The following is a 144,179-nucleotide window of genomic DNA, read 5'->3' as shown; positions in this document are numbered from 1 at the left end:
GGCATGGATGTATGTGATGTCCTTGGGTTAGTTAGGTGTAAATAGTTCTAGGGGACTGATGACCTCAGAAGTTAAGTCCCATAGTGCTCAGAGCCATTTGAACCATCACCTGAGTAAAAGATCGACCAGGGTCATTGCAACCCTGTCCAAGTCGACTGTTGGTGATGTGACTGTGAAATGGAAACACGTAGGAAGAAGCATAGTTAAACCAAGACCAGGCTGACCTCATGTACTGACGGGTAGGGACTATCGATGACTGAGGTGGGTGGGTGTAAAAACTCACATGAAAGCAGGTAAAAAGTCAAAAAGTCACTCGTGAGTTCCAAAGTGCTACCAGCAATCCAGTCAGTATAGTGCAAAGAAAGTTAAAAAGAATGGGGTGCTATGGTCGAACTGGTATTCATAAGACACATAGTTCAGTAGTCAGTGCTAAGTAACGCTTGAGATGGCGTAAAGAGCAACGCTACTGGAGAGCTGGTGACTAATGACGCTGTACACTGTGACATAACAACTATGCACACAGAAGTAAAGGACTGGTACAATGGTCGAGCAGTTCCTCATAAGCCACACGTTTCTGTAATCAGTGCTACGCGACAATTGAGATGGTGCAAAGAGAAATACACTATGTGAGCAAAAGTACTCGGACACCTGACTGAAAATGACTTATAAGTTCGTGGCACTCTCCATCGGTAATGTTGGAATTCAATATGGTGTTGGCCCACCGTTAGCCTTGATGACAAGTTCCACTCTCGCAGGCATAAGTTCAATGAGGTGCTGGAAGGTTTCTTGGGTAATGGCAGCCAATTCTTCACGGAGTGCTGCACCGAAGAGAAGTATCGACGTCGGTCTGGGAGGCCTGGCATGAAGTCGGCGTTCCAAAACATCCCAAAGGTGTTCTGTAGGATTCAGGTCAGGGCTCTGTGTAGGCCAGTCCATTACCGGGATGTTATTGTCGTGTAACCACTCCGCCATAGGCCGTGCATTATGAACAGATGCTCGATATTGTTGAACGATGCAGTCGCGATCCCCGAATTGCTCTTCAACAGTGTGAAGCAAGAAGGTACTTAAAACATCAATGTACTCCTGTGCTGTGATAGTGGCACGCAAAACCACAACGGGTGCAAGCCCCCTCCATGAAAAACACGACCACACCATAACACCACCGTCTCCGAATTTTACTGTACTTTAGGCACTACACACGCTGGCAGATGACGTTCACCGGGCATTCGCTATACCCACTCCCTTCCATCGGATCGCCACATTGTGTACCGTGATTCGTCACTCCACACAACGTTTTTCCAGTGTTCAATCGCCCAATGTTTACGCTCCTTATACCAAGCGAGGCGTCGTTTGGCATTTACCGGCGTGATGTGTCGCTTATGAGCTGCCGCTCGACCATGAAATAAAAGTTTTCTCACCTCACGGCTAACTATCATAGTACTTGCAGTGAATTCTGATGCAGTGTGGAATTCGTGTGTAATGGTTTGAATAGTGTCTGCCTGTTACACATTACGACTCTCTTCAACTGTCGTCGGTCTCTGTCAGTCAACAGACGAGGTCGGTCTGTACGCTTTTGTGCTGTACATCTCCCTTCACGTTTCCACTTCAGTATCGCATCGGAAACAGTGAACCTAGGGATGTTTAGGAGTGTGTAAATCTCGCGTACAGACTTATGACACAAGTGACACCCAGTCACCTGACCACGTTCGAAGTCCGTGAGTTCCACGGAACGCCCCATTCTGCTCTCTCACGATGTCTAATGACTGCTGAGGTCGCTGATATGGAGTACCTGCCAGTAGGTGGCAGGACAATGCACCTAATATGAAAAAGTATGTTTTCGGAGGTGTCCGGATACTTTTGATCACGTAGTGTACCTCTGGACACTGGATGATTGGAAACGAGTGATGTGGAGGGGTGAATGTCTCTATACCCAGTGGAAATCCTATGGAAGAATTTAGTTTTGGTAGATGCGTAGAGAACGTTACATGCCGTCATGTAAAGTATCCCTGTAAAGTATGGACAGCTGGTTGTAATACTTCTGGCTTGATAGTCATCATATTCAAGTACAAGAAGCTCTTATTAGAGCAGTTGAGGAGCCAGCAGTGGGAAGATGGCGTAATGTGGTGTGAGGTTCCAATGACTGACGGTTTGTTCGCTACGGGTATCGCGAGAAAGACCGCCAAAATTGTGGTCCTCCTCGGCGATTGGCTGCTGCGTTGGAAGTTGTGCGCCAAAATGATAATTTTCTGTTATTAACATTAGAGAAACTAAACAGCGTATTTACTTGCGTTTCATATAAAAGCGTCTTTCAACAGCAGGCTACCATTCCATTATTTCAAAAGAGTTAATTACCAGCAATATAAAAAACAATAGCTAAACGAAAAGGCAGACGAAGCACTTCGGAAATTTTCGGATCGCGCCTAACCTGGATGGCGGGCGAAGTGGTTCCACTGTAAGATCAGAGCTAGTTCGGCAGTTTCGGAGGAAGTAAATGTTGTCTGTCGCGGTGTAAGTTAAGACTTAATTTGCAATGTCTAGTTTGTTAATGTTAGAGCTGGACTAACAGTCTTGGAGGACATACATGTTATCTGTCGTGGTCGGCATCAAGCCAAGACTTTATTAGCAATGTATGGTTATTTGGACATGTAGTTGAGAACAGTGCGGTAGTAATTACGGAAATACGCAGTTCATTATTTTGTTGAACAATGGAAATTATTTGTGACTCTGAAGTGGAATGTAATTGTGCAGTTTCTCGTGTGGCATCCCATATAAACAAACTGATTGCAAATTTAATTATTTTTAAAATAATATTTTCTTGCTAAGAGTTTATCACAGCCTGAAGATAACGAATTCACAACCAACATGCTGTTTACTGCGCAACAGACAACAACTAGAGAAGACTGCAGGTTGGTGAACATTAACTAGAACTTGCGTTCCACTCAGGGTGGTAGAAGCAAATAGGCACCTCACGTGAACTGTAAAAGAGATCAGTGAGACTTCAACTGTGGTAACAAAGAGGAGGTATGAAGGAGAGAAATTTTCAGGGGTTTATCATACGCACGTATATATCACCCTCCCTTTCCCCTTTTCTTTTTCAACTTACCGTTTGGTGTTACGGCGTTTTCTGTGCTTAGGATGTGCTTCCCTTCCTGCTCTTAAGAAAACGCTAAATGCGGAATGATATGACCACATTTAACAGCATTGTGTACTGAATACAATAGAGGAACAGTTCGAAGACGACGACTCTTTATATTAGCAAGACAGTGCACCCTGTAATGAACCAGAATGTGTGAACCAATGGTTCGCCAACAACAACATTAAAAAAAAATGGTTCAAATGGCTCTGAGCACTATGGGACTTAACTTCTAAGGTCATCAGTCCCCTAGAACTTAGAACTACTTAAACCTAACTAACCTAAGGACATCACACACATCCATGCCCGAGGCAGGAGTCGAACCTGCGACCGTAACGGCCGCGCGGTTCCAGACTGTAGCGCCTTTAACCGCTTGGCCACCACGGCCGGTACAACAACAACATTCCAAAAGTGGGATGCCTTGCCCAGAGTCCCGACATGAACCCAGTGGAACAGGTAAGGGATGAGTTAGAACATCCACTTCACTCCAGACCACAGCGTCTAACGTCGCTGCCTTCTCTGGTTTCGTCTCAAAATGTCCCCAGCAGAATTCAAGCGGACGTAAAGGCCAAGGGCTGACACAGGCTATTTTAATGTCGACCAACAGGTTTCCGGATACTTTTAATCAGATAGTGTGTCTGTGTTTGTGTGTGTGTGTGTGTGTGTGTGTGTGTGTGGGAGGGTGGGTGGGTGTACGCGCGTAAATAGTCGCCAGGACGTACAAATATAAACGTCCGTTCCCCTTCTGAGGAGCTTTCGTTGGTCGTACGCTTCCCAGACACGTTTTTGTGAACAGCTGCTGAGCGTGGCGCCGGCTGCCGTGGTCTTTTCACTGCTCGCATGTCTGCACGCTCCGCGCCCCGCCCACCCAGGCCGCCAGAACAATGTCAGCGCAACTTTCACTGCGTGTTCTGCTCTGCATGAGTAGCGCAAATCTGCGGTGCTCCGATCAGGCGTGAGGCCCAACCGACAGTCTGAACCGACATCTTTGTTCTCACCTAAAGCTCTCATAAAGCATGAGGGAGACAAACCAGAATACAGCTGTAAAACTGCTGCCAAAAGGATTGATCCAGTTAAGAAAAATTGAAGTTAGAAGTATATCAGGACAACATTTGATAGCATAAGCACAGGGAATCAAGCATACATTTCGGAGTACGGAGCGTCCCAAGCAACCACAAGAGGCAAAAAATTACACCTCTCCAGGAGATGTCACACTAGTACCGAGTAATACTTTACTATGGCCTCAGTTCTTTGAAGGAAAGATCCACAAGTTAGTTTAGGTATGCTATATTAGGCTGAACTCAGTCATTAACGATTAGATTTCGGCCGGCTACCAAGTTTCGAGAATGTTGATTACTACTTTTCACGCTCCCTACCTACCAGTCCCAGACATTTTCGCTGAGATTAGAATTGGGTGAGTTAACGGGCCGGTCAAATTATGACAGATGTTCTGAGTGTTCATCAAAACAGAAACATATACGCATATCACAGGTATTGTTTTCTTGGAAAACGGCGGAAGCTGTCTGCTACAGATGTCTTTCATACTACGTATTCATACACATGTCGATAAGCACATGCATGTCTCAGAGAACATATAGTCTGCCTTTCCTCTGGTAGAGTGGCTCCATCTTTGGTGGATAACAGAGAATGCACGTCTTAACGAGGCTACTTGAACACTAAGATTAGCCAGCCAATAATATTCACTGGCACGAAGATCGATTAACGAGACCCCATATAGCTTGTGGGACAAAGGGACAGTTTTCATTTCTGCCTGCTGCCGTGAACACTCTCTGCTTTTCTGTTGGTTGGATATGCCTAACTATTCAGTATAGACATTAGTCTTCTGATAATGACATTGGCATAATGAAGCAATATCGTGCAGCATTTTGATTAGATGGTTGCCTTGCTCACACTACCTTTTTTGTAATTATCACTCGTTTTGATATTTACTCACGCGAGATACATTTGCATCTACACTCCACAAGCCACCAGCGTGCACCACTGTCACGTGCCCCCTTTCCCTGTTCCAGTCGTGAATATTTAGTGGGAAGTCCGCTTACAGGTAAACCACAGTGTAGGCTCCAATCTCTTTGATTTCGCAAGATAAACGTAGGAGTAAGCAATAAATTTTTTGACTCTCTGGGAACGTACGCTCTCGAATCTAACTATAAACCACACCGCGGAGCAAAACGCCTCCCCTACAGCATCTGCCACTGGAGTTGGTTGGTCATCTCTGTAATGCTTTCGTGCTTATTAAGTTAACCTGCTGTTCTTTGGATTTTCTCTATTTACTGTGTCAGTCCTATCAGGCACGCATCCCATGCAGACCACCAATGTTCAAGTATCGATCAAACGAGTGTTTTGTAAGCCACTTCCTGAGGATTCTTCCAACGTACAATGACGGAAAAAAAAATCATAACACCAAGAAGGGGTTGTGCGACATAAACGAAAGTTGGTAGGCGTGTTTTTACATATGAAATATTATGTTCAAATTTCGCTCCAGTCGTGTCAGACTGGCGCTAGAAGCGCCGCTATGAGGATGCAAATCAAGTTTGCTTTAAATACACGCTCCAACGGTCGTGACTGTTAGTTACCTTTGAGACTGGACGTGATGACTTGATGTTAGTCAGTAATGCCTTTAAGGCGATAAAAGACACCATTATCAACGCTTCACTGAGTTTGAACGAGATCGTGTAACAGGATTACGAGAAGCTGGGTGTTCGTTCTGCAGTATTACAGAAAAACTCGGAAGGAATACAGCTACTGTACGTAATTGCCGGCAGCGGTGGTCACGAGAATGTACAGTCGCAAGAAGACCGGTCTCCGGACGGTCACGTGGCACTACCGAGAGGCAGGAGCGTCGTGTTCGGCGTACGGCTCTGGCCCATCGTAGCTGCAGTTCGAGCAACAGTTGGCACCACAGAGACACAACAGACTTTTACAAATGAGCTGCTTTAAGCGTGCATCCCACTGACTCAGAACGACCACCATTTGCGACTTCAGTGATGTCAAGCGAGAGCTCATTGGAGATCAGGGAGGAGGTCAGTTGCGTTTTCTGGTGAAAGCTGGTTCTGCCTCGGTGCCAGAGATGGCCGTGTGATGGTTAGAAGGAGGCCAGTTGAGGGCCTGCAGCCAACCTGTTCTCAGCCTAGACGCAATGGGCCTACCACTGGAGCGGTGCAATTCGTATGGCAGCAGGAGCACTCTCGTCGTTATCCCACGCACTCTGACTCCTAAATTGTACGTCAATCTGGTGATTCGACGTTTGTGTTGCCACTCATGAACAGCATTCCAGGCAGTGTTTTCCAACAGTATAGCTCTCTCCCACATACCGCTGTTGCAACCCAACATGCTGAACAGAGTGTCGACATGTTGCCTTGGCCTACTGGATGACCAGATCTCTCTCCGATCGCGCACGCATGGGACATCATCAGACGACAACTCCAGCGTCATCCACAAGCAGCACTAGCCTCCCTGTATTGACCGACCAGATGCAACAGGCATGGAATTCCATCCCACAAACTGACATCCGGAATCTGTACAGCACAATGCATGCACGTCTGCATGATTACATTCAACATTATGGTGGTTACACTAACGCACCAGAATTTCACATCTGCAATGGCTTTACAGACGAATGGAAAAACTGGTAGAAGTGGACCTCGGGGAAGATCAGTTTGGATTCCGTAGAAAGGTTCGAATACGTGAGGCAATACTAACCTTACGACTTATCTTAGAAGAAAGATTAAGAAAAGGCAAACCTACGTTTCTAGCATTTGTAGACTTAGAGAAAGCTTTTGACAATGTTAACTGGAATACTCTCCTTCAAATTCTGAAGGTGGCAGGGGTAAAATACAGGGAGCGAAAGGCTATTTACAATTTGTACAGAAACCAGATGGCAGTTATAAGAGTCGAGGGGCATGAAAGGGAAGCAGTGGTTGGGAAAGGAGTGAGACAAGGTTGTAGCCTCTCCTCGATGCTATTCAATCTGTATATTGAGCAAGCAGTAAAGGAAACAAAAGAAAAATTCGGAGTAGGTATTAAAATCCATGGAGAAGAAATAAAAACTTTGAGGTTCGCCGATGACATTGTAATTCTGTCAGAGACAGCAAAGGACTTGGAAGAGCAGTTCAACGGAATGGACAGTGTCTTGAAAGGAGGATATAAGATGAACATCAACAAAAGCAAAACGAGGATAATGGAATGTAGTCAAATTAAATCGGGTGATGCTGAGGGAATTAGATTAGGAAATGAGACACTTAAAGTAGTAAAGGAGTTTTGCTATTTAGGGAGTAAAATAACTGATTATGGACGAAGTAGAGAGGATATAAAATGTAGACTGGCAATGGCAAGGAAATCGTTTCTGAAGAAGAGAAATTTGTTAACGTCGAGTATAGATTTAAGTGTCAGGAAGTCGTTTCTGAAAGTATTTGTATGGAGTGTAGCCATGTATGGAAGTGAAACATGGACGATAACTAGTTTGGACAAGAAGAGAATAGAAGCTTTCGAAATCTGGTGCTACAGAAGAATGCTGAAGATAAGGTGGGTAGATCACGTAACTAATGGGGAGGTATTGAATAGGATTGGGGAGAAGAGAAGTTTGTGGCACAACTTGACTAGAAGAAGGGATCGGTTGGTAGGACATGTTTTGAGGCATCAAGGGATCACAAATTTAGCATTGGAGGGCAGCGTGGAGGGTAAAAATCGTAGAGGGAGACCAAGAGATGAATACACTAAGCAGATTCAGAAGGATGTAGGTTGCAGTAGGTACTGGGAGATGAAGAAGCTTGCACAGGATAGAGTAGCATGGAGAGCTGCATCAAACCAGTCTCAGGACTGAAGACCACAACAACAACAATGGCTTAACTCGCGCTTACTTTAACCTGTGATCTTGCAATGTTAGTCACTTAAATATGTTACACAGTCAAAGGTATTCCCGGAATTTCATTACTCTACATTGATCATTTTTTGATGGTGCGATTTTTTTCCTTCGTGTATACGAGTACGTCTTCCATCTGCCTTACGTGCTATTAGTTTCATGCGGTCCTTCCATCTCAAATCTCCCCGTACGCGTACTCCAAGATATTTTGTGGAAGTAACTGCCTCTAGTGATTGTTATGTAATTGTGTAATCAGATAAGAATGGGTTTTTCTGGACAAGTGTTCACAATACGTCGCATTTGTTTATGTTAGGGTCATATGCCACTCACTGCACCAAGAAACGATCCTCTGCCAGTTTTCGTGCATTTCGCTACCATTTTAAGGCATTGTGACTTCAGCAGTAGCATCATCCGCGAAAGCGTCATAAATCTTCCGATGTTGTCCACTATGTCATTTACATACTGTAAAAAGTAATGCTCCTGTAACACTCCCTTAGGTTACTCCCGAAGTTACGTTTACCTCTGAAGACTTCTCTTCGTTAAGAATGACATGCTGTGTTCTCTTTACAAAAACTTTTCAATACAGTGATATTTCGTTCGCCCGTATTTTCTTCATTAGGCGGCAGTGTATCGATTGCCTCTGTAGAAGTCAAGGAGCACAGCATCTACCTTGGACCCTTTATCTACTGCTTTCTCGATCTCGTGGACGAACAGAATGCGCTGGATTTCACGCGACCTTTGTTTTCGGAGCCCTTGTTGGTTCCTAAAGAGGAGATTTTCGGTCATAATATGCGAGCATAAACCATATTCTAAAATTCAAAATTCTTCAATTGACCGCCGTTAGAGATAGAGGCGTACAATTTTGAGTGTCTGTTAGACTATCCTTCTAGAAAGCAGGAATGACGTGTGCCTTTTTCCAATTATCTGGAAAACTTCGCTCACACTCCATGTGAGCAATGTTAGTTTCTTTGTCAAGCTCCACAGCTTGATTGGAACATGTGGGAATCGACATCCGTTTTCTATTCACTAGCCCGAGTCTGCAAGTAGTTTATAGCATTATGTTTCCTCTCGTTAACTAATATCATGAGTGTTAGTGTGAATATGGAGTGGTTTTTCTGGTTTTGTAAATATATGGTAAAGTAAATTCACATGGTCCGTTGAAGGACGTTTGTATGCGAGACATGAGGTTTTGTATTTCTTTTTCTGCATAATGTATGAATGATTATTCAGCTGTCACATAACTTGTCATTCTTACGAAGTTATTTTCCACTCCTCTGTTCTCTGTTTGAATTCTATCTTGTGTTCCGCCAAGAAACTTGTTCAGGAAATATTAAATTCAGCTTCACTACATCTCGGGAAGAATGTGAATGATGTGCCATCAACGGAACAATTATTTTGTTTTTTCATGTAATTTTCAGTTAACACGGTAAGTGTGTACCGCAGTGGAACTTCTAGGCACATACTGACAAAGACGTCAATGTTTATCTACCACACGAGTTCATTTCAATTTATTAGGTGTTGTAGGATACAGAGTGCATATATATACGTGTATTGCACGAATTAGATCTGTAAGGTCTAATTCACATACATGCAGCGACTAACTAGGTGAGATATTCTGTGAAGTTATGGATTGAGTAGCGAGGCGTGCTGGTGAAGTCCGTGCAGTTGCGCTAAGCTGTTGTGCCACAGTGACATAGTAGGTTAGAATCCCGGTCTTGGTACAGATTTTCATTCATCGCTTCAGTCTGCGTAGATACATCACTTTCTAAAGCATTACACGCACAAATATGATTTATACGTGAATAGAATTGTAAACTCAATAGCCGGCCGGTGTGGCCGAGCAGTTCTAGGCGCTATAGTCTGGAGCTGCGCGACCGCTACGGTCGCAGGTTCGAATCCTGCCTCGGGCATGGATGTGTGTGATGTCCTTAGGTTAGTTAGGTTTAAGTAGTTCTAAGGTCTAGGGGACTGATGACCTCAGATGTTAAGTCCCATAGTGCTCAGAGCCATTAAACTCAATAAGTTTGCATTCTACACTGTAGAGATGTTCTGTGAGTGTCCCTGCGGTCGCACGGCACACATGTCCAAGCGGCAATCGAGTTCGTTCCATACTTTATGTAGCAACATCATGTCAACGGTCATCACCATCACAGTAGCACTGGTGCGTTGTGTGAGCTGTTCCAGTGTTCTTGGCAGCGGGAGTATGTAAACACGATCCTTAATGTGCCCTCCAAGGGAAAAGTCACAAGACGTTAGCTCAGGCAACCTGGAGGGTCCTGTGCCCAATCCAACGATATGGAAGTTCTTCAGGTAGGTAACGACGAACATCGATGTTCCAATGAAGGAGTGCTCCGTCTTGTTGGAAGGTTAAATTCTTGAAATCTGCAGTCATTTGTGGAAAAAATCACAACCGCAGCATTTCAAGGTAATAGGTACCCGTCACAGTCTTCTCACTGAAGAAAAACGGTTCATGCAGCTTCGTCTGTGACACAACACAGAAAACATTAACCTACGGTGAATCTCGTTCACGAGCCACAAATTCATGAGGATGTTCAGTGCCCCACACTCTCAAATTGTGGTGATTAACCTTCCCAGATAAATGGAAGGTTGCTTCGTCTCCGAACGTCACCTTGGAGGCGAAATGTTCATGCTCAAGTACTTTCTGCACTGTGATGCAAAATTGGAGGCGCCGAACATATCTTTCCTGTTTTCATTGTTGCGCGATCTGCAGACGGTACGGTTTGAAATCGCCGTTGCAAAATCTTCCGCACAGTTTACTGCGGTAATCCAAGTTCGTGGCATGCGCAGACCGTGGATATTTTTGGATTGTGTACGAAACTTTCCCTCACCCTCTCCACGGTTGCTTCTGCTGTTCAACTACTTTCCTGTTATACAAACGCACGATACTCTCTTTACGAGAAGGTTCCTTCCCATAATTCCTTCTGAATCTACGCTGCACTGTTCTAACAGAAAAGCACGAAAACTCTTTTCTTGCATTATCGTTATTTTGTCAAGGCACTGCATTCACACCGCCAACTGGTGGGCACAATGCACTCACGGTGAATTTCTATTCATGCGTCAGTCGTATTTATACCTGAAATACTTCGAAAAATACAGAACTCTGGAAGCGATTGAATCATTTCTAGTAGCCTTGTACGTACAACCGTCGTTAGATCAATTCAGTCTTTCGCACGCTTTGATTTTTACGTTATTCAATTTGCTAAAGTAGTGTAACAAACCTACGTGTCGATTGAAGTGCAGTTATACCTTCTTATTAACCTCTAACGCAGTGCGTTTCATGGTACGGATTTTTCGCTCGGAGCCTCCAGTTTGCTTAGGTACGACAGGAAGCACGGGAAGTTCGCATACGTGGTTCGAGGTGAGTGCCGCTGTTCATTTCTGTCAATATGTTCACTCCATTTTCTTTTGCTGTCTTCAGTTTCGCTTCTTATGTTAAATACGTTTAGTTTCTTCCTAATGCCTTTATTTCTTAATCTGTCCACTCTGCTACAGCCTTTCAACCCCTGAGAAATTACATTTCAGCTGCTGGAATCATACTTTGCTGTTGTTTCTAAATGACCTGCGACTCACTTCCGTAGATCAGTATGGTGGCGGCCATCATTTCATAATACTTCACTTGTTTTATTTTTGTGTATTTATTATGAAGTACGTGTATATTGTTCCACGTATGTTTCCAAATTTTGCTACTTTCTTGTCTATGTCTTTGTCACACTCGTATGTGATATCACGTCCCAGATGATTAAATTGGCTGAGTCTTTCTACTAAAGTACTGTTGACCTCTGTCTTTGTTCTTACAATGTCACGTCTTAAAAATGTCATTGTTTTAGTTTTCTGTGTGAATATAGTCATATTGTAGTCTGCCTATTTTGCATAGAAGGTATATTACTTTTTGCAAGTTACTTTCCGCTATTAAGATTGTGACATAGTCAGCATATAAAATACAATTCAGAGTAGTCCATTTGTCTGTTCTAATACCTGCATGGAACTAGGTTTTCCATTTACACAGTTTCTAAAAGTCGTCAGGTGCATTTTCTCCGATGTTTCACCAGATAATTGCAACATTGTTTTTGCAATAGGTACCTGGAGTCAGCCCAAACAAATATTGCTGATGACATCTTTCAGGCGAAGCCGAGTATAGACGGAAAGCGTCCATTTCTTTCCCATTACGAACAAAGTTATTTTTAAGGCGGAATATTACAAGCCCATTCGCTAGAGTGGTTCTTAATTAGTTTATTGCGACATTCGCTTTATCCGTATATATTAACAGGGACAGATGAACACGAAGAGTAACCCACACTCCAGCAGCGACAGCACCAGCGCTCTGACTGATACCGGCATGCAGAAGTTGCACAACTTTTTGTTCCCTGACCCTTTTCATTCACTAGAAGTTTTGGAAATGCTCAATACGAACACAGTAATGTAAAACATCATATTGGAATTTTAAGCTCTGTTCTCATGCTTGCTGAAAATTAATATCGAATTAATGAATGTCCGCCTTTTTGCAAGTGCGAAATTATTATTTTGCTTTAATATGGTTCAAATGGCTCTGAGCACTATGAGACTTAACTGCTGAGGCCATGAGTCCCCTAGAAGTTAGAACTACCTAAACCTAACTAACCTAAGGTCGTCACACACATCAATGCCCGAGGCAGGATTCGAAACTGCGACCGTAGCGGTCGCGCGGTTCCAGACTCAAGCGTCTAGAACCGCTCGGCCACCCCGGCCGGCTTGCTTTAATATCTAAAAACGTTTCAGCACAGTTGTGGCTTTATCAGTATTTTTTTCCTTTCATTTATCTTTTGGTTACTGTATGAACCACTCTGTAGTGGTACTTCTGTAGGAGTGGTGCGTGTGTGGTGATGCCATAGGTGACGGAGGAGCAGTGGACAAATTAACAATGTAATTTCATTATATCTTCAATTCTACGTGAGGCAGGCTCGCCTCTTGTCGTGAGCTCTGGGTAGTGCTGCTGGTACTAGACTTGGCCACTGTTTCTATGTTTCGATACAGTGTATCGATACGTGGAACTGTTTCAGTGTTTCGGAACGGCTGTGGTTCACTGTTTCGAAACAGTGGTGTTTCATTCCGCCCGTGTCTCGGATAACCGGACCAGATTCGATCTCGAGCCAGACACAGAAACTGTATCGTTGTTTCAGAATAAGGCTGTTTCAGACCACCTGTGCTTGGAACGGACTAATTGTATCGAAACAGTGATGTTTCATTCCGCTCTGTGTCGGACGAGATTCGGGCTCGGCACAGTTACTGAAACACAACATACCACTTCATGAAACACTTTCAAGAGTGTCGAAATCTTTTTGACAGGCAATAGCATGAAGTTTAAGATATCCGAAAATAAAGCTTCGTTTCTAGCTGACTGTCCTATTCCGAAATGGCGTAACATCTGCTTTATAAACACTAACCAAACAATAAAACAATGCGTACTATTCACATTCAGAATAATAAATATGTGAAAATCATTCAGTTAAATTACACTTCTTTTTATAACATACCCTTCTCTGTTCATGTACAGAAATTATATCAAGAAACACAAGTAAGCCTACAACATTTTGAATAAAAAAAGGCGTAGAGTGACAGTTATTAGACATATATATAAATTTGATGTAGGTATAATTGCAAGCAATCTGTTTGAAATATCACTTATAGTGTAATGGTGAACGGGAAGGGCAGGGGAGCATGGTGAATTTATAGTAACGGTTCGAAACACCTTGAAAGACAAAATTTTTTTTCTGTTATATTTTGTTATTTATTCGAATTATTTGGCGTTATTTGTGAGTGTATAGTCAATGCGCCTATTATCCACAATGATTCCCTTTGTGTGCATGGAAATTAGCAGGATGGGTATATTACCCATACTAACGGAATGTGGGAATCCCAGTAGCATATCCATAGTTTCTGCAGTTTGCTCCCACCTCCAGTTCCGTTCGTGGTGGTTCTTCTGTCTTCAGCTATGGCTGTCCTCAGCCAAATGAAAAGTATGGAAGTCACAGACACGAAAGCAGTGCATTTGCTGCAGGAAATACGAAACTGCCAATACGCCTAAGTGAGAGTTTCATACTTTCTGCGATATGATTAGCGCTCTCGCACCTCATTTGTGTTTATATGGACATACTTATACAGTAGACACTCAAGATGATAAAATTTGTAGGTTTAGTAGATTACAAAACACAAAGTGCTTCACTGTTTCGAAACAGTGTATCAAAACATTAAATTGTACTGTTTCATTTGTTTCGAAACAGTTACGTGTTTCAGTTTGCCCATCTCTAGCTGGCACTGACTGGCTGCCAGGACGGCGCGGCGCGGCGCCCGGCAATGCTGCGTCAGAACCCCGGCCACCGCAACGCCATGACCAGTTGCGACAATGGCGCATCCTGGCGGAGGACATGCGAGGTGGCGGCCCTACTGTTCTTCGCTCAGTGGTGATGGGGTCCGGTGTGCTGGGATCTCGACCTGCAGCCCTCGGACAGGCGGCGGACGACAACTGGCGTTGTGGTGCCAAGTTCCTCCTTAGGTCTCAGCATCGGTGGTAGCAGGCACGGACAGCAAGTCCCGCGAAGGACCCGGTGTGGTGGCAGATGCAGCACGGCCTCGAACAGGAGGCTGCTGCTGGCACTGCGCTGTCATCTCGCGGCCTGCTGGTACTGTGGTGTCGTTGTACAGCTACTCAGCGATGACCAATTCCCCGAATTGAATGACTTTCTGTCCTCAAATTCAGCCTCATTTATCCTCCGTTACTGCCCATTTGTTTCTCTAAGACCTAGTGTCTTGTCATGTCGCCCACAGCAAAGAGACTTGCTCGAGCGTGGTGCCAACGACCTGCTGTGCGGTGCAGTTTACTCCTGCGCTCAGCCATCCTCGCTTTGCAACTCACTTGCGCATCTGGTACATGCCGACATAGCATGACTGACTGCCTGCACCGTTACAGCAATACCCTGCAGTAGCCTCCATGCTACTTTCAGCCACTTGTACTAAGGATCTAGTAAATTTATCTAAAATACTGGCTAGTGCCACTACACTGCCTCCCTCCATGGAGAAGACCCGGTCCCTCAGGTCTTACTCAAACCCAATACTCTAGTTTGATTACAACAACGCTCTTTATCTGTGCAGTTACCTCAACTTGTCTGTTCCTAACTATTACGTAAGTACTATATCAAATAAGCCGTTCTATCTATCTCTTGCCCTGGGAATCCAGTCTACAGGAACTTGTACTACTTCAGGATGGGGTTTCCCCCGTTACGTCGCCTCAAATATAAATAGGCAGAGCAAAATCAGACTCACCATAGTGCTAGGAACGGCGACACTGTTACTTGATGTCTCCTGTGCTGATACTACTGTATATGCTGTAGTTTTTGTTCCGCAGTTACCTGCCCTTCTTGCGCTGCTATCATGTGGTTTAAGGACTGGTCCCGACTTGGACTCCCAAGCATCGTTCAGAAAGGTAAGATTCTCTTTGAATAAGATCTCTAGCGGTTCGTCTGACGAGTACAGTTGTGGCTGTGTCACATTAAATAGAGTAACTCCCATCATAGTCGCTGGTAATTCAAACGTAGTTCCTACTACATCACACCTTGTCTCGTTAATTACTAATCCACTGCCTCGCAACGCCAGACTTTTTCCTCCGTGAGTTTGCCTTGCTCATAACAACTAGCGAACATCGCCATGTCATTGTACACTGAATAGAGCCAGTGGAGTCCTGCTCTCCTAAAATACGGTTTGGTTCGGTCATCTCCTTTGGGCAAAGATGTTATCCCGTTTTTGCCTTAAGTAGTTGCAAGATACATGTGCCCCTATTCATTATAAGCTTGCGAGTTGGGCATTTGGTTACCACCCCGTTCTTACATTCCTGGAGCTCACCCGCGCTCGTCTCCGCGTGTCGATATACATCTGCTACTGGTAACACCCCTTCTTCCCTTACTTGCAAAATTTTCTCAACCGCCGCTAGCTTCATCAAGTAAGTGTGCACCGTGTAACACATAAATACTACGTATTTCCCAGCTACTGGTACTTTTACCGATACTTACAATCGCCCGCTATCTATTACTACACCCATTGCTGCACTATGGTAACAAAATGGTAAGTTCTGACACTCGGTTCCATTACTAGTTGTAATTCCGATGGCAACTCTCCTGGTACCTTCCTCAACCTCTCCAGATATTACTCAACTGGTAGCAAGACAGGACTGAATTGACCATGTAGCACATGATGGCTGGCCACTGTCGCCGAGCGGTTGTAGGCGCTTCAGCCCGGAACCGCGCTGCTGGTACGGTCGCAGGTTCGAATCCTGCCTCGGGCATGGATGTGTGTGATGTCTTAGGTTAGTTAGGTTTAAGTAGTTCTAAGTCTAGGAGACTGATGACCTCAGATGTTAAGTCCAAAGTGCTTAGAGCCATTTGAACCATTCTTGAGCACATGATGGACAGCCTCCTGCAAATTTGTTAGTTCGACCCTTGCGCCCCAGATCCTATCACCTAGCGCCTGCAATAACCTTTTCAAGGTTAACCTTGCATCTAATACCTGTACATGTGCGTACACTGGCTCCATATCCTGGTGCAAGGTGCTAACCGAGGTCCTGGTATAATCCATGACTTCCTTAATCAGCTGGCAAAGCCTGCATGTGTTGCTCAGCACGCCACTCTATAATTTGTGTGGAATGCCATCTACAGTTATGTTATTCGCTCCTGCTAACGCTACTGTGGTTTCTGCTCGTGTCGCATGCGTCTGCTATCCCGAATATTGTCTTCATTATTCTACCCCCAGAATTATCCATACTCTTTCGTGTGAGACTACTTTAATCACCTCTTGCATCTGCTCCTTTAATTGTGCCTATGCCCTGAGCAAGTTCCTGTGTTCTTTTAGACCTCGCTCTGGTTCTCACTACTATAGTCCGATCCACGAACGATGGCGGTTCGCGCATGTCGAGGCACTGACGAGGAGTGCACTGTTGACGATTCCAAGCGACAGTTGCGGTACGCGCATGCGCTTGCTTTCCGTTTGAAGAAAGCGTATATTCTGCAAATTATGACTCTCCCTTGCTTATGCGGAATGTATCACTTATCACCAACATCAGCAATGACTACTCGCAGTAAATTGAATAAAAATTCACCAAACAATTTGCTACGATAACGTTTAATTCTCATATTAGCTACGGCATCGAGAGCAGAGCGCTCAGAACACTAATGAACGCTCATTGGCTGTCGTAGAATCCGTGACGTAGCTGTGCAGAACAAGCCTAAACTCGACTGCCATCGTTCGTGACTCCAACTATAATTGCCAATTCTTGCACCCCCTGAAAATACTTCTCCCAACCTCCTGATTTCATTTCCCAAACCCTACACATTAATTATTAAACTTAAAGAACATTTATGGCTAGAGAATACCATATATGGCTGTCTGGAAGAAACAGTCCACCGTCTAGGTGATGCACTTGCAGTCACATTACTCCGCCCTGACAAAAAGGTGCAGTGCTGCCGAAACTAGCATTCTTCTTCTCCTTCGCCTGGCAACCTGAGGACAGGGATCCATATCACCTTCCCTACCCCCCAAGAAGCCAACTGTCTCTGGACAGCGATCATCTTATTGTTCTACTGATGGAAATGGAAATGAGCTTATGGCGTCAGTGGCCGGGAGTTCCCAGTCGGGAAGTTCGGCCGCCATGTGCAAGTCTTACTGAGTGCGACGCCACACTGGCCGACCTGCGCATCGACAATGGGGATGAAATGATGATGAGGACAGCACAACACCCAGTCCCTGAGGGGAGGAAATCTCCCTCCCCAGCTGGGAATCGCACCCGGGCCCCTGTGCGTGGCATTCCAACGCGCTGACCGTTCAGCTATCGGGGCGAACTGTTCTACTGATAAGACTATCACAAATAAATGTATAAATCTATCCCTACTACTATCAACATTACATCCTACGCCACACACAGAAATAAACTGCACGAAATCGACTGACGTAATTACTCTCTTGACCTTAACATATAGCGAGACTGAGGTATCCGGACTTCCCTCTCCCGTAACTCATCGTCTGGCTTTTTCCTCTTAATATCCTGCCTTGCCCTTACTAGCACTTCTTGTGGAATCGCCTCTGGCGCACCCTTGAGTGGTCGCAGACGTCTCAAGCGCACAATCGTCGTCCTTGTTGGCAACCGCAGCGTCACATTCACCTGTGACGTAGTTCCGACTATTTGATAAGGGCCCTGGTACCACGTTCAAAACTTATTTATCTTTCCCTTCGGCATATATGGACTTGACAACATCACCAGTTGGTCCACCGTATACTGTGGTAATTTCCCCATACACCTCGCTGTCTCTTACTGTTTCCTCAAAACCTATGTATTTGCTCTTGATACCCTAATACACACCTCCTTTACTTTTCTTGCAAAAACGAGGACTGCTGCTTCCGTTCCGCCTGCTTAGCTGGATGGTAATGTGCTCACCTCCCATGCAACCGGGCCCGTGTTCGATTCCCGGCCAGGTTGGAGATTTTCTCCCCCACACCACCTCGACTGTGGACAACATAGTGCTAGTATGTACTTTAGAGTTATATCCATTTACAATGAAAGCTAGGTTTGAATCCCAGTTTGAACGAATTGAATCCACGTAGTAACTAAGCATTTTCCCAATTGTTCTATGAACGCTCTTTGTCCTTCCATCAGCTTGCGGAAGTACTGGGCTAGTCCTCAACTTTTCCACTCTCAGGAGCCGACACAATTCCTTCATCGGGTCTGACATGAAGTTCGTCCTTTGGCCCTTAATCATCTTCTGCGGCACTCTGAACTTCAATATCCACCTGTTAATCAATGCCTGTGTGACTGTGATTGCCTGTTGGTCCAGTATTGGCCCCACCTAGACGTATTGAAGAAAATGATCTATTATGGTCAGCACAAAACTATTACAGACTTGTGTTCGGTTGAATGGTCCAACACATCCACCCCAATGAAACTAAAAGATTCTGATCCTTCTGCCTATCGTTGTACCAAATGTCCTAGTCTTCTGCGTACAATCCACACAATTCTTGACATGATGGTCTCTGTTATGTTTGGAATAGGGTATGCATCGTTGTAGTTTTGCTATTCAAATAGCAGCAACCCTGCTTCCTTCTACTATTCCGTCAGCTAATTGTTGATCTGTGGACTCTTCTAAAACTGATTGCAACCACTGTGATATTCTATATGGTGCCTCATTTCCTTGTGTTGTGTTACTGGCGTGACAGGCGATGGATCTCTCGGAAAAACAGACCATGGAATTCTAGCAACAGGTCCTCCTACTGTCATCTTTCTGCTCGTTTCAAATGCTTCAACTTCTCATAGATGCAGTCCTAGCAGCGTCCTGTGCTCTCTTGTAGCTCACACCTCCTGTGTGGCAATCTTCTTCGTCCGGAATCTCTAATGTAGCTAATAACGCTTTTCTTCAACAACTTTACATCTTCGGCGCCAACATTCTCCACATTGACAGGTACCACTTTTCCTCCGTCCATTTCCAGTATGCGTACAATGCGACATTTCACCACACAAAACACTGTGTCTAATACTTCACTACCCTGCTATGGTTGTTGTTGTTGTTGTTGTCTTCAGTCCTGAGACTGGTTTGATGCAGCTCTCCATGCTACTCTATCCTGTTCAAGCTTCTTCATCTCCCAGTACTCACTGCAACCTACATCCTTCTGAATCTGTTTAGTGTATTCATCTCTTGGTCTCCCTCTACGGTTTTTACCCTCCACGCTGCCCTCCAATGCTAAACTTGTGATCCCTTGATGCCTCAGAACATGTCCTACCAACCGATCCCTTCTTTGCTAAGGTCGCAGGTTCGAATCCTGCCTCGGGCATGGATGTGTGTGATGTCCTTAGGTTAGTTAGGTTTAAGTAGTTCTAAGTTCTAGGGGACTGATGACCACAGACGTTAAGTCCCATAGTGCTCAGAGCCATTTGAACCATTTGATCCCTTCTTCTTGTCAAGTTGTGCTTCAAACTCCTCTTCTCCCCAATACTATTCAATACCTCCTCATTAGTTACGTGATCTATCCATCTAATCTTCAGCATTCTTCTGTAGCACCACATTTCAAAAGCTTCTATTCTCTTCTTGTCCAAACTATTTATCGTCCATGTTTCACTTCCATACATGGCTACACTTCATACAAATACTTTCAGAAACGACTTCCTGACACTTAAATCTATACTCGATGTTAACAAATTTCTCTTCTTCAGAAACGCTTTCCTTGCCATTGCCAGTCTACATTTTATATCCTCTCTACTTCGACCATCATCAGTTATTTTGCTCCCCAAATAGCAAAACTCCTTTACTACTTTAAGTGTCTCATTTCCTAATCTAATTCCCTCAGCATCACCCGAATTAATTCGACTACATTCCATTATCCTCGTTTTGCTTTTGTTGATGTTCATCTTATATCCTCCTTTCAAGACACTGTCCATTCCGTTCAACTGCTCTTCCAAGTCCTTTCCTGTGTCTGACAGAATTACAATGTCATCAGCGAACCTCAACATTTTTATTTCTTCTCCATGGATTTTGGTATCTACTCCGAATTTTTCTTTTGTTTCCTTTACTGCTTGCTCAATATACAGATTGAATAGCATCGGGGAGAGGCTACAACCCTGTTTCACTCCCTTCCCAACCACTGCTTCCCTTTCATGTCCCTCAACTCTTATAACTGCCATCTGGTTTCTGTACAAATTGTAAATAGCCTTTCGCTCCCTGTGTTTTACCCCTGCCATCTTTAGAATTTGAAAGAGAGTATTCCAGTCAACATTGTCAAAAGCTTTCTCTAAGTCTACAAATTCTAGAAACGTAGGTTTGCCTTTCCTTAATCTATTTTCTAAGATAAGTCGTAAGGTCAGTATTGCCTCACGTGTTCCAACATTTCTACGGAATCCAAACTGATCTTCCCCGACGTCGGCTTCTACCAGTTTTTCCATTCGTCTGTAAAGAATTCGCGTTAGTATTTTGCAGCAGTGACTTATTAAACTGATAGTTCGGTAATTTTCACATCTGTCAACACCTGCTTTCTTTGGGATTGGAATTATTATATTCTTCTTGAAGTCTGAGGGTATTTCGCCTGTCTCATACATCGTGCTCACCAGATGGTAGAGTTTTGTCATGACTGGCTCTCCCGAGGCCATCAGTAGTTCTAGTGGAATGTTGTCTACTCCCGGGGCGTTGTTTCGACTTAGGTCTTTCAGTGCTCTGTCAAACTCTTCACGCAGTATCTTATCTCCCATTTCATCTTCATCTACATCCTCTTCCATTTCCATAATATTGTCCTCAAGTACATCGCCCTTGTATAAACCCTCTATATACTCCTTCCACCTTTCTGCCTTCCCTTCTTTGCTTAGAACTGGGTTGCCATCTGAGCTCTTGATATTCATACAAGTGGTTCTCTTCTCTCCAAAGGTCTCTTTAATTTTCCTGTAGGCAGTATCTATCTTACCCCTAGTGAGATAAGCCTCTACATCCTTACATTTGTCCTCTAGCCATCCCTGCTTAGACATTTTGCACTTCCTGTCAATCTCATTTTTGAGACGTTTGTATTCCTTTTTGCCTGCTTCATTTACTGCGTTTTTATATTTTCTCCTTTCATCAATTAAATTCAATATTTCTTCTGTTACCCAAGAATTTCTACTAGTCTTTGTCTTTTTACCTACTTGATCCTCTGCCGCCTTCACTACTTCATCCCTCAGAGCTACTCATTCTTCTTCTACTGTATTTCTTTCCCCCATTCCTGTCAATTGTTCCCTTATGCTCTCCCTGAAACTCTGTACAACCTTTGGTTTAGTCAGTTTATCCAGGTGCCATCTCCTTAAATTCCCACCTTTTTGCAGTTTCTTCAGTTTTAATCTACAGTTCATAACCAATAGATTGTGGTCAGAGTCCACATCTGCCCCTGGAAATGTCTTACAATTTAAAACTTGGTTCATAAATCTTACCATTATATAATCTGATACCTTCTAGTATCTCCAGGATCCTTCCATGTATGCAACCTTCTTTTATGATTCTTGAACCAAGTGTTACCTATAACTAAGTTATGCTCTGTGCAAAGTTCTACCAGACGGCTTCCTCTTTCATTTCTCTCCCCCAATCCATATTCACCCACTATGTTTCCTTCTCTCCATTTTCCTACTCTCGAATTCGAGTCACCCATGACTATTAAATTTTCGTCCCCCATCACTACCTGAATAATTTCTTTTATCTCATCATACATTTCATCAATTTCTTCATCATCTGCAGAGCTAGTTGGCATATAAACTTGTACTACTGTAGTAGGCATGGGCTTCGTGTCTATCTTTGCCACAATAATGCGTTCACTATGCTGTTTGTAGGAGCTTACCCGCACTCCTATTTTTTTTATTCATTATTAAACCTACTCCTGCATTACCCCTATTTGATTTTGTATTTATAACCCTGTATTCACCTGACCAAAAGTCTTGTTCCTCCTGCCACCGAACTTCACTAATTCCCACTATACCTAACTTTAACCTATCCATTTCCCTTTTTAAATTTTCTAACCTACCTGCCCGATTAAGGGATCTGACATTCCACGCTCCGATCCGTAGAACGCCAGTTTTCTTTCTCCTGATAACGACGTCCTCTTTAGCAGTCCCCGCCCGGAGATCCGAATGGGGGACTATTTTACCTCCAGAATATTTTACCCAAGAGGACGCCATCATCATTTAACCATACAGTAAAGCTGCATGCCCTCGGGAAAAATTATGGCCGTAGTTTCCCCCTTGCTTTCAGCCGTTCGCAGTACCAGCACAGCAAGGCAGCTTTGGTTATTGTTACAAGGCCAGATCAGTCAATCATCCAGACTGTTGCCCCTGCAACTACTGAAAAGGCTGCTGCCCCTCTTCAGGAACCACACGTTTGTCTGGCCTCTCAACAGATACCCCTCCGTTCTGGTTGCTCTTACGGTACGGCCATCTGTATCACTGAGGCACGCAAGCCTCCCCACCAACGGCAAGGTCCATGGTATTATTACACATATCACACATACTGGTATGTTCGGTTCCACATTCATCCACAGGGATTTTTTGGTGCCTTTCACACACAGTCATGCAAATCAAGCCTTAATGTTATTGCTCTTGGTTTAACTGGATCGTCTTGTATACTAGACACTCCTCACAGAAGATTAACAATGACAGCAGTTTCCCCTAGGCAGAATCTCTCCCCACTGAGTTCAATAATACATTGAAGATCAATTACAAAAAATGGTTCAAATGGCTCTGAGCACTATGGGACCTCTGAGATCATCAGTCACCTAGAACTTAGAACTACTTAAACCTAACTAACCTAAGGACATCACACACATCCATGCCCGAGGCAGGATTCGAACCTGCGACCGTAGCGGTCGCTCGGCTCCAGACTGTAGCGCCTAGAATCGCACGGCCACTCCGGTCGGCAAGATCAATTACAGCGTGGTATTGATGTAGAAAATCTAACCCTACCATCAGCTGTACCCCTTCCTTACATGAGACACCACTTCCACGCACTGTCTAAACTTTTTTGTCCCAAACGAAAAATTCACCACTTACGACCTCAATTGTCGTATATCATTATCCACTACCCCACGTCAATCATATAGTGGTGGATTCCATTGTCTCCTCCCCACTAATTTTCTCGAGGCTACTGACGCAAATGTTTCTGTGTCCAACAATACTTTATACTGTCTTCTATCCACAACACCCATTATGGCTCATTCCGCCTGTGCATTCGTTCTGACTGAACTTAACCTACTGGGAACTCCTGTCGGCAGCCCTGGTGCTCCCTTCCATGTTTAACGGACCCTTCCTACTCCTTGGACTACCTCTATTACTATCCCTATAACCTTGCCGTTCACCAAACCCTCCGGTACTGTCATTCCCACCAAACTATTGGCATACTCGCTTCAGCTGAACAATTGCTAAAATTGGGACGATACATGGAAGATTGTTAACGACCCCTGTTACTCCAGTTGTGCTGTGGGTTCCGTAATTGGTAACTCCGTCCTTGTACACATCCCATTCGACCACAATGAAAACACTTAGCATTCGATGTAAACACCTGTGCCCGTACCGAGCGATGTGGCGCAATGGTTAGCCCGCTGAATCCGCATTCCCATTCGGGAGGGCGACGGTTCAAACCCGCGTCCTGCCATCCCGATTTAGGTTTTCCATTATTTACCTAACCCGCACCAGGCAAATGCCAGGACGGTACCTTTGAAAGGACACGGGTGAGTTCCTTACCCTTCCTTCCTTCATCCAATGCAACCCATACCCTCTTCGTTTGGTCCCCTTCCCGAACCAACCAACTAGCCTGTTTCCACTCTCTTGCCCCAGCCGACCTATAGGTTTCTTTGTATTCCAAAGCTAACCTAACCCCTTCATGAAGACCCTTAAGCACCCCCATGCGTTCTCTTCCAGACAATTCTGGTGTCAAACTCCTTAAAAAAAGCATCAGGCGCTCGTCGTTCGGCCTCTTGCAGCACCACTTTATTTACTTCCTCATTTAATGAGACCTCGTATGTATTAACGTTCATTTACCTAATTCTATTTGCAAAGTCTTCTACTGCCTCATTATGTTTCCTGGAAACCATCCTTAACTGTTGGCGTAAAAAACTGTGCACTATTGTGCTTCCCATATCGTTGTTCCAGCCCCTCTCTCAACTGGTCAAAAGTTGCAGCATTTCGCAATGCTTCTGTGCACCTCATAAATAATTTTCCTTCTCGTGACAAAAGTAACCTTGCAAGCTGCAACAACCGTTTATCTGATCAACCCCCATGTCAGCTGATAACTTAAGATCCTCTATAAATGCCAACACATCGTTAGCCACTCTAACACTGAAAAGCAGAGACAAGATGTGCCACAGTCGGATCCACTCCTAGAATTTGTGACTTCAGTACATTTACTTTCGCATTCTTTCCTGCTAGTTCATTAAACATAACCTCGTTATACGCTCTCAGCTGAGCCACCTGATCCACAACTGACTGCACCACTTCTTCACCGTGTCTCTCATTTTGCCTCTGCATCCATTATCCATGAAATAACAAACTATGAGTACCATAAGTGCATCAAATAACTATAATTCCCAAAGCGATTCTGCAAACAATCTCATTCCCAAAATAATAACAAATTCTATATGTTCTGCCCTGTGGAATTTTCGAGTTCTTCAACTAGCTACCAAAGAAACATTGTTCAAAAATCAGTGCAAAAAAGAATGTGATTGCTGGAGATAGTCATGGACGTAATGTGGTGGAAAAGGAGGCAAATGTGCAAACATACTGAGAGGCACCCACGTGCCTTGCTCATAGTGTGGCATCAAGAAGTCAGCTTGCAAGATGAGTGGTCTGCCAAGTGAGTAGATTTATTCTTATTTCTCGCAAAACATCAATGACTGATTATGAGCTCTAGTACCCACAATTAAGCTACATATTATTCTCCTGTTTGAATATTATGCAACGCAAACGGATAACGCACATCTGACTATCAAGAATTTACACAACTCTGATTGCTCAGTACGCTCTGGCAATACCACACTTTTCTTGCTTGCCCAACGGCTTTGATCAACACGTGGTCATCGCACTGAACATGAATGGCGCACACATTATAAATTCTGGATATCGTGACCACACACTATTCGAAGAACAAGGCCACCAATCTTTTTCTTTTCACTATCTTTTTTATTCCGGTAAATTCTATTATGATTCAAACATAACCTAAACACACCATTACATTTTATACAACAATTACACATGAGAAACTCCGCCCAGTGGGCATCGCTTTACATTGGTGATTCTCTATCTTATGGTCTCGACCGGCCGGAGTGGCCGAGCGGTTCTAGGCGCTACAGTCTGGAACCGCGCAACCGCTACGGTCGCAGGTTCGAATCCTGCCTCGGACATGGATGTGTGTGATGTCCTTAGGATAGTCAGTTTTAAGTAGTTCTAAGTTCTAGGGGACTGATGACCTCAGAAGTTAAGGCCCATAGTGCTCAGAGCCATTTGAACCATTTTTTAAGGTCTCGTAATTATCTAACACTACAGTGCACTTTCTGGATAGGATGGTGGATGTTTTGCTATCTCACACTTCGATTCTCACACCCATCATCACGAAAATTTACTCCAGATCGAGCGGTACACAATGGAACATGCATAACTCAGTGCCTCTGAACTATATTGCTACTCTCCCATGCAAACCACACATACTTAAATTACGTGAAATACATCACACTGGCAACATAGAATACATCACAAAGAATAGTCACAACGTTAGAATCATTTCACTTTCAGCTTTCCCACTTCAATTAGTATTCATCCCAGTTTCACATGACACTGCCCCACTTCGTAACTTTTCTTTCCTACTTTTTGGAGGATATATGCACGTCTTCCTGTGCAATGCAAGCCAAGTGGCGTTGCTGGATAGACGACTCACCTTGCTTCTCTCTCAGAGTATTAGAGCGTGAATCTAGCGTCACAAGGAAACATAACACGCAAAGTAATATTAAGATCATATTCGTCACACACGCGAGTCCTCAACTGATACCTTGGACGAGTACTTCTTTTTATCCTTTGTCTCATACACAGATTGAAACTCACACAGTACTCACCACGTGGAAGTCCTCGTCTCTAATTTCCGGTCCTGCACATGCCATTTCTTAAATAGTTCCAATTTATAGTACACACGCCAGTAATTCAGCTTAACTTTAGCACTCGGAAGTATTTCAACTTAGTACTAACACTCTCAAGTATTTCAACTTAGTACTAGCACTCGCAAGTATTTCAACTAACTGCTACACGTGGTTTCATTGTGACCGTTGGTCACTTCCGAAGATTACTATGATCCCCTTAATATTACCCGCCTGTCATTTAATTCTCCCTCCAAAAGTTCCTGAAATAGAGAAATAATTATTCCAAACTACTCTTAAGTATTTCACATGCATACCGATCTCTCCACTCTTTTGTCTTTACAGAGCACACGTAAGACAGGTCTTACCAACACAAGATCCAGCGCCAGAGTGCTGAAACATGGCCGTTCATCAGGTCGTCTCGCACCTCCGCCGAGGTGGGGGAGCACCATGCTACCGTATTGGTCAGCCACATTTCACGTGCTCAAAGCTCAGGTAAATTTCATCTCTTTGGTTCCATTAAAGGTGACCAAAGGACCATCTCAAAGATGATCATATATTGCACATTCACTATCTGCGGTTAGCAGAAGACCATACATTCATTAATTTCAGAGATCTCACCAAATTGGATGTAGGTATTAATTTGTGGGAGTGCACATGTGATCAATTAAATAAAGAAATTGTCCTTCTTTCCTACACTGGTATCCAGCTTCGGCGTATTAAGAGAAACTGAGTTATTATTACAAAAAATATGTTGTTCTGACAAGAATAATGAAGAATGTTGTACCTATTTTCAATGTTGGGCGGTACTGTACCCTTTCAATACATTAACGTCCAGGGGTTTGCAATGTCTGGAGCAGGTTTTAAGGTGGTAATAAAATCAATTGTTAAATTATATAACAGTGGAGCAAAAAGGTCTGAATCGTAATTTGCATAAGTGCAAATTATATCGTCAAAGAGAAAAGAAAAAATAGAGAAGACGGATTTTGATTTGTGTGTTCAACCCTGACTTGCGAAAAAAATTACAAGAATCATCCTGATCATATGATTCAATATGAAATGGATGTTTGTGGATTGTATAACTCTGATGTCATCAGTTTCCCCATTAATATTTAGTATATAGTTAAATTTGAGAGGCAGAATCCTGTTTATCAGTCCATGTTTATCGCCTGAGGGAAGAAGAAAGCAAGAGAGTGGGGTATGATTATGATTAGAAGAATAATACTAAGCATGCAGTCATTGGACATTCTTACTTTTCTGATTTTGCCTGTCAGTGTGGGAAACATATATCCTGTTCAGTGTACATGACCACTGCCCAACGCGGCATTGGATACTACCTGGTGGCATTGCGGGCACGTTATGTGGTAAGAAAAGTATGTAAGTGGAGCAGATATGGTCAGGGGATCACCTTCGCGAAGATACGGGGTGCAGATGAAGAAATCCATTGAGATACGCAATTTTGACAAAGGGCAGATTCTTATTATCCAGAATCTGTGAACGAGTACTTCGGAAATGGCGAAGCTGGTCTAATGTTCATGTGCTACTGTCGTGAGCATCTATGGAAAGAGATAAAAGAACTGTGAAACTATCACTAAGCACTAAATGGTTGGCCGCTCACGACTCTTCACAGGGCTCGTCATACGTAGTTGATCGTGGAGCTTCGCAGCAGACCACCCTTACATGTTCACATATTGACGAAACGAAATCATGCGGTGGGCACAGGACCATCAGGATTCGACAGTCGATCAATGGAAACGTTTAGACTCTTTGGTTGAACCACATGTTTGCTATACTAGGTCGGTAGTCCTCTCCACAAACGCCGTCATCGAGGTGAACCGTGGTACGAAACGTGCAGCGCGCCACTGACACAGGCTGGCGGGAGCACTATTATGCTACGGAAAACATTCTTCTGCTCTTGCATGGGAACTATGGTTGTACTCGAAGACATGCTGATGGCTGTGAACCACCTGCACCCTCCCATGCTTGATGTCCTCCCCAACGGCGATGTCATCTTTCATCAGTGTAATCGTCCGTGTCTCGGAGCCAGAACCGTGCGACAGTGGTTTGAGGAGCGTTATTGTGAACTCATGTTGATGTCTCGGCCACCAAATTCGCCTGATGTCCACCCTAACATACGCAAATCAGCGGCCCGTTATTTACGCAAGTTTCTGGACCTGTGCATAGACATCTAATGCTACATACTTCCACAGACCTGCCAACAAACTGTCGGATCCCTGATATGCAGAGTCAGTGATGTATTTCGTTCCAAAGATGCACAAAGAAGCTATTAAGCAGATGGTCATAATGTTTTGACTCATCGCTGTAAATTTGTTATTATTCTCCAAGGGGAAGAAACAAAACTACTGCTGGATCAGCTACATATCCTGCCTTCTTTACTCGCAGCTGAGTAAACGTAGATATACGACGTTATCGTCCTAGATCGTTCAACTTATTTACTTCAAGTGAGCTATTAGCAAAGCTTCTCCTGGAATGCTCTGTACAGAAACTGGTATGTGTTGACATGGCTATTGAGGCAAAAGAGTTCATCATATTTAAAAACATCCACCATCAGGAGCACTGAACTATAAGCAGACTTTAAGAGCCTTGCCCCCCCCCCCCCCCCCCGATAGTACCTTGATTGTATGGCATGCACAATATGCAGTGGCACACCATGTTGTACACACATGTGACTTGAATACCCAAGCATTCTTGGTCTGGAGGAAGGATTTTTGACTAGTAATCAGAACGTCGTCATTCCTGGCTTCGAACTTCGCCATTGCCTAAATTTTGAATAAAGATCATCAGCAATGGCGGCCTAAGATTCATAGCATAAGAAGTCCTTCTCGTTGTACCAAGAGTCTTGTCAAATATGGCAGAGGAGCACACAGACGCTCAGGGCACTTTCTCGTCCTTGGGGTGGGAAACTGCACCTGAAAGGTGGCAAAATCAGCACCAATCAACGGTATGAGGATGTAGAAGGCAATGGAAACCACTGCATTAAAAACACATCATGTGTATCCACAGGACATGTGATTTGTAGTTGAAAAAGTGTCAAAACGATCTCACTGTTGGCGAAAGACTAGTCCACCGTCTGGATATCCGGGAGGGGACCGCCAAGGGGGAGGATGAAATGTTGGTGTTTTTGAATAATTAATAGAACATGCCCAAATTTTGTAATTATTGCTAAAATACATTAACAATAAATTTTTCTCTATGTAAATAAATCTGTAAAGTAAGGAGAAAAGGTCACGATTTAATGAAAGGAATGTATTTTTTTGCTGTTCACCTAAAGAATTTTCTAGAGAAATATTTATGTATCGAAACTGTAAAGCAAGTTGAAGGCAGTCGCCGTAATTTGTTTTTGGATTATATAAAAACAGGAACTGTGAGCTCTCTCTCTCTCTCTCTCTCCCTCTCGTTTGTTTTCGATGGCTTTTTCACAAATGTAAGTGTTGCTCTTGTAACGTTTGGCAAATAATTACGCTAATTCAATTTCAAAAGTCGTGTTTTAATTAAGACTTTACTTTCCTTTTTCATTAATTCCACATATCAAATTATTATGCTACATTTTAGAAATTTTTCAGGTTGCAGCGAAGGAGAGTTGTCAACGAATTGTTTGGTGGCCACAGCCGAACGCTATTAGTGTTAAATCGGCTATTACTTTATAAAACTTTTATTTCAGCGTCCCTAGGATCTCTTTTATTGGTCTTTTCTATCAGTTTCCGGGCAATGTAATTATGCAAACTCAGTAATTTTTAAATCGGTCACTGGCCGCTAAACAATACCGTCGGTCAACGTTCTCGTCGGTCTGATGGAAATTTGATGCTGGTTGGCGGAATATATAATTTTACCATCAGCAAGAAAAATTTTCTATGCACCATTTTACCATTTCGGAAGCACTGCCACCAGCAAAAGCAATAAATTTAATATTACATTATTTTTTTAAATACCAGTCATATTAAAAGGAGACCACGAGAAAAAGATCTAAGAACCAACGAAAGAGTAACGTTCTACAGACTGGGGTGTGGATGTCAGAAGTTTGAACATGGTAGGTGCGGTATCAGCCACGAACCAGTCGACCGCATTTTCAAATATGCGCGACGCCAATTATGACGCCATATTTCCTACAGCCGCCACTGTAACATGAGGGCACTGCCACGGACGATTATGCCCCTGCCAATGAAATGCAAGTATCCCTTCTCTGGAGCTACGGCGGAATGTGTTCTCAAGTTCGAACATTCATGCATTAACCCCAATAACACAGACTGTCACAGTGTCCAGGGCTCGTCAATTACTAAATAATCATAGTGCTGAAGATCGCCAGAACTGTAAATAATTTGTATCAACATATATTTCAACATTCAAATCTATTGTCAGCAACTGACACTGCAACTACATCAACAAAGTTATGGCTCAAATGGCTCTGAGCACTATGCGACTTAACTGCTGAGGTCATCAGTCGCCTAGAACTTAGAACTAATTAAACCTAACTAACCTAAGGACATCACACACATCCATGCCCGAGGCAGGATTCGAACCTGCGACCGTAGCGGTCGCTCGGTTCCAGACTGTAGCGCCTAGAACCGCACGGCCACTCCGGCCGGCCAACAAAGTTATGTATTACTTTTAGTATTTGATATTAGATGTAGAATAAAATAATATCTGAATTCTCTGTACATCAAAGGCATCTGTTCCTCGCTCCTGTATCCACTAAAGAACTACAAAGCGCACAAGGAAGCTATAACAGTAGGCAAGCTAGAAAACTAGAAAAGGGAAATCCTAAGACTTATCCTAGATATAGTTTGGTCAGTGAAGTGAAATGGAAAGAAGACAAGGATTTCTGGCTATATAAATACAGGGTAATATCAACAGCAGCACAATAACGGGCGTAGGATTCGTTATGAGTAGGAAGGGGGGAGGGGGGGGGGGGGAAGAGACTGAGTTAACATGAACGGTTCAGTGATAGGGTTGTTCTCATCAGAATTGACAGAAAACCAACACCGACAACAGTAGTTCAGGTATTCATGCCAGTATCGCAAGCAGAAGATGAAGAGATAGAGAAAGTATATTAGGATATTGAACAGGTAGTTCAGTAATTCAGTACATAAAGGGAGATGAAAATCTGATAGTCATGTGGGATTGACATGCTGTTGTAGGGGAGGAATTAGAAGGTAGGATTATGGGAGAATATGAGATTTCTAGTAGAAACGAAAGAGGAGAGAGACCAATTGAGTTCTGCAATAAACATCAGTTAGTAATACCCAATACTCTTTTCAAAAATCAAAAGAGGAGGTGTACTTGGAAAAGGCTGGTAGTTACACTACATCATCATTGCTAGTTAGAGATTCCGAAATCAGATATTAGATTGTAAGGTGTACTCAGGATCAGATATTGATACAGATCACGGTTTAGTAATGATGAAGAGTAGCCTGTTGTTTAAGGGACTAATCAGGAAAAATCAGCACACAAAGAGGTGGGATGCGGAAGTGCTAAGGAATGAAGAGATATGCATGAAGTTCTCTGGGGTTACAGGTACTGTGATAGCGTATAGTTCAGTAAGCAGTTCAGTTGAAGAGGAATGGCCATCTCTAAGAAGGGCAATCACAGAAGTTGGAAAGAAAAACATCGATACAAGAAAGGTAACTGTGCAGAAACCATGTGTACAGAAGAAACACTTCAGTTGATTGAGGAAAGAAGAAAGTACAAAACAGTTCAAGGAAATTGAAGAATACGGAAATACAAGTCACTTTGGGATGAAATAAATAGAAAGTGCAGGGAAGCTAAGATGAAATGGGTACCGGTACATGGAAAATGTGAAGAAATCGAAAAAGAAATAGTTATCAGAAGGACTGACTCAGCATACAGAAGAATCAAAATAAGCTTCGGTGAAATTAAAAGCAAAGGTGGTAACATTAAGAGTGCAATGGGAATTCCACCGTTAAATTCAGAGGAGAGAGAGCATAGGTGGAAAGAGTACATTGAAGGTTTTTATGAAGGAGAGAACTTGTCTGAGCACGTGACAGAAGCAGGAAGAGGTGTTGACAATGAAGAGATAGAAGATCCAGCATTAGAGTCAGAATTTAAAAAGAGCTTTGGATGGCTTACGACCAAATAAGGCAGATGGGATTGATAACATTCCATAGAATTTCTAAAATGATTGGGGAAAGTGACGACGAGACGACTATTAACATTGGCGTGAGAATGTATGAGACTGACGATATACAATCAAACTTCCGGAATAACATCATCTACACAAGCCGGAAGGAAGCAAGAGCTGACAAGTGCGATAAATGTCGCCAATAAGTTTAACAGTTCATGCATCCAAGATGCTGACAAGGATAACGTACAGGTGAATGGAAAATAAAATTGAGGATCCGTTACACGATGATCGGTGTGGCTTTAGGAGACGCAAAGGCACCAGAAAGGCAGTTCTGACGTTGCAGTTGATAATGGGACCAAGACTGAAGAAAAATCAATACACGTTAATAGCATTTAACGACCTGAAAAAAGTGTTCGACAATGTAAAATGGTGGAAGATGTTCGAAATTCTAAGAAAAGTAGGGATGAAATCTAGGAAGAGACGGCTAATATACAATATGTATAAAAACAAAGAGCGAACAATAACTCTAGAGGACCAAGAACTAAATGTTTGGAATAAAAAGGATGTATAACAGGGATGTAGTCTTTCACCCCTGCTGTTCAATCTGTGTATCAAAGAAGCAATGAAGGAAATAATGAAAGGTTCAAGAGTGGGATTAAAATTCAAGGTGAAGAGAAATAGTTGATAAGATTCGCTGATGGCTTCGCTATTCTCGGTGAAAGTGAAGATGAAATACAGGATGTCTTGAATGGAATGAACAACAATCTAATAAGTACAGATTATGGATTGAGAGTAAATCGAAGGAAGACAAAATTAATGAAAAGTAGCAGAAATGAGAACAGCAAAAAACTTCATTTCATAACAGAGGCTCACGAAGCAGGCAAAGTTACGAAATTCTGCTATCTAGGCAGCAACATAACCAATGGTGAACGAAGCAGGCAGGACATAAAAAGCAGAATATCACTGGCAAAGAGGGCATTGCCGGACAATCATAGGTTACAACGTGAGGACGAAATTTCTGAGATTGTACATTTGGAGCACAGCATTATATGGTAGTGAGACATGGACTGGAATGCACCCGAGTCAAACCCGTTTTGAATCACACGTCAGGGAAAATCTTGCAAGATGATTACGCACTGATATTGAGCGACTTGCAAGGTATGTTGGTGTGATTTCATATCAACATTACCATGATCGAATCACAGTGAAATAATGAATTATACAAGAAAGCAGTTAATTGTCGTATTTGTGGGCTGCCATTAGATACAATAACGAATATTTTGCATAGAGACCAATCACCTATTGGGGAATTTCTGTCGTGCAACACACAATGTAACCTGAATTACCAACCGCCAGGACACATAGTCATTTCTTCCACAATTTGAATGGCTGTGATGCTCATTTCATCGTTGAGCAGGTGATTAATTTTGGTTTGCGCAATGATAAGTTTGTATCCTGCCTGATAGCACTGAAAAATACATTTCATTTCGCTAACGAATATCCACGAACATTACGCTGTGCTTCCTGGACTTGCTACGTTTATGCACACAGCATCTGAAACTTGTTGAAACCATGTGTCAGGAGTACATGCACCGTGTCAGGAGTACATGCACCTCACCACAACTGCATACCCTAATGATGCTAAGTTTCAGCTCGTGACAATGAAACAGATCTTCCCATGTGAATCATCGTCATTCGTGTGGCACACACAAGCAGCAAATTTGTAATATGTAATGAATGCCATAGAGTAAAACAAAAATAAAATGACTAATTATTAATTTGTATGTTTCTAATCCATTCCACTGCTGTGGCATTGCCATTTGTAAAACCATTCCATTTGCCCTTATAGCTCCGTAGGACAGACTCCTCTCTTAAATGTCTGATAGATTGTTTAGTGCACCACAATCACAACTTGAAGACTTCACAACACAAATTTATAGAGTGAGTCAAAGCACCGACCACTTCCAGCGCGGATTCTATTTAATTTGACCCACAATTTTCTGTCAAGTTCGACACACACACTATCACAGTTATACTTCTCGAACCATTCCCATTCTTGTTAATGTGTTGACACTTGTTGTTCCAGAGATCTCTTACTCTGGTGTTATTTGGCTAGCTGTTCAGCGAACAGTAGTTAAGGGTGTCTGGAATGAAGCCTATTTCTTCGTAAGACAGGTATGTCGTGATGAATGGGTTGTTCCTTACTGTCTTGTATGTTGTGGTAATCTCTAAGTACTGTCTCAGTGCTGCAAATCTGTGGTGGGTAGACATTGCTTAGCAGGGGCAGCCAGTTGACAGGAGTCGGTCTGACAGTACTAGTAACCACGTGCATCACGTTGTTGAGCTGTGCATCGATGTGGCTGGTATGACAACCGTTACACGACACTAAAGCACAATAATCTGTAGCCAAAAAACCCAGTGCAAGAGCTGATGTACGCAAAGTCTCCAAAGGAAAACCTGTATTCGATGGAGTATCCCGATTAAACCCATTATCTGACACAACTGCATTTACCAGTAATCCCACAGGCAGCGCCAAAACTGATGCAGAGTATCGACATGTGATGAATGTTTGGTAAGTCTTCAATATCCCAGATTTAAGGGCATATACAAGACTTCATATCAATATGGAATTATGCTTGGTTGCAGATATTTTGGAGAAATTCTGACGTGAATGCATGGAAACATACACACTGGATCTTACCTTCTATTACACCACGCTAGGGATTTTGTGGGGCACAAAAAGAATGTGTCAACATCCTACTTTTGACTGATGTCAACATGTCGCTATTTTTCGAATTCGGTATTTATGGGGGAGGGGGGCTTTGCCAATTGTCCACAGGTTTGCCAAGGCAACTAACCCACGAATGGATGAAGATTTCAGAGCATCTGACGATTTGAGATACATCCAGGTATAGGATGTATATTTGGACATGCAAAACAGTAATCTTTGTCAGTTGGAAGATTTCGAAAGCCATCGAATTTTATGTCAAACAACGGGTTTCATTGGGTTTCTCCATCAAATCCAGATAATCGTATTGGAAGGCTCTTGTCTTTGTCACGAGCTGAAACTTCGCACCACAAGGATATGCAGCTCTAGTGAGGTGCATGTGTTCCTCACACATGGTTTCAGCAAGTTTCAGAAGCAGTGTGTGCATAAAATGTAGCAAGTCCAGGAAGTGCAGCGTGATGTTCGTGGTGATCCGCTTGGGAAATGAAAAGTATTTTCGGTGCTCTCAGGCAGGATACAACATTATCATTTTGCAAACCAAAATCAACACCGTGCTCACCGACGAAATAAGCATCACGCTCACTCAAATTTTAGCTCAGAGGCCCAATAAGGACATCATCGGACCAGATGATTTCTCAGACATGGCAGCGTATTCTGGTGTAAGATATATCATGGAGGCGGACATGGCATATGCTAATAGTTTGCATGACATGAAGCAGTTTGCCTCTCCTACCTGACGATGACGCTGAGGGATAACGAGAGATACATAATTCGCTGTAGAGGCCTCCAACAATGCATCAGGTTAGGGATGGAACTAGAGTGAGTCACCCTTTCAATTTCCTTAAAGTATCATCCCTTGTTGAAGGAATACGTTGAGGTAAGTACGAAAAGAGGGCTTCCATGCCTATTTTATTTTGAAAAAGATTTTTAAAATTTATGAATAATACAGTTGTCGACAAAACAGCGGAAATTGTTAGAAACCATCACGAAATTCACTTAATTACCGGCTGGGAGTTATGTTATGGCGAATGGGATTATTTTGTCTGACCAAATTTTAAATGGGCCACAGTCTTCAATCAAGAATTCGTCACTCTTGAGGTGGCTAAGGTTATGGTAGACTTAATGAAACCTTTTTGTAATGGCATGTGTGTGCTGAACCCATCTAAACTTCGCAACTGCCAGTTTTGTTATTGAAAACTCAATTTGCAGATGCTAATTTATTTCATACGGATACCGACAGCTTCATTTTTTGGTGAAGGACTGTGTTCCTTGTGAACTAATAACATGAAATCCCGATGCGTACGACATGTCTGAATGTGTGACTGGTGATCTTTATGGCATAACACCTGAAAAGACAACGTAAATGGGTCACAGATCGTGTAGTTTGTAGGCCATAAATCAAAAATGTGTGCATACCAGACATTGGTAGGTGCCACCCAAAGATGGGTGAAGGATATGCGACACGCAACCTAAAAGGCTTTCATGGTTGTTAATAACTTGGTATGCCTGCAGATGCTTCTCCACATATTGCACACTAAGTTACCATTCAATTACGGACTCATGTCATACATATGGCATTGCAACTGAAAGTCGTCCATAACGCCAAAACAGGTCACTTGTGAGAATGGAATCGAAACACTGCCATACTCATACTACTCACTTGGATGATAGAGTGGACATATTTATTAGTTGGATATACAGTGAAAACGCGTGTATGTATGCGCAATAGTATGACGTGTTTGTCGTAGTGTAAACAGGTGCATGTGCATGTGTGTGTGCGCGCGCGCGCGTGTGTTGTGTGTTGTGTGTGTGTGTGTGTGTGTGTGTGTGTGTGTGTGTGTGTACTTTTTGGGCGTCTGAGTTGGTTGCACACTGTGTGTGTATTACGTTGACTGCCAACTACAAGTTATCTCTTACCTGATGACCTGGCAGCGGGGACGTACTACGAATTAACTCATAGGAAACGAGTTTCCGCATAAAGTCGTCCGATATAAAAACATTTGTAGCAAATACGTGCGAATTACAGTTTTTTGTGTCAGAACAGTTATGTTTGTTTTCACACTTGGAATAAACTAACAGAAAAGCGCGTACAAATACAATGACGAAAAAAAACCAACACGAAGAAATAATCAATTTAGAGTAATGAAATCTCGGGGATACATTTGTCTAGATAATATATTCAAGTAATTAACGTTGCAAGATCACAGGTTAATGTAAGCACGAGAAAAGTCTTTGAAATTGTGAAATTCTGGTACATGAACAACTGGTATAATCGGCAGAATGCAAACATGCATGACTTGTGTCCTACAGGTGTCAGATGTTAGTTTGTGGGATGAAGTTCAACACCTGTTGCACTTAGTCTGTCAATACAGAGACAGTTAATGCTAGCTGTGGATGACACTAGAGATGTCGCTCGATGACGTCCCATACATATTCGATGGAAGACAGATCTGGTGGTCGAGCAAGGCAAGGCAACACATCGTCATTCTGTAGGGCATGCTGGATTACAACAGCAGTATGTGGATGAATGTTATCCTGTTGGGAAACACCCCTTTGAACAATGTTCATGAATAGCAGCATGACAGTTCGAATCACCAGAATAACGTCCAGAATGCGGTCTGGGTCCATGGGATAAACTCAAGAGCGCTCCTGCTGTTATACGAAATCGTACCCCGGACTATAGCTCCAAAATCGTACCCCAGACTATAGCTCCAGACGTAGGTCCAGTGTGTCTAGGCTGCAGACTGGTTGGTTGCAGGTACTCGTCTGGTCTCCTTCTAACCAACACACAGCCTTTGCTGGCATCGAGGCGGAGCTGATCAACACCTGCTATGTCATTGTTGTAGTCTCGGACTACGTTTGGTTTCAACGCAGCTTCGTCATTTCGATTGCGAACTTCCACCATTTCGACACAGTGAATAACAGAAATGGTCACGACTTCCCTTTTGCCCTTGCACTTGCAAACAAAAACACTGTCACTTGTTTTTCACCCTGCGTCAGTTTCATAATGACTAAGAATTATGGGTTCTCGTTTCTGTCGGTACATGATGTTCCACACATGTAGGCTTTGTAAGTCGCCAACAGTGAAACAGACTTAGAAAAATTGTCCATACAAAGCACGTATCCTTTGTTCAAGAAGCTTCCATCAGGGGTAAAACAACTTCAGATGCATCACCCATTTCCTGTGACATGTCACAGTAGATTTTTCTTTTGAGAACCACACCTTAAGATTCACAGAGTTCATGAAGTTTTACACCATACTTGTGTTCTTATCCTTGATAAACTGCCCGAAAAACAAATGTCCACGCCACAAAGCTACTGATTCATCAATTCAGATATTCTTGTCTGGGATGTTCTTATTGCTTGTGACGCTACTGAAATGGTCAAAAACAAGTCTAATTTTGTAGAATCAGTCATTGGATTGCAATAAGTTGTCTGAGGGTGTAGATATCTCAGTAACAACTGAAATCTGTTTCTATTCAATACAGATCTCCATAACTTGACATTATAAACAGGACTTGCACTCCAGTAATGTTCTGCCAATGGAAAGCGACAAGGTCCCATGTGCAGCAATAGCCCCAGAAATACATTCGTTTCCACAACATCTGTATCCCTCCAACTCGAAAGCCTGGTTGATCTAATCCTCTCACGTTTTCCTACTTCCTGGTTCACATATAGATTTGTTTGTCCACATAATGACACTAGGAACTCTTTGAAAAAATTCAACAAATGCATTGAGGCCTAAATTTTGTAAATCTAGTTTTAATCCAACACCCTCATTGAACACAAATACTGGTGGATCTTGAGGGATGTCACTCCACCCATCACTATTATTCATACTGTCTGCTAGTGGACCAATCCGCTTATCTTCTTCTTTGTATTCACTCTTGTCTGCCTCTGAATCCTCATTTGAATGCTCAAATGAAGATGGTTCGTAGAGACTTCCACCATCCGAGAATTCATCCATAAACTCGTTCCATTCCAATTCGTTCATGTTACCTAGCTGTTCAAGTTTACATCACTTAGTTTCCTATTATTGCTAGCCATTTTACAAGGAAAATTGAACACAGATAACGATAAGCATCAGTGAACCATCTACAACAAAGAGTGAACAACTACTGACGCAGTTATAACAAAGACATGGATCGTATTATCGAATATGCTTCGAAATATGCAAGATGGTGAGTAACTGTTGACAACAGTTTATCTCATAGTTGATGTCTGAGCTAAACTTTCTACTCTGTATGCCACGTATGAGATAATTTGCAGTCTCCATTTTCCCCCAAGAATATGAACCGCTTAACATGGCTTCTGGGAGCAGTTTACCCATTTTGGCCATGGCAATCAACGTGGTATATATAATGTAGTTGTTTCACCTGTTGCTGGTTGTCCCAGTCCGTATTAGTAGTGTGAAGTATTTATCGTTTAGGTTTGCCATAAAATTTATAAGTTGATGTATCAACAGACGCAACGCCGTTTATATTCGGAAATAAGTCGGGATCTGTAGAGCAACCGAATGGAAAAATGAAAAAGCTTTTACTACCCATTTCGTGCTGATCAGCAGCTTGAAGTAACAGATACTGATCACATTCATGAAGACACCTTGAGTATATATACTGACGTTCACACTTCGATGTGTCATCATGAAATGGTTTAAATATGATGCAACACCTGTTAATTTATCCAATTCGTCACATAACCCCCAAGAGAGGAAACTAATTAATCACACGCTCATGTAGTAATAGCGTGTATGCTGCAGGTTCTTTGGGGATTTTTCAGATGTTTCAAATTCTATCTGGACATCTATCGGCCCTGATTTCACAGTTTCATTCTGCTTTAAGCAGTCTATCATGACGATCGGCGCTAATTCCTTAAATTTCTGTGGGCTGAGTATGTATCTGAATTCATCATTGCCCTCATTGTAAGAAAGGGCAAACTTTGCATAAATGCCAAACAGTAGGCTACAGAACGTATTATCTGTTGCCAGCTGTAAATTATAATATTGGTAAAATACTGAGTTAAGATAATCTTTAGCATTGTTTTGTTTACAATTGTCAAATGCATTCAAATGCCATTTTAAACTCCTCTTCCTGTTGGTTTACAGCACCAGTATAAGGAATAGAGGCATTTCTAATTGAACAGTTGTTTTAATTGCCTATGTCTGTCTAGATGTAGTCAGTAGAACTGGATATTCAAACAGTTCCCATGACAGGAAACTTTATAACAATTGAAAACCAGAATTCAATATCCATAAAAGTTTAAACACTCCTCATCTGTTTCAGAAATATGAGGAATTCTCCATACAAATTCTCCCAGCAAAATTTTGTCCTCTTTGGCGTTAGTCTTTCCCTGAATGTATGTGTTAATATATGTTGCACTTTGCATCAGAATTAGTTCTAGCTTCACATTCATTTTGAGTGTTCCATGTCTTCGAAGTATCGCATAAGTATCTTGAGTTGTGTACATCCATTAAAGCAAATGTATTCACTTATCAATCCATCAATGAACCACCCTGCATTTTGTAATCCATTCAAGTCTGAAGCCGATGCAGAAACAAATGTTTGAAAGGTTGACGTGATCCAACATTTCCTGTACAGTCAATCTTGACTCCACTGAGTTCATATCTTTCAACAGGAAGGTAAAAGCATTTTGCGTGTATTATGATGTCACTGTAATGCCTCCATCCTTTTTCACGAATTTTCGTTCCAAGTATAGGCGACTGTTCCTTTGAATTGTTTAAATATATTAGTGCTGTTTGAGAATTCTACACCCATCATTATTATTAAAGCTCCCTGAAGCAAAAGCTATGTATGAATGTATGTGTTAATGTATGTTGCACTTTGCATCAGAATTAGTTCTAGCTTCACATTCATTTTGACGTGTTCCATGTCTTCGAAGTATCGCATAAGTATCTTGAGTTGTATACATCCATTGAAGCAACTGTATTCACTTATCAATCCATCAATGAACCATCCTGCATTTTGTAATCCATTCAAGTCTGAAGCCGATACAGAAACAAATGTTTTAAAGGTTGACGTGATTCCAACATTTCCTGTACAGTCAATCTTGACTCCACTGAGTTCATATCTTTTAACAGGAAGGTAAAAGCATTTTGCATATATTATAATGTCACTGTAATGCCTCCATCCTTTTTCACGAATTTTCGTTCCAAGTATAGGCAGCTGTTCTTTTGAATTGTCTAAATATCCTATTGTTGTTTGAGAATTCTACACTCATCATTATTATTAAAGCTCCCTGAAGCAAAAGCTATGTGGGAGAAGTACATTGGAAGACCAAAAAAGTGCACCAAGAAGAAACTACCTGAATGGGACGGAAATCGGCACATGTGATGTATGTGTACTGACATACAAATAATCACAATTTCCAAAAAATTGAATTATTTATTCAAGAGAAAGAGCTTTACAAATTGACGAATTCAGTAATGTGTCGGTCCACCTCTGGCCCTTATGCAAGCAATTATTTGGCTTGGCATAGCATAACAGAGTTGTTGGATGTCCTCATCAGGGATATCATACAAATTCTGTCCAGTTCTGTCAAAATCCCAAGCTGCCTAGAGAGGTCCCTCATAATTTTCCAAACGTTCTCAGTTGGGAAGAGATCTGGCGACCTTGCTCGGCAAGGTAGGGTTTTCAAACATGAAGACAAGCAGTACAAACTATCGCCATGTGTAAGCACGAATTATCTTTCTGAAATGTGATCTCAGGATAGACTGCCAGGCATAGCAATAAAGCTGGTTGTAGAATATCGTCGACATGCCACAGTGATGTGAGGGTGTAGTGGCTAACAACAAGTGGGATCCTTCTGTGAAATGAAATGGCACCCCATACCATCACTTCTGGTTGTCAGGCTGTATGATGGGTGACGCAGGCTGGAATCCCCCAACTATCTGGGGCATCTCCAGGCACATCTTTACTGGTCATTGGAATTCAGTTCGAAGCAGGATTCATCACTGAAGACAGTTCTACTCCAGCAAGTGAGATTCCAGGCTGAAGACGTGTATGGAGATACCTTGGACATTGAGGGAATACCAACATGACTCTCACCCCACTCTCAGCTCATCAGCTAGGAGTGACAGTCTGGGGGTGCCATTTCTTTTCACAGCAGGACCCCATCAGCTGCAACCATCGTATGTGCAGCCAATAATCGTTACTGTGTCAATCAAACCACTAGCGCATACTTCCAGACTTGTCGTTAAGGAGGTAGCACATTATCTTGGGCTACTCAGGAAAAACTTATCAGCATCAACCATTGTATATGCAGCCAAAATGAAAATACTATGTATTGTTTGGATGTCATCTGTGGCACCCTTACGCTATTCTACACCTCGTTTTGTCGCCCTTCGTAGTAAGCCACCCTGGGATTACATTTCAGTAATAATGCCTGCCAACATAAGGCGAGAGTTTGTACTGTTTGCGAAATCCTACCTTGGCTAGGAAGGTCGCTGGACCTCTCCCTAATTGAGAACGTTTGGAGAACTATGGGCAGGGCTCTCCAACCAGCTCAGGATTTTGACAATCTAACACGTCATGAGGGCAGAATTTGGCACTATATCGCTCAGGAGGACATCCAACAACTCTGTCAATCAGTACCAAGCTGGATAACTGCTTGCATAAGAGCCAGAAGTGCACCAATGTGTTAATGACTAGCTCAATTTGAGAAGCTCTTTCTCTTGTATAAATCATGCGCTTTTTCTGAAATTTTAATCATTTCTTTCTCTGTACGTGTATATCACATATACCGATTTCCATCACATTCGGATAATTCCTTCACGGTAGGTCTTTTTCTGCCGTTTTTGTCTTAGATTGTGTCCCTGATGCATGATTCAGTCATCATATTGAACTGGAGCTGTTATATCGAATGGCATCATTACATAGTCTCAACCCTATCAATTTAAGGAGCTTGTCATTTGCTCATGTTATCACATTGTGCTTCTTCTGCAAAATGGTGTACCAACTGTTGTGTACATGGTTGCATACCTGGAATCTATGCTGCTTCAAGTGTAAACAAATTACGATTTCTTCATCTTGAAAGACAATTAGATGAACGTCCTGATCTATAATATTCAACTGGAGATGGCCTGATGTCTGGATTGTCACCAGAAGGTGACTACTTGGCAGGTACCTCGATAATTTTATATTCTGGGGAGCATTGTAGAGAGGAATCTCTAGATTGTGTGAATCAATCTGTCATTGAAATACGAGTTTGTTGCATTAAAAAACTCAACACGAATTTTGCTAACTGTTAGTATATCCACCAGTTGTGCCGTCTCATAAAATTTAGCAGAATTCTTCTCCAACATTTGTCTCCTTGAGGAATCCAGTTGTACTCCTATTGAACCTTCCCAGTTCAAGTCTAGCGCCTTTTCTGTCGTTTTTATTTCTGTTTTAAATGTACTAATGTTTGCATGTAACTCAAATGCTTCTAAAAATTGTTTTATAAGAGCATTTAAGTAGTCAATATTGTATGAGTTGGGGTATTCCGGAAACTTTATCACTTCCTAGATGTAGCTTACTGTTGGCCTGTGTGACATTAGGAATTCTGTTTTATTTTTCCGACCCAGTAACTGAAATACTCCACCCCCCCTCCTGCTTAAATCAGTTTATGAAAAGTAATTTTCACATAAGACTAACGATCGTACTTTATGGTCAAGAGCGAGCAACATCATATTTACTCAACTGATAACAGCAAGTGATGTGCAAGCTGATTGTTACCTTATGGTCAGAGTGTACAATATCATATCTAAATCTCGACTGACACAGTGATTTTTGTCCATGCTGCTAGTTTTTATGGGGTCACCAGGAGGAATATGAGACAGAAATGTCCACAAAATATATATCGAAGTCTTGGTAGCAACAAAAACTGTAGAAGACATGATTGTTGGTAAAGTCATTCTGCAGTTCTTTTGACAGACATAAGTCTCTGAATGAATTAAGCTAGTAGATGTTATTCTGTTTTTTTATGTTTTAATATATACAGCCCAATGAATTCCAGATCCCCCTGGACCATATAGATTTACAATTCTGCAATTCTTTAAATTTCTACATTGTCTTGAGTATCGCATCCCACATAAAAACTCCACAGAATCTTGGAATGTGGAATTTTTCAGTGAATTTAAGCAGATTTACATTCATTTACTGGGTGGTCAGCAAGGAGCTTTTTTTATGAAAAGTCCAAGACTTTCCCATGCGTGGTTTTAAATACAGTCCCTTCCCAATGGCAAGACATTCCATCACTTATCTGTCTTCCCCCCTCAGCAAACTGTTTTTGTGCATTTTATGCAATTTGGGCTATAGCTCAAGCTGCTCTGGCTGATGACCCAAGAGCTAAAAGTCCCACCAGCCCAGGAATTAGGAATGGGATGATTCCTCGTAATGTCTTACGTAATGGTAGTAGAGGAGGGACTTCTTCTTCTCACTCCTTTCTGCTTCAGGAGACTTCCAGGTGCTGATAAAAACTTGGATGCAGGTTTTTAAACACCCTCAGTTTTAATCTGCTTCTTAAGTGGGTGACGAGCGGCGCTCATATCTGTCGAAAATTTATCCCAACACTCAATTTTAAGTTAGGCACACCTTGCTTTATCAACTCCCAATGCTGCAATATGTTACCTTATTCCAGTTTCCCTCTTCCCCATATTTCCTTCGCTTTAGTGTCAAAAATTCGATATGCAGTGCGGCACTTTACTGGACCTCTTTTTGCAATTTATGTGATGATATGATCTTTGCAAGCCTCATTCAGCAGATTAAGTTCCTTATCGCCACATACTAGCTGCTTCTCCTTCATTATTCCTGACAAGCAGTAGTTGTATGAGGGAATGTGTAATTCTACCAGTAGCTTGTCAAGAATACTGTCATTGCCATAGGCAATGCACATCCTACAGACATGTTATGCTATTGCGCAGTTGGAAGGTTTGCATGCCTTATTATAAACCACATCTTTAACATCCACCCAGCTCTTGTGCGATGAAGCGAAGCCAAGACACTAATCAAGACCTTATTTCCCCTTCTCTTATGACACACACTATGAGAAACATGTCTGGTCTACTGCTTCTCTGCAGTTCTTCTCTGAGAAAACTACCACCTACTTCACAACAACTTCCATCCTTTAATATGTAACTTCTAGGTGTTGTTTGCTGAATTTTGGAAACTGTAACTGTCTCAATTGACCAGCTGGGCAGGCATGATTTCCCAACCACAGTCTTATATTTTGAAATACGTAAGAAATCACCTACATTAAATATCTGTTTGTGTGGGTTCACCATTTTAATACGATTTTAAACCATAATTAAAAGCTCATTATCATAAACATCAAATGGTTTCGTTTTTATTGTTCCATGTATAGTCCAGTTGTACTGCTCAGTTATTTGTTAAAGAATATCAATCCAGTCATACGATCCACAAAGATTAAAATGCATCCAGATATGGTTTTTCATTCTGTTCAAACATTCCACAATACTTATCCTCAATTTGAAGAATGTTGAGTTGTGGTGTATTCCATACTCATCCCTTAATGCCTTAAAATATTTACCATAAAACTTGTCACTGCGTTGTCAGCCGTATTTCCTACAGCCACCACCATGACGCAAGGCCGCTGCCACGAAAATTACGCCGCTACCAATCCCCTCTCTGTAGCTCCAGTAGCAGGTCTACTTAAGTTCGAACATTCATGCACTGACCCCATTTCGGGAGTTTGCCGTTTGAGGCAGACTCGTAGTGGCCAGGCCTCAACATCTTCCGAATAGGTGTTGTATTGAAGAGTGATGGATTCAGAAATCTTTTGTATCTGTACATATTTCTATATTTGAAGCTACTGTTATCAATTGACACCACCACAACAGCAGCAAAGTTATGTATTATTTTTACTATTTGATATTAGATATAGAATAAATTAATATCTGAATTCTCTGTTCATGAACGGCATCTATTCTTTGCTCCTGTATCGACTGAAGAACAGCATATCGTGCAAAGGAAGACATAATAGCCACCATGACTTGTCTGAAGGTTTATGATACACTGATTTGTCGCTGTCTGCAACAATTGTTCAAACACACATATATCTTTCTTCCTAGTCTTTTCACAAGTAGCGCTCAGAAATACGTTGAGTACATATCAATGACCATTAAAATATAGTTGAAACCTTTATTTGCTCATGAATATTGTCTCATACCTACAAAAGCTCCAGACATAAATCACCCAAACCTCGAATTACAATACACTTGCATGAGGAAGATTTGCACCCAGGTCTGTGGAGTTCTTAAACTATTGTCTCCATAATTTTCAATATTGAGTCCTTCTCAAAGTGCTGAAATGATTGATATGGTCTTGTTCCTGTGAGTCACATTCCTGGCAGTGGCTGTGACATCAGCCCTTTCACCCACCACAAAATCGTTATGCACGATGCCTAGAAACAAAAGAAAACCATTTCATAGAGCAATGTATCCAAAAGTAAATTATTATTGTGGAAAGACTCTTAAGTGAATTACTACTATATATGTATCCACTCCTCAACAGTTGGATCACAGGCCTTAGAGCTTAAGGCTGGGATATTTTTACACAACACAACAGACGACATTGCACTAGAAGTCATATATATATATATATATATATATATATATATATATATATATATATATATATAGAGAGAGAGAGAGAGAGAGAGAGAGAGAGAGAGAGAGAGGACTTAGTGCTTGTGTTTATGTGCAGCTAGCAGACCTGACTTGTTTGCGATAGGCATAGTATCTGTGTCACATGAGCTAACCACATGCAGAGCTGGCAGACTGGGTTCAGTGTCTATGTTCCAAGGGCATACAATGAGTGGACTGGTCTCAACCACAACACACTCATCCACCTCCATTTGAGTAACATAGTTGAAAAATGCTATGGTTGGGGGGTGGGGGGGACATTATGTCACATTACGATTGTAACAAACGATTATTCACACACAGCTATATAAAGACATGTAATTACAATAAAAATCTTCACGTTTTAGTGATGCTGGTTCAGTCATCTTGAAGCAGTCACCTCCCAAAGGAGAACTGATTATTAAGAGGTGCAATATTTTATCCTCCATCAATGATACGCTGCAATCTGCAACACCAAAGAAAAAGTCATTAAATTGTAGCTAAACACAAACACTGACACACACACACACATAAAGTGTTTTTCATCCATTCCTGCAGCCTCCCAAACACCAAATTAAGAGCATTTGCTCACTTCATCATTGGATCTATCACATTGAGGCTTCATAATTTCTGCTGATTCTGTTGGCAGCCAGAGTAACACTGAAATGGGAAGCTGTGGAGTGCACCTTATATATAATCGAGTGTTGGGGGAAAGTTGGGTGTGGTCACATCTAGCTTTTGTGTGTTGGTGGTGGTCGTATACAATCAGTGAGGTAACTTCTTGACATTTTTGCAACCAGTATGAAAGAGGGATGCTGATGCAATATTTTACAGTGCAAATACTGACTGGAGGACAATGGGAACCATAGTATGTGCGCTATTTACACAGGTGTATCACTCTTGTGTGTGAGCTCGCTTTTGTGCACTGACTCCAACTAGTGTATGGCTATACATTTCGAGATTTATGCCAACATATCGCTCTTGTGCATTAATGCTTTGAATCCCATTTTTGTATAGAGGATTGATAATGCCCAGCAAGTTTACCAGACGCTTTAAATTTCGAGTATGTCTTATTCAACATCTCTGTCAGGCTACATTATCATACATAATGTGTGGATTATCTTGGCTATTTATCCAAATGCGTAAAACGTGTGATACAGACAGCACAACTGAAGGCATCTGCTTTGTATTATTTAGACTACACTGAGAGTTTAATGTGAAGACTCTGACATACTGTTTAAGATAAGAACAGCCTGTGTGATGAAATGAGATTACATTGCACTTACTGGACTATAATGCATAGCTTGGCTTATAAGCCAGCAGCGGCAGGGGTAGGGAGTCAATGGGACATTTGCCCACCCACTGCTGTGGACATGTTGTGGATGATGAGTTGACAGCACATTCGACTGTGTGGAGTGCAAGTTGGTGGCTGTGCAAGTACTGACCTGTGCTACATGCATGGAGGCCTGCTGCAGGCCAATGTGTTCATAGGTGAGTGGTCTTGTATAAACGTTGGGCAGCTGAGTGCATTATAAGACACTCAAGCTGTACCACGAGACTTGGTTGCATCGCTCACATGTGAAGGGACAGTAATAGTAGCAACGAGATTCATCTGGGAGGCTGTTTTCAATACATAGGGGCAGCTGATGGCAGAAATGGTGACAAGCTGAGAGGCCCTCAAAGCCCACATGAGAGGTCCTCATGTATTCTTTTTTTTTAGTAAAGAGGTCATTGTTGTTCGCAGAATGAATTTTTCTATCTGAGTGAAGTTAGCAGCTTGTGAGTAACACAGTTTGCAGAACACTTCCCTCTGAAAGGCAAAGGTCCTGGGCTCAAGTCCCAGTCTGACACACAGTTTTAATGTCAGGAAGTGTTATTACTGTTCCTGTCGAAATCCAACTGGTGATTGATTTTAGGACAAGTGTGGGAGATTGTTTAAAAATTGGATGTTGGTGTACTTTAGCAATCTCTCTACTTGTATTTTTTTAATTTCCCCCATCATTTTCAAGTCTACACTAGAGGCACACTTCTCTAAGGCAGCTTCATAGTAATATCATTGTGTGGAGGCTACTTTTTGTGTCAAATTATAGTAAATACGGTGTGAAATATTTTCATTACTATGAGAATATGGTGCTTAAGTTTTCTTAATGCTATAATTGGACTTTACCACTGTGCTAGTATGATTTCTGCTAGATATATGCTATGTTACTTTAATTTCACACATCCACTGTAATTTCGAAGTATGTAGACAGCCATAAAATCATTTTTGGGCCATAAATTATAGAATTTCAGCCAATAACGTAATGCTCGCCATTTTCACGCACCTTCTTTAAAGTCGAAGTGTCTGGAAAGCCATGTCAGTTTTGGGTCATAAATTATAGTAATTAAGATCATTCATTCTGAGCTACCACTTATACATCACCCAACTGGCCTAGAGGACTGGGGGATAGGTGATGATGGATGGGGGATGAGAACATCAGGGGGAAAGGCGAACATTTTTGGGCTTATAAATTGTGGCCATTAAGATAAGGCTAACTTACTTTACTTTTTTGTGTCTGAAAACCAATAATAGTCTTTCAGCCAATATTGGGCTACATCCAAGGCTTCTTTCTTATCCAGCCACAAATCTTCAAGATTGCATATGTAGGGACAGACTGGACAGACCAGGAGGTGTTCCATGTCTTGCACACCACCATATCACACTTGTAATCATCAGTTTTCTGCACTGAAGCACAAGCCCAATTCATTGCTTGGCAAAAAGAAGATTATGAGAGTGATGTATCTGTATTTTAATTTGAAAGTGTAATTCATGTGGCGTTTGATACTGTACTGCAGAACTGATGCTGAAAGTGAATGAGTTGCTTTACACAACTGTAAATATTGTCCTGTTTCACTTTTCTTTAACCACTTCACTGAAATTGCACACCTGCACTTTGAATCCAGAATAGCTATGCAACACTATCAGGTCAGTAGAACTTTGTTGTTCATATAACATAATTATTTTAAACAGAGGGAAATATATTAGTAAGTCACGACTTTGAAATACGCTCGTTTTAGGTCCCACAGTATAGCTGTTTTGTTTCTTTGTGTTAGCAAAGTCACAGTCACTAAGAATGGAAGCAATAATACGATTATGACTAAAGCAGAGGACAGACTGTAGTGCTGTTAAATGAAACAAATTGTTCAAGCAAAGTAAATATTTTTCCTAGGTAGTGCTAATACTAAAACCACAGAAAGATCAAAAAGCTAAATGCAGTGATCAAACTAATCAGTTACTGAACAAGAGCTGGAATATTTTCCCCCAAATATGTGACTACCACTAATCAATAAACATTTCTGCTAGTAAGAGGGGTAAGGATGAACCTATTGCCACACTATCTGCTTTCTTTTAATAGCTCCCTTGAAAGCAAAAATAATTTTGATTTAAACAAAATTCTACCATACTAATTATGTTCAGCTGTTCTTCTGGACTAATGGACTGTAGGTTGGCACCGTGGACTTGGATTCAGAAGGACGGTGGTTCAAACCTGCCTTCAATTCGGCCTTGAGGCACACCACAATTAAAGGGAGTCCATTCAGACTGAGCAGAGGTACCCCTTATCTCACCTGAGCTGTTTAAAACTGCTTTTACTTTTCTGTCCTGTGGATATAATAGTAGCTGATTTCCTGCAACATCCCTTATTCCAACTAATTTGCCTTTTGCATGAGAATATGGTGATCTACACAATCAAAGACTTTTGTTAAGTCACACAAAACGTCAATTCCTGTCATTTTTTTCATTTACAGATTCTAGGACTTCATCTGCAAGTGCACTCAGTGTATGTTGTTAAACAACCCTTATGAAAGCCAAATTGACTCTTCCTTATAGCTCTGCCATCATGAGGTGTTAATTAAATCTATTATGCATTAATTATTCTAGAATCTTAGAGAAGGCTGTTAATAGTGAAGTAGGGTGGTACTTAGTGAGTTCAGTTTTATAGGCTTCTTGTATAGGGGCTTTACAATGGCATACTTGAGTCTTTCATGGAAAATGCCTTGTTGACTTGAAGCATCAAAAATTTGGCCCATTATCTATCCCTTCAGAATTCTTACATTTTAGAGGCCAGATGTCTGTTTGAATTTCCTCTACAGTGACAGGATTAAGGCACATTTCTGGTGTTATGTTGAAGTATTCAGCTTGACATAAACTCATGGCTTCCTCTGCAGATAGCCTACAGGCAAATTACTAACTGACATGAAATGTTTGTTAAAAATTCCAGCTATACTTTTCCGATTTCCTGTTAAGTTACCCCCATGTTTAATTCTTAGCTTATCTTTGTCACTTGTTTTTGTATTTGTCTCACTTCTTATAATGTTCCAAATTGTTTTCATTTTATTATTAGAATAACGTATTCTCTTCTTGTAGAAGAGGGATATTGATTTCTGTATTACTTACTTTAAAATTTGCAGTACAATCTATAATGATTCCATTTTTCTGTATCATTACTTGTTCTGATTTTAGCATAAATTTTCATCATAGTTCTGAATGACTGTTTAAAACTTTTTGTGTCCCATGGATCACTTACAGAATTGGAATGACTTCTTTTGACCCATTTCTTGGAAAATGACTCTTAGAAAAGGGTAGAAAAATAATTTATAAAACAGTTAAATTAGTCATTAGCATTATCAGTTTTGTAAATAAAGGACTATTCCATTGGCTGTAACTTACAGTTGAAAGTTGAATTTTCATGGGAGTATAGTTTATTGAGAGGACTAACGCTGTGAAGAGTGATGATTGACCATAATGGTCTGTGATGCCATTTAGAACCTGGCTTACATATTGTATCATTAATCACAAGACTTTCGTGTAGTGTTGTATAAGACAACTGAAAGAATTAAAAATGCATATTATTACTAGCATTCAGAAGATGATCGCAGCATGTGTTGCCACTAAATCATTTTATACTTTGGAATTCAATAGTAATGGGTTTCTTTAAGTAAAGATTTGTCACACTCCTTCATAACACTGTTAAACATTTCTTGACAGGTACTGTAATTAATCTGGAAATATTTGGTTAGTGAAGAAAACACGGAAAAGCAAAAAAAAAATTTTTTTCACACTTTGGGATAACCTGGATTACACACGGGGTGACTAAATATGATAAACAGTTTTAATTCAAACCATTTGTTACAATATCAATTCTTAACGCAAAAATGTTTAGCATAGTCAAGACCTCTCTCCTGTTTCTCTCATATCAAACATATAAGTATGCATTACATCGAATTTTGTCATATTTGAGAAAAACTAATTTCCCTGAATCTAACTTATGCTACATAAACCTATAACAATATAGTATATATAAAACCCTGGACACTAGGGTTGTGCCTCAGTGGTTAACAACCATAGTTGTAAATTGGAGCATGCTTCACCCAAGGTTAACTACCTTCAAAAGTCGACCATGGAAAGGTCTTTTAGGAAAAAATTTCCACTGTCCAGTCCAAGAACGCAGGAGAAGGCTACCTCGAATTTGGTGGGTAGCCACCTAGAAGGCATCATTGAGTCGGAGCACTGGCAATCACCCATTCTTATGTCAGCTCATAAGAACAGGATCAAACAAGTTCGGATCAACTACATCGCAACTCATAATATTAATTCTCTACTTAAAGCAGTAAAACTAAAGAATTTGATGGATGAATTAGATAAAGACAAAATTTTAGAAGCAGGACTCCAGGAAATGAGAAATACTACAGAAGAACCATTCGAATCACAAGGCTACAGAATTTACAATGGGAAACCCGGAATAAGGGTCATGAAAGAACGTCCCCAATTTGGAACTGGGTTTACAGTCAATGTGAAAATAATAGATTGAATTATAGATTTACAAGCCATCTCCCCTATAATTGCAACTTTGAGTTTAAAAGCATCCAACAAAATTTATACCATCATTAATGCCCATGCCCCTACTAATGAAAAGGATTTTCTAACAAAAACTAGGAAAGAAGTGGAAAAGTTTTGGGATCTCCTTGCCCAAACAATAAACCAAGTAAATGTTAACAATGCCAAGATTCTGTTAGGCGACTTCAATGCCCAACTTGGAAGAGAAAAGAAATACTGGGATATCAATGGGGAATGAGCTCCACATAAACAAACAAATAATAATGGTCAAAGACTTGCTGAAATCTTTAGGGAACACAAACTGATCTCAAAGTCCACATACTTCAAAAGAAGGCCAAACGAACTTAAAACTTGGAAACATCATGATTGGAGAAAAGGAGAATGGCAGTTGAATCATGTATTTATGGACAAATTCTTCCACAGAGAAATCTACAATGTTAAAGTATTAAGTAGATAAAGGTTCAAATCATTACATTGTCAAAATCAAAATTAAGCTCACACCACTAAAAAAGAAACCAAAATGCAATAAACGAAAGAGGAACTTCGATCCCACCAGTTAATTACAAATGATAAATATAGAGATGTCACACAAAATATAAAACTGACAGATAATTTAGAAGAACTGGTTCAAATTCTCAAGCAACAAGCATTAAATTTAGCTCCATTGAACCCATGTAAAAGACATGTCTGGTGGAATTCAGAATGTGACAAAATTCATGAAGAAAGACATCATGCATGAATAACATTTCAAATACACAAAACAGAAGAAAATGCAACCAAGCTCAAAAATATCAGGAAAAATTTTCAGGCAAACCAAGGGTCAATCACAGAAAGATCTAATCGACTCAATAGAAGAAAATTACCATAAAACCAATTCCAGAGACTTTAACAAAATGTTTGGAAGACAATTACACAAATTTGCCCCTCCCACGTTAATGCTGAAAAGGGAAGACGGAAAATGGCACATAATGACAAGGAACATGCCGAAATCATGGTGAAAGCGTTTAGTAAACTTTTGAATTGTGAGGGACTCCAGGAACTTTTAGTAATTAATACAGACACACCCATCAATACTCCACCTGATTTCATAAATCCCCAACAATCCAAGAGGTGGAAATAGCACTCAGAGAGATGAAAAATTATAAGTCATGTGGAGAAGACCACGTTTTTGCAGACATGTTGAAATTTGCCAGTGATACAGTTTGAACATCCTCACACATAGCCCTAACAAAAATCTGGATAACAGAAAAGTTTCCCAAAGATTGGACCACAGCCATAATCCACCCACTCCACAAAAAAGGAGATTAAAGCAACCCAGATAATTACAAAGGTATCTCTCTCTTAGACTGCACATAAAAGATTTTCTCCAGAATCCTATACAAGAGGGTCAAAGAGCAACTAGAGGAAGAATTAGGTGAATACCAAGCAGGCTTCAGACCTTGGAGAAGCTGTGCAGAACAGATCATCACTTTAAAATTAGCCATAGCATATTGCAAGAAACGAAATAAACCTCTTGTAATAAACTTTGTGGACTTTAAAAAAGCATATGACTGTATCTATAGATCTTAAAAATCTTCAGAAATTTCGGGCTCCATACAAAATTAATCAAATTGATAGAACTCACCCTAACCAACACTATGTCAAAAGTCACGTTCAGGGGGAACTCTCTGAGCCATTCATCATAAAAACAGGTTTAAGACAAGGAGATTGCTCCCCTGCTGTTCAACTGCGCTTTAGAATACATCATTTGGATTCGCCTCCTGGATGAGGCTGTGGCATTACCAGTGCCGCCCAGGTGGCACCTCTGCAGAGCTGACTGGACACTTTTCAGCCATTTGGCTGTTTTGGAACACCATGCCAGCGTCCACGAATGGGTCGACCATGTTACAGCCGTGATCTCCCATGCTGCTGAATTGTCGATCCCACGGTCCTCGGGTCATCCCAAGAGGCGTCCTGTCCCCTGGTGGACCACTGAGTGCCGCTCAGCCATCCGAGCCCGCCGTACAGCTCTGCGCCACTTCAAGTGCCGTCCCTCAGCTGACAATCTTTCGGCGTTTTGGGTGGCAAGGGCCAAGGCGCGGCGAGTGTTTAAAGAGAGCAAACGACGGTCATGGCAATCATTCTTGAACTCCATCTCCCGCCCCACTAGTTCTACGGAAGTATGGGAAGCCATCAGGAGGATTTCCGGGAAACGCATCCAACTACCTGTCACGGCATTGCTGCATCAGGGATGTCTCCTCACGGCGCCGAGAGACATTGCCCAGACACTGGCCATGCATTTTGCGGAATCTACCGCCACTATTAACTGTGATCCAGATTTCTGCCGCTACCGCACTGCCATCGAGAGGGGTCACTTGGACTTTCCGGTCTCCAAATTCTGAACCCTACAACTGCCCCTTCACAATGTGGGAACTGGATTCGGCGCTGTCTGTGGCTCATGATACTGCGCCCGGTCATGATCAAATCCGGTACAGCATGCTGCAGCACTTGTTGCTGCCATAAAAAGGAAGTTCTCCTGAATTGCTTTAATATGATATGGTTATCCGGCACGTTCCCTGACTCGTGGAGGGAGGCGATTTTGATTCCCCTCCTCAAACTGGGGGAAGGACCGAATGCATCCCAGTAGTTATCGGAGTATTGCTTTGACGAGCTGTGTCGGAAAGACGTTGGAACGCATGCTCAACCATCGCCTGGTTTGGCTGTTCGAGACCAGGCAGCTCCTTAGCCACTCTCAGTGTGGCTTTCGGAGATGTCGTTCAACGATACACAACTTGACCCTGCTTGAGGCGGCCATCCAGCCTTCCTACACAACCAGCATTGTCTAGGTGTATTCTTTGACATAAATAAGGCGTATGACACTACTTGGCGCCGCCTTATCCTCAATCAACTCCATCAGTGGGGCTCTCGTGGCCATCTCCCCATCTTCATTTGGTCCTTTCTTTCCCACCGCCTCTTTCGATATCGGGTTGGTAATGTGCTATCTGATTTGTATGTGCAGGAGAATGGTGTTCCTCAGGGAAGCGTTTTAAGTGTCACCCTCTTTGCCGTCGCCATTAACAGTATCACGTCCACTATCCGGAGTCCTGCCCAGTGCCCCTTGTTTGTGGACGATTTTGCTGCTTTTTGTTCTTCCTCCGGTCTTGTCACTGCTAGTCAGCAGTTGCAGCTTACGATAAAGCGATTAGAGGCATGGACTGCGAAGACGGGTTTTACCTTTTCTGCAGACAAATGTGTGTGTGTTCATTTTAATCATTCTCGACGTCTTTTTACCTCTCCTGAATTGCGTCTGAGGGACACCATTCTTCCTTTTAGAGACACTGTGAGTTTCCTGGGCCTCACTTTTGATTCCAAGTTGTCATGCTTGCCGCACCTTAAAGACCTCAAGGTGTGGGCCCTGAAGGCACTGAATATTTTGAAGTGTCTGAGCCATCGGTCCTGGGGAGCAGATCGGGCGTATCTGCTGCAGTTTTATAGGGCTTTCGTCCGGTCTTGACTATGGATGCACCATGTATGGGTCAGCGAGGCCTTCGTATCTGAAGATTCTTGACGCAGTACACCATGAGGGTATCAGGCTGGTCACTGGTGCCTTCCGTACCAGTCCCATCCCCAGCCTGTGTGCTGAGGCAGGGGAACCGCCGCTCGCCATCCGGCGGAAGGTCCTCATGGTGTGACAGGTGTGTCAATTCCTTGCCTGTCCAACATCCCCTGCATACCCTATTGTTGTCTGACCGCCTATGGAACATCTCTTTTCCAGTCATCCCAGGGCAACGAGACCATTTGGGATCTGTGCCATGCATTTTCTTGAGTGGAGCGTGTGGCACCCCAACTTCAGGGTTTTACCCGCCTGCCTCCCTGGTTGCTCCAGAGGCCCAGCATCCTTTTAGACTTGTCAGAGTACCGGAGGAGCTGGACTCCTGCGTTTGTTTTTACCTCCTTACTTTACGATGTTTCAAACCAGCATCCCGACCATGTACCAGTATTTACGGATGGCTCTAAACAGGGGGACTCTGTTGGTTGTGCTGTTGTTTTCCCTGATCGAGTCGTCAAGTTACGGCTTACTGCGGCATTTACCATCTTTGATGCTGAATTGTTTGCGATCTTGCGGGCATTGGAGCAGATGAGATGTGTTCCCAGTCTTAAGTTTCTCATCTGTTCTGACTCCCTGTGTGCCGTTCAGACCATGCAACACTTGTACCCAGCGGATACGGTCGTCCAGAACATCCATGATGCCCTACTCCACCTGCAACGGCGGGGGAAGGAGGTTTCTTTCTGCTGGGTGCCGGGGCGCGTGGGTATTAGGGGAAACGAACTGGCGGATTTGGCTGCCAAAGATGCATGTTCCCTCCCTCACGTTGTTGAATGTGCCGTCCCCCTCCATGCTGTTACCTCCCTTTTGCGTTTTCGTGTTATGCGTCAATGGGAAGAGGAGTGGCTGGCAGTTGGTGAAAATAAACTGCGTCTAGTCAAGGCCACCACGCGGCCATGGCGTACGTCCTATCAGTCATGCAGGCGGGATGAGGTCCTCCTCACTCGCCTCCGCATCGGGCACATTCCCTTAACGCAATGGTTTTTTACTCCGGCGGGAGGACCCCCCCCCCCCAATCTGCAGTGCTTGTGGTGTCCAGATTACTGTCCGCCACATTTTACTTGACTGTCCTTTATTCTCTGACCAGAGGGCGGTGGTTTCCTTGCCACCGGATTTGCCCTCTATTTTGCAAGACGACGCAACGACTGTGGCTAAGGTCTTACGGTTTTGTGTCCTGTCCAATTTGTTGCCTCGGATTTTAGGGAGAGGATTTTAATGTGCTGCTGGGTGACTGGCTCACCCAGGTTTTAGGTAAGAGATCCGCCAGTCACGATTACCTACTTGTTTCACTTCGATTTCTGTTCTCTTTTCCTTGTGTTTCCTTTCCTTTTTTAGTGCGTTTCTTCTCCTCTTGTTTTGCCTCTGTATGTGAGGATTTGGAACTGCGTCAGGTCTATGTCTTTCAGCCATTCTCCTTGTTCACTGTCCGTCTTCGTCCCTTCACCGCATGTGTTCCTGTTTCTATGCGTTTGGGCGCTGATGACCATGCTGTAAGCGCCCGAAAACCTCAAAACCACACACACACACACACACACACACACACACAGAATACATCATGAGGGAATGGTACAATATTAACGCAGAGAACATCCAAATTGGAAGACCCAAAGACAAAATAAGTTTAAGTTGTCTAGAATTTGCTGATGACCTTTCTCACTTGTCCAACAGTATTCAGGAAACCAAACAACAAGTTATCTCACTGCAGGAAATTGCACAGAAAATTGGTCTTGGAATATCCCTTGAAAAACAGTTATCATGTTAACTGACCCACCGCTCATAACCAAAATTGCCATTGGAAACCAAGAAATCAAAACTGTAGATAAATTTAAATATTTCTCCCAAGAAATCATAACATATAATCTCAATGAAAAGCCAACATGACATAACAGAATAAACAAATTGACTAGAGCAGAATATATCACCAAGAATATCTAAAACAAAAAAAGCCTGTCAATAGGGAAAAAATTAAAACATTACAAAACAGTCACTCAACCAGAAATAACATACACAAGTGAAACCATCTTTAAACAACTAACACAGCACAAATAGACAAAATACTCAAAATAGGGAGAAGAATCATCAGAACTTGCATTAACAAAGAGTACCAGGAATATGGACACTGGGGAGTTGCTACAAATGAAACAGTCTACAAGGAAATAGAACCGGTAATTAGTACAATCAGGAAGAAACGCATTTCATTTTTCGGACATCTAATCAGAACACCAGAGAATAGGATTATCAGGAGAATAATAGAAAAATTGTGGAATAGTATGTAAAACATTTAGTGGATTACAGAAATCAAAGACGATATGGATGAGCTACAGATTACGTTGGAAGACCTAAAAAACAAAACTGACAAAACCAGGAAACCCACAGACAAACAAACCAGACTGCAAACGATAATCAACAAACAGCCAATAGGAAGGGTGAAGAAAGAAGGATAAGATCCGTGAGAATGAAGAAGTACTGGGCTGACAGAAAATTGGAAAATTCTTTGTATAAAGTTGGCTAGAGTGGTCCAATGAAGGCCATACAATGTAAACAAATAAATATATAAAGCCCGGTCCACACGCAACGATCTGTCTGCGCAGACATCGGCGCAGATATCTGTACATGCAAAAGATCGCTGCAAATGTGGTGTGTTCACACGACACAAACCCCAATCTACTACTCGCCCGCCATCTGTCGGTGTAGAAATGAAATATCAGTGGCAAGCGACTACGCTCCCCGTAAACGTCAAAATTTAAGTCAGTTATTTTGAAATATAGAAATGGAGGAAGTTCTGTTGTGGTCTGTGTTCGCAACTTGTGTTGCAAAAAACATTCAGACCAACCGCAGGAAACAGAGAAAGCGGTCAAAATGGTGTAGACAGTGGCTGCTAAAGCGAAAGCAGTTTTCTCACGTAAATTTACTGCGAGAGTTGCAGGGCGAACCAGTTTTGTTTTACATTACCTCGTGTTCCATTCCTCGCACATTGACACTCCAATTCCTGCTTGGTCTTGGCGTTTCTTGATCACTAAGAAAGACAAGCAGATCAAAATACCATAACGTTGGCTGGTATACTTGATCTACTCCTACACCAGATCTTCTAGATTTCTGAACTTTGGATAACTTTTCGGTAAACAATTCGCTGACAGACTTAATTCACTTGACTTGCCTTCATGAACTCATCCTTCAGGAAAGCGTAAATAGCTTCACATCTGTTGGGTATTATTTCACTCATTGCTTGTTTCGATATTGCAGATGAAAATTCCAAATCCTTGTAGCTCCTTCCTGTTGCTAGGAATCTTAATGTTACCGCCAGCCGTTCATGAGGAGAAATTGCCCTTCTCATACAAGTATTTTTTCTCATAATATGAGGGGTTACAAGCTTTAAGAGATACTTATAAGTTTCGACATCCATCCGCAAATAATTTCGCCAATTCGCAACGAAATTATTTTTTTATTACCGCTTCTCTGCTTGCCGAGGCGTCAACTGCCCGTAATTTTTCAATTAGAACATTGTATACTGCTGTCTTTTTGTCTCGGTCACTATATTCTTTACTTTTAATCTTCCACAAACATGGGTGGTTTCTATATATTTCAATGAATTCACTTACAAACTCTCGAGAACACTGACGAGTATCAGCCATTTTAATGCTCTGTGCGTACAAATGCAAACACTAGACTGAGCAAACAGCTGTTTCGCGCCAGATTTGCGGCGATCTCCTGTCCACACGCTCCAACTTGTCTGCGCAGATGTGGTTTGAACCTACAGATTTGAGAGGTTTCGCTCAAACCTCCAACTCCAACTTCCAGGTTTGCACACACCTCAGGTTGGTGCAAATCTTCTGTCCACACGCAACGATCTGTCTGCGCACATGTGATGTGCGCAGACATTTGCGCAGACAGATCGTTGCGTGTGGACGGGCCTTAACGTCGATACAAATCGGGATATTAAAATGTTGTAATTAACATTCTGAAAGAAACAAAGCCAGAAGATCGACACCATTTTGCAGTATATCTAATATCTCCAATTTTATTTATCCCCATCTGCCAGTGTGGCAGTCCTGTGACAGATAATTTGTGATATATCTTTCCATTCATGTTTTTGGTCCAACTTTGTGTTATATCTTTCTATATTCATTGAGTCAGCTGATAATGAAACCTATCTTTGAAAAGTGTTGTAATGTCAACATTAGGAGAATCCCGTATGGAATAAGATAATGTAACTAGTATGAGAGAGAAGATGGGCGTGTATCATCCTCATTATGTGTACAGTGTTGTAAATACTACAAAATATTCGTGATAACAATTTTCTGTAAATAGTGATTTGAAATGGTTCTGTGATGTTGGAATGGTCATATATAACGAAGTTTCGCTCAACATGGAAAACAACAACAAGGAATCTTTCAAGTTATTGGACGTGACATCCTCCGGGAGTGCTTCAGAGTCCGTAGTACCAGAAGTAGTATTAAATCCAAGGAAGAAGAAACTGAGAAGGTGCGATAGTATCACAACAGTTGAGTAACTTAAAGTTAGGATGTTATCCGTTGTCTAGATATTTTTACAATGGAAGCAGTATCTTTATACTGTTATTTTCTTGTGGTTATTAAAGTTCATGCCCAGAACATTAATTTATGCTGCACGCGGGAAAATTACTTTGACCCAATCAAGTACAGACAAATGAAGAAATAATGCTATAGCTATGTTTTCTGCTTCCAAGTAGCATCTCAGTCGAGTTCTTATACCCCCAGTATCTCAATTTCCCAAATAGTATTAAAAAGAACATCAACTGTTTGGCGATACTGTAGTGTTTACTGCACTTAAGCGCCCATACTATGATCATTACGGTATTACATTATGCAGTTTTGTTTCCCTTATAACTGTGCAATGTGAGAGCCTGTTTTACTCTATACCTTTCGTAGTTTTAACCTTCTGTGTTTGTTTTGTGTTTCCATAAAGCTGTTCAGGTTTTATAATTTACGTAGTGGTTGTCTAGATCCATTTTGAGAAGTAAACAATTTACTGATCAGCTCTTTAGCATATCTGTGATCCGTATGTGATTTGTTTACTCCGTATTTAGGCGAGCAAGTTTTGGGCTTATTTAAATTTACCATCTCTTGTCATGAATGATAATACTGTTGACTGAAGAATTACTATAGTACGGATATTAATTACACAAGTCTGTCAGAGTGTAGAGCAGCTGTTTCGCAACTAAAACACTATCCAGCAGATTTGATATCCTTGCAGCTTTTTTTCTTTCCTCTTGTTATTTCTGCTGCTTTGCTATCTTCAGTTCCTTTCTTATTTCTGAAAGGCCTAATTACGAATTAAAATTTGGGCTAAACATTCTATTTTCTTTATTTATTGCACACTGACTCTTTTTTGTGAATATTTTAAATAACCATTGTTAGAGGGCATGAAAGAAAATAGGGCGACTTCTTGCAGAAATGCAGTTTGCTAACAAAGAGAGAAACTGCTGGTAGTATGCGTTTAATTCATGAAAATTTACTTTCAGTTTGGAAATGCTCTTATATACTGATTTTCCATGTTCTGTATATTGAAATGAAACACAGCCTATTAAACACATATTTCTGTACCTTTTTGGCCCCCTTTTAGAAAACAGGCAAGTAACAACATAATTCATGCAGTTTACAAAAAAACTATTGGTCTTACATTACACCCATACTTCTCTCCTTGCTATTTGTATAATATATTTTCTATGACTGACAGCCAGTTTTCGTGTTTCCCGCCCATTACATCTGCTAATACTATGATTGTGATTCTGGCTCAACAAATATGTAGAGGCCATGCAAATGTTCTTGTAGTATATTCTGAAGTGTGGAGGATTTTAAAAACAGCACTGGATGTAATGCTGCTGTACTGTTTTTTAACTTCTCACTGAGATACTGAGATGAATTTTAATAATAGCTCTGACAGCATTATAGAAGTATGTGATTCCACCCATCTATTTTGACCCATGGTGTATCAATATGGTGGAAACGACTGTACAAATTTGACGACAGTGACATCACTACACACAGTCACCAACAAATGCGAACAAAAATAAAAATGACACAATAACGTCTCATTCCAAAAGTAAAATGAAACTAACAGGACAACCATAGAAAATTGAGGATTTATGATGGGAACAAGCTAAATATATATAACAATAAAAAACACGGCACCATCCCAAAACAAATAATATCAAAACCAATTTAAATTACAACGTTCCGCTAAACCAAATCAGATATTTCCCTTGAGCTATATAGATCAATCTCAGCTATTGATACCAATACCCATAACCCCAAAAAGTGGGATTGAATATTCCCTTGACCCATATAGCTCAACTGCAGATATTGATACCAAGAAACCAACACCTACAACTCTGAAAAGTGGAACCAAAATCCCAACGATTCAAAAAGCCAAATACCCAATATCCACTACGTCAGTTAAAACAGAACTCACCTACCATAATTATACAACCCACAAATCACCACTATTACTATAGAATAAAACCAAAACAAAATTACTTACAAACAAAAACCTCCGGCAATGCCACCTAGGTTTTCCATCTACTCACTGGTTGACATTGCTATATAGACATGTCCCTGGTCCGAGCCACCAGAACTCTTGTCAACCTCATGTTGTTGCCACAAATGTGACACCTTCTACCATATTCAGAAAAAGTACCAAACATCTTCAGAAACTTTACGTCTGACATCATATAATCACCCATCTCAGGGCATAATGATACACTTGTGAACTTCACTGACGTATTCATACATAACAAAAAAGCAATAAAAAATTAGACTTCTTTCCACACAAAAAACACCAAACTAATCTGACCTAACAAAAACGCCAAACACAGAAAAAAAACTTCCGCAACCCACTTTACCGCACCAACTACCTAAATTACAAACCATATTCGCCCAATGACAACCAAAACTCAAATGAACCCAATACCACATGTTAAATTTGGCACATCCACCACCAGAGGTCACTATCCAATACAACATGACATCTACACACACAACCAGCCCTGAAACTCCACACCGTAGTGACATCACACACCCCAACACCGTTACATCATGGGTCAAAGCCGACAGGTGAAATCGGACGCTTCCATCTCAGAACGCTCATGAACTTCACTGTTGTACACATAACTAACAAAAAAGCAATAAAAAAATTAGGCTTCTTTCTGTACAATGAACACCAAAATGCAGAATGCTGTTCAGTTCCTCACTGAGTTTTTTTATACATTGTACAATAGGCACCAACTGGATAAGACCATGCAGTTGTAGAGACACACTGATCTCACGTTTTGAAGTACAGTATTTGTTCTGTCCTGCGTATGGATAATGAAAAGATCCCCCCCCCCCCCTCTCCCCTCAACACACACACTAAACTATATTTTTGAGCTGGTTAGGAAAATGAGAGGTACTGAAATACTGGACTTGCCAGTAACGTGTGTCTGCTTTGACCCACACGCATCAAAACTGTTGCCATAAATCACTTACTGAAGTCCATAATGTGTGAAATAACCCTACATGCTGTAACAGTTATTGTAATTACTTTCATAAATGTGACATTGTTGGCTTTGCCAACTCATAACCAAACTGTTATTCACCAGCCAAAAGTAGATTTTGGACCATGCTACAGATCAGTTCCTGTTTTCGGTCCAGTGTGGCTCTAGGTGTTCCCTCCACTGTCCACTCCCACTTGAAAAAAGTAAGATTGGGTTTAATGCCCCGTCGACATTGACGTCATTAGAGACAGCACAAGCTCGGATTGCGTCTAGGATGGGGAAGGAAATCGGCCATGCCTTTCAAAGGAACCATCCCGGCATTTGCCTGGAGTGATTTAACAAATTTACAGAAAACCTAAATCTGGATGGCTGAACACAGGTTTGAACTGATCCTTCCAAATGTGAGTCATGTGTGCTCCCACTAGAATCATCCTGTGACATTCCATTTTCAGTCCGGTGCACCTGGCGTTCTGTCTGGGTTCGTTCTTTGCACCTTATGTCATCTGCCTCAGGATAAAGGAGCTATGATAGCTGTCTTAGCACAGTTTTATTGCTAATCTACATGAACTATGTTTTTATCCAGCTGCTGTACACCTTGTATGTGCTAACTGCATAATTTACAATACCTGTTGTACATTGGCCAAACAGCTGGGGCATCACTGTACCTGTCACCCTGGCCCAAATAATTACAGGCTTAACCAAACAATCACTGTTTTTTGCCTTGTCTCACAAATTTTGTTATTGTTACTGCAAATCCTAGGGTTTCAGGTCATAAGCCCATTTTCAAGTACATTACTGATTCCAAAATGATAATACAAAGATAAACACAATAATAAGGCAAAGATAGTCATCTCAACTTCTTAATGTATCGATCCTTGGCTTAATATAAAATTACTTCAGTGACCATGGAATTACAACAATTACATTAACATGGTCATTGAAGTAATTTTACATTAAACCGAGGACCGATATATTAAGAAGTTGAGATCTTTACTTTATTATCATGTTTATCTTTGTATTATCATTTTGGAATCAGTGATGTATTGGAAAATGGGCTTGTAACCCGAAACCTAGGTTGTACAGTAACAATAACAAAATTTGTGAAGCAAGGCAAAGAAACAGTGATTGTTTAGTTAATTTACAATGTTTCACAAAGGACCCACAGCTGATTCAATTAAAAACTTACAGGTTTATGGAGACTCACCAGTGCAAGTTACGAAAGGCAAACTTCTGATTTTCTACTAGTTAAACAGCTTTACCACTGACAGTTTACAAAGTGCAGATGGCCCATTCCCAAGCTGTTGAGGCATTTTGTTGTGGGCATTCACATGTTCTGAGGCTAGAAATGGTCGGCATTTCTGAGATTGTAGCAGCTACACACACAAGTAGCTGGGTACCAAGCCTTCAGTCCTTTTTCTGTATATGATTTCCTTCTTTCTGAAGAACTAGTTCTTTGTTGACACATTCAACAAAGCTCATTATGGTGCAGGGCTTGAGAATGTTCTGGATAGAGAGAGAGAGAGAGAGAGAGAGTTTCATAGCATTTTTTTTTTCTTCTAACCATAATGCTTTAGTGCTTTTCTGTGCTTCATTATCATCTTCATTTCCCATATATCCAGCATCTGGTCGGGTTATCATATGTTATTCTTTGAAGCTTTTTATCTGTAAATATGCCATGAATTTTGGAGATCTAAGAAAGTTTGTGCAGTTTTTGAGGGAAATAAGATGGGATGTCAGATGGGAGGTGGGGGCACAAACACATCCAGCAAGCTCTTGTCTGAGTTTAACAAAGCTCAAAGGCAGTAGACACAGCTAAAACATTTCTCCTAGTTAGGGAGATAATGTTTGCGCACAATACACAGCAAGAAAACTACACAATCACTTCGAGAAGGACTAATTTGACATGAGAAAATCAGGCTTTGATGAGGCCCTGAACATTTTTTATCTGTGATGATGACCTACATAAATTCAACCCTAGAACGAGGGGAAATGATTTAAGCTATGCACCAAGCTTGTGTTCTTTTGGAAAAGGGAAAAGAGAGAGAAATATTTCCACTATGTAGGTAACACACATTTTTAACTGAATCTATACAAACAACAATTGATGATTGATTTGTGCACACTACTTCCTTGTCATCAATTATTTCTTGCACAATGTTTCACATTTGCAGCACAGTGTCATTACTGGTAGAAAAAAAGGGTGATTTTTAATATAACATAAAAAAAGGGAGGTTAGTGGCTAAGTGTTAATAAAAGGACACAACTACTCATGTAAAATTTTCTATTTATCCACAGGTGATCATGTGGGTTAAAGAAGATATTGTGTGAAGCAAATTGCTTCCCATAACTGTAACCATAAATGTTGACGTCTCTTGACAAACCAGCTTTCTTCCAGCAAAAATCTGACTGAAAAGTCAGCATAAAATGCTACTGAAATACCACTTCATTAACATCACATAAGAAGCTGTCCAGAAATTTGTTTTGTAGGTGACATTACATTCCAATTCTATCCTGATTCCTTTCCCTCAGATTCTTTCTTTTCCAGCCAGTTTTCCATCGATCACAAGAGAGAACTCATTCTGAGATGAAAGTGCTTTTCAACGTTAACTTGATATATTCTTCACCTTGTAACTGGCAGGTTTCTTCGGACATTAACTCTGGAAATTGGGAGAAAGTCATACATAATGTAGGAAGCTATTTGATTTTATCACAATGAAAAAAGACTGCTTTGAACTTTTACACAAACATTAGTTTACAGACATAATGTGTCAGTTAAGAGTGTAGCTAAGTATGAGTACAGTCCTATTTTACCAACAATTGTAGGTTTAATGGTTAGTAGCGTGTTATATATACTGCTGAAATATAAAGTAGCACAGTACTGCAAAATATAGATGAATTCATGTCATGTAATAAAATAAGAATGAAAAGATTTTGTGATGAATATCGCAGAATGGTATCCCAGACTACATGTATGGGAGCAGGATGCAGTTTGTGGGAGATTTAATTTCGGGTTTTGCTTTTTCATGTTGCTTTCAGTTTTAGATCGTAGTACAGAAGCAACTTCATTGTATGGTGAAAGTAAGATGTAGAATCATTCCTGCTTCTCTGAGGGCATCCTCATTGGGGTAAAGAGTAACCAACAAAAGATTTCTCTTTTTTTCTGTTAATTGTACTGTCTATTTCTGTTTTCTCTTCATCACCTCTGTTCTTCTGTTGAGAGTACCAGAAACAGCTGCATATTGTCAGGTGTTAGTGAGTGACATATATATCTTTCACCAGTTTCCATTTCCATACAGTATCTTATTATGTAGCAAGAGCTTCGATTTAAAACTGCTTCTGTTGAATTTGATATAACTGTACCAATCTAATTTGTAATTTGAATTAATTTTGATTTGTCAAGAATCCAGCTCACATTATCATCCATAAAATAGATATTAACATACAAGTTGAGAAATGCTGTACTGTGGGTGACCTTATCAACATCCACGTCTTTTCATGTGACACTTACTGCACAGGACTATGGTGATGCTCCTGGATTCTTATATACAACATTGTCGCTCATGTTGTGATTTCATCGTAAAATATGAAATTGCTAAATGTTCAAAATATGAGCAATTCTGTTACTTACATGCTTTGTGGAACAATGCTGGCAGCAATCACCATGGTATGTGACAGGAATGCAAAGGAATGTGTCAACAACTGGATGTGTATACCAAATGAAAGGACACGGGAGAAAAAAAAAAGTGACATGAGTTGAGGTAGTTGTGTCAGATTCTGGGATCACTAAAACTAGATAACATGTAATTTATTTGGAAAACAGTAACTTTAGCCCTAAAAATGTGCAAGATGTTTATTGTATCAATTATCTTTAACTGGAATGGAGGTTATCTTATCATATGTGTTTGCTTTGCCATCTTGCAACCAAATTATCACCTTTTAAGCTAACCAAGCCCTCCGACTACACTACAGATCATTTTTTTCCCCTCAGCTTTCATTCCAAAGAAGAGTGGGAAAGAACAGGAAATTTGAAACAGTTGCATTGTCAATTTAAAGCAATCTTCATTATGCATTCTAACCATAAATTGTCTGAGAAGAATATAAAATGATTTCATTTTTAGTGCCAAACCTAACCACTTATATCTGCTGTTAGTATGAATACCTGGATGGCTGGCACATTATAGTTTTCATTTACTAGATAAACAACATTTTTTTTTTTAACCACCACTCCCCATCATCAGGAATCTTGTAATAGCACAACTTAAAAGTGTTTTATTTTTAATTTTTCTAATTAAAAAAAAAAGGTTTGTCACCTATGACTACTACCTTTCTGGATATGTTAAACTCACACATTGCCAGCCTACATATCACAGGTGAAATGTCCCTTCAGGGGCTCAGCATTCGTTTACTGAGTACGGGCTTGTCGACCCAGGTTCCTGAGCTGGGGCTGGTAAGCACCACCAGTCTCCTGTCACTGTAAGCTCTGGGCATGCTTCAATGACCAAGGAACGCGAGGATGTTAAAAATCTGTAAAAAAAAAAATACCACAATCTCAAGATGTGTTGCGTGCTTATGAGATGCGTGGCTGTTGAGGTGGAACAGTCGTTAGCCATTAGCGGGCAGCCTCTGGGGAATTTGCCACACCTTAGTTGTATAAGCACATGGGGCTCTCTCTAGGTGAACTTCTAGGTCCCTAGCTGCTCATGGGACAAAGGTGGTGGGCTGCAGGAAGGTACCAACACCCGATCAAACAAGAGCACTCATGTAGCCAATCCTCCAGACTTGTGATTTACTTAGCTTGTGTCAATATTGAGTAAAAGAACACATGCTGGTGGCCAGATGTGTTTCTTATAATTAAATGGAAGGAGGGGAGTTTTGAGAAAGTTTCACTAATTTACATACAAAAAGGTTTAGAGGGAATTGCTGGAACATTAAAATCTGTTAAGCACTTGCAAAATGGTACCCTGTTGATAGAAACATCCAGTTCCCAACAAGTCAAGAACATCCAGAAAACTCTGTGCCATGGGCAGTATGCAGTAGAAAGTGAACTGCACTACACCTTCAACTATAGCAAATGTGTTGCCACTCGCAGGGATCTGGTTGACATACCCCAAACTGAAGCTGAGTGGTCCCAGGAAGGCATTGTTGATGTACAGAACATAATGAAACAGATGGATGGTGATCTCATGAAATCTGACTCATTTATACTGACTTTCGGCAGCACAGAACTTCCTGAGCGGCTGGTTTCCTCCACCTCAACATGCAGCCTTATTTCCCTAATCCAATGCACTGTTTTACCTGTCAATGCTTTGGGCACACCACCTCAGGTTGTAAGGGGGCAGCCATTTGTGGTAAATGTGGTAAGGCCACCCATGAAGGTGTTGGTTGTGCATCTCCTCCAAAGTGTGTAAATGCTGTGGCAATGATCCTGTCTGGAGTAGGGACTGCAGTGTCTTCACTACACGAAGAGAAGCCACCGACATGGATAATCAACAGAGCTAACTGGGCTCTGGTCAGCCAGCTAGCTGTGTTTGAACATTGCAACACCATCTAGGAATGGGTGGACTATATCACACAAATGATCCATCATGCCACTGACTTATCCATCCCAAAGTCCTCAGGTGATTTTCAGAGGCGAACTGTACTCTGGTAGACAGATGAGTGCTGTTCAACCATTCGGAGCAGACTTCTGGCTCTTCAGCAATTTAAAAACTACCCTCCAGCAGACAAAGTTATAGCCTTTAGAGTTGTGAGAGCAAATGCCCAATTTCTGATTAAGGAGAGCAAGAAAACGTCATGGCAAATGTTTCTGGACTCTATCAACCATTCCACATGTTCTATGAAAGTATGGGAAGCCATCATGAGGATTTCTGGTAAACACATTCACCCACCAACAGCCGCAGTGCTGACACAAGGCGGTCTCCAAATGGTGCCTGGAGACATTGCTCAGATGCTGTTGAAGAACTTTCCACAAACTACTGCAAATGCCAGCCAGGATCTGGCATTTTGTCACCACCATGTGACTGCAGAGAGGAGAAAGTTGGACTTTGGTTCCAAGAATTCAGAAACTTGCAACTCTATGTGGGAGCTGGAATCAGCCCTGTCCTAGACTCGTGACACTACACCAGGTCACAAGCAGATCCGGTACTGCATGCTTAAACATTTGCCAGCCGCATCGAAAGATTGAATGTTTTAATCTTGTATGGCAGACAGGTAACTTCCCAAACTTGTGGAGAGAGGCAATTTTGATACCTCTCCTCAAACCAGGAAAGGAGCACACATGTCCCAGTAGCTTTCAGAGTATTGCCTTAACGAGCTGTGTAGAAAGACCATGGAGCGAATGCTGAATCATCATCTGGTCTGGCTGTTAGAGACCATGCAACTCCTTAGCCACTCTCAGTGTGGATTCCGAAGATTTCGGTCCAGTTTTGACAACCTGACCCTGCTAGAGGCAGCTATTCAGCAGGCTTTCCTACGTAGACATCACTGCATTCGAATACTCTACGATATCAGTAAGGCATACAATACTACTTGGTGACACTGTATTCTTGCTCAACTGCATCAGCAGTGCTTTTGTGGCCACCTTCCCATCTTCATCTGGTCTTTCCTGTCTCGGCGCTATCTTAGCACCCGAGTTGGTGATTCGCTGTCAGATTGTTTTGAGCAGGAGAATGGTGTCCATGTGGGCAGTGTTTTAAGTGTTACCCTCTTTGGCATAGCCATCAACCGTATCACGTCTGTGGTAAGAAGTCCAGTGCAGTGCTCCTAATTCGTGGACAATTTTGCTGTTTTTATTTGGTGATCATTGATGCTGTCCACCATGAGGAGCTCTGGCTGGTCACAGGTGCTTATAGGACCAGTCCCATACCCAGCCTCTGTGCTGAGGCTGGGGAACCACCACTTACCATCTGGCAGCAGCTCCTCCTGGTGCATCAGGTGTGTAAATTTCTCGCAGCTCCGACTTCACCCGCACACCATACTGTTGCTCATCCACCTCTGGAACTTTTTTTTTTCCAAATGTCTGTGAGCACAAGGCTATTTGGGATCTGTGCACAACTTGTGCTGGAGTTCGGCAGTGTTGAGCCAGTACAGCCCCAAATTCAGGGCGTTAACCACCTGCCACCCTAACTACTGGAGAGGCTCAGAGTGATTTTAGATTTGGTGTGGTAAAAGAGAGATTGCACTCCTGCTTCCATTTTTAATGCAACATTTTCTGACATCTTATCTGAGCACCACAACTATGTAGTTGAAACAGGGGGTTCTGTTGGTTATCCTGTTGTTTTCCTGTATCGTGTCCTCGAGGTTTGACTACCTCAAGCGTTTACTGTCTTTGATGCAGAATTGTCTGATCTTGTGGGCACTGGAGCAGACAAGATGTTCTTCCAGTGCTAAATTTCTTGTGTGTTCCCATTCTCTGAGTGCCCTTCACTCATTGATTGTTTGTACCCAGCAGATAATGTAGCCCAGACCATCCAGGATATCCTCCTCCAACTATGACGACTATGGAAGAAGGTGGCTTTCTGCTGGGTACAAGGGCACATCAGCATTGCTGGGAACAAAAGGACAGATCTAATAGCCAAGGAAGCATGTCTCGATCTACAGGTATTTCATTGTGCCACCCCCCTGCATGCTATCACCTTGCTGTTGAGCCCGTGGCTGGAAGTGGCCAGCAGTAAGCTTCGTTTAGTAAAGCCCAAAATACGGGTGTGGTGTACTTCCTTCCAGCCACGTAGATGGGACAAGTTTCTCCTCACTCATACTCACACAGACCACAGCTCTAGGACATGTGGTTTCTTGCTCCATAGAGAGGACCCTCCAATCTGTAATGCTTGTGGCATACAGATCACAGTGCACCATGTTTTATTGAACTGCAATTTATTTTCTGAGCAGTGGGCCATGGCTGATTTGCTGACGGTTCTGCCATCTCTTTTAGGTAATAATCAAACGAATGTGGTTAGAGTTTTAAAGTTTTGTGAATTGTCTGATGTTTTTACCAAGATTTTAGGAAGAGGGTTTTAATTCATTCACAGAATGACTGGCTTGTAAGGGGTCAACCAGTGACAATATCCTGTGGTGTCTGTTTAGCTCCTTTCTCATTTCACTAATGTTTTAGTCTCTTGTATAACATCTTTAGTCTTTTCCCACTGTCTGTGTGTATGGCCCCATTTTGCTAATTTTGTCCACATTTGTTTCTTTTGATGTGTGGTAGGGCATTGATAACCTCAATGTTGAGCACCTGTAAGCATGCTCTCTCTCTCTCTCTCTCTCTCTCTCTCTCTCTCTCTCTCTCTCACACACACACACACACATATATATATATATATATATATATATATATATATATATATATATATATATATATATATATATATAGAGTGCATACTGCCTGTCACTGTTCCTGTTCTAAACTTTAGTCATAAACCATGTTAGGCTCATCTTTGTTGAAAGAATATTGGAATTTATATCCTCTTTGGATTGTAGAAGTGATACTTAAATGCTCGCAATAATCTCTCTTCATACTGACATTACTAGGCTATATCAGACAGACATGACTTTTGTTAGAGTTTAGTTTCGTAGAAGTTGTCTTCCAAGGCTTTGACAGCTTTTGTTGTGCAAATTGGATCTTCTTTGTTTTGTCCCAGATCAAAATCAATATTCTTCTTCCAAACATTTGCATGAGGGTCTTCCTGTTTATTCTTAACTAGACAGTGTTTACAAACTGTCCTTAAAAAAAGTCTCTTAGGATCATGGCAAATTTATGACACAACTTGACTAAAAGAATTGACCAGTTAATAGGACAGATTCTGAGGCCTCAAGGAATCATCAATTTGGTGTGGAGGGAAGTGTGTAAGCAGCGCCAAATGGTGTAGACTACAGTAGTTATTCAGAGATGGAGGGGCTTGCACAGGTAGACTAGTGTGGAGGAGAGCCGCATCAAACCAGTCTTCAGGCTGAATACTGCAACAGCAACATCAGCAGATATAAAAACATTAATTCTGCTTTCCAGAGAACAGCATAAATCTCAACAATAGGATGGTGCTGTAGAATAAAAAATAAATAACTAAAACTAATTTCAAACCAAATATTGAAGACTGTCAAAAATAGGTCAAAACCATTTCTTACCATGTTAACGAATACATAAATACAATGTAGTTTGCATTATTTTCTCCATTATGGTTTAAGGACACTGTGACTGATGGTTGTTATGGGGAAGGAATTTGAAGCAGCCAGCCACTGTTGTCACAGTTACTTTTTTTTTCAAATTTCTGTTATTTTCACACCCACCTACAGTAAGTATGCCTTTAGGTTAACACTATACACTGACCAGTGAAAACATTAGCCGGCCACTGTGGTCAAGCAGTTATAGGCACTTCAGTCCAGGACTGCACTGCTGCTACGGTCGCAGGTTCAAATCCTTCCTTGGGCATGGATATGTGTGTGATGTCCTTAGGTTAGTTAGGTTTAAGTAGTTTTAATTCTATGGGACTGATGACCTCAGATGTTAAGTTCCATAGTGCTTAGAGCCTTTTTTTTAAAAAACGTTATGACCACTGCCCACTGTGAGACTGAATGCCACCAGTTGACGTTGTGGTCATGTGTTGTGCTAAGGAAAATGTGTAACTGTAGCGAAGATGAATGGGGACTCATTCTGTTCATGTTATGGATCCCAAATGGGTAGAAATGCACTGATGTAAGCAACTTGGACAAAGGGCAGATTGTCGTCATCTGTCTCCTGGGAACAAATACCTCAGAAATGGTGAAGCATTTTGCATGCTAAATACATCCATGAAAAGGGGTTCAAGGATGGTGGAACCGTAAGTAGGCAATAAGGTGTTGGACATCCAGAACTTAACACAGAACATTGAGGTTGGAGGCTTTCCCTCTCTGTAAAGCAGGATAGGTGGTGATCTGTGGCAGATCTGATGAGAGAGTACAGTGTTGCTGCATGCATAAGTGGTTTCGGAGCAATCCACTCCATGCACATTGTTGAACAGGAGCCCCCATGGCAGACGACCCATGTGTGTTCCCATATTGACCCAATGACATTCTCAACTGCAGTTGGCACGGGACCATCAAAAGTGGATTGTGGATCAATGGAAACGTGTTGCCTGGTTGGATGAATCATGTTTCTTGTACACCAGATCAATAGTCATCACTAGATACTTATACTTTGTCATCCAGGCAAATGGCTGCCCAAAACATGCACCATACCACAGATGCAGTCTGGTAAATTTGTTGTTATGCTGTCAGGAACATTTACATGGACTTCCATTAGACCTTTGGTTGTAATCAAAGGCACTCTGATAGCTGAGGATTAGGTGAACTTTAGGGTTAAGGAAAATCTGCAGGCCTCCATGCTTGTTGTCTTCCCCACGCAGTGATGTCTTCCAGCAGGATAACTCTTGCACTTCACAATTGAGGAGCATGTAATGAACTCGCATCTTTGTCTTGATCACTAAATTCAACAGATGTGAGCACAGTGGAACACATCTGGGACACTATCAGACACCAGCTCCCCACACATGTACCACCAGCCCATTACTTGTAGGTATTGCGTCATCTGTACACAGACATCTGGTGCTACATATCTCCGGAAAACTACCAAGGACTTGTCAGAGATGATAAACACACGAAAACACTGTGGTATTGCATTCCTAAAGGTGGAACAACACACTGTTAAGTAGGCAGTCATGGTGTCTTGACTCATCAGTGCATAACTGATGTATAAGTCCTTATATTCACTCTCATTATTCACATTTTTTTCTTATAATCACAAGTACAGAAATCTTAGCAGCTGTTGTGCTGTAACATCATGTGTATGAAATCAGTCACAGCAACAGGTAGATTGCTGACTTTTTTAACTAGTATATTTGGTGCTCCTATTTTCTAGTCTCATCTACATACATACTCCACAAGCTCCTGTATTACAAAAAGTGAGAGAAAAGTGACTGTGTATATGTTTCCGAATTGCTGTTATGTCTTCCTTTAATCAGACCTGGTGGGGATTCCAGACATTTGAGCAGTTCTCAAGACTGGGTTGCACTCTTCTATATGTGGTCTGCTTTCCTCAAATTCTTCCAATAAACTAAGTCAACCATTTGTCTTTCCTACTATAATTCTTACATGCCTGTCCCATTTCATATCGCTTTGCAACATTATGCGTAAATATTTAATTGACATCTCTGTTTCAAGCAGCACACTAATTCTGTATTTGATTGTTACAGGATTGTTTCTCCTACTCACCTGCATTAAATTACATTTTTCCATATTTAGAGTTAGCTACAATTCATCATACCAACTAGAAATTTTGCCTAAGTCATCTTGTATCATCTAACAGTCACTCAATGATGACACCTTCCCATACACCACAGCACCATTGGCAAACAGCCACAGATTGCTGCTAACCCTGTCCACCAGATTATTTATTTACATAGATTCTTATGAAAACTCACTGTCAGTATTATATTTGGTGCTTCCATTCTCCACAGTCTCATCTACATATATATTCCACAAGCTCCTGTATTACAAATAGTGAGAGAAAGCTTGTATCTTCATCAACATTCCAGTGGGACATTGTTTCAAATGCTTTTCGGAAATCTACGAATACGGAACCTGCTTGTTGCCTTACATCCTTGGTTTGCAGATATCATGTGAGAAAAGGGCAAATTGTTTCCCACAAGCGATGCTTTCCAAAAGCATGCTGATTAGTAGACAGAAGCTTTCCATCTCAAGGAAATCTATTATATTCATACTGAGAATATGTTCAAAAATCTACAGCAAACTGATGTTAAGAATATAGGTCTGTAATTTCTTACATACAAGTTTCAAGTGTGGTTTTCTGCAGTCACTTGGGACTTGGCACTGGTCAAGAGTTTCGCAATAAATCCAAACCAAGTAATGGACCAATGCTGTACTCTATGTAAACCTGAATTGGGATTCCATCCAGACCAGGCAGCTTACTTGTCTTCAACTGTTTTAGTTGTTTCTCTATACACTAGAGATGCCTATTACTATGTCCTCCATGTGAGAGTCTGTGCAATGATGAAACAACAGTACATTCGAACGAGCCTCCTGTGTGATGATTTCTTAAATGGGAAATTTAAAACTTCATCTTTCCATTTGCTGTCTTCTATTGCCACACCAGACTGATCAGAGAGTGACTCAATAAAAGCCATTGAGCCGCTTAGCAATTTTACGAAGGACCAGAATTTTGTTAGGTTCTTGGCAAAATCTTTTGCTAAGGTATGACAGTAGTTAGCGGTTGTATGTTTCATGTATTGATCTCTTTACAGACCCAGAAATGTTTACTACCTTTTGCCTGTCATCATTTGCGTGTTCTCTTTTGAAATGAGAATGCATCACGCTTTGCTTTCTCAGAAATTTTTAGTTTTGTTTTTAAAACATGATCACTATTTTCCATCCTCGGCACAGACGTCTCCAGAGCACAAATTACAATTTGTGTAAATTTTGTCCATAATTCCTTTACCTCCATCATACTGGAACTAAATGATGTTCATTTTCTTAAGTAGGATGTTAACAACTGCACATTTGCTCTATCTAGCAAAAATACTCTCCTAGTCTTTTTGATTGATTGATTTATTTTAGTAATCATCATCACTATGCTATCATTATCACTAATCCCGGTCTCTATGCTGACACCATCGATAAGGTCAGGCCTATTTGTAACTGAGTTCTAAAACATTTCCATTGTGTGTCAGTCTCAGACTAGTTGTTCAAGACACTTTTTGGAACACATTTTCAAGAATATGAGGGTGGTTTGAAAAGTTCTTGGAACGGAACAGAAATAATCACCAAAACTTTTTGTATTTTTCAGTTTAGTCTCCTTGTAGATTAATGCATTTGGTCCAATGATGTCCCAGTGCCTTGATCCCATCTCAGAAATGAGTTTCTTCCAGGCTTGCAAAATATGTGTCAACTCCAGCTATCAATTCTTCGTCCTTCCAAGAAAAATGATCAGTTTTGGGAAGAGATGGAGGTCTGACAGAGCCATATCAAGTGAATAATGTGGTTGTGGCAACAATTCATACCTTCGTTCATGTAATTTTGCCATGGCGATGGCACACGATTTTGATCCAGCATCAAGAGTCGCGGCACCTGTCTTGCAGATAATTTTTTCATTTCTACTTCTACAGTTAAAATGTGATATACCCTTTCAGATGACATCTGGAAAGCATGAGCAATTTCATACACTTTCAATCGGTGATCCTCCATGACCATTTTGTGCACTTTTGCAGTGACTTCTGGAGTAATGACACATCTTGGCTGACCACTGCGCAGATCATTATCAAAGCTCTCATGACCAAATTTAAATTCATTTTTTTCACTTGGCAACAGTTGAATATGAAGAAACAGAGTCCCCCAGTGTATTTTGGATATCAGCATGAATATCCTTCCTTTATGAAGTACTTAATCACTGCTCGAATCTCGATTTTTTTTTTTTTTTTCCATCTTCACAAATCACTATGCAGGAACAACAACAGGGTCATGTCACTGGCACAACTCTTTTCCAAGAGCACTGATGTGTCATGTGTTTACAGGCAACAGTCCAATGAGTATCACATGAACAACTTGCACTAGTGCTGACCTCTCATGGTGATTCCAAGAACTTTTCAAACCACTCTTGTACTTCACAAGACTGCCTGACCATACCCTCTGCAATGAATCATAGATGTCCCAGTCCACACTCAATAGGTTGAAGTTGGCTCAAATTAATATTGCACGATCTGTATATTTGCACACTGCCCAGCATAGACTTTCTTTGAATTATTCTAAAACTGCCATGGCGGAATCGGGTGGCCGGTAAAAACATCCAGCAATTAATTTGATTTCACCTAAACCTCTTAAACACACATTGACAACTTTACAGTTTAACTTAAATTTGACATCAGTACAGAGAATATTTTTATGACTGCCACGAACACTCCCTCTCCTGTGGCACCTAATGTCTTTTCAATACATTTTCTAGAACACACTAAATATTTTAGAGCTTCCTACTTCAGATTTCAGCCAGCTCTTGTTCCCAAGAATAATTTGGGCACGAGAAACTTCCTGTACGGCAGTAAGTTTGGGAAAATCGCTACTAACACTTCAGTAATTTACAGATAAAATATTGACTGTTGAATTGTCTTTAACTGACATGGTCTATTCTTGTTATCTGTTTGACAACTGACTAGTGTACATGAGAGTATGGTACCTTAAAATGCGGCATTCCCTAAAAAACCCCATGTGCACTCCACATGCACTCTGCTACTCGAGTGCAGTGCACCCCTGGCCTATCAGTAGGAGTCCTGCAACTCTCCACCTGATAGCATAGGTCCATAAATTTGCAGCCAAGACCACCACAAAGTTGATGAAGCATTTGGCCAAGACCCTCCACTAAGCTTTTAACCAAGGGACCCAAATCAAATCTGGAAACAGTGATGCAAATTGTGAGCTCTGATTGCACACTGCACTTGAGACTATCAGTATTTATCACTTATACCACTTGTCCGTATGAACTGACAATGGCCTTACAACCCAAGCAACAGATATCACTGGTGCTGACACTAAGCCTCAACTTGCAGATGATTGTACCCTGCACACCCAGTAGCTGTAGGCAAGGCCTCCTCCACATCTTGGATGAGGATACCTGACAGACATACAAATGCATGTTGGATTTATTTCTGGCCCTGTACACTGTTTCCCTAATGGACTCCATAGGGCTCTAACATTGGTGCTCCCAATAACTAACAAAGCCCTCTCCATGTGTACCTTTTCTTGGCCTCTGCTGAAGGAGTGGCCACCTGTCACAGGGTGAATGGGTTAGGCTAGACGGCAAGCCTCACAATGACCCTTCAAGTCGGGTGACGTGAATGCGTTACCATCTTTGTCACCTTGCATTGGAGGTGGATCCACTGCATTGATTTGACTGGAAGATGCCTCAACAGTGGAGCAGGTGAAGCAAGCAACATCTGCGCTGTACCATGTGATGGCCAGATTCTCCATCACACCGTGAGGCAGCCACCTGAAGACAGCTGACTGTAGCCAAAAGTGCCATTAGCTGTTTGCAAACTCATCCTGCATCTGCACAGAACATGGATCCACCCTACCCATTCCAGCAAAACTAGCTTAAGAAATAAACTTTAACAGCACACAGAGAAACTCAGAAATGCAAGTTGCTCCTTTCCTGACATGTCACTGACAATGGCTGATGCCTTACAGAGCCATCCTGGCCATTCAAAACAAATAACAACTTTGCTCCAGACTATGCGAGTCTGCACAGTTACTAGAGTGTGAGATTACAGCTCTTAAACACAAAATCACACACAGAATTTAAGAACTAAAGTATGAAAAAAAGCTAAATATGTAACTTGCTGCAGTGCTGGTGCGAAACTGCCAACACTTGGAAGCTAACTGACTGACTAGACTGAAACGAACAGTTGCTTGCTCTTCAAAACAAACAAACGAATAACAACTGTGCTCCCTACAGGCTGCCAAAAACTACACTTTACAGTTACGAAAACATGATATTACGCCTCTTAAATATAAAAAACACATGGAATTTAAGAATTAAACTAAAACAGGAAAAGCTAACTACCTAACTTGATGCTCTGCTGGTGCATAATAGGTACAGCTGGAGCCAGCTTTTAAGCCTTACAAACACAACCACAACAACAACAACAAAAGTCACAATTTCGATATTTTATTGTTTACATTGTGTCTGAATTAAGAATTTGTTAGATCTAATTTTTGAAGATGAAGAGCAAGACCAAAGAATACTAACAAAATGTCAGAATTATGGGATTACAAGGAACAATATTCCATACATATTGACTAACCCTCAGCTATCACGTGAAAGTACTGCAGTGACATTATGTCCAAATATATTTTCCCAGCTATTCTACTAGAAACGGATTGGACATGGAACCAGTGGGGATCACATTTTGCTACGAGTACATGATTAGTACTTTTCTTTTATAGATTGTATACTAGGTGTATTTTTGAGCCTAAGATGAATATGGTGCTTTCAGGAGTGAGATGACCATGTCTTATTCCCAAGGAATTCTGATACAAAATGTTATTTGTAAGTAAGTCATGTGTGTGTGTATGTGTGTGTGTGTAGTTCAAGGAGTTTCCTTGTTTCTCACTCTCCCAACCTGATTCGCTATAAGTAATTTGCTGTGTAAGGTAGGATGTAGTCCCAGCAGTAAAATAGTTATTTCAAAGGTCACAAGAACTGTTTTAATATTTTGCATTGTCATCTCCTAATGAGTTCTGTGTTCACAAATAATGGGAACTATTTTGCAAATACACAATCACATGCCGTAGCCCTGCGTAAGTCTCACAGAGAAATACAAAAATATAATTACACTACTCCAACTTAAGTCTACTTATTGATATGAGACAAAAGAATTGCAGATCACTTATCACTCTTCAGATTGCAGGAAAATCAACAGCTGGGCTGTGCACATTTTAGATTTTTCAATAGAAAAATAATATATGGAAGTGTATGTGTGGTTGAAGGAAGGTGTCAGGAAGCATTCTCAGAATACTGTCTTGTCACATTTAGGTTATAAGTTTGTTTTTCCTTCTTCTCTAAATGACACATGTTTTATAATACAAATCCTGATGAATGCCACATGTGGTAGTGCCACAACATTTTACAACATGACACAGTGCCCAATGTAGAAGAATTTTATGGGGTCTGACTATGGCTGTGAATGTGTAAGGACATACATATTGCATTTTTGTTAGTAAAAAGATGAACAGAAAATTATCAGATGTTCCATTTTCAAACCAGAGTAGAGGTGCCAGATATAATTAGGGTCTTGCTGACTGATCCAGCTAACAGGGCATTGATGACCCATGTTATTTTCCCTCTGTAGACCTTCCGTGTTGTTGTATGCCATCTCAGTTTGTACTCCATCATTAATGATCTTATTATGTTATGATCTAACCTTTCTTCACTCATGTTCGAACAGGCTTGTATGTGACTGTCACTTGTGTGATCATAAGAGTGATGATTCCAAAGTCTATTTATTATGCTGGTCAGGGGGTCAAAATCATTGACAATATCATAAGGATTAATCCTAGTTTGTTCAAATTTTCTGAATTTCTGCCTGAAGTGTGCCTCCTCCTAAATTTTTGTGTCAAAAGTGGCTGTCTATTTCACCTATGTGGCAAGACCAGTCCTGTATTAGGTCTACAAACACTGTTTACATTGCATTCTGTTGAGATTTCTGTAGCCACACTGGTAAGAAGAAAAAAAAGATACTGGTATTGGGAGCAAATATATGGGATCTTATTTTCTGTACATAGTGCTAACACACAGCCGTACAGTGGCACTCGGCCCACCAGTAAGCTGGTTTAAATCATGGTGCTGGATAATTTTTTCTGCCAGTATTTGGCTGACATATAGCGGAGAGGTGGTGGCATGAAGTTTCTGATCCACAGTCTTTACACCAATGTCCACAACTGCAGTGTCTCATAAAGTGAGGGCATGTGATACTGTTGATGGTGATCCACCCGTCAGATGGGATCATTTAGCTCAGCTGACCCCTTCCCACAATTCGGGAGAAGGTGGCTATTTGCTGGTATCAGGTTTTTCTCTTTCCCTTCCCTTCATCCATAACAACACAAAACTAACAGTACGCTTCTGTACAGTGCTGTGCCCAGGCACTCCACTTCAGGAAAAATATTTCTTTGTTACAAGTCAACACTTCATAACAGAGTAGTTCATTCATTGAAGAAAGCCTTCGGCGTCATTCATATGCAGTTTAATTCTTTCCCAATTTTCACTTTTAACGTTTTAATTGTATTCCTACCCGCCATTTTCGTCTTTGCTTTGTTTCATTTTTGATTAGAATTTATAGTCAGCAAGTCGAAGTCTACTTTACATTTGGTCAGGAGACCTATGACATCTGCAAACCATAGCACGGGTATATTTTCCTATAAGCCTGTATTACTCCGCTAAAAATTATCTAGGTAAAGTAATACATCGTAACCAGTGAGAACGCCTTTCAAAAACGAATGGATGTATTGCGTTTTTTAAGCTCAGGATTGAACTCACATTGATCATTCAGTCGTACGTGGCCTCATATAATCAGAGTTGTCTTTATTATTATTTCCTTCTTTTTCGAATTTTAAATCCCTTAATATTCTGGCAGTATCTTCGAAGCGTGCAATCTGGCGTCTGTTTTCGAGTTGATAACTGCTGACAAGGCGTCTCTGACAATGGAGCGCGCTCGGACAAGCGAACTTCCGAGGTATGTGGCGTAACTTCAATATTTATTATGACTCCAAATCGTGGGCAGGCAATGTTTTGGCAACCAATTGCATATTGCTGTCTTTATCATCAGCAAAACAGCACCGCGGCTTGTGGCTCATTCGCATTCATGGTTCACGTAAGAGACTGGCAGCGGTTTTCTAAGGCCGCCGTCGACAGCGGGATTGGCGCTACGTACAGGCAATTCAGCGATATGTAAGTAGCACCAGCAGGTCCAAACGTCAAATTACTATACTACGACCGAAATTGTCCCGAATTATCAATTATTTAGAAATATCCAATACACAGGTTGTTCTAAAAATCACCTTGTTTGAAATTTCGAAAATACAGACCACATCCTATCCTGAAACAGCGTAGGGTTTTAACCAAGAATTTCCAGGCGTTTAACACGAGCAGTGATATTTTATTTCAGCCGTCTGTGCAGTAACCAAGTAGTATTGAACTGTACGAAGTTTAGATAATCAAAATAATAACACCGCCTTACACCACCAACATTGAAAAATATTCGCATGATCCGGACCCCATAATTATATACGGTTACCTGTTCTACATCATAGACACCGTTCGATCAGCATGGCAGCACTTAGTTCACAAAACGTAATGAAAGAAAAAAAGATGAAAGGAACAAGTAGTTAGGAGCTCAATTCTTATTTTGTACTAAGCTAACGTAACATTTGTTCTTTAGCTATGGGACAAGACAAAATTAACGAAATGTAAAGTTTTGTATTGTTATGCGAAACAGAATATCGCGACAACATTTAAGCAGTCGACAGTTTGTTTCTCTAAACTTCGTGTTGTCAGGCAGTATTTCTGTTGCGGGTAACGAAGTGACATTAGCTTTAGCACCGAGTATTGAAAGTGATGTCAAACAGAAGTAAGTCGCTACAAGAATATGTGCAGTTCTTATTCGATCGCGTTTTGCATCAAGTTCAACACTTTGAGTGCTAGGATGTATAAAACAGAATGCACATTCGGTTATACAGAGAGACGACGTTTCATACCTCTCGATTCCTATTCGAAAAGGAACGTTATACAAAGCCCCATTCCAGCATTCCGATTACGGCTGTCAGTCTTTTCCACAAATTACTTCTGGCAAATATCAGGATTGTTCGTTCAGTGAGGCACGGTCTTATCTTTCCAAGTCTTTCTCCAAATTGGAAAGTTCAAGAACTAAATTTACCGTTGTTACCTTCCATTCAAATACTCTGGTATTGCTTGAAACGCAAAGTCTGATTAGCCGCAGTGTCGAATATTTCAAACGAAAATCCGCAGGCCGAAAGGGTGACAGAGAGAGAGAGAGAGAGAGAGAGAGAGAGAGAGAGAGCGAGCCTTATGGGGCTGTAGCCCCTAACAGCTGCAAGGGACCATCAGACAAATTATAAAATGTTTTGTAAATGGTGTGAATGTAAGAAATGCAAGTTTAATTTATGGAAGTATCATACTATGGTGAAGAGGAACCATTTCCTACGTTTCCAAAACATTCTGCCTCCCATATTATGGAATGTAAAGTCAAGTCCGACATCCTACATGTTTTTGTAATGTGCGAGTTGTTTGCTCTTCACGTTTTGATATATTTATGCCACAAAATATGTAATAAAACAGTTTCTGTGGTCGAAATAATTGTTTCATAACATACTTACAAATTTTCAACAGGAAAAGAAGAGTATCCTGCTTTTGGTAGTCAAGTCAGAGGTTACAATGAGACCAACCTCAGTGCTTGGAAATTTTTGGGACTGATGCCTTTAATATGTCTGCTTTTGTCTGTATATGTGTGGATGGATATGTGTGTGTGTGTGTGCGAGTGTATACCAGTCCTTTTTTCCCCCTAAGGTAAGTCTTTCCACTCCCGGGATTGGAATGACTCCTCACCCTCTCCTTTAAAACCCACATCCTTTCGTCTTTCCCTCTCCTTCCCTCTTTCCTGACGAAGCAACCGTTGGTTGCGAAAGCTAGAATTTTGTGTGTATATTTATGTTTGTTTGTGTGTCTATCGACGTGCCAGCGATTTCGTTTGGTAAGTCACATCACCTTTAATACTTATGTTCACTATTACTTCTGTATCTTTCATTATCTTGCTTATATCAGTTTGCCACTGTAGACCATGCTCCATGTATTCTATGACTAAATATTAGTTTTGGTGCTCTGGAGAAAGTGGAAAATTTGGGTCTCTTGTTATGATCCCAAGAAAGGCAGCATAATGTGTAAAACACTGGATTCATATTTGCCAATAATGCATTTCCAAGACCCCTGTAGCCTTCCCAGTTTAAGTTTCTGTAGTTTCTGGAAGCCATTATCTTGACCATCTGAAAAAGTGCTTTCCATCTGAACAAGTGCTTTCCATCTCTAATGACCTTACTGTAAATCAGGCATTCGGTACTAAATTTCTTTTCTTCTTGCTGGCAACATTACTTGAGTGAGGAGGAGCGTTTCCCTTCACTGCATTTATCTCTGCTAAAGGCCAGTGTTGCGAAGTGGAGCTCAACATTCCACTCCATTCTTCTTCACACAACACTCGTGGTGTAGGGTGGAGCATACCATCTCCACTTCCTGAGTCATTTATCAGAAGAGTGAAAGAAAATTTGCAGGGATAAAAGATAATTTCCACCCAGCTATAAACACAGCTGTTTACATCTACATCGATACTCCTCAAACTACCATATGGTGCTTGGTGGAGGGTACCCTGTACAATACATGTCATTTCCTTTCCTGTTCCACTCACGAATAGAGCGAGGGAAAAATAACTGCCTATATGCCTCCATATGAGCCCTAGTTTCTCATATCTTCGTGGTCCTTACGCGCAATCTGTGTTGGCGGCAGTAGAAACATTCGGCAGTCAGGTTCAAATGCCTGTTCTTGAAGTTTTCTCAACAGCATGTCTCAAAAAGAACATCGTCTTCTCTCCAGAGATTCCCATTTGACTAACCCGTAGTATCTCCGTAACACGTGTTGTTCACACCTACCGGTATCAAATCTAGCAGTCCGCCTCTGAATTTCTTTGACTGTTTTCCTTCAGTCCAACCTCATACGGATCCCAGAACATCTAGCAGTATTCCAGAATAGGTCACATCAGCATCGTATATGCAGTCTCCTTTACAAGTAAACCACTCATTCCTAAAATTCTCCCAATAAACCGAAGTCAACCATTTGCCTTTCCTACCACAGTTCACACACGCTCGTTCCACTTCATATCACTTTGCAATGTAATGCCCTGATATTTAAATGACATGACTGTGTCAAGCAGGACACTGCAGTAATATACCTGAACATTACAGGATTGATCTTCCTGCTCATGTGCATTAACTTAAATTTTTCCACATTTAGGGCTAGCTGCCATTCATCACACCAACTGGAAATTTTGTCTAAGTTGTCTTATATCTTCCTACAATCACTCAACTTCAACACCCTACCATGCACCATGGCATCATCAGCAAACAACTGCATATTGCTGCTCATCCTGTCTGCCAAATCATTTACGTAAATAGAGGACAACAGCAGTCCTATCACACTTCCCTGGGCACTTCTGACGATACCCTCATCTGGGATGAACACTCGCTGTAGAGGACAACATACTGGGCTCTGTTACTTAAGAAGTCTTTGAGCAACTCATATATCTGTGAACTTATTCCTTATGCTCATACCTTTGTTAACACCCTGCATTGGGACACTGTGTGAAATGCTTTCCGGAAATCTAGAAATATGGAATCTGCCTCTTGCCCTTCATCCTTAGTTCTCAGCATGTCATGTGAGAAAAAGGCAAGCTGAGTGTTGCATAAGCGATGCCTACTAAAACCAAACTGATTTGTAGAAATAAGCTTCTCAGTCTCAAGAAAGTTTATTATATTTGAACTGAGAATATGTTCAAGGAGTCTGCAGCAAATCGTAGTTAGGGATGTTGGTCTGTAATTTTGTGGGTCCATTCTTTTACCCTTCTTATAAACTAGAATCAACTGCCCTTTTTTACAGTCGCTTGGGACTCTGCTGAATGCAAGCTAGGCAAGAGGCCAATGCCATAGAGTACTACTGTTTGTAAAATCGAACTGGGACTCCATCCAGACTTTGTTGATTTATTTGCTTTCAAATCTTTCAGTTCTTTTTCTACGTCAGGTATGCTTATTACTGTGTCATCCATATGGGAGTCTGTCCAATGAGACAGTATGTTTGTATGATTCTCCTGTATGAATGATTTCTTAAATGTGAAATTTAAAACTTCAGCTTTCGTTTTGCTATCTTCAACTGCCTTACCAGACTGGTCAATAAGGGACTAAATGGAAGCCTTAGACCAGCTTATCAATTTTACCTAAGTCCAAAATTTTGTCGGGTTCTCTGCCAGATCTTTTGATAAGATGTGACAGTGATAGTTGTTGTATGCTTCGCACAAATCTGTACTACCCTTTGCTTGACGTCATTTGTGTGTTTCCTTTTGAACCAAGAGTGCAGCAACCTCTGCTTCCTCAGCATCCACCAAATGTTGTCATCAAACCATGGTAGGTCTTTTCCACCCTTTATCTGCTTACTAGGCATATAACTCTCCAGACCATGATTTAAAATCTGCTTAAACTTTGCCCATGATTCCAATGCATCAATCTTTCTCATAAACTAATTACTGATAAAGTCGGTACATTCAGGAAATTATATTTGTATTGTAGAACTGCACAGAATGCAGAGATGAATGTAAATAGGTCTCCAATATTTTGAAAAGGATAGATTGAATACATCAATGAAAACAATCAATATTTGAAAATATAGTGTAACTGAATAAATAAAAAAAATCTATTCAGCAAGCAATGGCAGGAGAACACAGACATATAAGGATTAATTAAATTTGCAGGCTTTCAGAGCGATTGGTATCTTCTTATGGGAGAAGGGTTGAAGGGGAAAGACAAGGTATGAAGGAAAGGGACTGGTGAGGTTTAGGAATGAGGAGAGTTTGAAGAGTCACCCAGAACTGTGGGTCAGGACAGATTCACCAGAAGGAATGAGAAGTATGTACAAATGATGATAGAACAATAGTTGACATTCAAATGCCAATTTACAAACTGTTATACCTAAATTGATCATCCAAAAAGAAAATAAACAAGCATAAAAATGTACTGAAATTTTATGACATTTGCACATTTATCATGATGTGTGTGCTTGAATTTGTGAATAAAGGAGATCCAGTCTTGATTGGATCTTTGAAACAACTACTCTTAGATTCCCTTCCAGCTGCCATCGTGACTTATGTTTTGTCTTGATGAATGCCATTGCAGAAAATGTTGACTCAACAATTAAGTTGATGCTGCACATAATAATGTGTCCACTGCCCTTCTTGTTAAACTGGGACATTCATTTCAAACCTACACCCAAAATTTTTCAAGAGAATGCAATTTAAATTCATTTCAAAGCCTTCTGTCAATTGATAGTTTTATTAGCTCCACTTGCTTTATTGCTGACAAGTGGTCTGTTACAGTCTTATCGAATAGATTGTGGATCCAGTAATACTCAGAAGAAGGTTCTGGAAATGTATTATCGATTTGTTGATGAAAGTTTTTGGGATGTACTATGCCAGTTCTTCTAATTTTACCTACATCCAATTCATTCTCCTTCATAAAATCATTCATATGAGAAGACATCTCACAGTTACACTTCTTACTTAAAAAGATGATATTGCTATTTCAGTCTTTAAGTAATACATTTAGATCATTCAGTTTGTCAAACATGTCATCCAAGTAGCACAGTATTGGAAACCAGTTCTCATCCAGAAAGAGAGCCGCAAATGTAGAACTTCCAATCAATAGAAAAAGACTAAGTTTATCCTTCACCTCCACAATGCGATGAATCACTTTGCTACAACGCAATCAAAGTGCCTCTGTGTGCAATAGAATCTAATCCATCTCCTCGCAAAGAACAGAAAAGAAGCTAATCCGTATCTGTGTATCATGCAGTGTGAGAATTTTACAGAAGGAGAAACAGCACACACACTTGCCATGAATCCCCTTTTAGTCGTAGTAAATGCTGTCATCTCACTGGTACATATACCAACACAACTTGTCATTAACACATTATTATCAACAAAAAAGAAATTCACAAGGAAGAAAATGTCTTCTGTGTAGTTCTTCCTTTCAGAGATTTACAAAATAGACAGCTCATAAAACAGACAGCCTTCATGCATTTTATTTTCATAAAATTAGCATAAAAAACGTGCAGCTGGAAAAATTTCCATCAGTTCAGTCATCAGCTTGCATGGCGAATTTTGCGCTGTCATGGAAGTGTGGTGAAAATTGATTTTTAATTGTCTTAGAGTGATATCAACTTCAGACTCTCATCAAACCTTTCTCCACACATGATTTTGCACATTTTGATGTGTGGTCATTTGGATTTTACAATTGAGGAGGATGCTTCTCGGATGTTCTTAGGATCTGATATCTGTTTTTTGAGGAATCTGTCACATCCTATTAGAAAATTTGATGGATTTACTTACATGGTCTGGATGTTTTGTTGGCAGGTGTCTCTCTATACACTTCAAGCTATCACTGACTAACATCTCCGGACGAAGAACGCTTTGCTGTCCTTCCTCATTTTTCAAAAGAATGCTGATAAAGCCTAATGTTGGACAATCAGCTTGACATATACACACTTTGGTTTTCTGTTTAGAGCTGATGTTGCTGATTCGAACAGGGGAAGATGGGAAAGAAGAATGTATTTTGATTAAATCTGGGTCTTCTTCCTTACTAGAACTGCATACTTTCAAAGGAGAAGAGACACCAGGTGAATGAATTCCATGGGATCTCTTGTATCACTGTGAATCGCCACTTATCCATGGCAATGACAGAACTTTTATCAGTTTCTTTTAAATTCCGGTAACTATTTCCAGTGAATTTGTACTAGAATTCAACTTCTAGCTTACTCACAACCCTTGAGCTGCCTCTGGAAGCCTGGCAGGAATTGAGTGCACAGTCACAATGTCTGTGATTAACAATCTATTCTTGTAGTCAGTCATGTAAGGAACTGGCTGTCACATTGTCAAGTAACTTAGTAACTTGGTGTCACTAGTGGTTGTTAAAGGTTTGATAAGGAGCTAACTTTGCGGATAATCGGGGATGGGGGCAGTGTGATGAAATATTACTCATGACTTTTCGCATCATCCCTGCTGATAGGATCTACTGGTCAGTTCGTGTGAAATAAGACAGCAAATTAACAATGGAGGTTAACAATGGAGGAGGTTACTTTGTTCATAGAAATTAAAATCTGATGCTAGCAATATATGTTCACCATTAATCCTTTTCTTACTTAATATGAAACAAATATTTTAATAAAAGCTGGTGCCCCCCTCTATCACTTTGTGTGCCCCACTAGGAGGAAGTGCACCCCCACTTTGGGGATGGCTGAAATAGACCACCATGTACCAATGATCACCAGTCTTTTGCATAATATGGTTCTACTTCTCATATTTGTTTCATGCCATTCGTTCCAGACGAACACGCGGGGTGAGACCAGGCCAGGCTCGTCAGAGCCAGAGCTGCCGATGCAAGGGCCAGATGGTGGGCATGATATTTGCCACAGTTCTGCTTCTGTGTTGGTTGCTGGTTCTCACATGGCTTGCTATTGTCTTAAATGCAGAGCTTTCGAAGTTGGATGGGACAGTGAAGCAAGGTGAGTAATTGTAATCGAAAAGCAAATACATTGAATAGTGAAGATGCATGTATGTTGACCTGGTTTGCAACAGTCATATTATTCTGACAGAAATTGTGCCTGTTATACTGGATATTTTTTTGTTATGTTGGTACATATGTCCCAAACATATGTTCACAGTTTCAAGCGTACAGCATTATTTGTTTCATTTTGGCAGATAGAAAGGTTAGGTGTGTTTTAGTGTGTTTGGCGATTTTCGATTATTATAAAAAACTGTAACAAAGAATTTGTGTGAAAAATGGAATCAAGTGCTCTAAAACACTTGAAATGTAAACAGTGGCATATGGTGAGTCTGCTCTAGGTGGGGGGAAGGGGGGGGGGGGTGAAGAAGAAGAAGAAGAAGAAGGAAGAAAGAAAAAAGTTTACAAGTTGAACAAGCTCTTCCAAGATGGTCGAGAAGATGCGATTGACGAACCTCGCTCTGGACACCCCAGCGCATCAAAAACAGATAATAACGTTGAAGCTGTGACGAAAATTGTTTTGGAAAATTGTCATATTACTGTAAGAGAAGTTGCTGAGGATGTTGACATATCGATCAGCTCGTATCATGCAATTTTTTCAGATGTTTTGGGCATGGGACATGTGTTAGTGAAGTTTGTTCCAAAACTTCTCAATTTTGATCAGAAGATCCGTCGCATGAGTATCGCTCAGGAGCTCTTGAATGATGTCAGTGATGATCCTGATTTGCTCAAAATGATCATAACTGGTGACGAAACATGGGTTTGCAGTTATGACGTCGAAACCAAAGCCCAATCATCCCAATGGAAGCATCCCGGAGAGCTAAGACCGAAAACAGCACACCAAGTTCGTACAAATGTCAAAGTTTTGTTCACTGTTATTTTCAATTACCGTGGTGTAGTGCATCACGTATTTTTGCCTCAAGGTTGTATGCTCAATAAGGAGTATTACGCTGACGTTTGCGAGAAGCAGTACGCAAAAACCGTTCGGAATTGTGAAGAAACAATTCATGGTTTTTGCATCACGACAATGCACCTGCTCATTCATCATTGCTTTCTGTGAGATTCTTTGGCCAAAAACCACATGACAATCATGCCTCAGCCACCATATTCACTGGATTTGGCCCCCTTCTGACTTTTTCCTGTTCCCAAAACTGAAGAGATCTATGAAAGGATGAAGATTTCAGTGATTGAGGAAATAAAAACTGCATCGCCAAATTACTCGAGGCTGTACCAAAAAGCATTTATGAGAAGTGCTTCAAGGATTGGAAGAAGCTTTGAAACAAGTGTACTGCATCTGAGGGGGATTACTTTGAAGGGGACAATATGTATATTGATGAATAAATAAATGTTTTCTCATAAAAAATATAAAATCACTTTACTTTTTGAACACAACTCGTTTGTCTGTATTTCAGAATTTAGATTTGAATGCAGTGTGGTGGAATAGGATAAAAATAGTGGCTTCATAAGGCATTACCTTCGTATGTGGAATACTTAAGAAGAAAAGTAAAATCCTTGGAGTAAAGTTCAAGTATTTAGGAAAAATATTCAGTTGTTATTTGTAGATAATTTCTGTTTTCTACTAGTTTTCCTGATTTATGCAATTTCATGCCACGTGCAACAGTTTTCAGGAAGCTAGTGTTATCAACAGAGAATACTGACCTTTGGTTTTCCTTTTTTTTTAAAAAAAGTGTACTTGAAACATCTGTCATGACCTGCAACTGGTGGTCAGCTTTACATATTTGAGGGTTGAGCTAATAACCAGGAAGTCATATCCAATGAGAGAGTTACTTCACTGCTTCGTCATCTACAGAGCTGTTAACATTTTGATATGTCAATGGTGTGACGTGGAAGTCAGCAGAACATTGGTATTACAATTTTATAGGGCTCTGCCGTGTTATAGCTAGCTATTGTCTGTATGACACGAATTTAATCTTGCTTCTCATGTCTGATGGGTTAAATGGAAGCACACAACACCCTACAGAATGTTACAAGATAAATCTCACATTCATCTAATTAGTGGCAGCATTTCATAGTACAAAGGACCACACAATTGTGTAATTATACATTTAATTGTGTATCACACCTTTGTGCATCTGAGAATGTAGATGCTCATATACACTCCACCATAAGCAGCAGTGCTGTCTAGAAAACATCACTACTATTAAAACATTAAGTTTAAAACAGAAACGCATAGTTTAAATTTATTTTTTAAAATAAAAGCTAGTTGTCTGAATAGTCTGTTGCCATAAAAGATAGTTGCACGTCATCATGTCAAAATATAAAAATGGCGGGAAAAGGACAGAAAATTAAAATCATGCTGGATGAACTGTCGCATTGTTTTTAGTTTCTATATTATATAAGTTTTTGCTGGTAAGCGACTTCATCACGTCATTTCTGTAACACTTCAGTACTTGAGGGTTTTATGCTTATTTATGATTATGAAATAATCAAAAATGTCATGACTTTAAGTACCATGGTGTTTAATAAATATCTTGAGACTAACTCCCTGTGATTAACTGTGACTCATCTGTAACTTAGGAAGGCTGTGGAGAAAACTTAGCTATGTTTTACACTCATGTGAAAAAAATTGCTTCTGCATGGAAATAGTGTCATATACTAGTTTGGGAATGTAATTACAACCAGATATATAATAAAGACGTATTACATTTGTTTGTATTTGGGAAAATGCCCTCCATGCATTTTGGAAAGAATTCGGAGAATACAAGTGTATATTGGTGTATCATATCTTATGTTACAAGTTTAGTTAAGTGGATGCAGGTGTGAGAATTCAGAATCATGTATAATATGGCAGCCATAAATGTTGCATATTACAAATAATAATTACATGCACCTCTAATTATATTCAGTGAAAGACTATATTTTAGATTTCTTATAGTGGGATAAATTATCTTATTCCATGAGGAACTGTAGTAACCAAGTAAAACACGAAACTGATCCAAGTAACACAAATACAGCTTTACTCATGAATCTCTGAACAATAACGGAAATAAGCCTCTCATGACTCCACTTCTAACAAGACAAAAGAATCATACAGAACGTCCAACTTAAGCAATACACAGAACATAGTGAAGAGTGAGTCAGCACTGTTCCAAGCATATATAGGCACAAGTTGCCAGTAGAAAGTCTGGTGGAGACCGTGCCATGTGCACACTTCCTACAGGCAGCCTCCAATGGCTGGCCTGTGCTGATACAGTTGGTTGTTGATGTAAGAACACACACATTATACTTGGCACACTTAAACACACGCACTAGTAACAGGATACAGCACACCTCCCCTTGGTGCGAAGACCCCACCCAGGTGACAAAGGAGATGATGGTGGCCAGATGAGAGAAACATCTGTCAGTTCCGGAGCAGCAGCAGCTGGTGCCGGGTGGGCATGGGAGCATAGGGCTGGAATGTTCAGAAACGCGGGTGCACCCAAGTGCGGTGGGCCTTTGCAGAGCCTGATGACAGCACTGGGGAGTAGGGTGCTGTTGCCATCTCTGCAATGTCATCAGCAGGCAGGTCCGAGTGTGGAGGAGGTGGGTCTGGACCCACGGGTGACTGTGGCCGAGTCAATGATGGTGAAGGAGCCTGTGGAGACATCCTGACAGCAGACTGTGACAATGGACACAAGGCTGGAGACAGACCCGTGCCCGGTGCCAGAAAGCTGGAACCTCAGAGTGCTGCACGTGGAAGAGGCAACCAATGGGACAGGACACTCCCTGCCGCCTTTGGATAAGCAGCTGCCAGCAGCAAGTCATATACTTTTAGCTCACTTATTTGTTACATAGTTTAATTCTTAATTTCTTTGCGTGTTTTTGGGTACTTGCATTGTTTTAATTCATAAATTTCCAGCGTATTATAGTATTTGAGAGTTGTAGCATCGCACTTTAGTACCTGAATAGTGTAAATTTGCTTAGTCGTTTGTCTTCTGTTTTTGTTTTGATCGGCCAGTGTCGGTTGGTCACAGCCAGTGTGCTCCCTGCCGCCGTTGGATAAGCAGCTGCCAGCAGCAAGTCTTATACTTTTAGCTCACTTATTTGTTACATAGTTTAATTCTTAATTTCTATGCGTGTTTTTGGGTACTTGCATTGTTTAATTCATAAATTTTGAGCGTATTATAGTATTTGAGAGTTGTAGCATCGCGCTTTAGTACCTGAATAGTGTAAAATTGCGTAGTCTCCTTCTGCCGCCGGGCAGTGTGTCAACAGTGCTCAAGTAGCAGCATTACTGCATTTACTAGGCAATCCTGTATTTCAATAACCGTTTAAATTTTGTGTTGAATTGTTTGTGCTCTCTGTAGATTAGCTCAGACGTTCTTTGCACAACAGTTTTTAGCATGGATAGGGACTGCGACTGCTGTGTTTGGATGCAGGCTGAGTTGGCATCCCTTCGCTCCCAGCTTCAGGCAGTGTTGGCTTCGGTCACACAGCTTGAGACTGTTGCCAATGGGCATCACTGTGGGGGTCTGGATGGGGGTTTGTTGGGGACAGCCAGCTCGTCCCACGCGTCCCCCGATCGGACTACAGCTGTGGCTGCCCAGGATACTGCCTGCATTGAGGCTGACCCCTCACCGGTGGTAGAGTGGGAGGTCGTCTCAAGGTGTAGCAGGGGGTGAAAGACATTCAGCAGGGCTGAACGGAAGGCCTCTCCAGTTTGTCTGACGAACCGGTTTCAGCCTCTGTCTCCGGCTGATACTGATCTTCGGCCGGATATGGCTGCTTGTCCTGTTCCAGAGGTTGCCCCTCAGTCTGCAAGATCCGAGTGGTCGCAGAGGGTGGGCTTACTGATAGTTGGGAGCTCCAGCATCAGGCGCGTAATGGGGCCTTTTAGGGATATGGCAGCAAGAGAGGGGAAGAAAACCAATGTGCACTCCGTGTGCATACCGGGGGGGAGTCATTCCAGATGTGGAAAGGGTCCTTGCAGATGCCATGAAGGGTACAGGGTGCACCCATCTGCAGGTGGTCGCTCATGTCGGCACCAATGATGTGTGTCGCTATGGATCGGAGGAAATCCTCTCTGGCTTCCAGCGGCTATCTGATTAGGTGAAGACTGCCAGTCTCGCTAGCGGGATGAAAGCAGAGCTCACCATCTGCAGCATCATCGACAGGACTGACTGCGGACCTTTGGTGCAGAGTCGAGTGGAGGGTCTGAATCAGAGGCTGAGTCAGTTTTGCGACCGTGTGGGCTGCAGATTCCTCGACTTGCGCCATAGGGTGGTGGGGTTTCGGGTTCCGCTGGATAGGTCAGGAGTCCACTACACACAGAAGGTGGCTACACGGGTAGCAGGGGTTGTGTGGCGTGGACTGGGCGGTTTTTTAGGTTAGATGGCCTCAGGCAAGTACAGAAAGGGCAACAGCCTCAAAGGGTGAGGGGCAAAGTCAGGACATGCGTGGACCAAACAGCAATCGGTATTGTAATTGTAAACTGTCAAAGCTGCATTGGTAAAGTACAGGAACTTCAAGCACTGATAGAAAGCACCGAAGCTGAAATCGTTATAGGTACGGAAAGCTGGCTGAAGCCAGAGATAAATTCTGCTGAAATTTTTACAAAGGCACAGACGGTGTTTAGAAAGGATAGATTGCTTGCAACCGGTGGTGGCGTGTTTGTCGCTGTTAGTAGTAGTTTATCCTGTAGTGAAGTAGAAGTGGATAGTTCCTGTGAATTATTATGGGTGGAGGTTACACTCAACAACCGAGCTAGGTTAATAATTGGCTCCTTTTACCGACCTCCCAACTCAGCAGCATTAGTGGCAGAACAACTGAGAGAAAATCTGGAATACATTTCACATAAATTTCTCTGCATGTTATAGTCTTAGGTGGAGACTTCAATTTACCAGATATAGACCAGGACACTCAGATGTTTAGGACGGGTGGTAGGGACAGAGCATCGAGTGACATTATACTGAGTGCTCTATCCAAAAATTATCTCGAGCAATTAAACAGAGAACCGACTCGTGGAGATAACATCTTGGATCTACTGATAACAAACAGACCCGAACTTTTCGACTCTGTAAGTGCAGAACAGGGAATCAGTGATCATAAGGACGTTGCAGCATCCCTGAATATGGAAGTAAATAGGAATACAGAAAAAGGGAGGAAGGTTTATCTGTTTAGCAAGAGTAATAGTAGACAGATTTCAGACTACCTAACAGATCAAAACGAAAATTTCTGTTCCGACACTGACAATGTTGAGTGTTTATGGTAAAAGTTCAAGGCAAACGTAAAATGCGTTTTAGACAGGTACGTCCCGAGTAAAACTGTGAGGGACGGGAAAAACCCACCGTGGTTCAACAACAAAGTTAGGAAACTACTGCAAAAGCAAAGAGAGCTTCACTGCAGGTTTAAACGCAGCCAAAGCCTCTCAGACAAACAGAAGCTAAACGATGTCAAAGTTAGCGTAAGGAGGGCTATGCGTGAAGCGTTCAGTGAATTCGAAAGTAAAATTCTATGTACTGACTTGACAGAAAATCCTAGGAAGTTCTGGTCTTACGTTAAATCAGTAAGTGGCTCGAAACAGCATATCCAGACACTCCAGGATGATGATGATGACATTGAAACAGAGGATGACAGGCATAAAGCTGAAATACTAAACACCTTTATCCAAAGCTGTTTCACAGAGGAAGACCGCACTGCAGTTCCTACTCTAAATCCTCACACAAACGAAAAAATGGCTAACATCGAAATAAGTGTCCAAGGAATAGAAAAGCAACTGAAATCACTCAACAGAGGAAAGTCCACTGGACCTGACAGGATACCAATTTGATTCTACACAGAGTACGCGAAAGAACTTGCCCCCTTCTAACAGCCGTGTAACGCGGGTTTCTATAGGAATGGAAGGTTCCTAATGATTGAAAAAGAGCACAGGTAGTCCTAGTCTTCAAGAAGGGTCGTCGAGCAGGTGCGCAAAACTATAGACCTATATCTCTGACGTCGATCTGTTGTAGAATTTTAGAACATGTTTTTTGCTCGCGTATCGTGTGGTTTCTGGAAACCCAGAATCTTCTCTGTAGGAATCAACATGGATTCCGGAAACAGTGATCGTGTGAAACCCAACTCGCTTTATTTGTTCATGAGACCCAGAAAATATTAGATACAGGCTCCCAGGTAGATGCCATTTTCCTTGATTTCCGGAAGGCGTTCGATACAGTTCTGCACTGTTGCCTGATAAACAAAGTAAGAGCCTACGGAATATCAGACCAGCTGTGTGGCTGGATTGAAGAGTTTTTAGCAAACAGAACACAGCATGTTGTTCTCAATGGAGACGTTAAAGTAACCTCTGGTGTGCCGCAGGGGTGTGTTATGGGACCATTACTTTTCACAATACATATAAATGACCTAGTAGATAGTGTCGGAAGTTCCATGCGGCTTTTCGTGGATGATGCTGTACTATACAGAGAAGTTGCAGCATTAGAAAATTGCAGCGAAATGCAGGAAGATCTGCAGTGGATAGGCACTTGGTGCAGGGAGTGGCAACTGACCCTTAACATAGACAAATGTAATGTATTGCAAATACATAGAAAGAAGGATCCTTTATTATATGATTATATGATAGCGGAACAAACACTGGTAGCAGTTACGTCTGTAAAATATCTGGGAGTATGCGTGCGGAACGATTTGAAGTGGAATGATCATATAAAATTAATTGTTGGTAAGGCGGGTACCAGGTTGAGATTCATTGGGAGAGTCCTTGGAAAATGTAGTCCATCAACAAAGGAGGTGGCTTACAAAACACTTGTTCGACCTATACTTGAGTATTGCTCATCAGTGTGGGATCCGCACCAGGTCGTGTTGACGGAGGAGATAGAGAAGATCCAAAGAAGAGTGGTGCGTTTCGTCACAGGGTTATTTGGTAAGCGTGATAGTGTTACGGAGATGTTTAGCAAACTCAAGTGGCAGACTCTGCAAGAGAGGCGCTCTGCATCGTGGTGTAGCTTGCTGTCCAGGTTTCGAGAGGGTGCGTTTCTGGATGAGGTATCGAATATATTGCTTCCCCCTACTTATACCACCCAAGGAGATCACGAATGTAAAATTAGAGAGATTCAAGTGCGCACAGAGGCTTTCCGGCAGTCGTTCTTCCCGCGAACCATACGCGACTGGAACAGGAAAGGGAGACAATGACAGTGGCACGTGGGGTGCCCTCTGCCACACACCGTTGGGTATCTTGCGGAGTATAAATGTAGATGTAGATGTAGACACCTCTACAGCAGGTGACGATGAGCTTGAGGTGGGAGAGCGGTGGGGTGGGCTGCAGCAACAGCAGCTTCTGGCAGTTAGCGGGGCACAACTGACCAAAGTGGCATGCCACCTGCTCATCAGCCTTACAGATGATGTAAAGATGGTGTCCCTGAGAGTCGACAACAGTGGCCCCTATCCACTTGAGTTGGTGACCAAACCCTCGCTCCTAAACTGGGGATCACAGCGCGAAGCTGCTTGGTGAACCTGACTGCGGCAGTTGGGGTGCAGGCCACAGAAGGTATGCATGGCTGCTGTCTGTGAACCAACGCAACTGGGCTCTACTCCCTGATAAGCATGAAGCGATTGGTGCTCAGGAAATGGAGAAGGACATCGTCCGGTGAAGAATCCACACCAAACTTTTTCATTTGGGGCTTGAACATACGCACTAGTTGTTCTGTCTTGCCATTTGATTGAGAGTGGAATGGAGGAGCCGTAACATGACAAATGCTGTGATGGGAACAAAACAGTTGAAAGGTGTGAGAGGTGATCTGGGGCCCGTATTGGAAACTAAGGTACAAGGCAACCCCTCAGTAGGAAAAGACCATCAAAAGTGTATGAATTGTGACCTTAACCAATGTCAACACACCTGAGAGTATAAGGAAACTGTGAAAAACTGCATCCACAACCAAGAGCCAATAGGAATTCAAGAAGAGATCCGCAAAGAAACCTGGGAGCTTCCTGTTGTCAGGCACACTGCTCACTAGTCATGACAAAATGGACAATATCACCATCAATCCATGGCCAAAAAATATGTCTCCTAGCTAGCAGTTTAGTGTGTGAAACTCCCCAAAGGCCCAGGTGGAGATGATGTAGAACCTCACGCTGTAATTCAGCAGGAATGACTACTCTGGGAGAGGGGTCTTCAGAACATTGTCAAAAACAGAGAGGCAAAACCCTAAGGAAAAATAATTGTGCAGGGGACTGAAGCCAGACCTGGCAGTTTATGTGGCCAACCCTGTTGAAACAAATAAACTACCTGACGCATAACAGCGGCAACAGTAGCTGCTATGCGCAAGCTCGTAATTTGGAAACCCTCGACCAAGGCTTGATTTCAATATTGAGAGAAGCAAAGCAAAGCAAAGTTGGGATCAGAACCCACAGAAGGTGATACGAAGCATCCACATTGGCATGTTAAGATGTAAGTTGAAAATGGATATCAAAATTGTAGGAGAACAGTGCCCAGCACTGTAGGCAATGTGCGGCTTTGTCGGGCTAGGAAGTGTGAGGGTTAAACAAGGAAACCAAGTATTTATGGTCAGTAGTAAGGTGAAACCTGAAGCCATACAAAAAACATGAAATTTCTGGAGAGCATGGCAAGGGCCTCTTTTTCCACCTTAAGAGTAATGCTGCTGGCTCAGAGTTAGAGATTTAGAGCCGAAAGCAAAAGGTCATTCAGAGCAGTTGGCTTATCAGTGTGCTAGGAATACACCAAGGCTGCACTGTAAGGCATCAGTCACCAAAACTATGTCATTTAGAGAATGTAGTCATACAAGGGGCTGAGAGCAGTTTGGATTTTAACATCCGTAAAGCACATTTGCAATCTGAACTCCATCTGAAAGGTACATTCTTGCATAACAAGGCACACAACAGGTAGGCCACTGTGGCCTCCCTTGGCAGTTGTTATTGCGGTCTTCAGTACTGAGACTGGTTTGATGCATCTCTCCATGCTACTCTATCCTGTGCAAGCTTCTTCATCTCCCAGTACTTACTGCAACCTACATCCTTCTGAATCTGCTTTGTCTATTCATCTCTTGGTCTCCCTCTACAATTTTTACCCTCCACGCTGCCCTCCAAAGCTAAATTTGTGATCCCCTGATGCTTCAGAACATGTCCTACCAACCGGTCCCTTCTTCTTGTCAAGTTGTGCAACAAACTCCTCTTCTCCCCAATTCTATTCAATACCTCCTCATTAGTTATGTGATCTACCCATCTAATCTTCAGCATTCTTCTGTAGCACCACATTTCGAAAGCTTCTATTCTCTTCTTGTCCAAACTATTTATCGTCCATGTTTCACTTCAATACATGGCTACACTCCATAGAAATACTTTCAGAAACGACTTCCTGACACTTAAATCTATACTCGATGTTAACAAATTTCTCTTCCTCAGAAACACTAAAGCTGCATGCCCTCGGGAAAAATTACGGCTGTAGTTTCCCCTTGCTTTCAGCCGTTCGCAGTACCAGCACAGCAAGGCCGTTTTGGTTAGTGTTACAAGGCCAGATCAGTCAATCATCCAGACTGTTGCCCCTGCAACTACTGAAAAGGCTGCTGCCCCTCTTCAGAAACCACACGTTTGTCTGGCCTCTCAACAGATACCCCTCTGTTGTGGTTGCACCTACGGTACGGCCATCTGTATCGCTGAGGCACGCAAGCCTCCCCACCAACGGCAAGGTCCATGGTTCATGGGGGGCCCCTGGCAGTAATTTATTGTATTTTCCCTAGGAAGGCCTGACCCTCTTTCATGGATGAGGGGCTAGGCATAGGCGTAACAGCAGAGGTGTGGTCTGGTTGAGGGCGAACCCTATCCTGGACATCCTCGAACCCCCAAATAAACAATAGAAGATTGAAAAAAACAGGTTTCATGAGGTTGCAGTGTAAACCTGTGGCCAATAAGACAGAAAAGTGAACAAATTTTTCAAGTTATCGGCTGTGGAGGAGCCCTTGAAAACAATATTATCTAGATAGTTAACACAAACCAGGACAGGCATAGTCAATTGCTCTAAAAATTGGTGGAAAATAGCTGGGGCAGTAACCACACCAAAAGGAAGGCATAAACATGTATATAGACCAAAAGGAGTATTCAATACCAGAACTCACCGAGACTCTTCGTCCATAGGAATCTGCAGATAGGCTTCAGACAAATCAATTTTAGAAAAGTACTGGCCACCCAATATTTTCACCAACAGTTCATTCTGGCATGGGAGAGTGTACATATCCGCTATTGGCTGCATGTTGACAGTAGTACTGAAGTTGCCACAGAGACGAAGCTTCCCAACGGCTTCCAAACTATGACCAGTGGAGACAACCATTTATTAGCCATAACGGGTTGCACCACTCCTAGTGATTGAAGTATGTCCAGTTCTGCTTTCACTTGATCGTTCAGGGCGACAGGAATGGGACACGCATGAGAAAATTGAGGCTGAGCTGTGGAAACCAAAGAAATGGGAGCAGAAAAATTCATAGCACACCCAATACCTTCCAGAAACAAGTCCAAAGATTCCTCACACTGTGTTTCCACTTGAGATTATGATACCTGATTAGACACAAGGTGAACTGAGTTGGTGATAAAAAAAATGCAAATGCCAAAAATGTGTCCATCCTGAACAAGTTCTCAAGCAGCAGCAACCACCAACAAAGTAATGGAATGAACCACTGATTTGTAAGAGGCAAATGCCGTAAATTGTCCCAACAGCAATTTCCTATTTGTTATACTGATCAGTTTCCAAGTGGCAAGTGTCAGTGGTGGCGAACCTAGACTCACATAGGTTTGAGAATTCAGTCATGTCACTGTAGGACCTGTGTCACCCTATAGCCAGAGCACTTGACGAAAATCACTTAAGTCAATAAACAACATGGAATCAGACAGTTTACAACTATGCCCATATCCTGAACAACCTTCAGCGAATGACACACGGAGGTGATGTGGCCTTTCTTTTGGCAAGCATTATAAATAGCTCAGCACTCAGGGCACGCCAAATGTCCCTGCTGTGCAAAATGGAAAGGACAAGACAGAAACAGAGAATGTTGACACTGCCACTGTGGTGGTCGCAGCTGCTTGGGCAGGCCTCGGTCCGCTCGGTGTTGGATCCACATGTTTACTGCCGCTTCTTTGTGGAATTGTGCAAGCTATCTGTCATTCCAGTGGGCACATTTTGTGACACCACTGCCACATCACCCTATGCTTGAGTTTGGTCACCCGCTGCCCAAGAAACTTCAAAAGATTGTGCTATTTGCAAAACTTCTGCCAGTGGGGTGTTTTCACTGAGTAATGCCCTCTGGCTCACTGCCTTGTCTGGAGCTAATCAGATAATTGCATCATACACCATAGAGTCATGCATGAGAGTAATCATGGGCATCATTAACGAAATGACACTTACAGCTAAGGCCTTGAAGTTTGGCTGCCCAGGCCCTGTGTGACTGGTTTGGTTTCTTGTGGCATTAGTGGAATTCAACTTGCATCACTAGTACGTGCATTCATTTGTCATGGAAGTTGGACAGTATACTGCTCATGTGATCGAAAATGAGAGCTTCCAGTTCTTGTAAAGGGGAAAGTTGACACAGTAATTGATACATCTTAGAAGGAATAGGGCTTTCCACAAATTCGAGTTTGTCACACCAAAAGCCAAAAAATGCTGCCCGAGTCTTTCTTCATAAGCTTCCAGTCCTCAGCTGAATCATAATACTGAGGAAAAGTGAGTGGATAGATTGGTGGAAAAGTACCCTGTCTGTTAATGGAAGCTGACAAAGTGATCACTGTCAAAGCAAGCTGCTCAGTCAGGGCCAGTAGCATGACATCTGTAAGGACTAAACCTGATGAAACCACATTTGAAGACTGCACATGTGGAAACCATTCGAAAATCATCATAAATTGTGTAGTAACCAAGTAATATATGGAATTGAACCAAGTAAAACAAATGTGGCTTTATTCATAAACAGCTGAGCGATAACGGAAATAACACTCTCGTGACACCACACGTGACAAAAGATCCATACAGAAGGTGCAACATAAGTGATACACAGAACAACTGATGTAAGCAATACAAAGTAAAAGAACATAGCAATAGTAAGTCAGTGCTGTTCTGTGCGTATAAAGACATGAGTCACCGGCAGATGGTGCAGCGGAGACCGTCTCACGTGCATGCTTTCTACAAGTGGCTTGTAGTAGCAGGGTCGCACTGCTACAGTTGGTAATTGATTTAAGTACATACACCCATCGACACTACACTTGGCACACTCAAACACTCACACCCTAGCAGGCGGATACACCTGGAACTCATAGTGATGGTAATAGCGGCAAAGATCCACAACTGTTTCCAGTACGATTGCAAAAGCTAGTGTCACATGATATATGACATGGCAGATCCTATCTATCATCTTTATGAAGCAGAAGTAAATTTCAGTGATTGACATAATGCTAGTTCATTAACTAATTGCATTACATTTAAACAGTTGTAAAATGTTCTGCATTACATTTTGAAACAGGCACACTACAACTGCATATGAAGCTGAATTTGACACTAGCAGTTAAAGCTCATGATCAGGACATTTATTACTTCCATGTTAACCTATTATAAACTTATTGCAACAATGTACAGTAGAAGCCTGATATAACACTGTTGTCGGAGGGCATGCTTTACTTTCAAGTTTTAGTGTAACCGCAGAATATTGAGAGTGAGCCATATAATGACAAACTACATATGAAAAGTTAGGAAGAACGCATAATGCAATATAACACATACTTTACTGTATTAAGATTCAAAGAACATTAAAAGTAAAACATTTCAGAAACTTGCCAAACAGGGTACAGCAATTAGACAAACTTCACTGAAATGTCACCCAAACAATAACACAAGTTTCAATGCAGTATATAAAGATCACTATAAAATACAGTATGATAATCTACTACACTGCCTGCAAGTTACAGTACATCATTACTCTGCTGCTTTAAAGAAGTCAGTCAACTTTCTTTGGTGAAAGTTTTATGTTCATCAAGTGCAACAACTCGATTTGGTTTGGTTCACTTTGTTCCTCCATCCACACAGTCACTTTATTTATTATTATTCAATATTTCACATGTATTGGGATCATCATCTACACTTTCTTCTTCAGCTTTATCATTCTCATCATCAACTGCTTCACTACTCATTTGGAACAGCATTAATAATGTCCTTGTAATTTTATCTCTGAAATTGGTTCTTTGTTGTTGACAACTACCCAATGGTTCAGGTCTTCAAGATCAATACTGCACTGAAGAATATCACACGCAGAGTGGACGTCACTGCTATAGGGTCATAGCCGTCGACACTTATGTCACAGATGTCAATATCTATGTCCATACGGCATTCATCTGTTGTGTTATCATCAATGGAACACTTGTTCCAGCATTTCCTAATAACGATTAGACCAATGCTTTGTACATCAGGCCTATTGAATGTGGTTTGAAAGACAAACTGGTTGTGATACAGCCAGCAAGACATCATTGAACAACAAGGTTGTGCCCAGGAGATGGTGGACCATATTGCCTGTGTGATCCAATGAGCTGCTGCAGATTCCATTCCCTAGTCTAGCAACCACCTCTTATGACAGCGTGTCCCTTGGTAGAATAACAAATGTTGCTTAGCAATCAGAGGCAGGCATACAACTCTGCAGAAATACAAACATCTTCTAACTACAGAAAACTTTCATGCCTTCAGATCTGCAGCACCACAAGCTAGGCAAGTGATAAAAGTATGGAGCAGAATCTTTGGAAAGGAATTTGTACTTCCATTAATCGGTTCATTTACACTGCACCTCAAGAAGGCAAATTTTAGGCAAGGACGGTACACCTCCTCTTATGGCCTTGTTGAGAAAGGAAATCTTGGTGGACACCCCAAAAGACACAGCTCAGGTTTTAGATGAACACAATTTTATCATCACTGCATCATCCAGATGAACATCTGCATTCTATATGTTTCATAGAACTGTGGAGATAATGAGGTTATGCTGGTGGTTCCCATGTAATTCAATGGTCTACAATGTTCTATTCTCCATGTGGGAATTAGAATCAGCTGTGCCAGAGACACTGCTCCAGGACCAGATCAAATTCATTATGCCATGATCTTTCATCTGCGTCCTGAAGCCAGAGGTAAGCCCCAAGCTCCTATCCTGTTTCCATCAGGTCTGGTTTGATAGACAGTACCCCACAGTGTGGAAGTAGTTAATGCTAATTCAGTTATGGAAACCCGGAAATGTTTGTATCATCCCCATCAGTTATCGGAGTGTAGCTCTTACCAGTTGTATGGGTAAGACCCTTGAGTACATGCTCAATCACTGCCTCATCTGGCTCCTCAAAAACCTGTGTCACCTGTGGTGCTCCAAGTGCAGTATCAAGTACTACCGTTCTACCCTTGACAACTTAATTGTATTGGATGCAGCAGTACAGGATTCTTCTTATTCCAAAACCATTTGGTTGGTGTGTTTTTTGACCTAGGTAAAGCATATGACAACACTTGCAGGTTCAACATTCTTCGCCAACTTCAGGAATGGGGACAAAGTGGACATGTGCCACATCTAATCCAACCCTTCCTCGAGGATTGTGTCCCAGTGGGAGACTGAATGGTTAGGGATGCAGTCAATCAAATCAAGTCCATAGGCATGGTAGACTTCATGCCAATCTCATCAATGGCAGAAAGTACTGCTAACCAGAGTGCATATAGGCCATAGCCATTTAACATATGGTTTTCTCCTCTGGCAAGAGTATCCACTACTCTGTGAAGTTTGTGGTGTGCCACTTTCGGTTCAGCGTACTTTAGCTATTCCAGTCTCAGAAACTAACATACGGTCGGGAGAGCAGTGTGCTGCCCACATGCCCCTCCATATCCGCATCCAGTGACACCTATGGGCTGAGGATGATGTGGCGGCCGGTCGGTACCATTGGGCCTCTATGGCCTGTTTGGGAGGAGTTTAGTTTAGTTTTAGTACTTTATCTATGTTTGTCTTACATGCTGACATCACAGCAGCCCTCAGTTCAGCTGGAGAAATGACCACAAACTTCGCAACAGTGACACTTGTGTTACATGGGTTCTGAAATATTGTGTTCCATCTGGCCTAATCCCTAAAGTGTTGGGAAGGGGACACGAATTTTAATGCAGTCTTTCTCTTGTGCCTATCTGCAACTCCACAATATGGTGAGTAGCAACTATCCTTTACATCATATTGTCATTAACATGTTATAAACTATTCTGCATGTGCAGACATCCTTCATGTCAACTCCCCCCCCCCCCCCCCCCCTGCCGCAAGTGAATGGCAGGCCACTAATGGCCATGATGTTGAGTGTCCTGCATCCAAAATCATTATTGTCATCGCCGTCGTCCAATTGATTAACTGCTAGGCCTGGTCAGTGTACAACACAGAGCGTAGAGTGTGCTCAGCAAAAGAACTCCAGTTGATGGACCAACCAGCATGGACGTTATAAAACCTAGTGTGTGAACTGATGATTGGGTGGCAGTCTAAATACTCACACGGGGGGGGGGGGGTTACGTGTCTTGCAGAAGTCTTACAGTTTGTGCCGATGCTTATGCCTCTGTGGATGATACTGGCATGACATGGTACCATAGCGGCTAATGGAGATTTGGTTTTAAACTTCTACATCTACATGCATACAACGCAAGTCACTGTATGGTGTGTCGCAGAGGGTGTCTTGCACCAGTAGTTCCTGTCCTTTGCTGCCTCACTCCCAAGTAGCCAAGGGAGAAATGGCTGGCTCTTTGCCTCCGTATGAGCCCTAATTTGCCTTGTCTTATCTTCATGGACCTTACGTGAAATGTACATTGATGGAAGTAGAATTGTTTTGCAGTCAGCTTCAAATGCTGGTTCTCTAAATTTTCTCAACAGTGTTCCACAAAAAAGAATGCCATCTTCTTCCAGGGATTCCCACTTGAGTTCATCTTCCATCTACTTAATAACTGCATGATGATGATAAAACCTACCACTAACAAATCCAGCAGACCACCTCTGAATTGCTTCAACATCTTCGTTTAATCTGACCTGGTGCGGGTCTCAACACTCGAGCAGTACCCAAGAATGGGTCACACTAATGTTCCGTATGAGCTCTGCCTTTATAGATGGAACCACAACATTTTCCTAAAATTTTCACAATAAATTGAATTCAACCATTCACCTGCCTACTTCTGTCCTTACGTGCTCATTCCATTTTATATCGTTCTGCCGTGTTACACGTACATATTGAATCACTGTGACTATTTCAAGCAGTACGGTACTAAGCTTTATTTGGGCATTGTGGTACTCTTTTTCCTACTCATCTGCATTGGCTTATATCCTACTACATTTAGAGAAAGTTGCCATTCATGACAACTAGTAGAAATTTTATGAAGTCATCTCGTTACCTTCCTACAAAAAGTCAGCTATTGCATCTTTCTGCACACCACAGCATCAACAGCAGACAGCTGCAAATTGCTGCACACCCTGCCCATCAGATGATTTATGTATGTAGATAATAAGAGAGGTACTGTCAAACTACCCTGGTGTGCTATCATCCAGAGATCACGGTGCCACACCAGAGTCGGCAACCTGTATTGATACCACTGATATTAGCGATGTCTCACTACAATCTACTACGACATATGGGAGTTGCTCCTGAAGACCACGCCTCCCCTCTCAGTACAGCAGTGTCCTCATACCAGACGTCAATACGGAGCTGAGTATGAAAGTGCTTTATCCAGTTTGTGACTTCACCTGAAGGATTTAGCACCATGGTGTAGAGCCAACAAATTGTTAAACATTCTGATGGACTTTTAGCATAGTAAATGTTGAACATTGTACCTAAAGAACATTGTACCTCAGTTTGGTAATTAGTGCAGCAGGTAACGCTTTGTTAGTCAGTGACAGTTGTGAATTATCCAGTACGCCTGCAGCAGAGAAGTGTGTAAAAGGTATGTAAATCTTTTATTTATTAATATAATAAAGTGAACCAATATTTCATGAGTTACAGTTCCTATGTGCCACTTCACCAAACAATCAAAATTAGTTTCATCTGGTCACGATACCTGGGGCACTCCTGATGATACCATTTGTGCTCATGAACACTTGCTGTTGAGGACAACATACTGTGTTCTATTATTAAATAAGTCGGTTGAGCCCCCCACTTATCTGGAAACCTGTTCCAAATTTTTGTACCTTTGTTAACAGTCTGCCATGGGGCAATGTGTCAAATGCCTTCTGGAAATCTGCCAGTCGCCTTTCATCCATAGTTCACAGGATATCATGAGAAAAGGGCAAGCTGAGTTTCACACAAGCAGTGCTATGCTGATTTGTGGATCAAAGCTCTTCTATCTCAAGAAAATTTATTATATTTGATTTGAGAATATATTCAAGAATTTTGCAGAAAACCAGTGAAGATATTGACCTTGTAATTTCATGGGTCCTTTGTTTAACCCATCTTACGAGCTGAGATTACCTATGCCTTTTTCCAGTTGCTTAGGACTTTGCACTAGGCAAGAAATTGGTGATAAATGGAAGCTAAGTAAGGGGCCAATGCCATACAGTACTCTTTTTAAAACTGACTTGATTCCATCCGAACCTGGTGACATTTGTTACCAACTCTTTCAGTTGCTTCAGTATATCTCATGGAGGCCTGTTACTATGTCCTCCATGCAGGAGTTGTATGACAGTCAAATGATGCATGTTTGTACAATCCTCCATTGTGAATGATCTCTTAAATGCAAAATCTAAAACTTTTGGTTTCTTTTCGCTGTCTTCTATTGACACACTAGACTGGTTGACAAGCGACTGGATAGAAACCTTCGACCTGCATAACGATTTTACATAGGTCCAGAATTTTCTTGGTAAGATCTTTTGCTAAGCTGTGACAGTGGTATTATTTCTATGCTTCATGAAATATTTTCCTTTATCTGTCTTTTTTCCAGCCACATGAATTGTTACTGAGTTTTGCCTGTCATCATTAGCTCATTCTTGTTTGAAACGAGAGTATAACAGTCTCTGCTTCCTCAACAATTTCCAAAACCACTTACTCAACACATACTTCTCAATGGTATGACCTAAAATGGCTTTGAACTGTGACCATAATTCCTCTAGATCTATCATACTCAAACTAAATGATGTTCACTCATTTTGTAAGTGGAATGCTAACAACTACTTATCTGCACTTTCTAGCAAAAATACCCTCGTAGCTTTCTTGATGGATTTATTAAGTTTAGTACCTGTCATCACTATGATATCATAATCATTAATCCATGTCTATTCATAAAACATCAGTAAGGTCAGGCCTGTGCTAAAAAGTGATTCACAAGACTCATTGTCCATACCACCTGCAATACATTTATAGATGTCCCAGTCTGTAGCTGGTAGGTTAAAGTCGCCCTCCAACTATGGGTATGATTGGGTATTTCCCCACTACTGAGCATAGAATGATTCCAGAGCTGTCACCGCAGAATTGGGCAGGAAAAACATCTGATAAATAACTTGAGTTGAATTGTTAAGCATGTCCAGATAACTTCACAGGCAGACTCAATTTTGATCTCGATAGACAAAATAATTTTATTGACTGCGATCCGTGCTCTCTCTTATGTCATCTGCTCTGTGTTTTTTATATATGTTTCATGCCTCGCTAAGTATTTCACAGCTTTTTACATCAGATTTCAACCAGCTCCTGCTTCTAAGAATAATTTGAGTGTGACAACTTTCCTGGAGGCTGATAAATTCAGGAACTTTGATATAAATACTTCAGTAATTTACTGTTAAACTTTTGACAGTTGAGGTGTCTTTACTTTCTGCATGTTTGATTTCATTCCCTTTTTACTCGCTAGTGAGCATTCATCAGATGACCTCAAACTACCACCTGTAGTCGAGATGATCTAAGAAGATCTCTGTCAACTTGCGGCACTGTTTCCAGCTTTCACTTGCAAAGCACTAACAGTCTCAGGTGAAAACATTAGCAGTCTACAGAGCTCTGAGATTGACGTGTTGCCATAGAGACATTTATAAAATTACATTATGTTATTGGATGGGGTAGCCCCATGAAGCTGCCACTACAACTATCAGGAATCAATCGACTGACTAAACTGCAGCCTAAAAAAAAAAAAAAAAAAAAAAAAAAAAAAAAATAGGCACTCCACAAGTATTTTGCTATGTGATTAGCTGCTTCCTTTCCGTTGCACACCCCCGACTATCAAGGGGGGTTCTTACAATTCTCCATTCCATAATGCAGGTCCAGAAGTCTCTCACAGAATCAACAGAATCTTTGGCTGAGACCCTCCACTTGACAACAAACCAAAGGACCCCCATCAGTTGTGGGAACATTGCTGAATATTGAGAGTCTACTTGCACCCCACTCACGAAACCTGAAGTCTTCACCACTTCTCCTAGCAAGCTGTATGGACTGAGGATTAGCAACCCGTATGAACTGAGGATGGCCTCGGAATGCAAGCAACGGATATCATTGGTGCTGACATGAGCCAAAGCTTGCAGAACAACTGCACCTGCATGCTCAACAGCTATAGGCAAGGCTGCCTCCACATCTTGGATGAGGCACTCTGGCAGACATACCAAGTGCACATTGGATTTCTTTCTGGCTCTGGCTGCTGTTTCTATAATGGAGCTCCTGATAACTAGCAAACCCATTCCCATGTGTGCCTGCTTGGATGCTGCCGAAGGAGCAGCCACCTGTCCACTCAAATGGCAAATGGGTGAGGTGATGAGACTGCCAGCCTCAACATTGGCTCTCCGCCTCGAGTGAGGTGAACGCTTGTCAACTGCCACTCAACCTGTGGTGAAAGTGGATCACTACCTTGGTTACTCTGCAAGGAGTCTCAGCAGCAGAGCCTGTAGGTGAAACAGGCGACACTTGTGGTCTTCTGTGCGATGTGCCAGTTTCTCCGCCACCACTACACGTTGAGGCAGCAGCTTGAGGATAGCTGACCACGGCCAAAAGCATCTTCAACTGTTCACAAACTGCAGCCCTCTGCTCCTGTGTCTGCACACAGCATGCACACATTCTGTTCACCCTAGTACTGCTAACTTAAGAATTAACTATAAAACTATGTACAGAAAGCTAAATAGATAACTTGCTACCTTATTGAGATGGCAACAACAGAGGCTGATAGCTTACTGAGCTTTGTACAGCTGACTGTTCAAAAGAAATGACAACCGCACTACAGATTATGCAAATCTGCACTTTACAGTTAGTAAAACAAAAGTTTACGCCTCTTAAACACAAATAGTGCACAGAATTTAAGAATTAAAGTGCAAGAAAACACAGAAAAAGATAAATTTATAACTTGCTGCTCCGGAGGCACATCACAAGCAACGTCTGGTAAGTAACTACAAATCAGCAATCTGTTTTGTGTCTGTTGCTACATCTTGTTTTTGTCTAACTCCAGAGGAAGTGTTGTTAATGAGCAGGGGCTATGACAACAACCTGTACAAGACTGTTTAGTTGGTGGCTGTATCACCAGCTCATACAGGGAAGTTAACTAGTGAAACTGTAGGTTTACCTCTGTTTTACCAAGGAAGTGTTAAGAGGCCCTTTGCTGTTCTTAATCTATGTAGATGATTTAGGAGACAATCGAAACAGCTCTCTTAACTTGTTTGTGAAAGACAGTGTTGTTTACCATCTAGAAAAGTGATCAGAAGGTCAAAGTAAAGTACAAAATAATTTAGACAAGATTTCTGCATGGTGTATGGCCATGGTGGTCTGTCAAGTCATGGAGGTCTCAGGTTCAGTCTCGGATAGGGACTGTGATGTTTTTTATCTCCAATCTGTACAGGATTGCCCCAGGTCCGCTCAGCGTACTAGCTTGGGTGTTGGGCTTGCCACTCTGTCTCCTAGTGTCACATCAAAGAAAGGCTGTACTTTACCTGTAGTCGTCATGTCAATAGCCCATTCACCATGTTCTTTTCATTTGGTGTGAAAAGTGGTAAATGACCCTGAACGACAACAAGTGTCAGACCCTCCACATGCATGTTAAGAAAAATCTGTTATTTTCTATTACATGATTAAAGGCTGCTGATTCCATTAAACATTTAGAGGTTACAATTATGAACATCTTTAATTTGAAACTTCACATAAAAAATGTAGTCAGGAAGGTGAATTAAAGAGTGTGGTTTACTGGCAGAACACTTCAAAGGTGCAACTAACCTACTAATAAGTCTGCCAACACTACACTTGTCCATCCTGTATTGGAATATTGCTGCACGATATGTGATCCTTACCAGATAGGACTGACAGAAGAGATCAGAAATCTTCAGAGGAGGGCAGCTCATTTTTCATTATAACAAAACAGGGGAGAGATTGTCACGGATTTGGGAGATCTTCTTACAAAATTACAATCACCAACTTTCTGCTCTGAATTCCAAAACATTATGATAAAATCAGGGTGTGCACAGAAAGATTTGGATGTTCATTTGTCCCACCTGCTATTCGAGAATGGAATGGCTGAGAAATAGTAAAAAAGTTATATTGATTCTCTATGAAACACATAAGTGTGAATTGCAGAGCAATCTTGTAGATTTATGGTTAAATTCCATAATGCTGGAGTTCCAGAAGGACAGATTTATGTTTAATTGCAGTTTGTTTTCCCCAATGCTCTCCTGAACCACACACATGGTTTTCCCAGTGTAAGATTTGTCACATTCACACAATATCTCATTAACCCCTGCCTTGCAACAGCTCTGTCAACTTTCACTGACCTCAAGTACAGCAAGATTTTTGCTTTTTTCTGGAGGACTAAAATCCTGTAAACTTTTGTTTTCTTAGTGTTCTGCCTCTTTTCAAAGAACTAGGCAGTTAAGCTGCTGTCTTTAAGGTGTCATTCTCTTCCTTGTTTTGTGATTTACATGTTGTAGCACTACCTGTTTTATCTTGATGAAATATGGGTTATGGAGTTGCCTGTTCTAGACATTTAAAGTTAAATTTGATGAAAATTTTCCTGTAAAACCTAAGAGACATCCAATTGTCAAATCAAAATGCACACAGAAAACTGTAAAAGTAAAGAGGTGGTGTACCCCTAGACTAGCTAAAATAAAAGGCTTTTTCCAAATACCAAATGATTAGGTCAAAAGAGCTAAGGATAGCCTATACTATAGTTATTTATGTGCCAAAAGCATCAATGGAAAGGAAGCAGAAAAAGCAAAGAAGGAAAGCAGTGTTAAATTTATTGAAGCAGCTCACAATCCTTCCAAGGCAGCACGGGAACCTACTTAATGAATATCTCTTGCTCTAGTTCTTGCAGCCCAGATGACTTTAATGAATATTTTGTAAGTGGTGAAATTTCTAAATTTGCTATAGATCCTGAGATGTTGTGGAATTTGCAAATAAATGCAGTACAGTAATGTGGAACATTGTGTATCCAAAATTCACAGTAAAAAAATTTGTAAAAACTACAAATCGTCACGGAGCCCCAGTATTTACAGCATGCCCTGCACTATATTAAAAACTATAATCTGGGAAATTGGTCAACCACTGGCAGAAGTAGTAAATAAAGCCTCAATGCGGGGGAATTTCCAGACTTCCTAAAAGTAACACACACAGTATCAGTTTACAATGAAGTGTCAAGATACACATCTATAACTACATCAGTGCTAGCTAGTGTGATGGAGTCCACAATGAGGGATCAAATATTAACTCATTTTGAAGGAAATAACCTTTTTTACGATGTACAGCACAGTTTCCAGAAAGACAGGTCAGTGACAACAGCAGTACTTGCCTTAGTTACAGATATGTCGGGGTTTTGAAAACAAAGTGTCTATAGCACTGGTACTTTGGGATCTTAGTAAGGCATTCAATTGTATCCCACAGAAGACCATTTGTTACCAACTCTTTCAGTTGCTTCAGTATATCTCATGGAGGCCTGTTACTATGTCCTCCATGCAGGAGTTGTATGACAGTCAAATGATGTATGTTTGTAGAATCCTCCAGCGTGAATGATCTCTTAAATGCAAAATCTAAAACTTTTGGTTTCTTTTTGCTGTCTTCTATTGACACACTAGACTGGTTGACAAGCGACTGGATAGAAACCTTCGACCTGCATAGCGATTTTACATAGGTCCAGAATTTTCTTGGTAAGATCTTTTGCTAAGCTGCGACAGTGGTATTATTTCTATGCTTCATGAAATATTTTCCTTTATCTGTCTTTTTTCCAGCCACATGAATTGTTACTGAGTTTTGCCTGTCATCATTAGCTCATTCTTGTTTGAAACGAGAGTATAACAGTCTCTGCTTCCTCAACAATTTCCAAAACCACTTACTCAACACATACTTCTCAATGGTATGACCTAAAATGGCTTTGAACTGTGACCATAATTCCTCTAGATCTATCATACTCAAACTAAATGATGTTCACTCATTTTGTAAGTGGAATGCTAACAACTACTTATCTGCACTTTCTAGCAAAAATACCCTCGTAGCTTTCTTGATGGATTTATTAAGTTTAGTACCTGTCATCACTATGATATCATAATCATTAATCCATGTCTATTCATAAAACATCAGTAAGGTCAGGCCTGTGCTAAAAAGTGATTCACAAGACTCATTGTCCATACCACCTGCAATACATTTATAGATGTCCCAGTCTGTAGCTGGTAGGTTAAAGTCGCCCTCCAACTATGGGTATGATTGGGTATTTCCCCACTACTGAGCATAGAATGATTCCAGAGCTGTCACCGCAGAATTGGGCAGGAAAAACATCTGATAAATAACTTGAGTTGAATTGTTAAGCATGTCCAGATAACTTCACAGGCAGACTCAATTTTGATCTCGATAGACAAAATAATTTTATTGACTGCGATCCGTGCTCTCTCTTATGTCATCTGCTCTGTGTTTTTTATATATGTTTCATGCCTCGCTAAGTATTTCACAGCTTTTTACATCAGATTTCAACCAGCTCCTGCTTCTAAGAATAATTTGAGTGTGACAACTTTCCTGGAGGCTGATAAATTCAGGAACTTTGATATAAATACTTCAGTAATTTACTGTTAAACTTTTGACAGTTGAGGTGTCTTTACTTTCTGCATGTTTGATTTCATTCCCTTTTTACTCGCTAGTGAGCATTCATCAGATGACCTCAAACTACCACCTGTAGTCGAGATGATCTAAGAAGATCTCTGTCAACTTGCGGCACTGTTTCCAGCTTTCACTTGCAAAGCACTAACAGTCTCAGGTGAAAACATTAGCAGTCTACAGAGCTCTGAGATTGACGTGTTGCCATAGAGACATTTATAAAATTACATTATGTTATTGGATGGGGTAGCCCCATGAAGCTGCCACTACAAAGTGTCTATAGCACTGGTACTTTGGGATCTTAGTAAGGCATTCAATTGTATCCCACAGAAGACCATTCTCAGCAAGCTAAAATCATTTGGTATTGGTGGAGCTCTTCTGCAAACTCTCGAATCATACATGGATAACAGATGATATATTGTATCATTGCAAGGTGCAGATTTAGATGAAACAAAGTTACAACTTGGCGTGCCACAGGGAAATATAACAGGGTTTCTGTTGTTCCCGAATTTCAGTATTGACGTAAGTACCCCTAAGCACTCATTGCAGTTTGCAGAAGACACATGCTTGGTCTCAAAAGGGAAGGGTATCATTCAGGCTGTTCAGTAAGAAGGCCAGGGAATAGTTTATCATGAATAAAATGAAAATTAATGAGTGTAAAATACAGAGGATGATATGTACACTTAGTATTACAGAAGCACAAGGGACAACAGCCATTAAACTTCTGGGCATTTTCATTGATACTACGTTAACCTGGCAACAACACCCTAAACACATGTCCCAGACTGTCGAATGGCCTGTATCTCTTGAGGAGACTAAAATATATCATATTAAAAGAGTCCCTATTAACAGTTTACAAGGCAGTGTTCCACAGCTATGGGTTGCTGCTGTGGGACCTCTTTGCAGGCTCCACTAATGTGCTTTCATTCCAAAATAAACCAATGAGGACTATTTTCAGCCAATTTATATTCAGCTGTCTCATTCACACAAAGATGCATCATGAGACCTACAGAAAGAGAAATGAAGTTCATCAACACAGCACTTGCAAGAAAGACATAGACAGGCCAAGACTTCAGTTAAAGACAAAAAACAACTTCCCAATTGTGACCCTAAAATAAATTAATGCACAATCTAAGCTGATTCACTCATTACCAGTGAAGTAACTTACATCCAAAATTTTGTGTAAATTGAAAGAGCCATTACAACAGCATCAGCAACTCTGCTATTTAATTACAACTATGTTCTAGTACTGATTCGATAGTTGTGGTGTTATTGTGTAGTAGTGCTTAGCTTCAATGTGTTTTATAGTATCCATTTTATTATCATAGTTTAAAAATATTGTATCCATTTCATTATGGTAATATTATTGCAATCGTCATGCAGCCTTTCCAGCTGTGGCTTGTGAAAAACATATAATTGGTAATATTTCTCTAGTGTTTTATAAGTTTCTTTCTCAGTATAGCCATTTGATGAACTTCTTTAGAAGGCATAAAGAAACGGGGCATTGTTGCACAGCTGAACAAGTGGTTGTGTCATAAGTTAGTATGCAGAACATCGCTTCCAGATCAGATCTAGTGGATGAAAGCAGGTTAAATGAGAAGTTTGCTAACATTGTTGAACATATGCAACTTTAATTTGCAATTAATACTATGTTGAAAAGTAAGACTATTTCAGTATCATATATTTTAATGTTCGTAAAATAAGAATAAATTGTTGTAGAAATGAATCATGCAAGCAAGCTTCAAAAGTACAGGAAAGCTGCTTCTTATTTTGAGTAATATATGTTTGTTACACAAGAAGGCATAACACCAGTCTGAATCTATCAACGATTGTGGCACTCTGTAAAATATACAAGTAGGAAAAGCAATAAGTAGATTGTTTTGCATGTGCAGTTGGAAGAAAATACTAATTAAGATTAAGAAATACCTCTTGTTACTATTACTACTACCAAAAGAAAAATCACAATAAATAATATAAAGTTGCCTTACAATAAGAAGAAAATTTGAATTTGTTTTTAAACTCATGTTAAAGCAGATATTCAGGTTATTGATTTATAGATTTTTTATCAGTGCATTCAGATATTATGTTTTAGAGAAAAACTACCAATAGATTTTGAGAAGTTATTTTTACTAGCTGTTCATTTGCGGTAGTGGAAAGAAAGAAAAATAAGAAAGAAGAAGAATGAGCAAGGGCGGATTCGGGTGGGGGGGGGGGGAGTGGAGCGCATCGCTCCCTCCCCCCAAAATATTCCGTATCCACCCCTGAGAAAGACAGTGCCCTCCTTGCTGTTCTTGGTTTGCCTGTGGCGAGGACATATGCTGTGCCGAAAGACAGTGACGTCACTGTAAACATCCCATGAAAAGCTTCCATTGTTTATCAGAAGCTGTCGTTTTAGTTCTAATGACAATGTTTTTTCTTGGTTGATTGGCAGACGATTTTCTCCGTTGTTCTTGAGGCTGCCCACATGAGTATATATATAGTCTTCCGTAAGCAGTCAAAAACGCATTAGGCCTAGGTCGTTTCTTCGCAAGTGTCACTGAAAATCACGGGACATACCTTAGGTAGTTGGTGCGGTAGCTCATCGTACAGCGCAACATGTCAGCGCAACGATTAGTGTGTGTGTGTGTGTGTGTGTGTGTGTGTGTGTGTGTGTGTGTGTGTGTGTGCATAATCAAACAAATACTAACTTAGATAGACTATTAAGATTAACAACTTACCACCTATCCATTAGTTCTTTGATAATCTGTTTCACGTATCTTCTAGTGGCCCTTGTTCTCCATACGGGTAAACTATTTTCAGGCACGATGAAGCCACCCGGAGACGTAAGGACAGAAGACGTAAAATCGTTTATTTACTTCACATGACGATGATGTAGCATTTAGTAAGTCATGCACTTGAGAGATGACTGTGGAAGTATTGTGAGCAGTGAACCAAATGCGATATCAGTGAGTAGCAGGGAGAAAACAGGGATAATTATATCAGTGCAGCTATGCTGGAAAATTGCCAGATCGCAGTTTCGGTAAGACTTCACGAACAATTCCAGCTCAACTTAACTGTGTTTCAACGATTATTTACATATGATGCAAAATGGCCTCCGGTTCATTGTGTGACGTAGGCGATATTTTATCAGAACATGTCCTTGCCATTGGCACCGAAAAAGATGACATTTGACAAGCAGCTGTAATACGTAGGGAATCTTATTTTTGCAGTTTCAGTTTGCGTAATTAGCCACTCTTCGTGACATAAAATCACACGTTATGATAAAGCTGCACTAGTAATAAAATATTCCTGACATACTTGTCCTTCATTGACCGATTGGCGTGTCGTGAATATTCAAACATAACGATGGTAAACTAGAAATAAGCGTTTTGTTGTGATATATGTGAAGTGCTGCAGCTAAGCGATCCACCTTCTTGGCTGTATCGAGTATGGCCTTTCTTGTTTCTCAAACAGCACCAGAAAAGTCACCATAAGAAGAGAACTATTCACAGACGTGAAATAAGGCCAGCAACTGAAACAAAATATCCTCTTGGTCGTTATTTCAGAAAGCAGTTGACTTGAAAATCGGTCGCAGTTCTGTCAAGAACGTGCAGGATATGAACATATATATGATACAAAACTTGAAGGAAATTATTTGCACCATGTGCTAAATGAATTAGAATGGCGATATTTATTTTATACGTGTAATTATTTTGTTTGGTAAGATTAAGACTAATAGGTAAGCATGGAAAATAACTGCAAGGGAAACAGGCGAACAATCTCAGACAGGTTAATGTTGATTTGCGAGCGTCGAAAAACTAGTTGACGCCACAGGTTGCTTGCAGAAACAGAAGTACGTCTGACAACGATATAAGATCAGGTCACTATGGTGAGGGACTACCGGGAGTGTGTCCTGAAAGAGCAAGGAATAGATGATAATTGCAGGCAGTGTAGGTATCAATATGAGAGAATACCACACGTCATATCTGGGTGTAGAACCTTAGCACCCAAGGAATATTTGAAAAGGCATGATGAGGCCATCAAAATAACCTGCTAGAAGTTGGAACAGCATTACCAATTAATGAAAGACTCTGCTCTATACCACAGGTGCTATCCCCTGACTGTTTTAGTAGACGAGAATTTAATGAAACTGCAGCATAATAACCGATAAAACGAACCATTGTAATAGAGAGTGATAAGAGAGAACCGTGCAAGTCACCTTCCTCATTGACATCGCCATGCACAAAACTCATAATATGCAGACCACCTGCGATGGTAATACGGCCAAATACAGAGATCTAGCAGACAAGGTGAAAGCCATGTGATAACAGAAGTCGGTGTACATCGTCGCTGTTGTAACATCGGACAAAAAATGGTTCAAATGGCTCTGAGCACTATGGGACTAAACTGCTGTGGTTATCAGTCCCTTAGAACTTAGAACTACTTAAACCTAACTAACCTAAGGACATCACACACATCCATGCCCGAGACAGGATTCGAACCTGCGACCGTAGCAGTCGCACGGTTCCGGACTGTGCGCCTAGAACCGCGAGACCACCGCGGCCGGCAACATCGGACACCAGCATTGTCCCAAAACAGAAGAGGCTACAGAACCTAAAATTGCATCCTTCACTCCGCTGGCAAATGCTGGAGACAGTTCTAGTGGACATGTTCGATATACGCTATGTGATCAAAAGTATACGGACACCCCCAAAAACATACGTTTTTCATATTAGGTGCATTGTGCTGCCACCTACTGCCAGGTACTACTTACCAGCGACTTCAGTAGTCATTAAACATCGTGAGAGAGTAGACTGGGGCCCTCCGCGGAACTCACAGACTTCGAACGTGGTCAGGTGATTGGGTGTCACTTGTGTCATACTTCTGTACACGAGATTTCCACACTCCTAAACACCCTTAGATCCATTGTTTCCGATATGATAGTGAATTCCACACTCCTAAACATCCCTAGATCCACTGTTTCCGATGTGACAGTGAAATGGAAACGTGAAGGGGCACATACAGCACAAAAGCGTACAGGCCGAACTCTTCTGTTGGCTGACAGAGACCGCCGACAGTTGAAGAGGGTCGTAATGTGTAATAGGCAGACCATCACACAGGAATTCCAAACTGCATCAGAATCCACTGCAAATACTATGACAGGCTTGAGGTGAGAAAACTTGGATTTCATGGTCGAGTGGCTGCTCATAAGCCACACATCACGCCGGTAAATGCCAAATGACGCCTCGCTTGGTTTAAGAAGCATAAATGTTGGACGATTGAACAGTGGAAAAACGTTTTGTGGAGTGACTAATCACGGTACACAATATGGTGATCTGATGGCAGGGTGTGGGTATGACGAATGCCCGGTAAACGTCATCTGCCAGCGTTTGTAGTACCAACTGTAAAATTAGGAGTCAGTAGTGTTATGGTGTAGTCGTGTTTTTCATGGAGGGGGCTTACACTCCTTGTTGTTTTGTGTGGCACTATCACAGCTCAGGCCTACATTGCTGTTTTAAGCACCTTCTTGCTTCCCACTGTTGAAGAGCAATTCTGGAATGTCAGTTGCATCTTTCAACACAATCGAGGACCTGTTCATAATGCACGGCCTGTGGCGGAATGGTTACACAATAACGTCGCTGTAATGGACTAGCCTGCACAAAGTTCTGACCTGAATCCTGTAGAACATCTTTGGGATGTTTTGGAACGCCGTCTTCGTGCCACGCCTTGCCGACCGACATCGATACCTCTCCTCAGTGCAGCACTCCGTGAAGAATGGGCTACTATTCCCCAAGAAACCTTCCAGCACCCGATTGAACGTATGCCTGCGAGAGTGGAAGCTGACATCAAGGCTGAGAGTGGGCCAACACCATATTGGATTCCGGGATTACCGAATGAGGGCGCCACGAACTTGTAAGTCATTTTCAGCCAGGTGTCCGGATACTTCTGATCACATAGTGTAGTTCTTCAGAGTCTTGAACAGAATTAAGATATAGCTTGCAATGTAAATCTCTATCAGTAACATGTAAAATGAGTGAGCCAATAATAATAATAGTAATAAATGTAAATACTACTGTATTGTCAGTCTTATTAACATTGTAACGTCCCTGCCGAATGGAAGTAACGAGATTTTTAAAGAAATACACGGCAGGGACAGATCCTCTTACAGGCATCACGGTTTTGAGTCTACAGAGGTTACTGGGTAGTTTCTTCCACAGACGTATGGCTGAAAGGGGAGGAGAAGACGTAGAAAGACAAATGATGGTAGAGGTGAAGACAAGATGGCGATGCGCGTATTCTACTCCTCTGAAACGGAAACAAGAGAGCTAGAGCGCCTAACATCTTTGTCGAACATGTGGGTCACCATCAACAGTGTTTCATCCATCGCTCTCTATATGAGGGGATTGGAATTTAAACCTCCACAACAGGACACGAACTTCAATCAGAAACAAACAAGATACTGGCAAGGAAACATTCTTGCAGCATCGGAAAGAGCATCAGCTACGTTGAGCAGAGAGCTTCAGCAGCTTAGGCGATCTTGGCCGCAGAGGTTGGTTGAACGTAAAATGCGCCTCTTTATTTGTGTTGTAAACATGTAGGTACAAGTGTACTCGCAGAATCTCTACATCTTCCGGCGGGTGAATCTCTCCTAAGCCTTCGTATATCACCGGCTTCTGGTCGTATCAGTACGTGACGTCATATCTTTGTACCTCAAACAGTGCTCGAGCTATTCAGGGAAAACAATGGGTCTGGGACTGAGAAATGGTGGCGTATGATCTGGCGTGTCCAGCACAGAAGTGAAGTAACAGAATAGTCGCTGAGCTGCTGTTGCCAGCCAGTAGGTCATTTTTCCTTCATGTATATGTCCAAGACATGCTGAAACTTTTCATCGATCGTCATGTGCAAAAAATTCCCATTTTCTTGGAGAAAAGTGGAGCAAGGTAATAATCAGCATGGGGAAAGCTACCTCTCAGAATTTCCAATTTTTCTGAATTATATTAATTCGTAAATAAATTTCTAGCAAAACTGAGGAAACAGTAGGACACAAAGTCTACAAAAAATCCACTCACATGGGTAGATACCTTCACAGAAGGGAGCGATTAAAACATTGGTGGACCATGCTAAAGGAATCTGCCGTTCACAGTACTTTAAGGAAGAGCTTAATTACTTACAGAATAAACAGTTACTCTTAGAAAATTATAGGGAACATGTAGTGACAAAGAGCTAATTAAATGTAAAATTTTCCTCCCTTTAAAAACACACAGCTTGCATCAACAGAATGCGAAGAAAATGTAGTATTGACAGCGTTAAACCAGCATAAAGGTGCTTGAATATTGGAACACTGGAAAAGACATACGCCGGACGCTTGCCGCAGAAGTAATATAAACAATCCTTTGCACGTGCGGTCTAGTGTACATAGGAACTACAAAAAGATGCATTAACACCAGGCTTAAGGAACAAATAAGCAACTGTCTTTTGGGAAACACGAATAAACTAACAGCAGCAGTTCAAGCACTGGATCCAGGGAACCAGCAAATTAGTTTCTCCGATACTACGGTTTTATCAAGATCCACTCATTACTGTGCTATGATGCCCAGAGAGGCCATAGAAATTCAAAAGCACAAAACCGACTGTACGAGGGGCGCTTGGAAAGTACGTGCAAAGTCCGAGAGACGGCACCAACGGCGCGTATCGAGGTCATGGTTAGTTAGTAGCATCTTTGGAAAGAAGGCACACAAAGTTACAGCCATGTTGGTCTATTTCTTTGTGTGAATCAAGGAAGTCGAGTGATTGTCAAAAAAAAAAAATGGACGAAAAAGAATTTCGTGTGGTGATTAAACATTACTTTATGAAAGGCAAAACGCCTCAGGAGACTAAAGGGAAGCTTGATAATCATTACGGTGATTCTGTGCCTTCGATTAGAACAGTTTATAAGTGGTTTCAAATTTTTTGGAGCGTCCATGTGGGCGCAAGTGATGCTGAATGTCCTGGACGCCCTGTGGAGGTTACCACTCCAGAAATCATTGATTAAATCCATGATATGGTGATGGGTGACAGAAGAGTTAAGGTGCATGTGATTGCTAGTGGGGGTCTGATGACCTCAGATGTTAAGTCCCATAGTGCTTAGAGCCATTTGAACAGTTTAATTGCTAGTGCTGTGGGCATCTCGAATGAACAGGTACATAATATTTTGCATAAACATTTGGACTTGAGAAAGCTATCCACAAGATGGGTTCTGTGGGTTCTGCGATTGCTCACGCTTGACCGAGAACGGAATCGTGTGAAGTGTTGCAAGGATGGTTTGCAGCTGTTCAGGAAGAATCCGTAGGACTTTAAGCGTCGTTTCGTCGCTGTGGATGAAACATGACTACATTACTATATCACTGAGACCAAACAACAATCTAAACAGTGGATTACCACGGGAGAATCTGCACCAAAAAAGACGAAGACCATTCCTTCGGCCGGAAAGGTTATGGCGACTGTCTTTAGGGATTCGCAGGGTTAATCCTCATCGACCATCTGGAAAAAGGTAAAACTATTACAGGTGCATATTATTCGTCGTTACTGGACCGTTTGAAAACCGAGCTGCAAGAAAAACGCCGGCCATTGGACCGCAAAACAGTCATTTTCCATCACGACAGTGCACCAGCACACACCTCAGCAGTTGTGGTCGCAAAATTAATGGAAATAGGATTCCAACTCGTTTCACATCCCCCTATTCTCCAGACTTGGCTCCCTGAGACTACTATTTGTTTCCCAATTTGAAGAAATGGCTGACGGGACAAAGATTTTATTCAAACGAGGTGATTGCAGCAACTAATAGCTATTTTGCAGACTTGGACAATTCCTATTATTCGGAAGGGATCAACAAATTAGAACAGCGTTGGACGAAGTGTATAAGTCTAAAAGGAGATTAATGTCGAAAAATAGAAAAGGTTTACCCCCAACACGTAAGTAGTTTTTATTTTTGCACGGACGTTTCAAACGCCCCTCGTAATACAGTAAAAGATGCACTGAAATTGGGCAAGTTGTGGACTTTAGTGCTAAATAAAGCAAACAGCGCCAACTATTTCACATCACAAGCTCCGTTACACACAGTGGTGCGACTTTACAATCTTGGGCAGAGGTGTGATGCCGTCACCACCCGACTTCTTGAGGAGTTAAGGCTTCTCAGCTTGTTTAAGTTTTTATAGCCTCTGATGATGTCTCCAGCATTAGAACACCAAACTTTATGCACTGAAACAAGCCTTGAACCAAGGCCTAGTGCCCATGAAACAATATTCAAACTTCTTACACAGTTGCGCTGAAATATAGTTAACACCATGCAAGGTGTCCCAAACACACGCAGTCCAAATTATACAGATAGTACGGGATTCTAAAGTTAGTACCTAGAGGTAAGAAACCATAGGTCGCAAATAATTTTTTTTATATGAACGATTTACAGGTAAGAGGAAATTGCAAAAGTAGCTGTCATCTTCGACTAGTGACTGAATGAACATTTGACTAACGTCGCCAACAACATGGCGATTATCATCTTATCGTCGGCAGTATTTTGAAAGATGAAAAAAGACAGTTTTGATGACGAGAATTTACCAAACTGACAAAAATAGAATTATGAATATTACAATCAGTTATATAAGGGCAGTCAAATGAAAACGAAACAGATGGAAAAAGTGAGTAAACTTTTAAATTTTTATTATTTTAAAAGTAATCGTCATTACTTAATACATATGTCCCACAGTGAGACAAGACGGTCAATGCCTCCATGGAAAAATGTTTACAGTTGCCTACAGAACCACGACTGTTCACAATGTGCAGCTCTTCGTCCGAAGGAAATCGAAGGTCACGAATTAATTTAAAGGCACCAAAAATATGGAAACCGCATGGCGAGAGATCGGGACTGTAGTGGAGAATGCGCAAGGACTTGCCAGTGACGCTTTTGCAGCATGTGGGCGGGCATGATCCTGCAACAGAATGATGCCACTTGTCAACATTCCTGCGCTTTTGGACTTGATGGCCCCCTTTAATTTTTTTGCAAAGTTTCCACCTACCGCTGTGTGTTAATTATTGTTCCGTGTTTTAGAAAGTCAGTAAGCAGTCTTCCCTTGCAGTCAAAGGTAAAAACGAATTTCCCGGAGCTGGCGTGCCTGTTGTTTCGACTGCGCTGATAAGCCCCTTCACATCCTCCATCCCGTCCCGATCTCTCCCCATGCGATTACCATAGTTCTGTAGCCCCGAAGAGAGACATTCGTGGCCGTCGATTTGCTTAGGACGAAGGGATGCACGCCTGTGTACAGTCGTTGTTCCGTTGGCAATCTCATGAAGGCATTGGCCGTCTTGTCTCTCAGTGGGATAAATCTACTAACAGCATGGCGATTACTTTTGAAACAATAAAGTGTACTTTCTTTTTCCATCCGTCTCATTTTCATTTGACAGCCCCTTATATAAAAATAAGAGAAACTATATTTGGAAATATAACGAATCGAGTATCGTAAAAATAAGTTCTACAGCTCTAATGGACATCTTGACACGTAGTGCGAACTAAAAATTATTTATCGTAAATAAAGCGTAGCTACTCCCGGGAAAATACACTTCAGCCACACAGCTCAGTGGGGTTTGCGATACGCACTTAGAATATATTTATGTATTAGTAATAAATCTAAAGGTTATCACACAAAAAAACTTTAAATGTTTATCGAAAAGAAAACGAATCGAGCACCGGAAAAAAGCGCTATAGCTGTAGTGGGAATCACGGCACGAAGCACGAACCAAAATGAAATTAATCCTAGAGAAATCCAAGCTTGTATCGAGAAACGCTCTTTAGTTTTATATCTCAAGTGCAGACTGCTATACGTTGTTAGTAACATACGTATGTATCGTGAGTAAATCAGTTCCGAGAAAACGCTTTTCAGCTGTAATGGAGACCACGATAAACAGTATATGAATATTAAGACACAATCTGTTTTTCCTCATATACAGCAGAGATTAAAAATTTAACTTCTCTCGAAACCAATGAAAACAAGACAAGAAGCAGCGCTAGAAATAAGTACAATTCGAAAAGTGACGTCACAGCAGCCGTTACCATTAAGCCACTGTTCAAAGCTGACGGTAAGTGTCGCAAATTTCTCTTCACCCCAATTTACACCTTATAACAACAGCTTTAGCTCATATCAACTGTTCAAGGTGACGAATGCCCGTCTTGGTTCTTGCATTACTGCATAACTTATTGCGAGAACTGAAGTATGGGTTCAAAATCATGTGGCACCATGATTTGCTCACGTTTTTTTGTGATAGGGCCGCTGTTCCTGCCCCACCAGTACTCTCCACGCAGTATGATTCTTCCTAGTGTGCATTTCGCGGCCAAGCTTGACGGGGGCTCATTGATGAAACTCCTCGAAGTCTGTTATGCCAACACTCATTCTTCGAGGTCCTTGACCAGCTCACTATGGCTTGAACATCCCAATTTCTCTTAAAGATCTACATATGCCGATAATTTATTCCAGTTGGGAGAAGCCCTGTTGCGAAACTTTCCTCTGTGCATTAGCTCCGATTTCCGGATCAATACGCCGTGCTGCACCGTATATTAAAGGTAATTCTACACATCCCAGTAACGAGTAGTGCTGCACTTCGACAACCATTCAAACCATTGTTGAACTCTACTGATGATTGTGTATTGTTTCTTGACGTAGCGGCAGGAAAACATACGCAATTTACAGGTGCGTTCCTAGAGCCATTGCTCATTCATGTCCTCGTACCGCTTGACACATTCATTCCTACCATTGATCCCTTACCTCAAAATACTCGTTAACGATTCCAGGCGTCAGTATACGACTGTGAAACCCTGCATGAAAAGTCTACTGATCATTAGACAGCAAAATTTCGAAACGTGGTTCATCTGAATAAGGGAGAAAGAATAATCTGCTGAGACAGGCCTCTAGACAATATTTTGCCCCACTTTTTTTTTTCCTTTATCACATAGAACCGCTAATATGGCTTTAAAGACTAAGCTATATGAACTCATTAGAGGCGCTATCATGAGTAAGCACCACAAACATTCTTGCCAGAAGCTTTACAGATTTTCCTATTTCAAAGCATACGAGCTTCAATTATTAAATAATTGATTATTCAAGTTATATTGTATGTCAATTGAAACCAAAAGTATGAGAGGCATTTGTTTTCCTTCCTTTTGAGATGAAAATTTTGTATTTTAATAAAAAACAAATCAAAAATTTTAACGAAACTGAAATCGTCATGTACATTAAAATCTATATATACAGGGTTATTACAAATGATTGAAGCGATTTCACAGCTCTACAATAACTTTATTATTTGAGATATTTTCAAAATGCTTTGCACACACATACAAAAACTCGAAAAGTTTTTTTAGGCATTCACAAATGTTCGATATGTGCGTGCGGCTTCAGCCGAACGAGTTTTTCTACGTATCTGTAGTGTGTCGTGATCATATGTCAATGAATGGAACTACAGTGAATTTATGAAATCGCTTCAATCATTTGTAATAGCCCTGTATATATAAATGAATGAATGTATGTATGTTTGTACTATGCGCTCACAAACCATTCATCCGATTGCAATGAAACTTTGGTGAGTCGTTTTCCGAACCCCCGAAACAGACTAATGGATGTTTCAACAGTTAGGTCACTGTAGCATGCGATGAAATTTTGGTGATTTGTTCTCCGTACGCCCACGAAGGTACCTAGCCGAAAAAAAAGAAATAAAGACACATTCCTGAAGAGATATGACGTCATAAACAATGAGATGCCACCGCGGGAAAATACCCAGATTTGCGAAACGTTACGTAATACTGGTTTCCTTCTAACCGTAGGCCAACCGGTAGGGGTTGTTTGCGACTCCCGAGATGGGCCAGCAACTGCCTCTTCACTCATTTTTATAATGTTTAGCACAACTGCACAATAAAAACACGCGGAACAGTACAGCGCAAAACAATAACGAAGCAGTCGACAATGGCTACCTTGTACAACACAGTCATCTACGTAATGTTGGAAGCAATCGAAACTGCGTGCCTACCTAAGCCTCCCGACGTATACCGACTTCTACCGATTCAGGACTAGGGAGAGCTTGAAGGAGAGGTCTGCCATCTAACAGTTAACACACTGTATATGCAGCAATGAGTTTGTGTAGCGCATTGTTACTCTTGAGCAAGTAGTCGCTTCAGCCATTCTTGATGCTCGACTGCAGACAAAGGTCTCATTGTGTTATTGAGTCTTGTTGAAGGCGGAAGTGTGTGCAGTACAGTTCAGAAATAAATGCCTAAGTGTCGCTAAGTATTCAAGTTAAATTTCAACAGTTAGTGCCTCAGTATGATGAGAGAGTATTTTCAGCAGATTGCAAAATACAGTATTGTTAACTGTGCGACTTAAGAGTAACGGCGAAGCCATTTAACACTCAGCAACATGTGGCGGCAGAAGAACACAAACGGATTGCAAATGCTTCTAGGGGAATCCTGACAATCTTATTCACTATACTGCAAAGAACGTTGTGCAGCTTTTCTTTGTGATGACATTCCCCTAAATTAAACAATCTAAAATTTTGTGAATTCTTAGAAAAATACCCAAGCCAATTTTCTCCGATTTTTCAACATTAAGAAAGGACTATACCAGCCGAAAGTACGAAAAAACGCAGCAACAAATAAGACAAAAAGTCACAATTAAAAAATATAAGTATCAATTTATGAAACCACATATTCGATGGGAAGATATATTACAAATTCCATTGTGGGAAATTTGGAAGAAGAAAGCGCAGGCGAAAAGTTTGCTATAAATTGTGAACGTTTATAAAAAGTAAATTTTTCCATTATTTGCCTATGGGTAGAGGTCTGCGCGGATAAGAAGAGTGCAATCCGCATCTGCACCGCATCCGCAAGGTCCTAATCCGCAACCGCATCCGCAGCAATTAATCCGCACCCGCAAGTTCCTTATCCGCATCCGCATATATTTAAGATTTGAATGAGTAATTAATAGTAATAGACAGTAGTACTAAGAATTATCGTATGTAATGACATAGTTATTGTTAGGGTGCCATTTCTGCGACAACTTAACTACTTTTGACTTCTTAAATCACAGGAAATGCTCTATACCTACTCTAAAGCAGACCATTCCAAACAGGAAAGCATTGGCGCTCCGGAGCACACACAGTAGCGGCTCGGATCTCGTGAGATTGGAAACGTTATTTAAAAAAATAAAATTCAATGTAATAGTGCTAAATGATGAAAATACGTGTATAGAATCAATTATCTTTCGCTGCTCTTGTGCCAAGGCCGCGGTGGCCAAGCGGTTTTAGGCGCTTCAGTCTGGAACCGCGCGGCTGCTACGGTCGCAGGTTCGAATCCTGCCTCGAGATGGACGTGTGTGATGTCCTTAGGTTAGTTAGGTTTAAGTAGTTCCAAGGTGTAGGGGACTGATGACCTCAGATGTTAAGTCTCATAGTGCTCAGAGCCATTTGAACCAAGCCATTCTTGTGCCAAGGCAGTTGAAAATGAGGATGGTTTTAAACTGTTACTAGCATATTGCATCATTTAACGAGTTTTTTTTTTTTTTTTTTTTTTTTTTTTTTTTTTTTTTTTTTTTTTTTTGCACGTTGTCACTCGGTCACTACAAAGCGCTCTAACTGAAGGCAGCGGAAAATTGCTACGGGCACCTCTCTGGTAGACAGTGGGCAGGTTTGCCACCCAGAGAGCACTTCACAGGCCACACAAAAGACACGGTCGCGGAAACCGATTAGGCGCAGGTCTCTTTGGTACAGCTACGTCGGTCGCTCTACCCGGGCCCTGCAAGATTCCAAGAATGTCAACTGGGCAGATGCCTTGCTCATTATCCGCCGATGACCCGCGGATATCCGCGCCGGTCGTGATTTTATCCGCCAAGTAACAAATACCGCGGATATCCGCATCCGCGCATACCTATGGGTGCCACATGCCCAGAAGGCATTAAGGACGGGTGGGAAGGGGGCACTTGCCCCTTCTGGTATCTGAGATATAAACTTCTCATCCATTTCAGAATTCTCACGCATTTCTGGCAATGAATGTTGACATCCCTTTAAATTTAGATGTGACGCTGCCTAGCGCGATCGAAAATACGCACTACGACCTTAGCAACCAACATATTTTTTGTTGTTGTTGTTGTTAACTGAATCAACGCGGCAGCGTTCTCGGCGCCGTTCTGTGGACAAAATGGAGCGAACTTTTACAGAAGTGTTGAAATAGTGTCGTCAGTTTTTCTCGTAGAGAAAGGCATCGGTCCAATACCCTGGCACGCAGATGCCCAGTACAACATAAATACATGGCAGCAGCTGAGTTTATTAATACGTGCCCCGTCCGTCAAGACCACCCGTCCTTGCTGCATAACAGTCACACCAGTAGTTCTCCATTTGTCTAAGGACAAAGAAGACCCGAGAGTGCTTGCAGATTCTACATTCAGTTTTACGCGGCAGGCTATTTCATTGCCCTCTGACATCTTACATTGTAGGTGGGAACATCTATTTTAATGTGTGGGCACAGATGCATCAGATGAAACAATTATTAGAAGTGCTAAAATCTTAAGGTTGAGATGATGACCTCACCTGGAATTGGGAGTTGTTCTAAGTATATGGGTTGCAACACCGCACCGCCCGCATGCTGTCGTAAAGCCACGAATTCTTCAGTTAAGTTGGCATGGCTGCAAAGTAATGTGACGAAGTGGAGAGACGAAGACTGACTTGGCTCAGTCCAAGCCAGCTATAAGTCGTGTTTATTGACAGTTTTAAGATGGCTGTGGACGTTTCCCACTTCAGTTTTAATTATGCTAGTCTACATAAAAAATAGCATAATAAATTCATTAAAATGGGAAGTTTTGCCAGCAAATGAAATGTTATAGGTGTAATAAAATTTAAACAAGATAAATGACACTTTTGTTGGCCATTTTTGTTGACATCCAACAGGATCAAATGAAAGGTTTTGAGCGCTAGGCATATTTTTTGATTTAACTGAGGCGTTTGATTGTGTTGATCACAATGTATTGCTCCAGACGTCGGACCATTGTGGAATACGAGGAGTAGCTCACAATTGGTTCACTTCTTACTCTAACAACAGACAGCAAAAGGTGATTATCCACAATGTTGAGAACGGCTATGATGTGGGGTCTGAATGAGGCACAGTGAAACAGGGGGATTGGGGCGGGGGGGGGGGGGGGGGGGGCGTGCTCAGTGCTGGGGCCACTCCTGTTTCGTATTTATATAAATGATATGCCCTCTAGTGTTACAGGTGATTCTAAAACATTTCTGTTTGCTGATCACACTAGCTTGTTAGTAAAGGATGTTGTGTGCAACATTGCCACTGTTTCAAATAGTGCAGTTCGTGACATAAATTCGTGGTTTTTAGAAAATAAACTAACGCTAAATCACAGTGAGACTCCGTTTTTACAGTTTCTGTCACGCAATTCAACAAAACCCGACGTATTAATTTCACAGAGTGGGCATATGGTTTGTGAAACTGAACAGTTCAAATTTCTAGGTGTTCAGATAGATAGTAAACTGTCGTGGAAAGCCCATGTTCAGGATCTTATTCAAAGATTTAATGCTGATTCTCGAAGGATATTTTTGGCTCAGAAACGGGCGGTTCGGGCAATAAGTGGTGTTAAGTTCGCGAACGTCTTGTCGACCCCTTTTCATTAGTCTGGTTATTCTGACATATATATTTTACTGTCATTTCTTGTTAACAATATCAGCTTATTCCCAAGAATTAGCAGCTTTCACTCCGCAGAAATCCAGTTTGTGCAGAAAGGTGTGCAGTATACTGCTGCATCCATTTTCAATAAGTTACCACAAGAATCTGAAGATCTTAGGAGTAATGCACGCGCTTCTAAAACGAAAGTGAAGTGTTTCCTCATGGGCATTGGTCACCCCTATTCTGTCGAGGAGTTCCTTGAAAAATTAAGCTGAGTCCTGTGTTGTATTGTTGACTGCGTTTACGTAAACTTATGGCTTGTCTTTTTTTGAGTTCGTTAACATTTTATTTTATCTATTGTTACTTTTATCTTGTAGTTTCGTATACTGAAACGTTCCATGACTTTTGAGATTTGCTCCTCAATTTGGTCTTACGGAACTAGCCGTGTAAAATAAAATAAATAAAAGATATTCTCTACCGGTTTGACCTATTTCTGTTTCAGGTTTATTAATTTCAGTTGCAACCAGACATTGTGGAAACATGAATGCTTATGCTGGGAATGCTTTATACCTTTATTTATCCCAGTTTTTTTTCATATGAAGATGTGATGTGAGAACGTTGAAAGTCATCCATGTTCATAATAGTAGCTTTGCATATAGTACTGAAATATGCTTATAGTTTAGGTATCGAAGTTATCTACCTATTTTAAGTGGGTAACCATCAGTCATTTAAGATACCGGTATTAAAAGTTTTGTGTACTTGTCTAAGTTAGCTCTTGTGGAACAGTACAATTTCAGACTCATCAAATCAGTCATACCAAATCTAGCAATTTTAGATCGTTGTCTCCTCTTGGAAAAAATCTGCGGACTATAGTCTTTTACGAAGAAAACTGCCGATTCACTAAAACCATTATACAGTAAAATGGTACATGTGATTTGTTTAGTTCAAGCCGTTCACAGAGTTGCAGAAGACACTTGTGTTAAGTTCTGTGATGTTTACAAATTTATTGGATGTATGGAAAAGATATTTTTGAAAGCCCCTTTACGTGTTGCAGCATTTAAGTTGTTAGTTCGAGACATTTCCGTAGCAACGTCTCCTATTTTGATACGATGGGGATCCTCCATTGATGGCTGCAACTATCACTACCACAAGCATCACCGATTCGTTCAATAGGAGTGAAACCACTCCAATTAGACCAGGCCATGAATTAATGTCTAATGCTGAAATTTCAAGTAAATGTTCGTACATAAAATTAAATTCGGGATTTATTCCTGCTGCCATAACTGATTTGGAGCAAACAGAAGTGGCACTAGTGAAGCAGATACAACAAGTAAATAAATTGTAAATAAATTAGGAGCTGTTTGCGGTAAGTGGGAAAAGAAGTCCCAAAGAAAATAGAAATATTTTTTTTCTATTGCAATTATTTTGCTGGGTGGAAAGTTCTCTCTTACGCATTTAAATTTAAATGATATTGTCCATTTTAAATATCCTCGTCTTGTATCAGATGAAGCAGAAAAAACTTTTTCGAGCCATAAGGCTTTGTTGGCTGACAATAGGAGGTCTTATTTGAAAATTTTCACGCGGTATTCATTGTATATTGCAACTCGGAGCTTATAGATCGGATTAAAAAAGAGAATCTAAAAGAAGTCATAGGTTATCTGTCATGTAATTTTAATAAAAAGCTTGCTATAACATCAGATTCCATATTTTAGCTTTGGTCTTAGGTGCATTTTATTGTTAGATAAATACGTACATTATTAAATGACTTACTAATTCACAAAAGAAATTAGGTCACATTTTTTATATTATTGTGCATATTTTTGTAAATTTTTGGTCCCAGCAGCATGTATATTGTGGCAATAATTAGGCCATAAAAATCCTTGCCATAGTTAGAGGCATAGATAAAATTTAAGTGTATGATCAGATTAAAACCGAGTAAGGACATGTTATTAAGTTATAAGACTTTTTAACGGCCAGTAGCGAAACTTGGTGGAAGTTACAAATTAAGATATAACTAATTGTTGTATTATTACACAAATGAAAAACGAGAACAGAGGAAGGAAACGCCATCATACACAATTAAAAGATTGTAAGTGACGTAATTGTGTGTTCTTGATGGAAAGCTGTAATTATAAGGAATACTTGTTTCCTATTTTTCTTTGTTTTGTCGGCCCACATTTTCTAACGTTGCTGTTTCAAAGATGTTGTTTGAACATCAAAAGACGTGAATAACAGTAATAGTGGAAAATGGACTTGTAGCATTACGCATTGGTCATGTAAAATAAAAAAAAAGGATCTGAGCGAGAGGTAAACAATGTATATTCTTATGTAATGATAACTTCATTTTGAAAAAGTAATTTAAAACAGAAATAAAACTAATTGCGTATTGTACTAGGGTAGCAGATGGTAACGACAATGTTTCTCTGCCAGCAGTCGACCCCTAAGTACCATGAAGTGAATCGCCCTCGAGCGAGATATGCAGAAAATAAGCAAAAGCGAACGGCGCCGCAGCTAAGACGCGACGTCTGACACGGATAATGCGCTGAGCAAGACGAGCGCGCAGCACGAACGGCTGAAGCAATTCCTGTACTTCCAAAGAAGGCCAGTCGGCCAGGTCATTATGATACACAGCAGCCAGATGCGTTTCTGGTAGCATTCTCTTTTGCAGCCACTGCATCGTGTAGGAGTGGTATGCAAGACTTTTGATGCAATTCACCACCGCCAAGTTTCCTGTAACATCAACTCATGCCATTGCAGTTTCGCTAGAAAGTTTTTGATGTTGTTGGCTGCCATACATTCTTTGAAATACGGAAGGTAGCTGTGGTAAAATACAGGGAGCGAATGGTTATCTACGGGTTATACTGAAACCAGAGGGCACTGGAACCGAAGGCTAAGAAAAGGAAGCAGTAAATGAAATGAGAGTGGTACAGGGTTGTAGGATATCCCTCATGTTGTTCAAACTGTACATTGCGCAAACTGTAAAGAAAACCATGTAGAATGTTGGAAAGGAAAAACTTGGAGGTCTGTTGATGACATTGCAGTTCTGTCAGAGACGGCAAAGGGCTTGCAAGGGCAATTGAGCGGAGTGGATAGTGCCTTCAAAAGAGATTATAAGATGAGCAGTAACAAAAGTAAAGCAAACATTAAAATAAGGATTACTGAAGGAATTAAGTTAGGAAACGAGACACTAAATCTAGAAGACAGGTTTTGCTATTTGGGGAGTAAAATAAATGACGATGTCAGAAGTAGAGAAGATATAAGAAGCACACTGGCCAAAGCAAGAAAATTGTGTCCAAAAATGAGAACTAGTTTAGCACGTAATATAATTTTCACTTAAAGAAATTCTTTTCTGAAAGTATTAGTATGAAGTGTAACCTTGTACGGAAGTGTAACGTAGGCAGCAAGCAGGTCAAACAAGAAGAGGACTGAAGCTTTTGAAATGCGGCGCTACAGAGGAATGCTGAAAGTCAGATGGGTAAATAGTATGAATAATGAATATATTCTGAATATTTTGTATCCCGCCTGGAAGGCGGCGCGAGTCAGCTCCTGAAAACTGAAGGGTAGGTCGAATGTAGGAAGCTAGGAGGAGCAGATGAGGTAGAACTCTCGGTACTGCTTTTAAAGTAAAAGTGGTTTTACTACAGGGTTCCCTGATTTCAAAATTAAATATCTCGAAAACAAAGATCGATAGAGGAATGCAGTAAACGGTATGTTTATTGTGATAGCTGTAAGAAGTTTATACAGCAGTTTGAAATAATAGTTACAAAAGCTGCTAACAGATGGCGCTGTACGCTGTACAGCTCATATCAGCATACATAAGTGAAATAATCGTATGAAAACAATCTTTGCAAACAATCACATCAAAATGTTTTCAAAATGTTCACCATTGGCACTACAGAGGTGGTGCAAACGAAGAATGCAATTCGCCATCACATTTTGTAGTGTCTCAACCGAAATGGATTCACATGCCACAGAGGGCCGATTCAAGCTCGTCCAGCGTGGCGGGATGCTTCGGGTATTCCATGTCTTTTACTATGCCCCACAAAAAAAAGTCACAGGGAGTCAAATCCGGCGAATATGGAGGCCAATCCATGCCTGCACCAGTAAATTTGGGATATTCCAAAGCAATGACTCGATTCCCGAAGTATTCCTCAGGAAAGCGAAACACTTGTTCGGTCCGATGTGGTTAGGCTCCATCTTGCATAAACCATTCAGTACCTGGTCGATCCTCTAACGCTTGCTGTGTGGCGACAAATTGTTCCAAAATTGCAACGTAACGTGCACCAGTGACCGTTTCTCGAATGAAAAAAGGGCCAATAATGCCTCTGCTGCAAACTGCAGCCCACACAGTACCTTTAGGAGAATACAGGGGTTTCGCTTCATACCAATATGGCTTTTCGTAAACCCAAAATCGCCAGTTCTGCTTATTCACGTATCCATTCGGGTGGAAGTGTGCTTCATCTGTAAACCAGATGCAGCCAGCATCAAATCCTTCACTATCAATCATTGTGAGCATCTGATTAGCAAAGGCAACCCTTTGTTGCACAGCTCGTACGGCTATGGCCTGGTGCGTTTGAATTTTGAATGGAAACATGTGTAGGCTCTTTCTCAGTATTTTCTGCGTGCTGGAACGCTTATACCAGTCTCAGATGCAATTCTACGGACGGATGACATTGGATTTCGCTGAATAATTCCAGAAACTGTGGCGATATTTTCAGGCGTAACTGCGGTTTGCTTGCGGCCAACATGCCCCACTAGATCATCAGTTACGCTGCCTGTTCGTTGAAATTTTGCGAAGAGCGTACGAATGGTTTTCGCATTGGGGCCTTTTGGAACATTAAATCGTGCTTGAAAACTTCGCCTTGTTGCCGTAGGACTTTCTTCTAACCTGTGGTACTCTAGCACCAGAAAAACGCGTTGTTCAATGAAGTACATGGTTTTAATCTCTTCCTTCGGTACGCTAACCTCCTTTCACGTTTCAATAGTGGAACTGATCGCTCTGGGCTTCGGATCACTATTTATACTAGGCATTACGGATGGCGATTACAGCGCCATCTGTTAGCAGCTTTTGTAACTATTATTTCAAACTGCTGTATAAACTTCTTACAGCTTTCACAATAAACATACCGTTTACTGCATTCCTCTATCGATCTTTGATTTCGAGATATTTAATTTTGAAATTAGGGAGTCCTTTCTGGACACTGTGTATATCACAACACAATATTAACTTGAATACATAACTTTGCACTGAGGAGCACGTAGGTGCGAAGCCGGATGTATCAAAGCTAACACAGGCAGAATCTGTAGTAGCTCGCCCGCTATGAAAATGAAACAACGTTAGTTGGTCGTCTGCTCGTGAGCAAATGGGCTGAATTTGGAGCGGCGCACGTAGAGCTGCACAAGGTCGGCTAGAGGGCGCTGTGGTCGGCGTTGCTCGTCCGCTTTCGTAGTGCCAACCTACGAGAGCGCACCTACTACGTTGTGACATCGTAGCTATCGATAGCACGGAATCTAATCTGGGGCAAAATAAATTTGTAGCATAACTTGGCTAAAAGAGTGGATCTTTTGACGTCACATCCTGAGGCATTATGTAATAGTTTAATAATAAAGGATGAGAGGTTTAAAAACTTTAGAGAGAGATGAAGGATTTCCTCTAATAAGCAAGTTCTAAGGGAAGTAGTTTGCAGCGGCTATGCTGACAGGAAGAGGTTTGCGCACGCTGACGTGGAAAGCAGCATCATCATAATTCGTAGAAGCTGAAATACCAAGAGTTACATATTCTGGCGAAGCTTTCTTGTTGTTGGCCACAAAGTAGAAACCAAAAAAGAGATGTTGCTAATGAAATTATCACGCTCCACAAGGATATAAAGCGGAGTAAGACGTAAAAGTAGTTGATAGGCAGGGTCCACTATATGCTTTTAACTTCTGGATACTTGTTAATAGCACAATCGTTTCATGCCTTTATCATGCTCATGTATGCGAATACTGTACAGACACCGTCATACCTTATTTATTTATACACATTTCGATTTCCTTTGAATCCTTGAGTAGGTGTCTCGTGGTCGAAACGAGACACGTGACAAAAAAATGCATGAACAAGCATATTGGACTTTCACCGTTTCTCCACAGTGTAACCTATCACAGCTGAGTTACATCAAGATATTCTGATCTTTACTTGACGACAGCAAAAAAGATACTACTGCTGTATTTCTAAAGTATTACCAACTACTGATTTGACCCATTTATTAGGCTGGTACATAAGTTCATAGATCTCTTGTTTTGCATGTTAGTATTCCGGTTGATATGGGTTTATTTATCGATTGCCATTTTTTATTTGTGGTTCGCTGTTGCTTTTTGAGTTTACAGTGTGTCATTTGGAGATAGTGAGTGGATCTGTGAACGCTAAAAAATGGAGTGGCAGGTGGAGTAATCGGATCACTTTCGACATGTTCTTCAGTTTGAGTTCCTTAGAGCGGTGGCAGCCAGCAATATTTGCGCCGTGTATGGGAATAATACCTTTGGAGAGAGTACAACAAGAAAATGGTTTTCTCGTTTTGAGGAGGAACACTTCAATGACTCTAAACGTTCAGGGAGACCTTCGGTGTTTGATGATGATCGTTTAAACGCATTAGTCCACAATGATCCATCTCAGTGTACTCCAGAACTGGCAAATGTGATGAACTGTGATGATTCCACCATCGTGGGATATTTGCATGCATTGGGGAAGGTTAAAAATCGGGTTTACGGGTACCCAATGCTCTAAGCCAAAATCACATAAATTAGCAGATAGCTGCGGCAAGTTGAAAGAGAGAGAGAGAGGAGGTATATGTACGTGCGTATGATAAATTCCTTTCTTCAAAAATATTTCTCTTCGTCATACCTCCTCTGTGTTACCACGGATGACATGTCACGGATCTCATTTGTACTAAGATTGCAGAGCATGCGAGGTGCCTATTTGCTTCCATCGTCCTGAGTGGAATGCATACGTTGTAATAAATGTTCGCCAACATGCAGTCCTGTATAGTTGTTGTCCCCTGCGCAGAAAACAGCACATAGGCTGTGAATCCGTTATCTTGAGACTGTAAGAAACTGTTAGCGAAGAACTGTTGTTTTAGAAATGATTAAATTTCCAATCACTTTGTTTATACGGGATGGCACTTACTTTTTATTGGTATAACACAGGAAACTGCATATTTATATTCATTGATTAGAGTCACAAATGATTTCTATTTTTCAACAAATTAATTAACTGCATATTTCCGTAATTAGTATCGCACTGTTCTCAACTACATGCCCAAATAAGCATACATTGCTAAGAAAGTCTTACCTAACACCGACCGCAGCAGACAACATGTCTGTCCTCCGACACTGCCAAACCAGCTCTATTCACAAACTAGACATTGTAATTTAAGTTTTAACTGATATCGCGGCGGACAGAATGTCCCTCCTTCGACACTACCAAACTCGCTCTCACATTTACAAACTGCACATTGCACATTAAGTCTCAACTGATATCGCGGTGGACAACATGTCCATCCTCTGAGATTGCCAAATAGACTTGGCCACTGCGTCTATGTTTCGATGCAGTGTATCGATACAAGTAACAAACTGCTTTAGTGTTTCGAAACGGCTATGTTTCACTGTTTCGAAACAGTGATGTTTCATTCCGCTCTGTCTCGGATAGCGGGACTACCTTCGATCTCGAACCAGACACAGAAACTGTTTCGTTGTTTCAAAATAACGCTGTTTCAGTCCACTTGTGCTTCGAACGGACTAATTGTATCGAAGCAGTGATGTTTCATTCCGCTCTGCCTCGGATGAGATTCGGGCACGGCACAGATACTGAACACGTTTAACATATCACCTCATAAAACACTTTCAAGTGTCGAAATCTTTTTGACACACAACAGCACGAAGCTTAAGATTTCCAAAAATAAAGCTTCGTTTCTTATTGATTGCCCCTATCCAAAAAGGCGTAATATCTGCTTTATAAACACTAACAAACAATAAAATAACGCACGCTATTCGCATTCAAAATAATAAAAGTGTGAAAAACATTCAGTTAAATTACACATCTCTTATAACGTACGCTTCTTTGTTCATGTACAGTAATCATATTAAAAAAACGCAAGTAAACCTACAGCATTTTGAAGTAAAAAAAGGGGGTGTGGTGTGGCAGTTTTTAGACATACACATAAATTGGATGTAGGTATACTTGAAAGCAACGTGATAGATGCATCATTGATGGTGTAATGGTGAACGGAGAGGGCTGGGAAACAGGGTGAATTTATAGTAATGGTTCGAAACACCTTGGGGACAATTTCTTTTCTCTTATTTGTGTGTCTGTAGTCATTGTGCCTATTCTCCACAATGATTCCTTCTGTGTGCATGGAAATTATGAGGACAGGTATATTAACCATACTAACGGAATGTGGAAATCCCAGTAGCGTATCCGTTGTTTCTATAGTTTGCTCCTCCAGTTCTTTTCGTTCAAAATGGTTCAAATGGCTCTGAGCACTATGGGACTTAACATCTGAGGTCATCAGTCCCCTAGAACGTAGAACTACTTAAGCCTCACTAACCTAAGGACATCACACAATGAAAACTATGTACCACCCAGTAGAAAAACACTCTCCAACAGTTTACTCTCTCAAGTGGTCGACAACACACTAGTGCGAGTAAGATCTGCGGTGCAAGCTGCATCCTACATCTGCAACACGATTGATGGATGGACATCTGTGAAAAATGAGTATTGCAGTAACTGCTCACTTCATAGATGAAAACTGCAATCTGAAGTCATATTCGTAATCTGGTTTTAAATTCCATGACAAACATACAACTGAAAACATTTCCAGTGAATTACAAAATGTGACTTCAACGTAGGGTATTACCAATAAAATTGTAGCTTGCACTACACATAATGCACATAATGTGATTAAGGCAGTGATGATGTGCAAATGGTAGCATGTACCTTGTTTTGCACATACATCGAATTTAATTGTGCAAGCAAGCCTTGAACCAATTACAGACGCAAGGGCAAAAGTGAAATCAATAGTGGAATTTTTCAAAAGAAGTCCTCGAGGACTTAAGAAATTAGGCAGTATTCAGAAGCAAATGGGCTTCCCTATTTTAACACCGAAACAAGATTGCCCTACGAGATGGAATTCGATGTATGAAATGTTTGATAGGCTTTTGAAAATCAAAGAGCCTTTGCAGAGCACCCTCGCCATCCTCAGTGCGGATTCATAAACAAAACTGTCCAATGAAGACGGGTCAGATATTGTAAAATCTTGTGAAATACTTTCTGCTTTTGAGCAAATCGCAACAGAAATCAGCAGCGAAAGAAATGTAACATTGTCAAAAGTTGTCTCATTAAGCAAAGGTTTACAAAGTCATTGTCTATGTCTGAAAACCTCAGATTACAGCAATGAAGCCATTAATATAGTAATTGCTATATTTGAGGATGGGATCTGTACCTGCCACGTTCAGAAGTTTGCAGATAAAGCAATTATTTGTGAAGCAACGTTATTGGATGCTCGCTTCAGGGAGAATGGATTTCCAAAAACCGGGCATTGATTAAAAGAAACAAAAGATCCCATAATTAACAATTGCTGTGCAATACGACAGAAACCCACTTGGTGTTTCTACAGACAATCCACCACCAGCCAAACCAGTTGTGGTGAGCACATTCAACTCTAGCAGTGGCAACATTTGCCATGATTTTGACCAAGCTGTAGGAGGCTTGCTCCAAAGTGTAGACAATCCACTTGCTGAAAGTATAGTCGAGCTTGATAAATATATGAAGATGCCGCTGACACACAGATCACAAGAGCTATTGCTGTGGTGGAAAGAAAATCATGTGTTGTTTCCTACGCTGTTTGAATTAATGAAACGACGTCTTTGTATTATGGCCACCTCTGTTCCATGTGAGCGCATATTTTCAAAGCAGGGGCAAACAATAACAGACAATCTCGTCTTTCAATTGAAAAAGTATCAAAAATGATGCTTCTAAACTACAACTTAGAATAGGCACAGTAGATCTACTCAGAAATGAAACAGTAAAATTTCCGTTGAGTTTGTTCTTCTCTAGACAATGTGCACTGAATTTGTATTTGACTGTATTTTGTTTAGTCCACTAAATCTTACATGTAGCTACTTTACAACAAGATTTTTCTCAGATTTGTTGTACACAGTAGACACCTACCTATTCGCTCACGATTCAGTGAGTTTATTTTTTTTTTTGAATATGTTATTTATTTGTTTGAAAATAATTATCTGATTTATGTATGAATATGTTTGTGTCTTTATTTTTGTAAATGTGCTATGTTTGGTTATTACACTATAGGCATCTTAATGCACGCATATCACAAATAATTCTCAGACAGATCAACAATGGTACTTTGATACTTTTGTTTCTGGCGTTAAGATACAGTGACAAAAATTGCATTTCAAATGGTTCAAATGGCTCTGGGCACTATGGGACTTAACATCTGAGCTCATCAGTCCCCTAGAACATAGAACTACTTAAACCTAAGTAACCTAAGGACATCAAATACGTCCATGCCCGAGGCAGGATTCGAACCTGCGACCGTAGCAGTAGCGCGGTTCCGGACTGAAGCGCCTAGAACCTCTCGGCCAGAAAGGCCGGCTAATTGCATTTCAATAGCAACTTAACTTTATGTCTGATTTCCTGGGGAAGTTTACAATAAAATGATAATATATCTGCTTGCTGTGAGTACTTGATGGAACTCCACATACCTGTACATCAAACAACGTTCTTTAGCAAGAACTGTAAGTGGTATAGGGGCAGATAACGTCTGTCATTCATTTAGTGTGGCGCTTCGAAGTACATTTGGTAATACACAGAAGCGCCAAAGAAAGTGGTATAGGCATGCGTATTCAAATAGAAAGAAGTATACAGGCCTATACGCCCATACAGTATAAGACAAGTGTCAGGCATAGTTGTTAAATCGGTTACTGCTGCTACACTGTCAGGTTATCAAGATTTGAGTGAGTTTGAACGTGGTGTTATAGTCGGCGCACGAGCGACGGGACACAGCATCTCCGAGGTAGCGATGAAATTGCAATTTTCCCGTACGACCATTTCACGAGTCTACCGTGAATGGCACGAATCCGGTAAAACTTCAAATCTCCGACACCGCCGGCCAGAAAAAGATCCTGCAAGAACGGGACCAACGACGACTGAAGAGAATCGGCCGGCCGCTGTGACCGAGCAGTTCTAGGCGCTCAGTCCGGAACCACGCTGCTGCTACGGTCGCAGGTTCGAATCCTGCCTCGGGTATGGCTGTGTGTGATGTCCTTAGGTTAGTTAGGTTTAAGTAGTTCTAAGTCCAGGGGACTGATGACCTCAGATGTTAAGCCCCATAGTGCTTAGTGCCATTTGAACCATTTTCTGAAGAGAACTGTTCAACGTGACAGAAGTGCAACCCTTTCGCGAATTGGTGCGGTTTCAATGCTGGGCCATCAACCAGTGTCAGCGTGCGAACCATTCAACGAAACTTCATCGATATGGGGTTTCGGAGCCGAAGGCCCACTCGTGTACCCTTAATGACTGCATGACACAAACCTTTACGCCTCGCATGGGCCCGTCAACACCGACAATGGACTGTTGATCACTGAAAACATATTGCCTGGTCGGACGAGTCTCGTTTCAAATTATATAGCGTGGCTGGAGGTGTATGGGTATGGAGACAGCCTCGTGAATCCACGGACGCCGCATGTCAGCAGAGGACTATTCAAGCTGGTGGAGACTCTGCGATGGTGTGGGGTCAGTTGGAGTGATATGGGACCCCTGATACGTCAAGATACAACTGTAACAGGTGACACGTACTTAAGCATCCTGTCTGATCACCTGCATCCATTCGCGTCTGTTGTGCATTCCGATGGACTTGGACAATTCCAGCAGGACAATGCGACACCCCACACGCCCAGAATTGCTATAGAGTGGTTCCGGGAACGCTGTTCTGAGTTTATAAACACCTCCGTTAGCCACCAAACTCCCCAGACATGAACATTATTGAGCATATCTTGGATGTCTTGCAACATGCTGTTCAGAAGAGATCTCAGCCCCTTCTTACTCTTACGGATTTATGAACAGCACAGCAAGACTCATGGCTCAGTTACCTCCACCACTATTTCAGATGTTAGACGAGCCCATGCCATGTCGTGTTGCGGCACTTCTGCGTGCTCACGGGGGCCCTACACGATATTCGGCAGGTGTAGCAGTTTTTTTGGCTCTTCAGTGTATATCGGTCACCTACTGGGGGCGTCGTTTGGACTCAAGGCAAGCGAGTGTTTTCCTGTGACTCGCTGTGCTGCCAACTCATACGCCAGCGATTCAGGGTCCTGACCCAGTTGCGTTTCGAAGTGTGCTACGAAAGGCGTTCAGCCTCGCAGTAGCGGCTGATTCCAAGTTTCGGGAGACCGCTTCCCAGTATGAATCACGAAACACATTACCTCTTCCAACCTACGTCTTGCGCAGTGGTTAAGAGGGCAAATTTAGAGAAATTCAG

The 144,179-nt window shown here is 41.4% G+C and overlaps 1 long non-coding RNA gene across 2 annotated transcripts; it reads right to left on the bottom strand.

The window, feature by feature from the left end:
* Window positions 1-46,630: 46,630 nt before the first annotated feature.
* Window positions 46,631-118,049, bottom strand: LOC126259468 (uncharacterized). Of its 2 annotated transcripts, XR_007546512.1 has the most exons (4): window positions 117,704-118,049; window positions 68,444-68,621; window positions 47,473-47,592; window positions 46,631-46,906 (listed from the first exon to the last, which is right to left on the bottom strand). It is a non-coding gene; the product is annotated as an uncharacterized LOC126259468 (long non-coding RNA). The 2 variants fall into 2 exon arrangements; XR_007546513.1 differs by lacking the exon at window positions 68,444-68,621.
* Window positions 118,050-144,179: the final 26,130 nt, after the last annotated feature.

The sequence above is a fragment of the Schistocerca nitens genome, chromosome 5 (genome assembly GCF_023898315.1).
Source record: "Schistocerca nitens isolate TAMUIC-IGC-003100 chromosome 5, iqSchNite1.1, whole genome shotgun sequence".
NCBI classification, from domain to species: domain Eukaryota; kingdom Metazoa; phylum Arthropoda; class Insecta; order Orthoptera; family Acrididae; genus Schistocerca; species Schistocerca nitens.
The sequence above is the reverse complement of the archived record's forward strand: the minus strand, read 5'-3'. Positions and strand labels throughout refer to the sequence as shown.